The sequence below is a fragment of the Haliotis rufescens genome, unplaced genomic scaffold, assembly GCF_023055435.1.
Source record: "Haliotis rufescens isolate VD_foot unplaced genomic scaffold, xgHalRufe1.0.p SCAF_17, whole genome shotgun sequence".
Taxonomy (NCBI): domain Eukaryota; kingdom Metazoa; phylum Mollusca; class Gastropoda; order Lepetellida; family Haliotidae; genus Haliotis; species Haliotis rufescens.
The window spans coordinates 22801949-22946127 of record NW_025963857.1 but is presented as its reverse complement, the minus strand read 5'-3'; the positions used below and the strand labels follow the sequence as shown (position 1 = coordinate 22946127).

The 144179-nt window shown below is 41.1% G+C and overlaps 4 protein-coding genes across 9 annotated transcripts; 1 reads left to right on the top strand and 3 right to left on the bottom strand.

The window, feature by feature from the left end:
• Positions 1 to 44424: 44424 nt before the first annotated feature.
• On the bottom strand, positions 44425 to 52359 carry LOC124133990. 2 transcript variants are annotated; one of them, XM_046498601.2, is made up of 2 exons: positions 52184 to 52359; positions 44425 to 48658 (listed from the first exon to the last, which is right to left on the bottom strand). In XM_046498601.2, the coding sequence occupies exon 2, from the start codon at positions 48640 to 48642 to the stop codon at positions 47719 to 47721; it is 924 nt and encodes a 307-aa protein (XP_046354557.2). In that variant the 5' UTR covers positions 48643 to 48658; positions 52184 to 52359; the 3' UTR covers positions 44425 to 47718. The 2 variants fall into 2 exon arrangements, with proteins under 2 accessions (XP_046354557.2, XP_046354558.2); XM_046498602.2 differs by lacking the exon at positions 52184 to 52359 and adding an exon at positions 48825 to 48944.
• Positions 52360 to 62693: 10334 nt separating this feature from the next.
• On the bottom strand, positions 62694 to 69921 carry LOC124133989. Of its 2 annotated transcripts, none has more exons than XM_046498599.2 (3): positions 69815 to 69921; positions 66376 to 66456; positions 62694 to 65153 (listed from the first exon to the last, which is right to left on the bottom strand). In XM_046498599.2, the coding sequence occupies exons 2-3, from the start codon at positions 66404 to 66406 to the stop codon at positions 63586 to 63588; spliced, it is 1599 nt and encodes a 532-aa protein (XP_046354555.2). In that variant the 5' UTR covers positions 66407 to 66456; positions 69815 to 69921; the 3' UTR covers positions 62694 to 63585. The 2 variants fall into 2 exon arrangements, with proteins under 2 accessions (XP_046354555.2, XP_046354556.2); XM_046498600.2 differs by lacking the exon at positions 69815 to 69921 and adding an exon at positions 69563 to 69678.
• Positions 69922 to 73064: 3143 nt separating this feature from the next.
• LOC124133988 (zinc finger Y-chromosomal protein 1-like) lies at positions 73065 to 82533 on the bottom strand. Of its 2 annotated transcripts, XM_046498596.2 has the most exons (4): positions 82406 to 82533; positions 79855 to 79902; positions 76619 to 78331; positions 73065 to 74430 (listed from the first exon to the last, which is right to left on the bottom strand). In XM_046498596.2, the coding sequence occupies exons 3-4, from the start codon at positions 78310 to 78312 to the stop codon at positions 73509 to 73511; spliced, it is 2616 nt and encodes an 871-aa protein (XP_046354552.2). In that variant the 5' UTR covers positions 78313 to 78331; positions 79855 to 79902; positions 82406 to 82533; the 3' UTR covers positions 73065 to 73508. The 2 variants fall into 2 exon arrangements, with proteins under 2 accessions (XP_046354552.2, XP_046354553.2); XM_046498597.2 differs by lacking the exon at positions 79855 to 79902.
• A 16525-nt stretch (positions 82534 to 99058) lies between these two features.
• Positions 99059 to 126342, top strand: LOC124133986 (lysosome membrane protein 2-like). Of its 3 annotated transcripts, XM_048397720.1 has the most exons (15): positions 99059 to 99346; positions 104153 to 104222; positions 106128 to 106307; positions 107773 to 107930; positions 108634 to 108775; positions 109375 to 109575; positions 110780 to 110871; positions 111830 to 111879; positions 112406 to 112475; positions 115094 to 115275; positions 117053 to 117183; positions 118945 to 119018; positions 119474 to 119525; positions 123546 to 123695; positions 124656 to 126342. In XM_048397720.1, exons 3-15 carry the CDS (start codon positions 106182 to 106184, stop codon positions 125556 to 125558), a joined length of 2331 nt encoding a protein of 776 aa, XP_048253677.1. In that variant the 5' UTR covers positions 99059 to 99346; positions 104153 to 104222; positions 106128 to 106181; the 3' UTR covers positions 125559 to 126342. The 3 variants fall into 3 exon arrangements, with proteins under 3 accessions (XP_048253677.1, XP_048253678.1, XP_046354551.2); XM_048397721.1 differs by lacking the exon at positions 104153 to 104222; XM_046498595.2 differs by lacking the exons at positions 99059 to 99346; positions 104153 to 104222 and having other exon boundaries at positions 106231 to 106307; positions 107667 to 107930.
• The last annotated feature ends 17837 nt before the right edge of the window (positions 126343 to 144179 follow it).

The window sequence follows — 144179 nt, the reverse complement described above, 5'->3', positions numbered from 1 at the left end:
ACTCATTGCTTTCGACAACTTCAGTCCAAAATGTATTTTGTTTAAAATTCAATTTCTACCTTTGCGTTTGATATCAAAGATTGGAACATTGTCCAGTTATTTTATTTAACATCGGGTAATACTTTCGTGAAAATATTTGAAAATGTGTATCTGAATTGTTCAACTGCCCCCCTTTTTTCATCACATTCACATATCAAAATGAATTGGCAACATTCACACATGGCACAATACGTTTCAAATGGGTTGTTATGTATACAGCATATTCGTCTCTGGAATGAGGAGATTTTAGATCCACAGATACGTGTCTTCCGTACAATACTGAATACGTGTTGTGGACACATAAAGAGAGGAATACAATTTACATATATACCGTCGATATGAATAATAGGTTAGGTTAATCACTTCCGTTACTATCTAGATGAACCATAACACAATTGCAAGCACAGGGTGAATACCATATTGACATATATCACCAATCCTTCTTGACAGAGCGCCCATGGCAGAAAAGATGCCCACAACCTCATACTTGACCTGAATGGTTTCCTCCTACCTCAACATAGCGCTGACCATGGCCCATGCCACATAGATATTATCAATCACTGCGAGGACCATACTCTCCGTAATGACAGGAATATTCCTGACTGTGCAAGATCGACTTTCAATTACACCGTTTGGCTCCAAATGAGAAAGATGAATTGCAAAATAACTCAAAATCGGGAATAGTCTATTAAATCTCAATAAGGTACACGGCATAGTCTGAACTTAACAATATCTGCTGTTTGTTACTTTTATTCCCATCACTGGAAAAACTTGTTTAAGAAGCTGTCATTTTGTTATGTGTCATTTTGCGATTCTACGTTCTCATTTGGGGCCAAGCGGACTTCAAATATAAAAGAAATATTATTGACACTCATTTCTGTACCGTCCAGCAGTACCATCAACATAATCACCACTGACATTGAGATCATGTCCAACATCCTTGGCTCGTTATAGAAAACCGTAGAATGCTTCACAAAAGGATGTACACAATGTGCCTTAAGAGTGAGTGAGTGAGTATGGTTTTACGCCCCTTTTAGCAATATTCCAGCAATATCACGGCGGGGGACACCAGAAATGGGCTTCACACATTGTACCAATGCCGGGAATCGAACCCGGGTCTTAGGCGTGACGAGCAAACGCTTTAACCACTAGGCTACCCGACCGCCACTGTGCCTTGAGAAAGATTGTCTGTGATTTAATATGGCCATCATTATATCAATAAGTGATTAAAGATCGGGATCGGGTGGTCAGGCTCGCTGACTTGGTTGATACATGTCATCGATCCCAAATGCGTGGATCGATGCTCATGATGTTAATCACTGGCTTGTCTGGTCCAGACTCGATTATTTACAGACCGCCGTCATATAGCTGGAATATTGCTGAGTGCGGCGTTAAACAACAAACCAACCAACCAACCAACAGAGTTTCTATCGTATTGAAGTCGCGATCAGCAATATTCCAGCTATACCACTGCGACCAGAAACTCTTCGAACATGGGCCAGACAAGCTTGAGGTTGATAGTATGAACAGCGTCCCATGCCGAATCTGACCACTCGATCCATCTTTACTATTTGGGACAAGCATAAGTTACTGGGGACAATAATTGCCAGGACTCTCCGGCATTTTGAGTGGTATGCGCTATTTTTAAAAGCCTGCTTCGCCGCATTAAAGTAATGTACACTGTTTCTCATTTTGTAAATCAAACTTAAATCATCATTTTACTGAAGTTAAATAGTTAAGTGGAATGACCTGATACTGGTAATGATTCTTTCTTCACATTGACGTCAACTTTGGTTAATCACCATTATCAATACACCGTTACTTTGATCTTTTACGACGTAGTTGAGATGCCATAATAACCTAGTTTTCCGCAGAAATACCATCAGGGGAAAATGACATTCACTCTAATGGATTACGTCGTGACTGAAAGGCTTACAAGATATTAAACAAGCACTATATGACATGTTGCAGCAAGACTTTTCGCGAAAACACTTTACATTTCCAAGCTTTTCATATTCTGTTCCTGAATTAAAAAATAATTGGCTTTGGTTCACGCTACAGGCATAATCCATTCCGATTACTAGTGTTTCACTGTGCTCTTATATATTCTGTTATTATTGAGGCATTGATTTCATTGTTTGCCTTGTGTCGTGTTGAATTGGAGTGGCAAAATCAAAACACGGGAATATGACCAATAAACATAAGGTATGGCGTGGATCTTACAAGAGGAATTATCTTAGCTTTCCAATAGTCAACTTTCCCGATATGTCGAGCAATATTCCAGCAGTTCTAACTTCTTCTGGTATCTTCACTTTACACCATTTGAGGTAATAATGTGCTCTTTCCCCAAATATTTCAAAGAATGTAATACAATTCTTGCTCAAACGTTCTTTGATTTTCTAAATTTGTCACATCAGTGAAAAATATTACGATGCAAATCTCTAGATTAACTTGTGACGTATTTTCCCGTGTTTGTTGCAGTGAAAGGTGAGTAGCCTTTGCGTGTGTTTATAACGGGGACCACCGGTTGGGGAGGATACGCTAACCTTCACACGAACACCTTGTATCAACACTATTTGATAGTCATTGATAAACACGTGCTCATGGTATAATCGAAATCGTACAATGGTAAATTATGCATGTGAAAATTCCTTTTCGATTCTCATGGTCCATGTTAAATCATGAATTATTTTGTTTTATTATAAACACTAATCAGGAAGCATTTGGGTTGCAAAATCTTGGGATTTAAAAAAATCTCCTATTCCAGTAATTTGACAGGACAGATTTTCGCCCTTGTATATGTCTCTGTAGCTGGCTGGTAGCTAATCGGATGACAGCTGACCCGTTACCCACTAATTGACGGACGATGGACCTGCCAGTTTTAACACGGATGGGTTGTATTATGATCACAGGTATCGACGGGTGGACGGTCCCTCTCATAGCGCCCCTGGTGTCGATTAACGAGTCACAGGCATGGTCACTGCGCGTCTGAGCAGATCACGTTCCGATTTAACAAAAGAGTTTCAATCGTCCAGATAACAGTCCGGGTAGAGGAGAGTGTTGTATGTTGCCACCGAACGCATGTGTCGTCAAAGAAACACCGACAGTCTCCAACGAACTGACGAAACCTTCCTTTCACCTGTTTTGAATGACAGTGTTAAGAGTACAGGTGTAAATGGCAGTTTCTAAACTCGAACTTGAATATAGTTTACTTGTTGTCTTTAGTGTGCAGCTGTGAACGGCAGTGACTGATCGGTCCCGAGGCGAAATATTAGCACCAAAGCACTCATTGCTAATCTATCAGGATGAATAATTCAACACTAGGATTTGTCGTCCTCCGCTGGTACAGAAAGGACAGCTGAAAGTAGGTTGCACACAAACCCCATATATTAAACAATCCAGCTATGGCCAACGAAGGAGGATTTAATTATCGTCATTAAAAGTAAAAGTTGTGCATAATTGTATGCGTTTTAGTACAATGACGCTTCTTCCATGATATGATGGTTTCAGCATTATTATAACACAGGTTGAAAATAAATCAATCTAGAGTTTCCGTCCGATTCAGGCCCTCGGCATTTAGATTTTCTCAAAGATTCTTTTTATGATAAAAACATTCTTTTAAAACAAAAATGACAATTTTGACACAAAAGCAAAAAAATGTATGAGAAACTTAAGAATACAACTGGAAGCAATGTTACCGACGAGACTGGCTCGGCTTCGAGGTAAAGTATGGTTTTTCGATACTGAACCTTGTTTCATAAAGGATTTATAGTCGGCATCGTACAATGGGGTCTGCTTTTAGCCGAGATTTTATATAATTATGGTTAGATTTTGTCGTTTTTATTTAGCTGACAGTGACTACAGGGTTCTGAAGCCTCCTAGCTGGACAAGCAGCAACAGTAATGCGGGGTCTAAATCCCTGCCTCAGTAAGGGATCTAATGTAATGTCCCATCTTCATGGTATAGATCTTAGTGTCATCAAAACCTATTTACCATCATGTTGGAGTGAGTGGATTGGTTAGTGTTTACTCTGCTTTTAGTAATATTCCAACAATATCACGGCAGGCGACACCAAAAATGGGCTTCATACATGCCAAAACTTAACAGAAGCAACAACTCATCATGCATGCAAAACGGGAATATTAATGTTCAGCCTTACAGAGCGACTTCGTGAGCGAAGGTCGAAGCCTATGCAAATTTGCCCCCAGAAAGTTTCTAGGGCTGTCTAAGTCCAAGACACCGTATATCTAAACAATCTTACCTCTAGGACTGTCGTAAGTTTATGTTAAAGTACAGGAGATACAATAGTCGTAGCACTAAGATCGCTCTGTGATAAAAGCAATATCACTGACTTGACCGACAAAATATCACAAACTAATGTCACAGGAATATTTATGATGTGGACAGACATTCTGTTTCAAAGCATTCAATCACATTTAAGTAAACTTTGCCATAAAAATGAGATTGATGGATATTATTATCTTTTCGATTATAACTTCATGGTTTTTGTGTTCTGTCTAGAAATGCAAATATCAATTCATAAGTTATTCCTCCCTCTTTAAGTCCATCAAAATCACAGATCCTATTAAGGATATGGCGACCTTCCTTCTGTTATTAAACAACTTGAGACAGGGAGATTTGACTTAATTTGTTAAAGGTCTCATGCCCCCCATTCCAATACTTCTAACTCCGATATGCAAGAACGTCTTCATTTTTAAGATAATTTAAGATAATAGCCACTTTGTTCTGTTGTGCTTTCTCCACTCTAAGGGTTCTAGATTAGACCATTTGGTAGATTCTTGTCAGTATTTCATTAGCCATATAAGTATGCGTTGTACTTGTAATACAGAGAATGTGCATTGCACGTACAATGTGTAGGCGTTGTGCTTCTAATATGAAGTATGCATTGTACTTGTCATATGACGTATGCATTGCGCTTGTAATATGAAGTTGTACTTGTAATACAGAGAATGTGCATTGCACTTACAATGTGCATGTGTTATGCTTCTAATATGAAGTATGCATTGTTTTTTGTAATATGACGTATGCATTGCGCTTGTAATATGAAGTATGCATTTCGCTTGTAATAAGGAGTATGCATGTACTTGTAATATAGAGTATGTATTGTTGTTGTGATATAAAGCATGCATTGTGCTTGTAATATGAAGTATGCATTGTGCTTGTAATACAGAATGTGTATTTCACTTTTAGTCGTACTTGCGTCGTACTTGCGTCGTACTTGTAAATAATGGTGACCATGTTGTTCAAGTGCAAACAGATCCAAAATCTACAACTGGAGAAAGGAGTGAGTGAGTCAGTTTTTAATGCAGCTTTGAACAGTATTCCAGTTATATCACCATGTGTCAGCTTAATGTGGGTGGAACGCTAGAAGTGATGCAGGTCTCAGACCTTTACTACTTTGGTGAAATCAACAAACACGTTGCTGACAAAACCTAAAATATATTCTGAGCAAACCAGTATTGGAACCTACAATCATAGCTTTCTGACGTGCCGATGGAACGCAACTCTGAATTGCGGCGCCTTCGACAAGTGGGCCACCCGTGCCCCGACAATTTCAGGAACAACAACGAAACTGAAACTTGTTTTGCAAAACCTCTGCCAAGCAACGTTAACATGTTCTGCAACATTCAAGTCGGAATTGCAACATTGTACACGTGTGATGACATGACATTTGAGAGGTTATTAAAATGATCATAGCCTCACATAAAACGACTTGACCTAAATACATTAAAAAGATTTATTTTTCAACATAAACCCCTTCCACATTGAAACACTTTTGCCAACGATGTTTTGGAAATTTTATTCCAGTTTCGCAGAAATCCTCCTGGCTGTCCAAAACGTTCACCACAGCTGCTATAACGTCATCGGATTCTGTATGGAGCTTTCGTCCTGATTGGGAATAGATGGAAGTCTGACGGAGCCAGAGCAGGAGAATCAGTAGGTGCTGAATAAGCTCAAAGTCACTTTCGTGGATTATAGTTAAAAGCACACCTTTTCTCAGCTCCCAATGTAACGTATTCTTAATTTCATCCTATAATTGCCTGAAACGTGCAGCATAATATGCTCCGTTTATTGTCTGGCCTTTTGGACGATTTCCCCCATGATTACAGTTTTTTCAGCATCCTACAGCATGGACGTCATAGCCTTAAAGTTTCTAGGTGATGGGACGTTCTTTACCTTTTTCGGTGATGGTAATGTCACGAATTACTTCCGCGTTTTTATTGCTGTTTGTAATTGTCACATAGTTCAGAAAAAAACTTCCTGGATCAGCTAGATTATCACACGGTGTGCATGGTCCGTTTTGTATCAGATGTCAGAAGCTATGGAACCCAACGAGCTGATACTTTCGTCCTTGCCGTGGTCTCTGCTGTGAAAAGCCTACTACACTAGCAATATGACAATCAGTCAATTTCCGGTCGATCATCACCATATCATTGATTTTCTGGATCCTTATCTGGTGTTGCTAACGTGGCACGTCTTCAAGGCGATCCGTGCCACGCTTAAACTCTGCTGCCTTTACGGTGGCATAGTAAGGGGCATTCTTCCCTAGTGTTGTACTCATATCTTCATTGATAGCTTTCGGTGTTAAGTTCATGGTCAATGCACGTTCCTCAAGCTTGTCCATTTTCCAAAGATCACAGACCAATGTTTATTTTATATTCTCAAGTGACTCAAGTTTTTTTGTGGCTATACCTCATGTCGTGTACATCTTTAAAATATTTACTGTTACGCAATTCTTTCTATGCGAGGGTCAGAAGTTATCAGTCATCCCTCGTATGTCCACATATTGCAAATATTCGAAACACATCCAATGAGGTTTGTATATGGTGCCGGTATTGCTTCACGTTGTGTGTGTCCTTCCGTTGTTACGTTTGCAGTGCGACCAAAGTTGTTCGATCCTACCGATGTTCTTATAAACATACAAACAGAACCATTGTAAAAACCATGGTTCGCCTTCACTCATTGTTGATATTATTGAATAACCAAGCTTTAGTGAGGAGGATGAGTGACCGGATTTACGCCGCTTGTGGTAATTTAGCAATTGAGACACCAAATATGTTGTGTTTGTTTGCTGTTTAACGCCGCACTCAGCAATATTCAAGCTATATGACGGAGGTCTGTAGACAATGGAGTGATTGACATCATGAGCATCGCTCCATGCATTTGGGATACGATGACATGTATCAACCAAGTCAACGAGCCTGACCACCCGATTCCGTTAGTCGCCTCTTACGACAAGCATAGTTACCTATTACGGCAAGTATTGGTTGCTGAAGACCTATTCTACCCCATTTGTTTAAATCATATATACAAGACTATATGCTTTCAATTATGAAAATATATAAGTGAGTGAGTATCGTTTTACGTCGCTTTTAGCAATATTCCAGCAATATCTAGGCGGGGAACACCAGAAATGGGCTTCACACGTTGTACCCATGTCGGGAATTGAACCCGGGTCTTTGGCGTGACGAGCGAACGCTTTAACCACTAGGCTAACCGACCGCCCCTGCAAATATATTAAAATTTAGAGTTATAATATACATGTAGGTCGAGCGTATGTAACGTATGTATGTATAAGCTGTTACCTAGTCTCAGATACTTTAAAAATGCAAATACTTAAGTGTGAATGTCAGTAAACAAGTCTGTCGACTTTCCTTTGCGTGGGCAATGTCGATAAATGAAGAGTGTGGGGCCCTGGGTGACCCCTGATCATGTCTTGTTGTATTCAGCGTCTCAGATTCAACGTGATAAATAGCCAGTAGACTTTAGACGCACATTGTAGAATTAACACAATGTGCTTACACAAAAACTAGGCTTTGGTGACAAGACAGGGCAAGGGTTAGCATCCTGCCGTCTAGCTACTTGGCATCTGACAATGTAACCCTCTCCCCTGAGAGTTAGAGAATATATCCTCATTGTATTTCACTGACCTTCTTTGTATTCCGGTAGAATAAAATTGTGGCAGCATATTGGCTGTCTAATGTTCAGCTTAGTGTATCATGAATTCAACTAGTAAGACACACTAAAGTAACAAATTATACATAAAACAATGTTTTAAATGTGCAGATCGGTTAATAACCTGTCAAGGTAGTAATATTATTTGTTTGCATATTTATATATTATCAATGACTGTTTCAAAACAATAATATAATTTTCTACCGACAACTTAATATTTGCATAATGAGACATATATAAAATATTTTACATGAATGTTCAGAAATTCAAATATAGGATCAGTATTTTCAAATGAACCATGCAATAGCGAATTTATTGAAGGAGGCAGTTTTGTTTACTTATTAAGGAATGTTTCATAATATTTCATCATTACAGCAACATTACTGCAGACAAAAAAGTAATGGTTCATATCATCTTCTGTTTTCACAAACATCACAATATGGTGTTTCACTTATGTTGAGCTTAAAAAGCCATTTTTTTACATGGAACAATGTTATGTATAATATTAAACTGCAATGACTTCAGTTTATTAGCGTAGTGGAAGACCTATAATAAAAGCATATGTCTTGCCCATCTGTGATTGTCATACAATCTTGTGGACAGCTTTTGTCATTCTAAAACTTAATGCAGGGATCTAAATATGAAACGGATGAGATGCCTTCATTAGTTTGTTTTATTTCTTGCTCGGGTGGGAAAGTCAGTTGAAGGGATTGTAATTAGACCATTAATGCGCAATCTCTGGTTATCCATATACTTGAAACTGAAGTTCAACTTCAGAAATTCCGCTTTTCAAATTTTGCCAATCAAAGCAGAACTTCCGATGCATATGCATAAAGAAAAAGATCAGGAAGGGGAGCACTGTTGGTGCCCATAGAGATGCCTACATCTTGCCTTCATGACTTTATCCCCAAATTTCATATAGATGTTATCAATGAGGAAGTCCAGCATTTCACATGTTTTCTCAGTAAATTTCAGATCACAATTGCATTCATTTTTGACAAAACGGCCTCAACCTTTGAACATAGATGCGTACCTATGTCTATGGACATCTCGCATAGTGACAAATGCCCCTTGTGTCAAGGACTGAAGTTTCTTTCTCGTTTGTAGTTCTTTGTTCTCTTTTGAGATTGCATAACGTCTAGCAAATCATTTTGAGAACAAACATGTCTTTAATTCGATTTGTCTCATATACTTTCTGTGAATATAAATAAATGCGGCAAAACCCTTTCCAAAAGCAGAGTCGATTGTACGATTCCGACTACATCATTAGAATGTGTTTATGAATAGTGATGATCCATGAGTTTCGCGAAACGATGAGCGTATTCTATCTCACCGGTGGCAAGCTATGCCTTTCTGACTGAATTTTTTTTTTTTTAAGTTTTATGGTAGACATGTGGAGGACATTTCAAAATTTGGCGCATCAGGGATAAAATGATGTCCGCTGCAATTCCCTATTTTGACATAAACCATATGTTCCCGGGGTTATATTTAGGGGAACAATTGACTTGCCTTTGCATGTGTTTCGGACGGGAGCCACTAGTTGGGCAGGATACGCTCACCTTTTTGCAAACACCTGGTATCGTCACTATTTGATAGTGATTCCTGTACACATGCTCAAGATATAATCGAAACCGTAGAATGGACTGAACGTTTAGTGGAGAATCATTATGATTATGTCAAGGGTTTTGTCGCATTTACATATATGATATTGTTATTTTAATAAGCAGTGTATTCAATATTCAACTTCATTAAAGATTCTCTCAATATACTGATTACTTTTATTCAGATATAATCCGTTTGATAGGATAAGAAACTTTGAGGTTTGACTTTCGTTTTGATTCTAATATACATTAAACTTGTATCTTCAAAGATACACCATTGTCTCCTTAACCTTAGTAATATCTGATACCCGGGCGACGCGGAATGAGATAACATTCCCTTGACATGGACACGAGGACAAAGTATACGTCGTATGTCTGGGAGATGTCACCAGATCAGCCTTAAAAAGTGATAAACTTCCCAGATGGTTTCAGGTGAATAGATTAACATTTCAACACTCCAATAATGCAGAGGACATTGCGGAACAATATTACTCAGAACATTAGGTACGTTTGGATATACTTTTGTCCATTATCCGCACCCTATACTCTATTCAAATCAAACATTAAGTTTGTTTCCAAAGCCAAATCTAAAAGTCTAATTGGCATAGTTCGATTATGGTTTACAAAATGATCATTAATCACTTAGTGCCATTTATAAAGATTATTCCCAGTGGAATCTTTTCGACGGATTCGAGACTAAATATTCTCTATCGTTGACGTTTTGAATTCAAGTAAAGAAGATGACATAATATCACTGGCATGTGCCTTCAAACAAATATTTTTCAACTCCACAATTATCTGACTCCTTGTGGAGGCATTGTGACTATCATCAAGTAATTTGTGAGACATTTAAGTGATTGCCACTGAAATTAGTTACACTTCACTCCCTCTGTACCAAGCTTCATCTTTGATTTTCAGAACAAAGACCAAATTCAAGCATTATAGACTGGCCGTCTGTCGTTTGTTCTTTGTGATCTGTTAAAAATCGTAAAACATTATTTATTTCTTAAACCAAGTACAAAGGCTTTCTCTCAAACGAGAATTTTTAAATTGCATTGTTAATTGAAACATAACAATAACAATTGTTATGCCCATAAGCCTGCTTCTCGTTTCTGACAGTTATGTCAATTTAAGTAAAAACATTGTTCCTTACATAAACCAGGACGAATCTGGGTGCCTTCAAGTCAGACTTTTGAATTTGCAAACACATCGTTTGCTAAAACACGCATCTTCCTAGCAACGGCGTTTTCATTTTGTCATGCATTTTGGCGATCGACAAGTACTCGAACCTTTATGTACGAAATGCCGATGACGTATGCTACTTAATCTAAGACCCCTGAAGATCCGGGTTTGAATTGGTCTTCAGCAACCCACGCCGTTAGAGGCGACTAACGGGATCGGAAGGTCAGGCTTGCTGACTTTGTTGATGCATGTCGCCGTATTCCGATTGCGAAGCTCGATGCTTACCATATCAATCTTTGGATTGTCTGCTCCAGACTCGATTACAGACCGCAGTCATATAGATGGAATATTAATGAGTGCGGCGCTATCCAGCAAAGATTTTCATCTGTTAACTGAATTTAAATAATGTAAGTTCAAATAACGTAATTATGTGATGTGTACTTTAAGGTTATGATTGTGTTTGGAGACTGTACTGGTGCCTTGATGTTGTATTCAATAATAACCTTTTCCGTTCTCTTACTTCTTGCACTTTAAGCAATATGGGTGAAATTGGTGGCTGACGAAAAGCTTTTCACATATAATTGTGATTCTTCACAACACATGTTGCCATCAAATAAACACGTACTTCATAAACATGAATGCTTGACAGCTGAACCTAGTTTTCTTGCTTGGCTGGAACATAAATGTAAAATCATATTGAAATTATTAATGGTTAATATGGGCTCCAGTCATGTTAAAGTAATACCATGGCATGGAAAGGTAGAGTCGTGACTATTGTTACCATGCTTTCTGGTATATATATTGCCTTGATAATCGTATGCACTATTTCAGTAATCGCTTGTACACTTGGGAACACGTTATATCCGAATGGTATCATCTCTCATCTACTCAGCTAGATGATTAGACTTGATTTGTAAAAGGTCACAGATTTAACATTCTCATATACTCGGTATTATGGTTCTTTCAGCATTGGCTGACGGTAAGTCCGTCCATATTGCTTATTATTTTCTTTACTTGAAACAGGGCGAATCTGGCATTCGTTGACAAAGAAATTAAGATAATAGGATTTTATGACACATATGAGTCAATCATTGTATCTCCGGGAACGGCCTCGTGTTTTGTTCTTTATAATGATTAATGCAAATGAAAAGAATGATAAAACGTGTTGCTACATGCGTATACAAACCTTGTGTTGTAGTACAATTTCTGAAATACTAGTATTTTATGTTGATGAATTGGTAGTATATGATTATAGGTGCTAGTGAGTAAGGAGTGTGGAGACTCCATGTCAAATTCATGTCGAGATCATTATATGGAGTAGTATCGCGCATCATGTTGACAAGCAACGTTGTATATTTAGTTAATTGCTTTGAAGGTTTACCTTAACATTTCTGGGATGGGTTAACCAGGACGTTGTTGGTTAAGCCTTGGGTTAGAATCTTAGCTGTAAGCACAATGTGTATTTCCATTAAATTCAGAAATTGTAAATGTTCTTTAGTTAACTGGGACGTGTAGATGTAAATCTTGTAAGATGGAGCAGATTGTATATTGCTTATATTGCTCGACATGAAGGGGAAATTCACGATGAGAAAATCGACCTCTCTCAGACAGTCAGAGGTTGCCATCATTTGAAATGTTTATGCATAGATCCAGATAGCACGATGAATATGGTTTCCCAGTTGTTTCAGATACGCATTGATATTGATGCATGTACTATCGCCTATGATACCGGTATCAAATACATCACCATCCAATAATATGTGCATATAAGTCTGCATGTTTATACTTGTACATGTACAAAATTGTATATATATATATATAATATGATTGTATGTATATGGGCCTAAATGATGATGATGATGAATAAGTAGTTGTTTGTTTCATTTTTAACCACCATCAAACATGGAGGTATATTTACTTTTGCTAAGCAGTTTATATACACTTTGAGGTTGCAAATTGCAGATTAGCGACCCCAGCAACATCCCAAGTGTTTGACTATAAGTTTGAACAGAAAACACGACAGAAATGGCCGTAAAGAGTCACTGAAGTCTATGGACAATAGAGAACTTGATGTTGAGTGTATGCAGCGACCGACCTTGCTCAAAAATGATTATTGGTGTTTCCCAAATTCAACTCGGCAAACTACTACAACATCAGGCTTAGCCAATGCCTCTTCACCGATTACCTTCGCTAACAAAGTTCGCGTTTGATTTAGCCATGGTAGAATGGAGATACACATAGAGAAAAAGTGTTTTCAATGTAGAGCTAAGTTACCTGTAGAACAGTGTGTTCAATGTAGAGCTAAGCTACCTGTAGAACAGTGTGTTCAATGTAGAGCTAAGTTACCTGTAGAACAGTGTGTTCAATGTAGAGCTATGTTACCTGTAGAACTGTGTGTTCAATGTTGAGCTATGTTTCCTGTAGAGATGTGTGTTTAATGTAGAGCTATGTTTCCTGTGGAACTTTGTGTTCAATGTAGAGCTAAGCTACCTGAAGAACTGTGTGTTCAATGTAGAGCTATGTAACCTGTAGAACAGTGTGTTCAATGTAGAGCTAAGTTACCTGTAGAACAGTGTGTTCAATGTAGAGCTAAGTTACCTGTAGAACAGTGTGTTCAATGTTGAGCTATGTTACCTGTAGAGATGTGTGTTTAATGTAGAGCTATGTTACCTGTAGAACTGTGTGTTCAATGTAGAGCTATGCTACCTGTAGAGCTGTGTGTCCAATGTAGAGCTATGTTACCTGTAGAACTCTGTGTTCAATGTAGAGCTATGTTACCTGTCGAACTGTTTTCAATGTTGAGCTATGTTTCCTGCAGAACTGTGTTTTAAATGTAGAGTAATGCTACCTGTAGAACTGTGTTTTCAATATTGAGCTTTGTTACCTGTAGAACTGTGTTTTGAATGTAGAGCTATGTTACCCGTAGAACCGGGTTTTTTCAATGTGGGGCTATGCTACCTGTAGAATTGATGGCGCGTTCGGTCACTAAAGATAATAATTCATACAATTTGCATAAATAAATGATTCAATGCAAATTCAAAAATAATAATGATTAACTGGCAATATGATGAAAATCATGTCCCGATTGGCTAAATGACATGTTTCCCTGAAAGCCGAAATACCACTGCTTAGACACCCTATTTGAGCTTCGGGAATGTTCTTCAATCGACTATCATTCGCTGATAATACAGCAGAAATCCGATAAGGTCCAGACCTACTATTTATATACCTTGATTACTTACTTAATATATCATACTCAAATACGGCAAGTGTTACAGACGGAATCATGCTTAGTTGAACAAATAACCCTACAAATCACTTTGCATGATGACATATGGTTTTATCTTTTAAATTCTTCAAAAAAAACCGACTAGATTTATGATTTCCGCCGAAGTTAAATTTGTATTTATTACACAAGTTCGATTCTCGAGTTATGCTGTTAAATTTCCTTTTTGTCGAATGATGAAACATGACTGGGTCCTCTTTCCGGGTGGTGCTGTACAGAAGGAAATTGAGTAAGGGTTAGGCATCTCCTGTGTTCCTTATAAAACTTCAGTGAGGCAATGACATGTGAATGGCGTGCAGAGAAGCATCAAGAACAACACACTTACAAACAGGAAACGCTACCCTGTCTGGCGATCGGCATAAAAGGCATTAAAGGGGCTAAAACAAGGACTGGTCGGCTCGGAGTCAGTATACTCTGTCTGAGTGGGGTATTCATGTTTAACTGCGTATCTCAGTGTGCTAGCACTATAAATCGGCATCAGTCCGGACTAGTACAAGCAGCCACACACACAAACACATATACACGTGCATGCACGTCGCTATATATATAAGTGTAATAATCTTGGACGCGACGTTAAACCCCATTTCACCTCACCTCACCTCATATTTTTGTTACAATGTTTCAATATTATTATCTTTTCATTCTGTTCTTTCTCTTTGATTAAGATAATTTGAGATATTATTTACATTATTAAAACGAACACTGCTCCAGTCCAGATGTGGTCACAGTATGTAATATTGATGTTTACAATTATATGTGTTATTATACACACTCCTGTACACATTTCTTGTTGAATGTCTTCAACGGAATATACCTCCCTCACAGATACCTCCCTCACACGACACATACACTAATAAAGGAAGTTGACAGAAAATGATATCAAACATGTTTCCCTTTTCGCGAACACCTGGTGACATCAGTGATTATCAGTGATCCATTCATATAATGTCCACTGCTGCTTTGCCTTTTACGCCCGGACCCGTGAAGATTCCGGGGTAGAATAGGTCTTCAGCAACCCATGCTTGCCGTAAAAGGTGACTATGCTTGTCGTAAAAGGCGACTAACGGGATCGGGTGGTCAGGCTCGCTGACTTGGCTGATACATGTCATCTATCCCAATTGCGTGGATCGATGCGCATGATATCAATCACTGGATTGTCTGGTCTAGACTCGATTATTTACAGACCGCCGTCATATAGCTGGAATATTGCTGAGTTTGGCGTTAAACAACAAACCAACCAACCAACCTTTTACGCCCGATGGAATCTGTTTCGGCAGATAATCGAGACTGGTTATTGTCTAGCGTAGACGGTCTATATTTCCATTTACATAGTTAACCATTCGGGGGTAAGGGTACAGGCTCAGTGATAATTGTTTTACTGGCATTTCATGTATCAAGAATATGAAACATATTAGTTTAAGATATATCACAAAGGTCTGTCAATAAGAAGTCTGATTTGTTTGTTGTTTAAACTTTCACTCAATATTCCTGCTCACATAGATTTTCAGCTTTGTGTGGGCAGCTTGTACATACTCGAGTACAGACCAGACAAAGCAGTTATTTCTATAATGAGAAACGTATCACGCCGTTAGGGTAGGATGGCCCTCTATCAACCAACTTGTCGAATCTGGGGGCACGGTTGGCCCAGTCGTCTAAGGCGCCGCGATTCGCTGTGCAGAATTGCGTCCCTTGGGCACGCCAGAAACCTATGATTGTGGGTTCGAATCCCGGTTCGCCCAAATTATGTTTCTAGGTTTGTCAGCACCATACCCGTCCTCGTTGGTTTCACCGAAGTGGTAAACGTCTGAGACCTGCATCAGTTCGGGCTTTCCTCCCACATTAAGCTGACACGCCGTGATATAACTGGAATAATGTTAAAAGCGGCGTTAAACCCAACTCACTCACTCACACTCACTTGTCGAATCTGACCACCAGATCCATTGAGCCATCTCATATTACAAGTATAGGATACAGGGGACCTTTTATAACCCGAAATCCCAACCGCGGTGATCGAGCCCGACTAGGAAAAATCGGGGAGTGAAAGCACGAGTGAGTGAATATGGTTTTTCGCCGCTTTTAGCAATATGCCAAGGTTGTCACGGCAGGGGACACCAGAATCGGCTTCACACATTGTACACATGTGGGAAATCGAACACGGCGTGACGAACGAACACTTCAACCACAAGTCTACACCAACTTCCTTTGAAAGCATGAACAAGACCAACGCCGTCGACAGAATCTGCCAAGTCACAAATCAAAAACACTTCTTTCGACAAGCATCGTGCACCAGGGTCCTGGGTTCAGCTACAGAATCACTTCGGGCTTACCTCCCACATGACGTTGATACGCCTTGGTATAGCTGAAATAATGCCCAAAGCGGCGTCCAATCAAACGCACTCACTCACTCAGCTCCGGGATCCCTCACACGGAATTACATCCAACAATTTTTTATTAGGGTTCTCCAATTGTCTATCTTTTTTTACTCGTCATCCACAATTATATGTACAATATAACTTGGAAGTCAATAAAACTTGATCAAAACTGACCCCATTGCAGATACATTGACACCCTGTTAATCCGATGTCGTGCCCAATGAAATCGTACGGATTAACGAATGTCCGGATTAACGTATATTATTGGGAAGCAGTATTGTCGCAGAAACTATAAAATGACGTGACCATGAGTAATCGCCCAGGAGGCGGGGTGTCCGGTTTAACGGGGTGTGGATTAACGAGGTTTCACTGTTTATAAAAGGATGCAATCGTTACATAATTCACAACCTGACAACCATTGTATTGCTAGACAACTGCATGCACATGCGATCATTCTTACTGAAGCAAGATTCCTATATAAAGACGGTACTGTACTCACGAAAGAACGGCTCTTTGATGGCTAACATTGCTGACAGGTCTTTTACGAATATTCTCTTGGTAGTTTTGTGATAAGCAGAACTCCTGCCTCTGAAGGAATTAATTGTCTTACAAATCGTAGCATGGCCCGAAGAACTTCATGTTTATATTTGAATTTACAATGCGATGTGTGTTATTCTCGTCTGAGAGAAAGCTTTGTAACATCTTGGTTTGTCTTTGACGGCAATACGTTCAAAACATTCCTCTTTCATACACATTGCTTTTGTCTGGCAATCCTGATTCAGGAACCTTCGGACGAACACAAAGGTACAGTAAGCATCAGACCAACAACGGAAGTTTGGACACCATGGCATCTTTTTTATGTTTCATTTGGTCCCCATCAACCTATGCTGGACGTGAGAGGCGACTATATATTGTCCACATGATGCGCGATGCCACTTTACAGGACCTTTACAGGATAGTTGTTGCACCATCTTATTTACTGGCACTCACTGAGTCGGGTGATTAGGCTCGGGACTTGGATGACAGCGTGTCAGACTACCCTGACGGCATGGACCTTTATCAATCTCATGGTTGTCTGGTCAAAAATCGGTTGTTTACAGGTGGCTGTGATTTTGTATTTTTATATGAAGATTTGATATGTTTCAGCTTCAGCTATATATCTTGATTAAGGCTATGAGGCTAAATACTTTTTTTAAATCATCATTCAACCATGTATTTTTGGTGGCTGACAATTTCTTTTATTTCAAACACTCGGTAGCAGAATCGGTTTTTCAAACAATGTCTGGCACAAAATATTTGAAATGATCAGTCACTTAGTTCCCAATGTTATAAGGCAATTATTGAATTCTTGCCTTGCCTATAGTTGACGTGGGGGCACGGGTGGCCCAGTTGTCTAAAGCACCGCGATTCGCTGTGCAGAGGTGCGTCCCTTTGGCACGCCAGAAACCTATAATTGTGGGTTCGAATCCCGGTTCGCCCAAATTATGTTTCTAGGTTTGTCAGTACCATACCCGTCCTCGTTGGTTTCACCGAAGTGGTAAACGTCTGCGACCTGCATCATTTCGGTGAAACCTCCCACATTAAGCTGACACGCCGTGATATAACTGGAATAATGTTAAAAGCGGCGTTAAACCCATCTCACTCACTCACTCACTCAAGTTGACGTTTCACAACCAAAGGACAGATATTCACAAATGCAACGTAATACACCGCTAAATAATTATAAACTCAAATTTAATTTTTTGCCACTGACACAATATCATTGTATAATATTGAAAAGGAATCCAGAGAGTCCAGAGAGTCCCGCATAAAGGGTTTTTGTCTCCTGCAAATTTTATTATTATTAAAACTATATATATAATTTGAATGATTGATAGAGGACCTATTACATATCCCTCGGGTGATAAGAAGCATAAACACAAAATAACCCGTAAAGAAAGTTGTTTTGATCTTCAAAGACGAAAGTTAAAAGTGTTACTGCCTTTGATTGTGTATAAAAGACACTATGTTAATACTCTCAAATGGATCAATTTTCTACTTGTTTTCACTAATGGCTTCCTCATATTAGAAACGATCCCCGTTTGCTAAATAAGCCAGATGATTCGAATGTTTTCATAGAAGATCCTCAAATGACTTTATCTTCACCACGACAGCCTTATATCGTGCATACCCTTTTTGAGAACACCTGGTGTCATAACTGATTTTATCTGTGATCCATTCAAATAATTTTCACCACTATTTTGCCTGTTACGCCAAACGGAATCTGTTTCACGCGGATAATCGAGACTGGTTATTCTCTGGCGTTGACGTTTTATATAGTGATTCATTATTAATTAATTCCTGAATTCATTAAAAATTCATGAATTCGTCCTCATTTTAGTTTTGACAATATTTATGACATAACATATATGTATATTCTGTCTGAAAAGTGCCATTTGATATCTTGAAATGTATCTGTTTTAATCTGAGCTTTTCACGTCATTCATGACATGGAAATGTGCAGTCAAGTCTTCGACGGATGTGCAGGATTGTCAGGGGGAGGTGGGGGGGCGGAAATCCTTCAATACTCCAAGGAGTCAAGCTTCTGAACACGGTCGCTCATCCAACTGCTGTCCGCGACCAGCGTTGCTTTACTTCACCTTATCCGAACCACGTGCCGGCGACAAGACCTCTAGTAACTTGGTAGTGAGTGGGTTGTTTTAAACCACCTTGAACGGTATCACAGTTATATCACAGAGCGTGAAATTTGGGAGGAAAGCCCGATTTATGCAGGCCTACGACGTTAGCCCCTTTGCTGAAACCCATCAACACGGATATGGCTTTAACAAACCAAGAAACATATTTATCAGGCATATGTGGGATTAGAACCCACGATCATAGGTTTCTAGCACAGCGAATGGCCACGCCCCTGAAAGTGAAATATCAGTTTGAAATTGTTTGTGATAGTTGTAATTACTTTTTATTCATTCATTTTGTTGTGAGTGGGGGGTGCTACCGGTAGAGCGGGACATGCCTACGCTTTTCGTTTCAACGCTTTTCCTTTTGCGCCTAATGGAATCTATTTCGTTGGAAAATAGAAGCTGCTTATTCTCTGGCGTTTTATATTGTAGTTATGTAAAAAGAATTATGTTACTCGTATTTTCAAATTATCTGAGTTTTTGTTTCAAGCGTTTTCTTGTCGATCATAGAGAGTATTAAGCTAATTTTTATGTCTCAATTTGAACCAGACACAATCATGAAGTCATATTTGAAACTTAAAGTTAGTCATGCATTGTCTGGTATTTGGCAAGTATTCTCTTCAGAGTATTTCTTTGATAAGCTTTGACCTTCTGTCTTTTATTCTCCTGTTACTTTTACGTGATAGAATCACTACGGACTGATCACAACTGAGAATGGTGTCTTTATATCTCCTATGTTATCTAAGATAATTTTTATTCATTTCACATTTGGCAGTTATACACTCAGAATTATAAAAACCTGACTTCGTATTTTTTATCACATGTATCAAATCTCTTCCTACAACTTGCAGTATGCGGAATATGAGAAACCTTTAACCAGTTCTTTTTTAAAGTCATCATTCCTGTACTTAAGAGACACAATAAGAGTTTGGAAGGAATGTTGATTTTAAGTTTTCGTCAAATATATCCCAAAAATATTCCAAACTGCACAAGTATTTAAATTATTCGCATTTTGGGGGAGAATTTTCACCAAGTGCTTCTTTTTCTGTGAATATGTCATAGTAACATGGGCATATAATGGTACAATAATCAAATAGAGAGGCAATGACATTGTCAACAACACCGCATCCTTGCGCTGATATGACCTTAGTTCACCTTGTTTGTCTGCCCTAATCTCTCGTGTTGTAGCATACGGTCACCAAATGACCTCAGTATGCACACAACCGGAAACATGCTGAATTTAGCAAATACTAGTCCCGAGTTTGTTGTCGGTTTTGATATATGGCCGTTGCATGTCGACAGAAAGCAGTGTCAATGATACATCGTCCTCAGATTTGTATAAAAGGGTACGCTTGCAATTGTTTGAATTGTACTTTTTATATCCTTATTGCTGACGGATTAATCAATATGTTCCGTCTTATTTCAGCTTCCCGAGGCAAAAGAGTAAACTGACTTTAAAAGTCCAGTTTCAATCTTTGCCGAACTAGGCTGGTATTATGGAGTCACATTTTGGCTGGTCTAACGAGTGTATGCATTGTCCAATCAAAAGCGCGCAACGAAATCGAAATCCGGTTCGTAAACTGTCGCGCAGATTTCGGTCGATAGCAGGCTTTGCAAAGCATGTGCAACGCCAACTCGTTGTCAACAGACATTTTCAAAACCTTTTTATGTTTTCAATCAAGGTGCTCCCGTGATTTGATGCACTTCGCGATGTAAGACACATTTCATCACAATTTAGCCGCCATTTTGTTGCAAGTGATGCAAGTGATGGAATCTGATTGGTCCATAGGAGAGGCTAAGAAGGGACATAACTCGTAATAACCACTGGTGGTGCTACGATCGAGCCCAGGAATTCCAGCCTAGTTCGGCAAGGGTGGAAACTGGACTTTTAAAGTCAGTTAACTCTCTTGCCTCGGGAAGATGTCTTATTTGCAAGCCAGAATGAAGCTGACGGGAAGTCCAGTATGAAACCGCCTAATACACTTCAATAAAGGTACCGATAGTATGACAAAAAGAGGGTATGGTGGTTGGTGTGCTGAAAAGGCCGAATAATGCTCGTAAACACAGTTGTACGATGTTTGCACAAGTCTCCAAGGCTAATGAGTATTAGTTCAAATCATAATTTCCAGACAATATAAATAATAAAAACAATGTGTTCCTATAAAAGACTGGCCTCTTGTACCGTTCGCTTATCTGGACTTGCCTATTAGAAGGATAGAATTACTATACATCCGTTGACTTATCAATCAGTACAGACTTGCCGGATAGCTAGAGAAACGCCTTGATCAAATAAATTATCAAATGCTTTGAACATTGCGACAGTGAATGTACGATGTTTGAACCAGTGAAACTATTGACTGGCGACAAGACTCCGAACCCTGACCCATTCGACACCAAGGTTTCGTTCCGGAAGTGAAGTCTCGCTCTTTCTTATCACTAACCTAGAGTTGAATGGCTCTCGCTGATGGGTGTAATTTGATTGGATGGCTAGTTTTAGCGACATGAAATTTGAACTGGGCTTAAAACCATTGATTGTAACGATATTGTCACAACAGAATGAACATGTAATACCCAGGATATCAAGGATGAAGTCATCGCGGCACGATAAAACGCGATTAACTCATCACCAAACCTGATTCCATCCATTTCTCTTCAGAAGCGGTTGGGTAGCCCAGTGGTAAAGTGTTTGCTTGTCACGCCAAAGACCCAGGTTCGATTCCCCACATGGCTACAATGTGTGAAGCCCATGTCTGAAGTCCCCCTCCGTGATTTTGCTTGAATATGGCTAAAAGCGGTGTAAAACCATTCTCACCTACTCACCATCCTCTTCAGTCAGCAGTCGACAATTATAGATGACTGGGGACCAATTATCACCCAGAATCCTCGTGGGTGCGACATCCTGGACATGTCATTTATCAAATTACTTATATTAACAGTTAATGTCCGGGTATTGATGTTCCAGGTGTTATTTTCACTCGTAGTGTATACGTATAGCTTAGTTGCTGATAGGTATGTACTCCATCCCTGAAGATGCAATAAAATACTCTCATGACAGCGGAATATATTTATGGCACCTAACACCTATCAACACTTACTATTGAGATCTCCCATGAGAGTTTATAGTTTCTGAAATAAAACCGCTAGGTTGTTGTTTGTATCCTTGCTGCATAACAAGATGTATTCAAGATTCCTCTGGTACCATTTATTGCGTTCATCAACATGCCCACGCGGATACCATGACAACACTGGACGTAGTAATGATGCATAAGAACACCACTGTTTTTAGTCAGAAACAAGGTATGGGCTTGTAACACGTGATACTTGCATTAATCGTCCTCGCACGTCAGTTTCCTTTGATACACAACAAGGTAGACCTATCAATAGCTTGACTTATGTCATATTGCACGCACTTCCCCTGCATATACCCCTTATAAAATACTCCGTTGTCACGTCAACATCAACAATACGCATCTTCTTGTGGCTGTACTTAGTATTTGATGCTTGGCTACAGCAGCAGCCGAGATAACTTCTACCGTCAACGCCAGAGAATAATAAGTCTACCGTCTCCATTATATGCCGAAACAGAATCCAAGTGGCGTACATTGCAAAATGGTGATGATTGGTTGGTTGGTTGGTTGGTTTGTTGTTTAACGCCGCACTCAGCAATATTCCAGCTATATGACGGCGGTCTGTAAATAATCGAGTCTGGACCAGAAAATCCAGTGATTAATATCATGAGCATCGATCCACGCAATTGGGATCGATGACATGCATCAACCAAGTCAGCGAGCCTGACCACCCGATCCAGTAAGTCGCCTCTTACGACAAGCACAGTCGCCTTTTATGGCAAGCATGGGTTGCTGAACACCTATTCTACCCCGAATGTTCACGGGTCTAAATGATGACACTTATATGGATGGATCAGTAAACATCGCGAAAAGGGTAGACATGGTCTCCTCTACAGGTAGCACCCGCCACCCATTACAATTTTCATAAAAAGATAAGTGTTTGTTGACTAACGCTGCACCCCTCAATAATCCTACCACTCAACTGCGGCTTGTAAACAATCGGGTATGGACTTGACAATCCAGTGATCACATACACGCTTATTTTGTTATGGTGGATTTCACCAAAGTGTTAAACACCCTGCATCACTGCGGGGTTTCCTCCCACATCACGCTGACACGCTGTGATATAACAAAAACCAAACTAAAGTCATTCACTGTAGTTAAATGTCCTGCAAGGAAACTAATCAGTGAACATCAGCGTCCACATGAAATCTAAATATTTCATAAAAAGACGTCAAACAAAAATATCAAATGCAAAATGCACATCCTAATGATATCGACTCTCCAAGAATATGCTTTGAAGGTAACAGAGTTGACGGGACAAAAACCGATGCTTCTAATATCAATGAGACGACTGCTTTGAAAAGTCTCTTTGCTGGGATACTGATAATGTGCATAATTGGTTTTGTAAAGGATTCCCTTTTCAAACTGTTAAACGAGTAATCATCACTGTCATGTGCTGCTCTGTCACATCTTCTTTCTTTCCTACGAAGTAATTAAGCTTGCAAAACACATACTATGGGTGTGTTTTTATGACATTAAGTAGTCAGAGCCACAAACCGACTTATCATCCAGTGACCTTTCTATTCCTTCATAGTAGTTCTATTTCTTGACATAGTCGGGAGCTACATACTTGACCTACTGGTGCATATTTCGGAACAGGCCAATAGTTAATCTATTAGGTTTTTAACTGTCAGGAAAATTGCATCTTCTTTATACAAGCATTCGTTTGAAGCAGTCGCGTTACCTTTGAAACAGATCCACATTAGATTATAACTAGTTTCCATGACATTACCTGCAAATGGATTTTCGGACTGAATTTGCATATGTTGAGTTGTAAGTGCTATTAAGTGGAGGAACATGCTTTGAAGAGGTGCATCGAGCCATGAAGAGCCAGTGAATGTCAAGCATGATAATTATCTAATCGTCTTCATGAAAAATTGTTTGGTAGTTATCTGTTGATATTGAACTTCTATGCAGATTGAGATACATGCTTTCATTGGTGTTTTCACAGTATCTGGAAGATAATCAATGCATGGTTTGTATGTGGCATAAATCCTGTGAGAGTAAGAGCCCATCTGGTGTTTACATTTACATCCAAATGCCCGGAAGGAGGGGGGGGGGGGGGGGGGGGGGGGGCTACCAGGAGGTTATGCGTCAATGTCAATTGTCATCCATCATAGCGGTGTCAGCAGAGGCTACAGATATCGTTGGTCAGCCGTGAAGATGGCATTCTCTTTTTTCACAAATGGTTCGAAACTTGGCAACTCCGGGACAATTACGTCATTAAGGTGATGGCATCCCATATAGTATCATATTATCACATCTCATTTTCATAGGATCCATGAACATTAATCATAAATTCGGATGTGATAAATGCTATTTGGAACAGCTTTGTGTTGAGAGACTGATATGACGAATTCAATATGTTAAAGTTTATTGTATGTAAGTTTATGTGGTAACCAATAAAGACTAATACACTTTGGTGACATCCACAAGAATGTGTGATGTTGAAAAACCAATATCAAACGACTAACGGAACCTTGGGGTGAGTGAGTGAATGAACCTTGGAAGAAACCAAATGAACGCAACTATATAGAATCCGTCGACTGTGCCATTGGTAATAAGATAATGTCGTCTTCAATATATGTATGTAGACCACAGGTCCGTGTACATCAGTATTAATAGGAGTCAGGATTGTTCACCTTCAGGACTAAGTGTTTTAAAAGTATTTTACAGAATCTATCCTGCCTGTTAAAATGCTGGTATGTGCCTAATTTTCAATGGACGTGACGAACATGTGATTCAGCACGATCAATCTTAAATTGATTTTTTCAGAATAACTAAATAGTACTAAAATAAGAATAATGGTAAATGATATATTACTGTTTCTAAGAGCTGACTGTCGATCCTCCTCATATTATTAAACCTATATCTAAACACAGAGATAATACATAAAAAAATGTTAAAATGTATTGTTCCCATTTTCACGAGTTTGCCCGTTGCCTAAAAGTTCTTATTTTTTATGATACTGTTCCTCCATGATCAAGTACCATTCGATTTTTTATAAAATTCTGACACCGAATTTCAGCAGACCTTTTTAAATTGGTCATAATTCAACATAACGGTTTGAAAGTAAATAAGTATACAGTGGTTTGAATTTTAAGATTCAATGTAAACATGGAATTAAATATGTTTAAGAAAATCAACTACTATTTTACAAGAGGTTATGCTGAAATTGTGTCAAGGGTGAATCAGTGCAAGTTGAGTGAGTGAGTATGGTTACACGCCGTTTTTAGCAATATTCCAGCAATATCACGGCGGGGGGCACCAGAAATGGGCTTCACACATTGTACCCATGTCGGGAATCGAACCCGGGTCTTCGGCGTGACGAGCGAACGCTTTAACCAGTAGGCTACCTGACCGCCCCCAGTGCAAGTTGAACGCACACCGTTATTATACTGTAATCATGAATCATGAGGATATTTAAAAGACTATCACATTCATTTTTTTTAACTTAATTTGTGTTTGTTTGTTGTTTTACGCCGCACTCAGCAATATTCCAGCTATATGACGGCGGTCTGTAAATAATCGAGTCTGAACCAGGCAATCCAGTGATTGACACCATGAGCATCGACACACGCAACTTGGACCGATGACACGCATCAACAAAGTCAGCGAGCCTGACCACCCGATCCCGTTAGTCGCCTTTTACGACAAGCAGAGTCGCCTTTTAAGGCAAGCATTGGTTGCTGAAGACCTATTCTACCCCGGATCTTCACGGGTTTAAAAGAACTTAATATAAATACCATTCTGTAATTTTGTTTGAAACAAATTATCTTTCTTTGGCATCACTAATCAACTGTTAAAAGCTCAAAAAGAGGGCTCAACAAACATGAAGAGGATTTACCCGTTATTGTGAGGTGTTTATTCTGTATCTTTGTGAAGATCTAACGCGCAAGTATAATGTAGATTTCTTCATGGAATCATATAATAGATTACATAGATTTTAAACTTTTTTTTCAACGATCCAATTAGGGAGACAGAAAAAAAAAATTTTTCGTAGATCTAAGTACGGGATACACCTCTTCAGATCTAAGCATAGCCAAGTGGATAATGAAATTATAGGTCTGATCAAACAGAGGCGACTTCCGTAGAGGAGGAAAATGGATACTTCCGTCCGGGTGAAAAAAAATAGAGACTTCGGTGGTGGGGAAAAAACAGATACTTCCGTCGATGAGAAGCAGACAATTGTGCCTAAAAAAGGTTACTGCATCTCAAGGGTTTTCATGTGATCAGTCGAACTAAACCGCTTCAAATCGGCGATGTTCAGATTGCAAGAAATCTAAAAACAACATTGGATTTAAGAGTATTATAATGCCTTTCAAATCCTGTTTTTGTCCTTTTTATTCTTTAAAACCGACGTTACGTTACGTATGTCAATGTCATTTTATAACTGTATATCTTCAGAGGAATGTCCAGTGTGAATTCCAGATGAATACTGACTTGAAGTTACACATCTGTGGTTCGGAATTCAAACAATTTAAGGAGATATTATTGTTTAAAAGTGAAAAATAATCAACCGTTTTTGTCATCCATAAGCGAATATGATGAACTCAAACATTACAAAAACATCTAAAAAAACTGAAGATTGTAACCCCAAATGAAACAGTATTGATATACCTGTTTATGCATTGTGTGTGTTGATTTTCATGTCATTTTAGGAATGGATTTTGTTTGCAGGCTGGTGTGTGGCGTTAGGCAACAACGCTTACGTTTTTCTGCAAATTGTGAGTAGCGGGCGCTACCCGTAGAGCAGGGCGTGCTTATCCTTCTCGGGAACACCTGGTGTCATCACTGATTTTCAGTGATCCATTTATATAATTTCACCACTGTTTTGCCTTTTATGACCAATGGAATCTGCTCCGGCAGATAATCGAGACTGGTTTTTCTCTGACGTTGACGATTGATCGACTAAGAGAGTGTATTTCGAGTCTTATGGAGAACAGAGTTTGAACTTTAGTGTGTTCCACTTTACCTGTGAAGATCGGGGGTAGAATAGGGCTTCGGTAACCCAACCTTGTCGTAAAAGGCGTGCGTGCTTGTCGTAAGAGGCGACTAGCGGGGTCGGGTGGTCAGGCTCGTTGACTTGGTTGATGCACGTCATCGTTAAACAACAAACAAACATCTATATCCGACTGTGACGTCATATCTTTTGCGTCAAAATGAGCGACGTGACGTTATAAGTTGTGCGGTGTAAAACTAAATTTTGTGCACATAAGACTTGCTTCTTTTGTTGTGTCCACTTCCTGTCGACTTATTGCATGTACCCTCGCTGACACCAAAGAGTTCGCGTTTATTTTTTCTATGGTAAATGTAGATAAAGATACTGCGTTTTCAATGTAGATTTAACCGCGCTAAATTGAACAAATGGGCGTATTTTAAATTCAGTTTCCTGTACGTACATCGTTCAAGGCTACGTAAGCCTAAATCCACTCACTCATCCTTTTAACGTCTCTGGAGTTAGCACAAGAACACCATTCGTCACAAGGAACATACCCAATTATGCACAAACGGAACACCCTCATCAATAGACCCAGGGATAACAATCCTGACATAAGCTATCTGATTCGTCAAACACTGTCTGTAACCAATCCATGTCCCTATCATCACATTGGAGGCATTTCATCTTCGATAGCACGATGTTAACAGTCTGTTTGCTCAGGTCCTAAAAATCAAAGACCGTTCCTCATTGCAAACTGAAGGTTCATTACGTACCACAGTTTTCCTCAGATACTATCATCGACTGATAAAGACAGTGTTTAAACACGGCATCGTCTTGGCTGACTTGTTTGCCATCCTATAATTACGTGTGACTTCTCGTTTAAAAACCTTCTTCAGAAAGCTGTATATATGTTTCCGCTATAGTAAGATAGTTTATAAAGAAACAGATTCGATTGTCGTGGTCATACCGACTAATTTCCTTGCTGATTGAGGATGGAACGGTGCTCGGTCGTATTGCCGGGTGGTGCCAGACAGAAGGAAATTGGTCCACCGTTCATCTGCTTCATTACTGGGTTATAGTCTACTGCGAGGTTTATGGCAACTGACCGTTATGATTGATTGGAGATGAGTGTATATTTGGAGAAGGATTAATGGCAGTGCGTGGTTATACAGGACACACCACCTTGCATACATAAATGAGTTTATGTTGTAAACACTGATCCGAAGTGAGATGCACTCTTCTAATGGCACTCGTCATTCATTTGAGTTTCTGTAACAATATGACCGTTTTCGTCAATAAACACAATACTCTCTGCCACGAAACTAGACAACACAGACATTTTAACTGAGGCTTCTTTCAGACAGGGAGTGAAATAAAATGACGTCTTTTTCGGCAACTTTACAGCAGCCTCTCAGTGGAACAAGGCCAAGATTCTGATCGTCACGCCTCAACTTGTTTGGTTGGTTGTTTGTTGTTTAACGCCGCACACAGCAATATTCCAGCTATATGACGGCGGTCTGTAAATAATCGAGCCGGGACCAGACTATCCAGTGTTTGATATCATGAGCATCGATATACACAATTGGAATACGATGACTTGCATCAACCAAGTCAACGAGCCTTACCACCCGATCCCGTTCATCGACTTTTACGGCAAGCATGGATTGCTGAAGACCTTTTCTCACCCAGATCGTCATCAATATTTTTTTAATGATTTATATACCTACCCTCTCACGTTGGCGGGTTACGCAAACAATACGTAGCCTATATATGTACATGTATATCATATAATCCTAGATAGGTACATGTATATCATCAAATCTTTAAAAGGTATATCATCTTATCTTACATAGGTATATCATCTTATCTTACATAGAAACATGTATATCTTCTTATCCTACATATTGTCATCTTATCGTACATTGATATATCATCTTATCCTACAAAGATATATCATCCAATATCGTTATCGAATTCTGCATTCGGTATATCATCTTTTATTACTCGCCCGTGAAGAGATCATCAGCCGTTTAATACACATACAACTGTATTACACATTGTGTACTAACGTAGCGAATGCTTATGTGCTGCGGGAACAAGTTTCACTTACAAATATTAAAAACTCCAAACATCCCTGGGCTCTTTCAATGACATTGCGTGTACAGGCGACAGTTCACTGGGAGGAGCTTATGCACACAGGATGACCCCCGCAACCCTGTTGCTAGGCTGACTTCACATGGCATTGTCTTGCGAGGGGATCTTGCAACACAATTCCACAAATTACGCCAAAGGGCATTGTGACGTGATTGTAAAATTTGCGGTGGAAGGCCCCGTTCAACAAGGCGATCATAGCACAACGACAGTCGTAAGTTTATGTTAAAGTATGGGAGTTAGATATCTTTAGCGCTTCGATAGCTTTGTGGGACGGACCCCTGGATTCTAAAGGTGGATCGTTGAATGGTATCACATTAACAAGTATCACCTTTTGACGTGTTTGAAGTACTATTCTGTTAAATTCAATTGGAGTAAGCTGTGGATCACATAGATGTCTGCCTATTATAAAAAAATATCGTGTAACGCCAAACATTCTACCGTGATGTCATTTCCTTCTTGAAGGCATAGCATTGAGTATCCAACGAATAGTCGAACGAACTGGGCATAAAACATGACAACTTAACAAGTAATGGCGGCTGCAAACAACCCTTGCGGTATTCACTAGGTGACAAATTAACGACATGTCACAAGCGACGTCGACGTCGACGAGCAGGTAGGCCCATCAATGCCTAACTGATGGCACGCTGCACGCAGCCCCTATGCCGCGGTAACGACTTTCTAAATACTCCGTTGTCACGTCAACATCATCAACACTACCCATCTGTCTGGGCGTGCTTCTGATTACTTGCACGTGGGCTTGACAGATATGTTAAATATATTCATAAATAACCATTAATTCTGGCACATATTTCTAAATTATATCCACAGTAATTTGCATTTTTTCAAACCTCTGTTTCATGAGAACCCAGCTAGTTGAATTAGAATATTCACCGACAGCATACAGTGAAAAAACGTCTTGGCTTTGAAATTGCAAATGTGCCAAATTGGTTTTCTCAAGGACCCTTTTGGAACGAGTAATGACCATCCTCTTTCATTGATGACATCAGCATTCCTATAAAGGGTTCATTTAAAAATTGCTTGAAAAACAATGGAAGTCCCTTTCGGTGACACTGTGTGGGTAAATGGGAATAAACATACGGCAAATATTTCTCAGTGACTCTTCTGTTCTGTCACCAAGGTAGTTGACCACAGAACCTTGACACAGAAAGAGTACAATTTGGTCTATCATGCCACTTGTCATCGAGATAATTGTCCATCTTGGTGTTTACACGTACAAGGTTATGTCCCATTTACGTTAACATGTAAAATTCGGCGATTGATCCAAATGCAGGTCATAAAAGGAGTCAATGCCCTTGACATTACCTTTAATTTGATTTTCGGATAAAATTTGCATACATATGAGAAGTCGTATTTAGTAGAGGAGCAAGCCTTGAAGATATGTCTGTATCCTTGAACTTCTAACAGAATGCATATCAAGAAAGCTATCTCATCATCTTCACTGAAAAGCTTGTTTATTTAAGATATGGAATTATTATGCTGATAACTGCAGACAGACATTTATGGTTGCCATTCATTCTTCTCCAATCCTTTTAATCTTTTTACAAGAACTTGTGTTTTCCCAAGCGCGGTACGCATCTAATTGCTATGCATAAAACAGCAACTGGTGCCTCTGAACGGATACAAGTCATAATTAACTGTGGTTCTAAAGCAGCAAGCGGAAGCGTCATGTGCAGCTGTAGTTGTGTCCTGGTAGCAGTTGAACACTCAGGTAATCAGGTGATATCATTATGTTACTGTGCCATCAATGTGGTTTCCGATGTCTTGAGAAGCTTCCAGAGAAGCAAGATCATGATGAACATTATACAGGTATTAAGTTAAGGTGGTACTCTTTCTTTTATTTGAAACAAACTCATTAACGATCTTTCCAGGATAGGTTACATCGAACAGTTTAACTTCTGAATTGAAAATAACTATCCGAAACAGAAGCCAAACTTTTTATATTTTATAGTCATGAATTTTATTGATGTCAACTTCTTTATTTGCAATAAGAAGGCTGACACCAGTAAACAATCTTCATATATCTTTGAGCTCCAACAGTTAAAGCTTTTTCTAACAAGCTGAAACAAAATCTTAGATAGCAATTGAGAAGTTGTATGTATAGGATATAGATGTCAGCTTCTTTATTCCAGTAAAGAGTTCAACATGCGTGGCTATAAAACGGTCTTTTTGCATGTTTGAGGCCACACAGTGGAAGCCTTTCTAAAACCTTGAAACACTTTTAGAAGTAACAGTTGTATCATGCATAAGAACGAAGTTTCATAGAATGATTTAAAAGCAATTTTCTCTCTGAAGTTTGAGATGCAATGCTTCTTTAACAAGTAGACACACTTTATGAATAACAACTTCTTAAGTTTAATGTAAAGGCGACGTTTCGGTATAGATCCTTATACCATTGTTTGGTAGCTGTATAAGGATCTATACCGAAACGTCGCGGTTATAGTAAAATAAAGAAGCTGTTATCCATAACGTGTGCCTACTTTGTCACCCGTCAACCTCTAAGAAATGCCTATCAAACAATTCTTTAACAAATTGGATATTTTTTTTAATATTCAGCTTCATCAACGTTCACATTACCAATAATGTGATGTTTAACGTCGATCGACACCTTTGATACCATTGGGATGAGGTCTTGTTGAGTTCTTAAATACATCCTACTTCAAGATTTGAAGCTTAACCAATATATTCGTCTATGGAGCCAGTTCCAGGAATGTTATTCCCTGACAATTTACATATAATAAAGCAAATCAGCCGCCGGTTCAACCTCTCCGTCTCCTTCCATTTGAATAGTAAATGAACTACACTATTTATTGAACTTTTATCACACTCAAATAGTGGATATGTGATAGATACCCTTTCTTGACCAATAATCCCCGGCTTCAATTCTGTTAGCGATGTGGGAGGATGGATACATGAATAGACGTTGTTACTTTAACATTGATATTATTACTTCTGCAAGGAGATTTGAATAGGCTTAAGAAAGCCTCGAGCAAATACAGTGCTGGTGTTGGTTATAGGTATTGATCATTGCGTTTGTGTAGTCATCTACAACAGAGGACGTCGGGGAGCTAGAGCGAATTGCTTTCAACTTATCGCATAAATCTAATTGTTTGGGATATTTACAGACCCGTTAGTTGCAACAATGAGGCAAATTTAATCACCGATGAATTACTGCAGCGATTTCATCAATTTGTTGATTCTTGTGAATAAAACGCTTCCTAGTTGTCGGGGAGAAGCATTTCGTGAGAAAGTCTATTCTGTTTGTTTTCAAACTCAACTGGAGTATAGCTACGTTTTTGGTCAAAAGGTTGTTTTATGAGGTATGACGCATTTTACCACATTGAATATCTATCAAATCACTGATTCTTATTGAATTGAACACCATTTTTGCCTCTTGGCTATGCTTCAGACCATTAATTGCTTTTTCATTTCCTTTGATATGTCTTATGTATTTAATCATGTGTTATTTATTGCGTATTTCGTGGTTAGAAATATGCATGCGTGACTTTTTAGATATACGCTGATAAATACGGCGATACGAATATCGCTATCTCGAATATCAGTCATATAATGAAAACAGGTATTAGCTTGTGTTTGTATTGGGTGTCAGGGAAAGGAGTGGTATCGATCTCGAAACGTTTTAAGTGTAATCAGTCAAGTTGGTTAGCCAAGTGAATAAAGCGCACAGCACACAACGAAGGTCCAGGTTTGATTCCCAATATGAATACGATGTGTTCAAACTGTCGTATGGCTTGATTTTTCTTGATTTATTCTTGATAAGAAGATAGAATAGATGATATTGTTACGAGACGATTCCCAAAAGAACACTACTCCACACTACACTAGACCACACTACTCCACACTAAACCACACCACACCACACCACAATATGTTAACCCAGAAATCTATATGAAAGAGAACTCAGTGTGAAACAAACAAACAAACAACAAGTGGTATACAATCAACAAATGTATTACAATATTCACTACGTTTACAAATCAATACAAATTATTGCTCAGCTACTAAACTAGCAGTACGCCGTATTAGTGCAATGGTTGTACGTCCCTGGAAGTAATATTGCTGAAACATCGATAAAAACGCTGTATAACCATGCTCAACCATTATCACTCTCTTCTTCAGGGGGCTGTCGGGTAGCCTAGTGGTTAAAGCGTTCGCTCGTCACGCCGAAGACCTGGGTTCGATTCCCGACATGGATACATTGTGTGAAGCCCATTTCTGGTGTCCCCCGCCGTGATATAACTAGAATATTGCTAAAAGCGGCGTAAAACCATACTTACTCACTCACTCTTCTTCAGGAGACCCAGTCGGCTACCAAAGTGTGAAAATTCGTACTGAAAGAATAAGGTGCGAAAACTGTCATTTGGTATATTACGTGATTTTGTGTCGTACTTTACTAAAAGTGCCGTATTCATTTATATTAACTTGTGTTATACATTATCCTGCCAAATGCAAGCTAGTTAAAACATCAATCTCATTAAAATCAGATATTATACCTCTTTTAGTGAAGATCTGAAAAATCCTCCACACAAGGTCACGTCAGGTGAACTTTCTAATCTGCCAATCGGCGAAGAGGTTTCTATCTTCCCGGTACGAGCGAGCGAAGCATTCGTAGCACCACATCTGATGTCTGTATCTCGAAACGAACATGCACGGTCGGTTCCGAATTGAAAATAATAAAGACTGCGTTGCGAATTCTGTGGATATTTCAAATAACATATTGTTTGAAGCTTCAACACTGATGAGGGTGAACTGTCGAGTGAATATTTGTATTCTGTATTGGTTTTCCATCGTGAAGATCGAAATTTCTGTACATCTTCACCCATCCACCATGGAGGTTTTGTCAGATCTTCATGCAGAAGGGTGTCTGAGTTTATTATAATGAGTTTGATAACTAAATCCTGCTCATATCTAGTCGCCAATGCAATGTGTGTTGCGCAATGAAGTACTATACTTGCATTGCCTTGCAGTACGGGTGATGTATTTATAGAGTACATAGAGTATATCACGCAAGTGTGTTTGGGGATTTGGGGTTTATATCCGTAGGCTTTATCCTGCGGATAACCTTACCGGTTATACGATAAAGTGGTTTTATAGTGTGTATAAATACAGTGTGTGTTCTGTGTTTAAATAGTGTATATACAGAATGTATGTCGTGTATACATAAATAAATAGAGATTATCACGCAGGTGTGTTTGGGGATGGTAAATATCCTGTATTAGGAATAAACGATGTATTCAGCGAGCCTTTTAACGACATTTATATCACGACACTACGTTTATCGGACTGGTCTATGGTATCAGTGACACTGTGAATGATACATGTACAGAACCTCCTGTGTGGAACGTTCTCGTATTATTCATTTGCCTTTAACCTGACAATGGTGAATACGCAGTAACTGTCAATACTACATTATGCCCTCATGCGCAGCAACGGGTGAAAAGGTTAACTTCCTCCGACACACTCCTAACATGAGTCTAAGCGGGCCAGTAATTTGATTGTCTCAAGAGCCAGGATACGTCCAATGAATTTGTAACATCCCCTCTCGGTTGGTGCACTTGACATTCAACACAGTCGAAGAGGTTATAGTCCGTATGGTTGTATATGCGAAGCGGTTGTGTGTGAGTGAGTAAATTGAAGGAGTGAGTGAGTCAAGGGAAGGAGTGACATGACAGTGAGTAAGCGAGTCAAGGGAAGGAGTGAAGAGACAGAGTGAGACAAGGGAAGGAGTGACATTACAGCGAGTGAGTGAGTGAGTGAGTCAAGGGAAGGGGTGACAAGACAGAGTGAGTGAGTGAGTCAAGGGAAGGGGTGACAAGACAGTGAGTGAGTCAAGGGAAGGAGTGACATGACAGTGAGTGAGTGAGTCAAGGGAAGGAGTGACAAGACCGAGTGAGTGAGTCAAGGGAAGGAGTGACATGACAGAGTGAGTGAGTCAAGGGAAGGAGTGACATGACAGAGTGAGTGAGTCAAGGGAAGGAGTGACAAGACAGAGTGAGTGAGTCAAGGGAAGGAGTGACATGACAGAGTGAGTGAGTCAAGGGAAGGAGTGACATGATAGTGAGTGAGTAAGTCAAGGGAAGGAGTGACAAGACAGAGAGAGTGAGTGAGACATTACAGAGTGTGTGAGACAAGGGAAGGAGTGACATGACAGAGTGAGTGAGTGAGTCAGGGGAAGGAGTGTGACATTACAGAGTTAGTGAGTCAAGTGAAGGAGTGGAGTGAGTCAAGGGAAGGAGTGAGTGAGTCAAGGGAAGGAGTGAGTGAGTCAAGGGAAGGAGTGACATGACAGAGTTAGTGAGTAAAGTGAAGGAGTGGAGTGAGTCAAGGGAAGGAGTGAGTGAGACAAGGGAAGGAGTGACATGACAGAGTGTGTGAGACAAGGGAAGGAGTGACATGACAGAGTGAGTGTGTCAGGGAAGGAGTGACATAACAGAGTGTGTGAGTCAAGGGAGGGAGAGACATGACAGAGTGAGTGAGTCAAGGGAAGGTGTGACATGACAGTGAGTGAGTCAAGGGGAGGAGTGACATGACAGAGTGAGTGCGTCAAGGGAGGTAGTGACATGACAGAGTGTGTGAGTCAAGTGAAGGAGTGGAGTGAGTCAAGGGAAGGAGTGAGTGAGTGAGTCAAGGGAAGGAGTGATATGACAGAGTGAGTGAGTCAAGAGAGGTAGTGACATGACAGAGTGTGTGAGACAAGGGAAGGAGTGACATGACGGAGTGAGTGAGTCAGGGAAGGAGTGACATGACACAGTGTGTGAGACATGGGAAGGAGTGATATGACAGAGTGAGTGAGACAAGGGAGGGAGTGACATGACAGTTAGTGAGACAAGGGAAGGAGTGACATGACAGAGTGAGTGAGTCAGGGAAGGAGTGACATGACAGAGTGTGTGAGTCAGGGAAGGGGTGACATGACAGAGTGTGTGAGACAAGGGAGGGAGTGATTGTGTGAGACAAGGGAAGGAGTGACATGACAGAGTGAGTGAGTCAGGGAAGGGGTGACATGACAGAGTGTGTGAGACAAGGGAGGGAGTGACATGACCGAGTGAGTGAGTCAAGGGAAGGAGTGACATGACAGAGTGAGTGAGTCAGGGAGGGAGTGACATGACAGAGTGAGTGAGTCAGGGAAGGAGGGACATGACAGTGAGTGAGACAAGGGAAGGAGTGACATGACAGAGTGTGTGAGACAATGGAAGGAGTGACATGGCAGAGTGTGTGAGACAAGGGAAGGCGTGACATGACAGAGTGTGTGAGACAAGGGAAGGAGTGACATGACAGAGTGAGTGAGACAAGGGAAGGAGTGACATGACAGAGTGAGTGAGTCGGGGAAGGAGTGACATGACAGAGTGAGTGAGACAAGGGAAGGAGTGACATGACAGAGTGTGTGAGACAAGAGAAGGAGTGACATGACAGAGTGAGTGAGTCAGGGAGGGAGTGACATGACAGAGTGAGTGAGTCAGGGAAGGAGGGACATGACAGTTAGTGAGACAAGGGAAGGAGTGACATGACAGAGTGTGTGAGACAATGGAAGGAGTGACATGACAGAGTGTGTGAGACAAGGGAAGGAGTGACATGACAGAGTGAGTGAGACAAGGGAAGGAGTGACATGACAGAGTGAGAGGATGAGACAAGAGAAAGAGTGACATGACAGTATGAGTGAGTGGGTGAATGAGACAAGGGAAGGAGTGACATGACAGAGTGTGTGAGACATTGGAAGGAGTGACATGACAGAGTGAGTGAGACAAGGGAAGGAGTGACATGACAGAGTGAGTGAGTCAAGGGAAGGAGTGACATGACAGAGTGAGTGAGTGGGTGAATGAGACAAGGGAAGGAGTGACATGACAGAGAGTGAGTGAGACATCACAGAGTGTGTGAGACAAGGGAAGGAGTGACATGACAGAGTGAGTGAGTCAAGGGAAGGAGTGACATGACAGAGTGAGTGAGTCAAGGGAAGGAGTGACATGACAGAGTGAGAAGATGAGACAATAGAAGGAGTGACATGACAGAGTGGGAGGATGAGACAAGAGAAAGAGTGACATGACAGTATGAGTGAGTGGGTGAATGAGACAAGGGAAGGAGTGACATGACAGAGTGTGTGAGACATTGGAAGGAGTGACATGACAGAGTGAGTGAGACAAGGGAAGGAGTGACATGACAGAGTGAGTGAGTCAAGGGAAGGAGTGACATGGCAGAGTGAGTGAGTGGGTGAATGAGACAAGGGAAGGAGTGACATGACAGAGAGTGAGTGAGACATCACAGAGTGTGTGAGACAAGGGAAGGAGTGACATGACAGAGTGAGTGAGTCAAGGGAAGGAGTGACATGACAGAGTGAGTGAGTCAAGTGAAGGAGTGACATGACAGAGTGAGAAGATGAGACAATGGAAGGAGTGACATGACAGTGTGAGTGAGACAATGGAAGGAGTGACATGACAGAGTGTGTGAGACAATGGAAGGAGTGACATGACAGAGTGAGTGAGTCAAGGGAAGGAGTGACATGACAGAGTGTGTGAGTCAAGGGAATGAGTGACATGACAGAGTGAGAGGATGAGACAAAGGAAGTAGTGACATGACAGTGTGAGTGAGTGGGTGAATGAGACAAGGGAAGGAGTGACATGACAGTGTGAGTGAGTGGGTGAATGAGACAAGGGAAGGAGTGTGACATGACATAGGGAGTGAGTGAGACAAGGAAGTAGTGACATGACACAGTCAAGGGACGCATTAACACGAATGAGTGAGTCAGTGAGTGACCCAGTGAGTCAGACGGGTGGTAGGGTGGGTGAGTGAGTCAGTGAGTAAGTGAATCAGAGAGTGAGTGGGAAGAACACACAAAGTGACACAAAAAAAGAAGGTTTGAACAGGAATTAAAAGCCGGTGTCCATTGTGTTAGTTGATGCCAGTGTAGTGATGGCTACAGTGAGGTTGGTTTGGTCGGGTCTTGTTGATCGTACATTGAATTCGTATTCTGCATTCTGACAACAGTACTGAGTGATACACGAGCTGAAACCCGCCAAGATACATATCAATCATAAAAACCTGTATAGCATCACCAGTTCTCATCTAACCTCACAACTCACGATACTGTAATCTACGTCATATCTGGGCTTCAGGTGAAAATATATTCAACAATTAGCGTCACACATCTCCTCAAAAATGCCACTCTGACTGCCAGCTACGTCATTTCTTTCGTAAAGCTTGACTTTACATGCAACGGTTTTGACAGCTGCCCATCACGGCTTGAAATATACATACAGAGTTGATATCCAGTCGAAAAGTCTTCTTTCACTTATTTGATAAGCCGACACGCACAGTCAAAATGATAATAAACAGGAGATAACTTGCATCCACCACCACTTATCACGGCCGCAAATGTGAGTTCATGTACATACACAACGTCTTCACAGGCTGAATGTACCGACATCAACACGCATCGTCAAACGATTTTTCCCATACACCAGCAGAAGACTCCTCATCCCGGTCTTTTAGAAGTCCAACCTGACAATATCACCTGTAAATATCATGTGAGAAGAGAATGAAAAATACTTCCTCTGCTATAATTTTGTATTTATTAAAAATATTGTCTGTAGCCGCGTGGGTAAATACACAGATTAGTCTCCTGCTGGTGTTGGTGCCGGTGGCATCCTGCAGATGAAGGGAGCTTCAAAGAGCTAATATGACATTCCGGAGGCCATTTTGTGACAAGGCATCATTAAATGGCCAGTCGACATCAAACGAGGCGCAGTGATGATATTGAATATCTTACAGTGTAGCATACTCGTATGTGTTTATAGATCTTTTCAAACGGAAGAATTTCGACAGCTGTTGGAGTTTACCGATCTGAATTACAACATGATTACCTTTCTATATTCAGAACTGACTCACTCGAATATATCTGAGATCTTGAGACACAATATGCTTATGTTTAGAATATTATAAATGACATGTTAAAACTATGAGTTTCAAACTGTAGTATTACTTGTATTGATATGTGGTATAAAAAATAGAACATATTATATGATAGTGTGATCCGTTCCACAAAACAAACCTAGCATCCCACCATTTAATTAATCATGCTGAACAGTCATACATTGAAACTGTGCGGGTGGACATGTAGGTGTAAGCGCGTTTCAACATTAAAACTGATCCATATGATGATATATTTAGTTATTAACTATATTTTATTCATAGACAATGGCCTAGTGGCGTAGACCGCCTCCGTGGTCTAGCTGTAGAGCGTCCCCCCGGAGAGCGGAAGGTCCGGGGTTCGATCCCCGGCCGCGTCATACCAAAAGACGTTAAAAGCTGGTACTTGTTGTTACCCTGTCTGAAGCTCGGCATTAAGGGGCTAAAACAAGGACTGGTCGGCTCGGAGTCAGTTTACTGTGTCTGAGTGGGGTATTCATGTTAAACTGCGGCATGGTATCTCAGTGAGCTAGCACTATAAATCGGCATCAGTCCGGACTATTACAAGCAGCCACACAAACACACACACATACACGTTCATGCACGTCGCTATATAAGTGCAATAATCTTGGACGCGACGCTAAATCCCATTTCACCTCACCTAGTGGCGTAAATGTCTCAAATACCTCTAAAGAGTTGTGTCCCTTAACATGGCCAGGATTCGATTATCGTTGGAAGATTCAATGGGATTACTATCCTTATCAGAACATTACCGTCCTCGCGGGTTTCACCAAAGTAACTTATATCTATGGTATGTGTTACCTTTGGTATTAAAACCCATTAAGTGAAAGAGTGATTCGTTTTTTGCCGCTTTTGTCACACGATAGTGAGTGAGTGATTTGGGTTTAACGCCGCTTTTAACAGTATTACAGTTATAACACGGCGTGTCAGCTTAATGTGGGAGGAAAGCCCGAAGTGATGTAGGTCTCAGACGTTTACCACTTCGGTGAAACCCACGAGCACGGGTATGATGCTGACAAACCTAGAAACACAACCGGGATTCGAACCCACAATCATAGGTTTCTTGCGTGCCCAAGGGACGCAGTTCTGCACAGCGAATCGCGGCGCCTCAGACGACTGGGCCACCCGTGCCCCCTGTAGCACGATAGAGGGTGCGACAAAGCATGGAGTGAGTGAGTGAGTGAGTTGGGTTTAACGCCGTTTTTAACAGTATTCCAGTTATATCACGGCGTGTCAGCTTAATATGGGAGGAAAGCCCGAAGTGATGCAGGTCTCAGACGTTTACCACTTCGGTGAAACCCACGAGCACGGGTATGGTGCTGACAAACCTAGAAACAAAACGGGGCGAACCGGGATTCGAACCCACAATTATAGGTTTCTGGCGTGCCCAAGGGACGCAACTCTGCACAGTGAATCGCGGCGCCTTAGACGACTGGGCCACCCGTGCCCCCGACAAAGCATGGAAGGTTGACACGACACTGAACGTGTGGGGCAAAAGAAAGGCTTGCATTAGCATGGCAGAGGACAAAACGATTCACACGATTCCCCCAATTTGAGATCTGAACTAAACTGAGGTCAACATCTTTATAATCAATAACTCAAATTTCGTTCAAAGTGGCGTTAAACCCATGTCATTCTGCTTTTACTAGTTGACAGAACTGTTTAGTCGTTGACTGACAATTACTCCTTATTCATAGAGCACGCTTTGCTATCACATGTGTGTCATAAGCGGACATTCAAAGGTAAAGAGTCAAGACCAAGCACGGAAACACTGACTCCCAGCTGTGTCGAGCTTCCAGGAGTTATCTCCCCTCATTGGTATATGCACCAAACAATACTGACACTGTACACTGTACCTTATATTCAGTCATTTCGTTGCAGATATGTATGCTAGCTACATGATAGTATCTCCGCGGAATATCGTGATCAGTGACATTTAACTAAAGAAGTGGATACCCCAAATGAGTGGCATTGTGTACTAGTATTATTTTTCATAGAATTCCGAATACTTTGAGTCTAGGACGCCGCGATTCGCTTGCAGAGTTGCGTCCCTTGGGCATGCCAGAAATCTATGATTTTTTGTATGTTCGAATCCCGGTTGTGTTTCTAGGTTTGTCAGCACCATACCCGTGCTCGTGGGTTTCACCGAAGTGGTAAACGCCTGGGACCTGCATCACCTCGGGCTTTCCTCCCACATTAAGCTGACACGCCGTGATATAACTGGAATACCGTTAAAAGCGGCGTTAAACCCAACTCACTCACTCACTTTCTTTAAATATTCACAAGAGAGGGGTAAAAATCAATTGATTTCCATTTTTAACGGTACTTTCAGTATAAAGTCCTATCACCGATCCTGTTGACATGGTAATTTAGCTGAAATCTTGGACCTTTCTGCTCTTACAGCTGTAATGTATAACTTGGTATGTAACCCTATACAATACCTAAAGGCAATACGGCCTTTACGTGACATGGTAATTTAGCTGAAATCATCTAGACTTAACTTAAATAGATATGTTTCGCTACGTAATGATAAAGAACACAGACTCTGGCTGCTTGCACTTGAACGTCCTGAACAGTTCCCAAACCTGTCTCATCTTGTACGGCTGGGATGCCTAAATATAGAATCTAGGGAATGTCGATGTAGAATTGTAGCTCATGATATTATTAAGCATGTCTTCTTGTATTGTGCATTGAATATGAATGACAGAAATGAACTATTTGAAATCATTTGTGATGTGATAGATGTCTCTACATCTGCAAGACTATGTAGTGAGGACGATGATATAATCCTGTCTGTACTACTTGGCGGTTTGCCTGAGTGTGTTAGCTCTTTATCTCAAAGTCTGTGGGGTGACCTTATGGTTATTGTGTCAAGATACTGTAGGAAATGGCTGTATCTGTTACAAAACAGTTATAAGAATGCTTGATTGTCATGCATTGTGTAGTTATCATTTCTCATAATATTGTTAAATTGTACTACTGTGCAGCTCTGTAATCATACATAATATCATATATGATATGTATCTTCAATATCTGGAGGAAATAAAGAATATCTATCTATCTATACAATACCTAAAGGCAATACGGCCTTTTCGTGATTCCTAATTAACCAATGTTTTCTTAATCTGCGCCCGCTAAGCCACCAATTACAGTATTTGTGTCTACCTGTTAAATGTGTGTAACTGTATATAATGTTTGACTTGATGATGATAATCTTGTGCCGCTCTGAGGACACTCCCGGAGATTGAGCTCACCTCTTGTGTGTATTGTTGTGTATTGTTTAATTCTCAGAATTAAATTTTCCTTAACGGTAATGTCAATGTCCACATGGGTGGTGTTGTGTGTTACTATTGCGATAGTTACATGAACTAGTGAAACTAGTGAAACCAATTCCAATGTAGATTCCTCCCAATGCCGTCCAAGGTGACCCACTGGACTGAGGTGAACCAAATGTTATGCGTTTTTTTCTTCGGCCCATGCACGACAATCAGACTTGTCAGAATAAAGGTGAGGTAAAATTGGGTTTAACGTCGCGTCCAAGATTATTGCACTTATATAGAGAAGTGCATGCACGTGTGTGTTTGTGTGGCTGCTTGTACTAGACCGGACTGATGCCGATTTATAGTGCTAGCTCACTGAGATACCATGCCGCAGTTTAACATGAATACCCCACACAGACACAGTATACTGACTCCGAGCCAACCAGTCCTTGTTTTAGCCCCTTAATGCCGAGCGGCAGATAGGGTAACAACAAGTACCAGCTTTTAACGTCTTTTGGTATGTCGCGGCCGGGGATCGAATCCCGGACCTTCCGCTCTCCGGGCGGACGCTCTACCACTAGACCACGGAGGCGGTCCTCGGGATAAAGAATTGATCAATGTCACAACTAACACGGTGTTGATATATATGCAAATGCGGTGCTTGAAGATAAAGTGCTTGAATAAACAGTCCGATAGGGATTTACTTTGTTGATTGTTTAAACTGTACGAGAATGTACGAAAGATGCAAATTAGGAATCATATTTATATTCATATTCATACAACGTGAAAGAGAAAGAAGATATCTTTATCCAAGTGTATTTTTTTTAATCAAGTAAATTATCTTGAATGGGCTACTGGATGTCTGGTCCAGGCTCGAATATTTACAGACCGCCGTCAAATAGCTGGAATATTGCTGAGTGCGGCGTTAAACAACAAATAAACAAGCAAACAAACATTATTTAGAATTTAACTGAAATTTTGGAGTGTATGAAGCGGGGGTAAAATCTATCAATAACTCTCCCTGTTATAAACTTGAAGTACCTCGAACCTTTCTCTAACCAAAGTATTGTAGATAACGTAGGCGTCCGTTGTCGGCTAGCCGTGCTTGTGTCTGAGCCAAGGGTCTGGTAGCAACTGTCCATGAGGAAAGACAAGGTTTGATGAGTGCCCATTTTGACTTACAGTGTATTCATCAGTTAAGAAATACGCAAAACCTTTAGCAATTGTAATGAAAGTTATTAGAAGTGCTCATAAAATGAGAATTCGACTTTTCATCAACACTTGCATTTTCTTAGATCACCAACAGTAGAGCTATCAGCAAGCATTTTCTTAATAATATGACTTAAGCGGATGTACTAGAAAAATGTAGAGTAAGACACACATACACATATGGTAAAAAGCATCATCTTGGCTCATGATTAGATTGTCTCTTCAAGTTGGAAAATCGTCCCTTTTCACTCATGTTAGCCATACTTACGTCCTTGACCATATCAGAAGTCCCAAACTTAAGTGTAATATACATATTACGGAAATAAACAACTGTGGTCAGGTCTTTCTTTTACATTTATATATTTGTGTTTGTTTGTTTGTTTGTTGTTTAACGCTGCACTCAGCAATATTCCACCTTTCTGACGGCGGTCTGTAAATAATCGAGTTTAGTGATTGACAATATGAGCATTGATCCACACAATTGGGATCGGTGGGAGGGTGTGGTGATCGTAGTGCGTGCGTGCGTGCGTGCGTGCGTGCGTGTGTGTAACTGTAGGTATGTAGTTTGGTGTATATGGGTGCTGGTATCATCCTGTTTATGGGTCATACTAATGAAAAAAATACAATAATATATACATCTTTTTACAGTTTATTACAACCCTTGTACAAAAGAACATTTTAATATCCTGGAACATTTAAACTTATGTATTGAAGCTGACAAGAAAACTGCTTCTCAATAAATACTAGATGGCGTAAAATCAAGAGTGGATTCAGAATTGTGGAAACATGAAACATTACGTGAAACATATTTCTATGGGTAAAAGTTAAGTTTGTTGAAAGGTATATCCTTTCAGACATCCATACATCACTCACACATTTACCTGCACGGGTCCCCCGCCTCAGATGCTCCCAATACTAGTCAGGCTACATCGATCGCTATCAATCGCATAGTCAGTGTTTTAAAGCATTTCTGGGCCACATTTATTTCATTAGGTCGTACACATTCATTAACAACATTTATAGACTAATAGAATGTGAACAACAAACATGGAAGATATTGACATATTTTCAAGGGCAAGATTAACATCAATATACAGTCGATCAGAGACTTAAAACATTGCCGTGTGGCGAGAAAATTACATACAAATGTACACACATCATATATCTTTTTAATTGGTTGGTTAACGGACTTTTGTCTCAAAGACTTTGGTGTGTGGTAGAAATATACATGAAAATGTAGCCTTTCTTTGAGTTTCGTAAACATTTTCGGCAAGATTAACATAATTATACAGTCGAGTTTCGTAAGCATTTTCGTAGGGTCAGTGGGATGAGAAAAGAAACAATTGGAAATTCGCCATTTTCATTTTAGTTTTTGGTAAAATATGACGGGAGTGTCAACAGTTTTAGAGCATTTTTGAACCAATATAGAGTTCGGAGTCCCGTTTACAGTATATATCATTGAACAAACAACTTCAGGCCACTGAGAACGTACTACTTGTCTCAATCAGGGAGGAAAACAATTTGTATGATTTTTTTATATTATTCTTAAGCATAATTTTCTGGCTCGGCGTTTATAAAAGAACTTGTGACTAATTTGTTTTCTAAATTTTTTATCTTGGAGAAAGGGGGATCGTACACAGTTTGATGGTTGTTCGCAAGTTCATAAATCACAGGGGGGCGGTCGGGTAGCCTTGTGGTTAAAGCGTTCGCTCATCACGCCGAAGACCCGGGTTCGATTCCCGACATGGGTACAATGTGTGAAGCCCATTTCTGGTGTCCCCCGCCGTGATATTGCTGGAATATTGCTTAAAGCGGCGTTAAACCGTACTCACTCACTCACTCATAAATTACAGATGTCCAAGTTACAGACGCCTGGAATAAAGCAACCCTAATTATTCATATTGTAATCCTTAAAAGTGTCATTTATTTATGTTCTTCCAAATGCCTATCAAAGACTCTAAATATTAAGTTGGTCATATTCCGTTCACCTAACAAGTGGAGACAGCCGGGGCGCATCTCTGTAGCTGCTTGTATTGCGTGAGTCATGTTACACACGTTTTAATGGTAGTGTTGCGAGCATGATCAAAGTGAAATGGAAGAAAGGGTTCATGAAACTCCTGATATCACAACGTACACTCTGTGACACAAAATTATGTCACCCTGACTAGGTATAAATCTCATCAAGATATTTCTACAATACTTCTTTCTATTTTTTCGATCTCCGATCTTTTCCGTTGGGTTTTGTTAATTTCGACTGCAGGCCAAGTAGAATAGTCTCCCTTAGACCGTACTCGTGGCATGAATAGTCACTGACAGCCGCGGGAACAAATATATTATATACACCTGACAAATGTATGGTATAAGGTATGAAAGGGACATTCTCGCAGTATGGCAGTTTTTGCATATGGAAATTGTTTACAAAGCTCGAGATCGCGAGAATGATCTTAACAGTGTTCCATACAATTATCTGTTCTCTGAAGGGAGTATTGAATCACAAAATTAATAAATCACATCATATTTTGTCACTTTTGCCATTTCTCGACCCACGGGATAAGTGTCCTTACAGTGTTCCATACAATTGTCTGTTCTCTGAGGGGAGTATTGCATCACAAAATTAATAAATCAGATCGTATTTTGTGACTTTTGCCATTTCAGGACCCACAGGAGAAGTGTCCTTACAGTGATCCATACAATTATCTGTTCTCTGAAGGGAGTATTGCATCACAAAATTAATAAATCAGATCATATTTTATCACTTTTGCCATTTCTCGACCCACAGGAGAAGTGTCCTTACAGTGATCCATACAATTATCTGTTCTCTGAAGGGAGTATTGCATCACAAAATTAATAAATCAGATCATATTTTATCACTTTTGCCATTTCTCGACCCACAGGAGAAGTGTCCTTACAGTGATCCATACAATTATCTGTTCTCTGAAGGGAGTATTGCATCACAAAATTAATAAATCAGCTCGTATTTTGTGACTTTTGCCATTTCAGGACCCACAGGAGAAGAGTCCTTACAGTGATCCATACAATTATCTGTTCTCTGAAGGGAGTATTGCATCACAAAATTAATAAATCAGCTCGTATTTTGTGACTTTTGCCATTTCAGGACCCACAGGAGAAGTGTCCTTACAGTGTTCCATACAATTATCTGTTCTCTGAGGGGAGTATTGCATCACAAAATTAATAAATCAGATCATAGTTTGTCACTGTTGCCATTTCTCGACCCACAAAAGAGCTAACTGTCCTTACAATATCCCATACAATTGTCTGTTCTCTGTGGGGAGTATTGCATGACCTATTAAATAAAACCAGATCATAGTTTGTCACTGTTGCCATTCCTCGACCCACAAGAGAACTAACTGTCCTTACAATATTTCATACACTTATCTGTTCTCTGAGGGGAGTAATGCATCATAAATACATCATAAATGAGATCCTATTTTGTCACTTTCCCATTCTTTGACCAACACTGTAACCCTGACGACAAGTCAGTGGCCATGGTTTCCAGTTTCACTTTACACTGGGCCAGTTAAAGTAAACCCTGTTGCCTTTGTATTAAAAGTTGGATAGCGAGAGGCGTGGTTTTCTGTTTTCAAAAATACTATTTAGTAATTAGATTTTATCAAATAGATTCTATAGTGCGAGTTAAGCAAACAACATAAAAATGATCGAATAGGAACTTTACCTTGCCTTATTTCAAATTGTGTGGTAAAATAGATTTATGCTGGCAATGCCACTTCATACACAGCAGTTCGTTCTGGGATCTTTATCTCATTTCCGCTGGTTTGAGCTCCAGATCATTAGTCTGTCAGACAGTGCTCACGGTGGTAAACATCCACGACCCGCATCGTTTGGGGGATTTTCCCCCACATGAAACTGACATGGTTAATACTGTTACAAGCGACGCTAGGTCAAACACACTCACTTCTCTTCCTCCTCGTGTTCTGTTGGGCTTCTGTCTGTTGACATCAGAACTTCTGGATCACCAGTTCCAGGGCTCTGTAGTCGCATAGCAGGAAAACCAGAATTGAAGGGAGAACTGTCTCCTGGAGATCGTAGAGCTGGTCCCCTAGGAAATTGTTCCCATGACAGAGGGTTCATTAAATCGTCATTACTTACTTTATGCCCGTGACGTTCATGACGTCCACCAGCATCCCCATCTGCCGCCACGGGTGAGGTTGGAGCGTCAAGGCGCACAGTCGTCGTCGGGTTGGTGTACAACTGCGGTTTCTGGTCGTCCGAACAATCAACACCTCTCTGACACTGGTTCTGCGGACATTGCTCGCACGGCCACGGCATTGGTCCAGATCCCGGGACCCCAACACTCTCTTGGCAACATGCCTTACCCGTTCCGCCACAACACTTCACCTCCAGTTCCACCTCAGATGAATCCACACAGCCGTAATTAACCGTTACTCTAAACTCCACATCCATCAGTTTGAAACTGCTTCTATCCCGAAGTTCCGCTTCCATCCCAGCCTTTAGAGTCAACGGTTTCTTCTGGTAGCTCTCCAAGATGACAGACTTATTCTTTGTACAGTTCTTCAAGAAGAACCTCACACCTTCATCGCCTCCTGGTTTTGTTGCAATTTCAGCATATGTTCGTGACATACGCTCGTCATTTAGAAGTACGTCCGATCCCTTCCCCCGACCTAGGATGTAGTCCTCACCCACTGACTTCTCTATTGTTCGTAAAGGAAAATGGGAGCTGATCTGAGCACGGAGTTCGTGTTTGTACTCGAGGATAATCTTGTGCGCTGCCTCCTCGGTGGTTCTGTTGTAGAACGACTCGTGTGTGCCTTCTGTTCCTGCTGTGGATGCGTCTTGGTCCACAAGGGCTGCCATCGTTCCTTACCCGCTTCTGGAAAAGTAAGAGAGTCTGTGAGTTGGGTTTAACGCCGCTTTGAACATGGTTGCAGTTACATCACGGCGTGTTAGCTTGATGAGAAGGAAAGCCTGAAGTGATCAGGTCTTAGGGTCTATCACTATGGTGAAACAGAACGAGCACAGGTATGGTGCTGACAAACCTAGAATTATAATCAGGGCGAACCAGTATTGGAATTCGTAATCATAGATTTCGGGCACGCCTGAGGAATGCAACTCTGCACAGCGAAATGGCGGCGCCGTAGACGACTGGGCCACCCGTGCCTCCTTCTGGGAAGGAATAGAGAATCTTACCATCGTACCAACACGTGTTGATAAAATATTGAAACTCTGCTGTTTATTAACGAACGTCAGCTGACACAAGGGTGAGATTCTATTTATCATCCAACATCATTCTTCCAACTTATTCAGTTTGTGAATAGTTATAACCACTGTCTTGAGTGTAAAAAGTACAGCTAACCAGCTTCATCGGCAAATATGTTAGTGATGTCATTTCATTGTGACGTCATGGTAATGATGACCTCTCAATGGTCTGCAAAGCATTGTGTGTAATTTCATTGAAGCCATATATCCCAGGAGATATAGCTTCATCTCACCAAAGCTATATTTCCTGTGGAATCCAGTTTGGGGATATATGGAGAGATTCTTTTGATACCACAGGTCGATTACAGTTCTAAAATCCGAGAGGGGAAATAATCCTATTTCGTATCCTGGCCCCAAATTCGTTCAAATGCAAATGTATATTTAAATTAGATATTAAAATATGCTAGTAGTTCAGCGTTTGATAATAAAATTACAAATTAAGATTACTTCCGTTTGTTTGCATTTGTTTGGTTGCATTTCCTGCATAAACAAAAACGTCCTTCTTGTGAACGAAATGTCAACGCGCATGTGTTGACGGGAAATTAGCTCTTGGGGGAATAAGAACAAAATCACTGTCCCGGAACGCTTTATGCACAACATGTAAACAATAAACAACAATTGCACAATGAGCGGAATACCTGCTCTGACAACACAAACACAGCGATGAGCGGATCTTCCAGCTCAGGCGTACAAGAGGTGACCGGAGCTCCAGCTCACCTCAGGGCGTTTCCTACGAGCGGCACATCCTGCTCGAGGTCGTCCCTATGCCAGCACTCGGAATACCAAGCCTGACTAACACCGTAGTAACTGTGTAATGGTAGCACATATATAGTAATGAACAACAATGGACAGACAAAGAGACAATGATGTTGCTTTGGACATCGGACATGTGGGCGTGATTAACCAACACAGTTCATGGGATGATCAATTAGGGTAATAAATGCCATATTACAAAAAACAGTAATTAACGGGAAGTGATAAAGTAGCCCAGTTTGGCTGTCAGTCAATATACAATGGAACGTTGGTGAGGATTAACAACAGGGATTAGCGCCTAAAACGTAATGGCAATTAAGTTATGGAGACATGGCTACAGGGTAATTTGCCTTTGGAGTCAAATGTACTGCAGACAATGGTAGTCATAAATCAGTCGCTATAACAGAAATATGAACGAACACATCCGTAAAGGTCGGCGTTCACAATCATCCAAGTACATGCCTAGAATAACTGGAACGTGCTCTGTGCACAGCACCTCTGTGGTAATAAACTGTATGTAATGCCGCTGAGGGGGTATATATCATATGAGCGGATCTTGTGCTTGGCAATAAAGTGCTCAACTGCTTGACGTCAGCGGTAACATCAGTCGGTGGTTGTTTGCTGTTGGAGTCGGATTTCATCACGTGGCATCTGTCGGAAGTCGTCTCTCATAGGATGTATATATACATTACATATTTATATATTGATATACATTGAAACGGCGCTTCTTAGTTCTGAATATAGGTTATCCCGTTGTGATCAGTTCTACCCCTACGATACACGTGTTACTTTTAACAAAGACCATATACCGGTAGATGGTCTCTGCAATCAATGAGAGATTATTGTACGGGTTGACACACTCTGTCAGACATGTACAATCCGGGCAGCCTTCACCGTTCGTAATCCCGTAGACTTGCACAAGTCTCTAAGGCAATGATTGTTCGATTAAATCATTATTTCTAGATTATGTAAATAAAAAGAACAAGTTGTCTCAATGAAAGACTGACGTTTGTACTGTTGGTTAATCTAGACTTGCCTGTTATAAGGATATAATTATTGTACATCTATGGACTTGTCATTCAGTAAAGACTTGGAGCCATCTCTGTTACTTGGGAGTATACCTGCTCAATGTGAACCAAGTCTAGATTTCTATGTATGGCAGCAGATGATTCCCCCCATGTGCTGTACAATAACAGGTGGACGTTGCTGTTATAGCCATTTGCATACTGCTACTGTTGATTCCTACTTCCACTAAGTTATCTCTTGTTGTGTAATAACTCTACATATTATATATGCTGTAGTCTTCATATTATGGCGGAAATAAGAAATATCTATCTATCTATCTAGAAGAAAATTGACCAAGAATCCTACGTAATTGACTTGATTTCATTAATGTTTGAGTGAGTGAGTTGGGTTTAACGCCGACTTTTAACAGTATTCCCGTTATATTACGGCGTGTCAGCTTAATGTGGGAGGAAAGCCCGAGGTGATGCAGGTCTCAGACGTTTACCACTTCGGTGAAACCCACGACCACGGGTATGGTGCTGACAAACCTAGAAACATAATAGGAGCGAACCGAGATTCGAACCCACAATCATAGGTTTCTGGCGCCCCAAGGGACGCAACTCTGCATAGCGTATTGCGGCGCCTTTGACAACTGGGCCACCCGTGCCCCCCATTAATTTTTTAATATATATTGTCACAAACGCCACACGCATGCGTGATATCAGTATGGTGTCAGTATGTGTGAGCGAGTGAGTATGGTTTTACGACACCTTCAGCTTCAACCCACCACCATCACGGCCTAAATGATGGGCTTCACTCAAGACATGACCCTGCATCACGTGATGTAGGGTCATGTCTTGACCGTAGGACTCTTTCGCGACTCTCGGCTTGGTGGTATTCGAATAGGTACTTGGGATACGATGACATGCATCAACCCAGTCAATGAGCCTGACCACCCGATCCCGTTAGTCGTCTCTTACGAGAAGTATAGTCACCTATTACGGCAAGAATTGGTTGCTGAAGACCTATTATACCCCGGATCTTCACGGGTCGATCTGGTCATGTCATGTCATGAGATGGTCATACCTAAGGTTAGGAATCAGAAATCGTCAAGTCTCAAGCGGTCAACATTAATGCAACATTACACTCAGTTTTTGACAAGTGTGTCCCTTTCTGAGCTTTGTTGAAACAGTTTCCTGCTTGGAAACAACAGCGCCTCGACTGATTCATACTGTTTCGATGTTAGGATCGATATTGCCTGAGAATCGAGGACGTCTCTCCCACCCCCAGCCTGCGATACATATACTGCGTTTGATATCACCAGCTTTTGATCTTAAACCCTGATGGTGATTTCTACGCAACATTATAACACTTGACTCACCTTCGTATGCGGATAGAATTCTCAGACGCCAAATATGTTCAAATACGGCACCTGTGACCTCAGTTTTGGCCAACTGAAACTTGGGTTTTCCCCTGTCGTTCTATTAATAGCAATTCATCATGCGCCAGGTCCCGTGAATCAGTACTGTCAGACATTCCAAACGCTACAATACAGTGACGTTTTCATGACATGTTGGCCTCAACGTACAACTCGTCGCTGCTTTGATTCCAAGGCACGACAGAACATGTACTACATTTTCAAAATACCTTTTCTTTCAAAGGTATATGGTTACAGCCTGGCCTTAGTCCTGGCTGTCGGAAATAGAGCATGATGCAAGTCAAGGCAATGCACTCCATTCACCTTGACATTGTACAGCTCTCTTGAAATATTGTGTAGCGTCTTTTTCATTTTCTCGTCCATACTTCTGTAACCTGTAGCCTTAATGCAAATAGGTGAACTAAATCACGCTTCGCTCTTCATTGTCCTTTGCGATTTATCGCGGAGATATATTATATACTAGCATCAAATACATGAGAACCTCTTGTATGGACGCTGTCAGTGGTGATCTCTCTTTCATGAAAATTGTTGAATCATTTCCTGATGTAGAAATGCTTTCAAAATTCATGGATAAGATCCATATTTGAAAAATTGTGGGTTAGCCTAGTTGTTATCATCTATGAGAAATCCTCCAAGTTGGTGATCACAGACCCTCCAAGATTGTTATCACAGTGAATCCAAGTGGTTATCCTATACCCTCCGATGTGGTTATCAAATAACCCCCAAGTGGTAATCACCGACCCATCAATTGGATGTCACATACCTACCAATTGGCCATCACATACCTTTGAAGTGGTTATCACATACTCGACAAGTTGATTATCACATTCCCACTAACTGGATATCATATACCTTCGAAGTGGTTACCACAGACCCACCATGATGATTATCACATACCCACTAACTGGATATCATATACCTTCGAAGTGGTTACCACAGACCCACTATGTTGATTATCACGTACCCACTAACTGGATATCATATACCTTCGAAGTGGTTACCACAGACCCACCATGTTGATTATCACATACCCACTACCTGGATATCATATACCTTCGAAGTGGTTACCCAAACCCACTATGTTGATTATCACATACCCACTACCTGGATATCATATACCTTCGAAGTGGTTACCCAAACCCACTATGTTGATTATCACATACCCACTAACTGGATATCATATACCTTCGAAGTGGTTACCACAGACCCACCATGATAATTATCACGTACCCACTAATTCGATATCATATACTTTCGAAGTGGTTACCATAGACCCACTATGTTGATTATCACATACCCACTAACACTGTCACGAAACGACTTTTTCAACTCAGTTATGCATACTTATTTACCTTACCCCCATGTCAGAATTTAGATATCTGATTGGATCAAGTGATCTTGAGAAAATACTGCGTATCCTGCCTGGTAGTAAAATCATTTTCTGAGCGGGAGAATAAATACCGTATACCCCGCCGCGAAGGAAACAGTCTGCACGTGGAGTCCTGAGCGGGAGAATAAATCCTTTACACCCCGCAACGAAGAAAACAGGCTGCGCTTTGTTTACGAGTCAATGAAAGTCAAGTGACAACAAGTTTACCTCATTTCAATCGAACAGCTGTTTTCTAGCAATTTTCAATTTGTTTTAATTCTTTTAAAAAAACAGATTGAACCATGTCGGCAAGATAAATTCGTTGTAACAGTATCACTCGGGATACGTGGGGTTTTCTGCGTCCAGTGTTGGGTGTTATACATGTACGTGTACCTCTCGTCTCCGGCTCTGGTGCGTGGTATAAAACCTAACGCGGGACGCATAAAACCACAGATGCCCCTCGAGATAGTGCTGCAACTTAAACCTCAACGGACAGAACCTCAACTCCAATTTCGGCGTTTGTTTGCTTTGTCACCATGGGCTCGGGACTCATACTTCGAACCGCAGGAATCAAGGAAGTGTTCAAACAGAAGGGTGCAGCTGATTACAAGCTGAGGTAGCCAAGAGAACGGCGTCGTGGTTGTAAACCCAGCTGATAATGGGATCCAGGAGTGGCGACTGCCTTTCCAGTAAATCTTACCTCATGAATAACCAACGTCACAGTATCATTAATAAAACTCACTATGGTATGTTTGTATCTATTAGGCCTAGCAATGTATGTTGTGAATACAAGTAGACCGTGTTGCAAGGCATGAAATATCAGGTCAGGATCAAGCGTGTATTTAAATTTGTGACAGTCATTATATGTCATAAAACGACCTGGAGTGTGTGAGTTGGGTTTAACGCCGCTTTTCACTGTATTCCAGTTATATCGCGGCGTGACTGCTTAATGTGGGAGGAAAGCCCGACGTGATGCAGATCTCAGACGTTTACCACTTCGGTGAAACCCACGAGCACGGGTATGGTGCTGACAAACCTAGAAACATAATCTTAAATTATAAGGTTTTTCAAGACGACAATGAAAAAGGTATTCCTGACGTAATGGTTGAATGTATTGTGAATTAAGTGGGTTAGATATAGTCTGTCTAACCCTGAACCATATTATTTTCCAAGATTGTCCTCAGGTTCGGGAATCTGAAGCTCCCATCCCACTGGAGCTCCTTTTCAATTTAAATGGAGTCTGTAACCAATGGAGTTTCTTGGACCGTTTGTGTCAATAAACACAATACTCTCTGCCACGAACTAGACAAGACAGACATTTTGAATGAGGCTTCTTTCAGACAGGGAGTGAAATAAAATGACGTCTTTTTCGGCAACTTTACAGCAGCCTCACAGTGGAACAAGGCCAAGATTCTGATCGTCACGCCTCAACTTGTTTGGTTGGTTGTTTGTTGTTTAACGCAGCACTCATCAATAGTACAGCTATATCTGTAAATAATCGAACCGGGGCCAGACAAGCCAGTGATTGATATCACGAGCCTCGATCCACGCAATTTGGATCGATGACATGCATCAACCAAGTCAGCGAGCCTGACCGCCCGATCCCGTTAGTCTAGAGATAAACACTGAGAGCATTTTCTTCGTTGAAGCAGTGTTTCTTTCATCTTTCCGAGGCAAGGGAGTTAACTGACTGTAAAAGTGGAAACTCGACTTTATAGTCAGTTAACTCCCTTGTCTCGGTAAGATGTGTATTCCATAAATCGTGTGCGAGATTGAACTTCCTACCATGAGAACCTTATTGAACATATCATGTTTCATCCCCGAGAAGGACTTGTTAGGGTGATGAAGAAGCCGTTCACCACAATAGAAGTCCAGTACACCGTTAACAAGGTGTTTAGATCCGAAACCTAAACCTAAACACGTTCCTTGTCCCATAATGTTGACATGCTTAGGAATGTGTTTAACAACTAAACGTGTTTAGGTCTAAATGTGGGAAAGACACGTATACCAAGTTCGAAGTCTTGGTGGTAGATGCGTTCTACATGGGCCTCTGAATCTGATTTGCACGTATAATTTCAACGTACATTATACATAAGGAATAGAATTTATGGATGTCAACTTCTTTATTATGAGGAACACAACGTTTCGGAGTATATGCCTATTTCTTCAACAGGTGATGTAAGCAGTAAGCATATACTCCGAAACGTCAGATGATGAAGGGGTAAGCATATACTCCGAAACGTTGTGTTCCTCATAATAAAGAAGTTGACCTCATGAGTATCACCTCTAAATGCCTTTCAAAGACTACATTATACATGTACATCTTATTCATAGCTAATTCTCAACGATATTCACTTTATTAGGATAGTAGGATATCATAAGATTATAAGAATAATACATAATTATTATACATTATAATTTATGTATCGTAAATATGTTTAAATTTTAAACATGTTAATAATTAGATTATGGGGCTCTTGTGTTTAGGCTGTGAGACGAAAGCTGATTTCAGGTGTTTAGACCCTAATGGTGTTCAGATGGAACACACAAAATGTGTATTCCCTTACACATTCCTCAACATGTTTAGATCTGAACTTGTCTTGTATATGTTTACATTCTAAACAGATATTTTACAGTGTTGGAGATTGAGAATCAACGCAGAAACTCAACAGGTCAAGGGTCGCCATTGTTGTGAGTTGTAGTTGACAACAGTCGTTATGTGGATGACATAACGGAGCTACTTGAACTGTTGAACCATTGCGTGGGTGACGAACGGTGTTAGGGATATCTATGGAATGCTAGAATGAACATTTTCGCGTTGTCGCAATAATTGTCACCCTCACAAAAACAAGCAAAAAGTATCAAAATTAACCAAAGTGTGACAACGCCACATTTTGACCATTTGTCGCATTGAGGCATTGTCGCGTTTTGAATAAAATCTTTTTTTACTTTTACCAGACCGCCTCTGTTGTCTAATGGTAGAGCGTCCGCCCGGAGAGCGGAAGGTCCGGGGTTCGATCCCCAGCCGCGTCATACCAAAAGACGTTAAAAGATGGTACTTGATGTTACCCTGTCTGGAGCTCGGCATTAAGGGGCTAAAACAAGGACTGGTCGGCTCGGAGTCAGTATACTGTGTCTGAGTGGGGTATTCATGTTAACCTGCGGGATGGTATCTCAGTGTGCTAGCTCTATAAATCGGCATTAGTCCGGACTAGTACAAGCAGACACACACACACACATACACGTGCATGCACGTCGCTATATAAGTGCAATAATCTTGGACGCGACGTTAAACCCCATTTCACCTCACCTACTTTTACCAAAGGGCGACAATGTCCCTTCTAAGATTCCATAAGTATCGTTTGTGTGTACGACGCATGGGAGTGGACAAAGTGACTGGTGCTCAGATTTCATGTGATTAGAATACCGCGGGAAACTGTAACCACCGACAGTTCTTTTAGATATGTCTGTGTGCTACAAAGTAATAATGTTAGTTAAGCTAAGTAAATGAAACAGTGAAAAGTAGTCTGTTGTCAAGGTGCGTGTATGTGCGAGTTGTGACTATGGATATTCTTGTCATTGTGGGGTGTCATCGTATCTCAAATGCCTAGATCGATGATCATGATGTCAATCACTGGATTGTCTGGTCCAGACACGATTAATTAGACCGTCATCATATAGTTGGAATAGTGCTGAGCGTGGCGTTAAACAACAAACAAACAAAATATTGAAGGAGTAATAAATTACTTTAATTATATTTCTGTGAGTTGTTATCAAGTGCTAAATTAAGTAACCATGGTGGGACAGTCAAGCATTGCAGCCATGGCGACAACAGACTTGGGCAAAGCTACATTGTCCTATTGTAACAACACGCCTTTCCACGACGTTAAGCCTTGATATTCTTACCCAGATGGGGGCACAGGTGGCCCAGTCGTCTAAGGCGCCGCGATTCGCTGTGCAGGACATTGCGTCCCTTGAGCAAGCCAGTAACCTATGATTGTGGGTTCGAATCCCGGTTCGCCCCGATTATGTTTCTAGGTTTGTCAGCACCATACCTGTGCTCGTGGATTTCACCGAAGTGATAAACGTCTGAGACCTGCATCACTTCGGGCGTTCCTCCCACATTAAGCTGACACGCCGCGATATAACTGGAATAATGTTAAAAGCGGCGTTAAACCCAACTCACTCACTCACTCTTACCCAGATTAGCATAATATTGGACCTTAAAGATCTGACTTTTCGGAAGGACGTCCACAAGGTGGAATCTCGAAAACCGAAGCCATCGCCTGGCCAGTTACAGCTCATATAGCAGACTTGGCCTTTTCCGGAGGTGGTGACGTTAAATGTTTCCACAGCCTTGACCGTTGTTTAATTTCTAGTTGATAGTGGTAATCCCAAGACGTGTCGACGGTTACACTTCCTGCGAGAGATCAGGAACCTTGGGCATTTCTGATCAGGTGTCAGAAGCTCTGTAACCCAGCGTATAACGGAGACTTACTATTCTCTGGCGGTGACGATTTATTAACTGACAGAAACGAATAAAGGAAAATTAGCCTTACTGTCAGTACATTTGAAATAGCCCGCATACATATTCAACACATGTCAGAATCAAATGTTGAGGCGTGTGTGTGTGTGCATTGTTTCCAACGTGTATTTATTAGACATGGCTGGGAACCCATGTTAGCATGCCATGTCACTTTACTGTGTCTAAAACTAACTGTTCCCTTATTCATTTTCTTAATCACCATTCACATCTGAACGCACACTTAATCTCAACCCACGTGGAGATCTGGGTTAGAATTGGTCTTCAGCAAATGGTTAGCGGCGACTAACGGGATCGGGTGGCCAGGTTCGCTGACTTGGTTGATGCACGTCATCGTATCCCAACTATGTAAATCGATGCTCATGATATCAATCACTGGTCTGTCCAGTCTGCCCAGACTCGATTATTTACAGGCTGCCGTCATATAACTGGGATATTGTTGAGGCGGCGTTAAACGAAAATCTAAATCTAGCATGTTAGCAGAACCAATGATGCAATCATATCATAATAGTCAACATGCCCTCGATAGCCGACCCAGGACCAGGCATGCTTCTTATCAGCGACAGGCTTGCCCAGACATGACTATGCACAGGTTCTTCCTACGCAGCTGGATGACGTCCAGGTGTGGTTTATAGCAGCGTTCATCAACTCTTCCTGTTTCTTCAATACACTAATAACTATTTACAACCAAGCCAGTGATTTATTATTAAAGATTATAGCTGGCAACTACTCACCTTTATCCTGTCGTGGGCACGGAATGATGTCATCCACATCGACAACTATGGCACTGTGATCCCGGACACGGCACTATCTCGAAGTAACGTGATCATCAAAGTGTTTGCGAAAGGTGCGTGATCGTGAATATTTTGTTGTTGTAAGTCGTTCACCACATGCACTCACATCCAGTGCTTTACCTTCACGGGACTGCCAGAAATAGTATCAATACAACTCAAGAAAATCATAGTCCTGGTTACGCAATGTCTTCTAAAGTAACTTGGAAAGATTTACTTTACTTTCATTTCGAGAACACGATAATTTAACAAGAAGTTCAATTCATTTTCATCTTGGGCCAGTAGCACGATATCGTTGGCGTATTATAAGATGCTAATACGTTTGTTGTCGACGTGGTTGCCAATGGCATGTTCACTTATTTGTTGAATAAGGTCATTTATGAAAATACTAAAGAGCAAGGCCGGCAAAAGACAACCCTGTCTGCGTCCACAATTCACCCGCTTTTCCTCTGTTTTTAAAACGTTTAGTAGACACATTTAGATAACCATGTCGTGAAAAGGTTAACTTCCATTGAGAAAATATCCTACAACGAGTAAAGCTATTTCCTTTCGCGTATTTTTCCTTTGTGTACATTGGTTGTACGGCTCCACGTGTTGTCATCGAAGCCCTATAGACACAATATAGCTAGCGAACAATATATAAATGTTCTTAAATGTCCGAATCCCCAGTGTTATAAGTAAATATGAGTTAACACTCCAACAAGACGCCAGATCTTACGTAATATGTATGTGTACGTGGGCCAATGACCTTGCACTTCTCCGTCGCGATGACATAACGTTTTTTTATGAAATGGAGTTGAGTACAGAAGATTAATTAAAAGAAGTTAAGGGAAACTCGTTACACAGTATATCATCGAACGCCGACGTGAAAATGTGTTCATTATATCAGCCTGGACATATTTGGTTAGTTTACAGACGTGAAAAGCTGGTATACTATATCAACTAGTCTCCAGTGGTCGTGCTGCAATATTTTCTTTTGAGTCACGTACCTGCCATTGTCACATCACGCTCCACTGGTACAAGAGTGTACGTAGCGGAATAAGACGAGTATTCTGTGTGGAAAGATAGGTTGAAGCGACCAAAAGACCATTCAGGACAAGTTTAAGTATGACGTTTTTATTTCACTTGTACATGTCACCACATGATTGTTAGTACAGAACCTATTCATTGCAATGTCCAAAATGAAGATGAGTGAGTGAATGACTATGGCTTTACGCCGCTTTTAGCAATATTCCAGCAATATCACGGCGGGGGACACCAGAAATGGGCTTTACACTTTGTACCCATGTCGGGAATCGAACCCGGGTCTTCGGCATGACGAGCAAACGCTTTAACCACTAGGCTACCCGACCGCCCCCATAATGAAAATGAACTGATGGACATTTGACTTTTTTGGCGATTGTCCTCAGCAAAGCTAACAAAACTTCCTAATATTATTGTATTTATTTTGTACACTTCTGGAATAGTTGGAAAGTCGAAATAAATAATGAAATTGAAATTCGACCTACCCGAAGAGATTGGTTTAATGTGATGAGAACAAGAAAATATAATTATCTGGCCTTATAAGAACTATGTACATGTATATAATCTGCCGTTTCAAATGACAAAGCTAGGTCAGATAGATGACAACGTCGTTGTCTTCAATGAGGTCCGCGCGTCACAGATAGAGAAACTCAGTCCTTAAAAGGTGAGTGAGTATGGTTTTACGCCGCTTTAAGCAATATTCCAGCAATATCACGGCGGGGGACACCAGCAGATGGGCTTTATACATGTATCTTGCATCATAACGGCAATATCACGGCGGCACCGATGAGGGGAATCGAACCCGGATCTTCGGCGTGAAGAGCGAACGCTTTAACCACTAAGCTAGGCCACTTCCATATTCCTCATAGAGATTTTGCTTGTACTTGGAATTGATTTGTTGCTAAAGTGGGTTATTAAAAGGACATAATAAATAACGACCGGATACGGAGTCAAGAAGACGGAAGTAACGAGAATATATAAGGAAGACGAAGGTTTCACATAACGGAACATCACATTACATCCTTTTCGTCATTGAATACATCATGATTATACTGTAATTGCATCAGCCAAATAACACAGCTGATTTAATTAAACGTAAATACTGTAGAGGTAAGTGTAAACGCATGTACTACATAATCAGTATTTACATAGTTATACATTTACTTATGTGCAGGTTGTCAGAACAAGTTTTGAATATTTATTCATACATTCGTTCATGTGGGGTGGGTGTGTGTGTGTGTGTGTGTGTGTGTGGGGGGGGGGGGGGGGGTAGGAGCGTGGCTGGTTTGTGCTGGTGCATTTACATTAATAGTACTCAATTCTCAGAAAGTAACTGTGTGGTTTGGGGCAGAAAAAAATTCGGTCTCCAAAACAATTCAAGAGACACCGCACCACCAACCCCACCCCACACCCACCCCAAAGATATTCAACGGCCAGTCCCTAAGTAGAGATCACTGGTCAGCATCATGATTTACATAACAAAAAATCATAAAGTACAATAAATATATAATAACACGTAACAATAATAACAATGTATAATAATACGAATTCGCAAATATTCAAAAGCATGTGGATGTTTGTTTGAGATCTTTCATCTCATACACGCTGACATGGCAGTGATAAATATCGCTATATGTCTACGATAAATATCGCTACATGTCTACGATAAATATCGCTACATTTCAATGATAAATATCGCTACAGTTCAATGATAAATATCGCTATATGCCGACGATAAATATCGATATCAACGAAAAATGCTGTCAACGAAATGCTGCAATACTTCCTGTCTCTTAACACCTAAAACAAAAATATCAGTCAGTCCCACTCTATAATAGTGTACACACGGCAAGTCTAGAGCTTTTCGGTATCTAAAAGTGAAGAGATTCCCTGTCAGAAGACAATTTAACAAAGACAAATCTTATAAATATGTTCATTTCAGAGGATATGTGCTACTCAACAATACCACATATATGTTAATGCTCAGCAAACAGTAATATAGCATAAGATACATCATATAACGGCATCCCGATGACCGGAGTTAGACATGTGACAAGAAGGAAATAGCGGTTGTTTTGTGAGATATTACTTAAACTGTATACTGAATCAAGCAAAGTTAAATCAGGTGTTCAGGGGCTTGCATGGGTTCAGTAGATGTGTTCATCGATGCTACAAAATAAACCCAAGACTAACATACTTGAAGAGACTAACATACTGGACAAGACTGACATACTGGACAAGACTAAACATACCAGCAAGACCAGGATACCTGGAAAGACTAACATACGAGACACGACTAACATACTGGACAAGACTAAAATACGAGACAAGACTAGCATACTTGACAAGACTAACATACCAGATAAGACCAACGTCCTAGACAAGACTAACATACCAGATAGTCGTACCGCTACGATCACTCTGTGGAACGGGCCCTGTACTTCCGGTTTAATGGAGATGTCACGTCCTATATAACAATGTTAAGCTGGGAACCTTTTCTCACTCGGGTCCCAAAGGAGGAGTATTATTCAAGGTACAATTAACATACAGTGAGTGAGTGAGTGAGTGAGTATGGTTTAACGCCGCTTTTAGCAATATTCCAGCAATATCACGGCGGGGGACACCAGAAATGGGCTTCACACATTGTACCCATGTCGGGAATCGAACCCGGGTCTTCGGCGTGACGAGCGAACGCTTTAACCACTAGGCTACCCGACCGCCCCTAACATACAGTGAAGCGTCGTTAACTAGAAGACCTGGGGACCATCAAATCTCGAGTAATCAGTAGTTCGAGACAAGCAGAGTGAACGTACAATAGTGCAAATAAGGAGTCTGCAATGCCCATAAAACAACATCGTCTATAACGACGTAATAGATTGACCAGGGTAACGCTGAGATTACGTTTTAAGTAATACTTTGAAATGGTAGGTGTCAAAGTGAAAGACGTTCAACACAAATAATGTCAATGTTAAATATTCATCGGTGAGCAAAATGCTGGAAACACATCAAGTAAAAAACTGCCGGGATACGGGACACTTGAAATTGGTTTGACCAAAACATTACAAACATTATCAAAACTTCACTTGGCTGAAAACAGTAGCCGAAACACTACAAACATAAGGTCCAAAAACCCGTATCCCCATCTTATAACTATTTCTTGGTTGTTTCCTTTTAGCCACCATCAAACTGGAATCTGATTGGTCAGGAATACAGAAGGAACATAAAACATACAAAAGCCACAGGTGGGGCCACGATCGAGCCCAGAAATTCCAGCCTAATTCGGCAAGGGTGGAAACTGGGATTTTACAGTCAGTTTACGCCCTTGCCTCGGTAAGAGGAAACAATATAGATCTCCTTGCCCTATATTTCTTAGAGCTGGCCCATGCTGTCCGGAAATAGACTCAAATTGTGAGTATTCACGGCAATAAACGAATGTCTAATATCAGTCTGGCAGTTACCATATCAACAACCGTTGATTGATGTGAGTATAGAAAACACGCTTAGCACACAGGAAAAGCCATACATGAATAACAACACCGATAGTCTGAATATGAGTAATAACAGAGTAGGCTGGATCTGCCCTTGTGTGATAAATAACACACATCTTCAGTTGTCGTGTCTATTTGGACTTCTCTTCGTGTTCCTTTGGTTCTCTGTGTGTAGTGTTGTTCAGGTCGCTGAATCTACCTTGAGTTCCCCCCACCTCTGCCACTGCATGAGTGGTCACTACATTTGCCGGGATACCGGCTTGGTGGAGATGGACTGACTGACTTCTTGATTGCCCTCTGCTGTGGAGGTTGACTGACTGACCACTTGATGGCCCTGTGCTGTGGAGATTGACTGACTGGTGGAGATGCCCAAGAGGTGGTCCTCGGGGTAAATTCCGCAGATCCCCATTTTGGTTCAGTTGATTCATTTGCATTGGTTGTGCTTGGGGAAATCGGAATCCTTGGTAAGTTGGGCTCGGGTACAAAACTGGACTTTGGTCATGGGAGGAGGGCGTGGTCACTATGGCAGTGATAGGAGACTGGACAGCTGGATGTGCAACGTGTGTATTGGCAAGAGCATTGGCCAGAGCAGTCATTGTCATCCCTGAACCTGGCTGCTGGTATGTTTGTCCTTGATGCTGACATGGATGTGTTGAAAAGGATGGAGATGGTTGACATCCGGACCCTCGTTCCAACAGCTGATCCTGATGCGGCGTATGCGGCTGATGGTTCACCATGGGTTGTGTCGCAACAGATGGAGAATATACAAGTCTTGACTGAGGGATGGCAGAATGACCAAAAGAGTTACTACAGTGACATGTCATTGCCGGCCCATTATAGTATTTAGGTACTGTCTGGTACAGATGAGATGCTACACCAGCACTTGCTCCATGATCGACACCAGCACCAACAGCATGCGCTACTCCAGCACCAATACCATGGCCTACTCCAGCACCAACAGCATGACCTACACCTATTCCGTGACCTACACCAACCACCTGACCAGGACATGAGCCTAGTGGTTGGGATGCCACAGCCTTGGGTGTGATCTGATCAGGAGGATATATAACATGACTCTGACCACTAACAGACAAGCCGAACTGCGGCGTGTCGAGATTCGGAATTTCCCCGAAAGCACCTGGTACTCCTTCAATACCGTTTACATGTCCACCAATGTCCACAGCTTCAGATGGTCCGGCATTTAATGGTTTGACTTCAAGCATAAATGTTTTAGAGTTCATGTCCCCGAGTTCGATCCCAATGGTGAACTCGACCCCTTCCAGCCTGAACCTCCCCTGGTCCACCAACTCGACTTCCTGGGTGGGGAGGACATCACTGACTCTCCCTCTGGCATCAGTGACGGCGATTCTCTTGGCTGCCGTTCCCTTACACGTGTTCCGCAGCACAAAGCTAGTCTTGTTGGCAGTGCTGGTCCGGCACGTGACGCTTGCAAACCATCGAGCCATGTGTTTTTCGTATAGCAGCACATCAGAGGATTCGTGTCGTCCTAGAGTGACGTCTGACCCCACTTGTTTAATAATGACATTAACTGGGAAGCGTTTGATTATGGGTTTAGGTGTATTAGGGTCATACAGTAGGTATATCTTGTGTGGCGTCTCCTCAGTCTCTTCGTTGCAAAACACTTCGTCAGTCGACTCCTTCGTATCAGCGTCGAGGTCAACCACCTCCTCTTGTGTGTCTGAAAGATAGGAGTGAGAGAGGTAAGGTGAAATGAGGTTTAACGTCGTATTCAAGATTATTGCACTTATGTAGAGAAGTGCATGCACGTGTATGTGTTTGTGCGAGCGTGGCTGCTTGAATTGTCCTGACTTATGCCGGTTTATTCTGCTAGCCCACTGAGATACCATGCCTCAGTTTAACATAGATAACAATCAGACACAGTATGCGGACTCCGAGCCGACCATTCCTTGTATTATCCCCTTAATGTCAGGCGCACCAATGTCTGAAAGCATGAACAGCAATTAATGCGAGGCATGATGACATTAAATTAGACAGGTCACAGAGCCTGACCAACCAATTCTCATAAGTACACACTTACGATCGCCAGTGATGCTGGGAGCCTTGTCTGACCCAGGTCCCATCGGCGCGTGGAAAAATTACAAAAGCTTACCCCATAACACTGTTCACTTAGTACCTGGTTCAAATTGAATTACCATAGTTAAACTTTAACCCATACTAGCCCGAACAATATCAAGACTACCATTTTCACCTATTTATAATATTCCATCTATATAAAGGCGGTCTGTAAATAATCGAATCTGGACCAGACAGTCAAATGTTTGACATCATGAGCATCGATCCCTGCAATTGGGATCGATGACATGCATCAACCAAGTCAGCAAGCCTGACCACCCGATCCCGTTAGTGGCCTCTGACGACAAGCATAGTCGCCTTTTACGGCAAGCATGGGTGTTGAAGACCTATTCTACCCCGGATCTTGAATATACTAGTATCATAATAGTGTTGTAAAGGTATATTAAAGAAGATGTTCTCCATAAATAGTGTGTACTTTGAAGATAGCGTTGCGTAATCTTCAAACAGTATCAAACACACGGAGCATAGTTCACGCTTAATTATTCCGTCATATGACTTATTATGTAAAGGGGCGGTCGGGTAGCCTAGTGGTTAAAGCGATCGCTCGTCACGCCGAAGACCCGGGTTCGATTCCCATCATGGGTACAATGTGTGAAGCCCATTTCTGGTGTCCCCCGACGTGATATTGCTGGAATATTGCTAAAAGCGGCGTAAAACCATACTCACTCACTCACTATTATGTAAGAACTGTGAACAAATATGTTTAAGACCACGCCATCTTGATTTAATATTTTGATTATTTTGGTCTTTGTGTTTACTCTAGTTCAAAGGTTGTGGGTTTACGAGATTGGAATGCAATTACTCACCAATGCTGATTGGCCGATCCCTTGAACCCATGTTGTTGGCTGGTGTGACCGTGTAGCAAGGTGAAGGTCAACCAGTTCAATCTGAAACACAGGAAGTACTTAATCTATATTAAGTGTCCAAATGTCATGTGATATCAATTGTCATTATAGCCATCTTACATAGGCTGTTCAGAATATTTTACACTGAACATGATGAAAAACATTCAGCATCATATCGTAAATACATCGGGTGAAACGCCAGCCCAGCCGAAAGGCAATAACATTATATTGTGTGAGTGAGTTGGATATAACGCCGCTTTGAACAGTATTCCGGATATATCACGGCGTGTCGGTTTAATGTGGGAGGAAAGCTCGAAATAATGCAGGTCTCAGACGTTAACCACTTTTGTGAAACCCACGAGCACGGGTATGGTACTAACAAACCTACAAACCTAATGGTGTGTGTGTGGAGGGGGGGGGGGGGGGGGGGGGGGGGATTCCAACCCACAACCATAGGTGTCGGGTGTCCCCAAGGGACGCAACTCTGCACAGCAAATTGTGGCGCCTTAGACAACTGAGCCACACGTGCCTCCTTGTCTTGACGCAGTGGCCGAAAACTAAATTCTGTTTCTAACAAAACTACCAACAGTGTTTTCACTGAAAGTGCGGGATTTTAGTTTTTTTACAATATGCGCCATGTCATCCACGTTCACTCTTATCAGATCCTGGCGTCCTGCCGACACATAAACCAAGTGCATATTACCGTAGGGCCCATGCACACACCAGTGCATTACCGTGAGATCGACTTTTTTTTGGCTGTTTCATACAAGAAATATCGGGCTGGTTGCCTTTTCAGAACAAAAGAAGTACTGTGATTACAAGCATTTGGGTAAATACAAATTAGGGAATGAAAAATGGACGAAATAGACGCATCTCATGTTTATTCACATATAGCAAAATTTAAAAATGTGTATCACAGTTAGAACAGCAACTCGAAGACGTTAGGATGTGCCTTCTGTATCAACTTCTTCAGTCTTCCATGCCATCCTTCCAAATGGTTATTGGAGCGCGGTCCGGTGATTTGGAAGTGGGTCCACGAAATCAAAGGGAGGTCAGCCTTGAGTGACTATAGTGAGCTCAAACTCAAATAATGTAATTTCTATTTGAATCAGTTTTTCGGAACACAGTTGCACTTTTCAACTAGCCTAGTGTTTCAATCCCCAACATCACCTTTCTGCAGGCAACATCAAAGCAATTTTATACTGTAACCACAAAGGTCGATCTCCCGATAAGACGGTTTTCCTTTTCGATTGAACCAGCACTTGCAGGCACGATATTCCCCATTTTAATCCTTCTATTGTTAAAGGGTAGATTGGCTAAATTACCCTAAACAATAGCTGCCGGCACAATGAGAATACCCCGATCAGACACCGTCGCAGCGCCATTCCTCCCTCTGTATCCGCACTGTAGTGAGTGAGTGAGTTTAACGCCGCGTTTAGCAATATTCCAGCAGTATCACGGCGAGGGACACCAGAAATGGGCTTCACATATTGTACCCATGTCGGGAATCGAACCCGGGTCTTCGGCGTGACGAGCGAACGCTTTAACCACTAGGCTACCCGACCGCCCCCGCTATAGGTGTGACTGAGGTTGGGGATTTAACGTGCGCTTTCCGACTAACAGCGTATGTCGCACACGGGCGCTATAGGTATTAATAGATTAAGTATATACTACACTACATCGACGGGTGTTCAGTTAACCCTGAAAGGCGAACAATTCATATTGTGCGATTTATTATGAATATATGTCAACGTAACGTTCACTACAACAATAATCGCCGTATAAGGGTTCGTATAAACAGGGTCTGTATTAACTATGTGGTTATAGCTACATGTACGTGTAGCCTATATAATCCCATATGATATAAATAATCCCACATTTGTGAGAATTATGATGAAATAGAAAACGCTTTATCCAAAATTCGTGATGATTCGACGAAAATACGTGTATAGTTTATATTGAGCCCATGTGACGTCTGTCCCTTGTTAATATAGGTCACAGCGATCCGCCGCTCTCTGTACAGTCATGTACTGGCGAACGTGGGAGATGGTTCTCGTTACATTACTCACACGGTGTCAAGGGTTGGGCGCGCTACCAGTAAACTAGACTTGCACAAGTCTAAGGCAATAATTATTAGTTTAAATCATAATTTCTAGAAAATGTAAATAATAAGGACATATTCATTGGTGTTCTCACCACACAGTATAGCCTATTAGTATATAGACGGCGTAGAATGGGTTTTAAGATTGCATCACTCAAGCCCAGTGTTGATGCGGGGACTTTCGGAAAGCCCGACTTTCTCAGAATTCTAAATATAGGTCATGACTGCAGATGATGATAATTTTTGTTTTGTATTAGACACGTGGATACATACTATCGCTACAGGAAATACCAGACGATGAATTGTTTATGAATATGGATAAAATTGATGTTTCATGTGTTTTCAAATTATGTTTTTGTGAGAAGTTCATGTTCAAAACTATTTTCCTGTAACTGTCAAACAAATACAAAATGTACGGTGGTAGCTATTTTCAGAACGAATAAATTCAATGCATACTCAAACTGTTTTGAAAATAGATATGGAGAGAAAGAAGGAAATAGAGATAGACACACACGGAGAGAGACAGAGAGACATATGCACATAGGCAGACACGAGTGACGTGTAGACAGATACGAAACGGGAGGGAGAGAAAGGGAGAAGACATATACAAGCACAGAGAGAGAGAGAGAGAGAGAGAGAGAAGGAAATAGAGATAGACACACGGAGAGAGACATACGGACAGAGAGACATATGCACATAGGCAGACACGAGTGACGTGTAGACAGATACGAAACGGGAGGGAGAGAAAGGGAGAAGACATATACAAGCACACAGAGAGAGACAGAGAGACAGAGAGAGTGACACAGATTCAGAAAGAGGGAGAGAATATACAGGCGAATAGAGGGAGTGAGATATACAACCAGAGAGAGAGAGAGGGGGGGGGGGGGGGGTCATTGGTCAAACGGTAATATCAGAGACCATTAAATACATTATGGTCTCCAGTGATGCGTACACGTTTAATGTTTAGTAAAACAGTGAAACCTGACACATAAGGCGTTGGAAGAGGGAACAGAGATCGAGTGAGAGCTGTGAGAGAAAATAACTTACATATGTTCTCCAAAGGCTATTAAAACAAGATATTCACCAGCTTGCCATACACCCGCGGCTTCATCCCATAACACATTTAATTTCCTGTGGAGGTAGCGGACAAAGGCCGTGGGGCCCCCATTGTAATATTAATGCGCAGAAACTGACACACGTGTCACATGTAAGTGTTTTTATACATATATAGGCACGACAGTAAAAAATATCGTTCCTTGTGGTTCTTCGAGTGTACGCAGTTAATATTCATGCTCTTACCTCATGAAAAACTTTCTACCCCTCCACAGCTCGGTATCTTGCGAGTTGTTTATTCCTTCGTTGACGGAAATGTGATGAAAATGAGACATCCGCAGCAGACAGCGTCTATTAATAGTACACTTGTCGGGAAACCCCGCCGTCCAATGTTGTGTTTGGGCGATATGTTTTGTTCCATCAACAGTAACATGCGTCTGTTTCAAACCTGGTTTCAACGATGTGGTAGCTTTTACAGTGCCGTAGTGTGTGTGTGTGGGGGGGGGGGGGGGGGTGTGTGTGTGTGGGAGTGGGGGGGGGTGTGGGTGTCGGGTCTCAGGTCAGGTTGCAGCGACATGATAATACAATTGCGCCATCGTCATGCTTCGAGTCGCTGTTATGCCAGGTCTAGCTAGACTTGAATTATAACAGGCCATCGTGATGTACATGGAATAATGCTTTGGAGTCAAATAACATTATAACTAACTCACTCATTCAGTAATTGTGTATGGACTGAGCAAACCAGTGGTTGATAGCAAGAGCATCGATCCACGACGTTTAACAGTCCAATTCCATATTTGTTGGTTAAAGCTGCGGTGGTGAAGCCTCGTGGTTAAAGCGTTCGTTCGCCACGCCGAAGGACCGGGTTTGATTACCTATTGGTGCAGCAAGCCCACTTCTGGTGATATTGCTGGGATATTGCTCAAGTGGTATAAAACCTTACTAACTCAAGTAAATAATCAAGACAGTCTGTCGAGCAACGACCCACGACGTCCAGAAACAACACACCCAGGTCCATTCCATCTCGCATATTTCTACAACTTACAGGCTCACTGACATGGTTGATGCACGTCATCGTATCCCAACTGTGTGGATCGATGCTCATGATATCAATCACTGGATTGTCTGGTCCAGACTCGAATATTTACAGACCGCCGTCATACAGCTGGAATATTGCGGAGTGCGGCGTTTAACAACAAACAAATACAAGGTTTTTATTCTTCTTGTTTCGGAATGACACGTTCAGGCCACGAATGGGGGCCATTCGTCACCACTCGCGATCGTCCCTTTCCGTAACCATTCGGATTGTCACGGACTGGCACGAGTTAGTCATTCATTGCACCCGACAAGCAGGCAGTTCCCTCTGTGAACACAGTTGCCTTTGAGTGACGAAATCTGGCATCTGTGTTACCGGTTACATCCACTAACATATAGGAGAATATACCCATATTCTAAACACGCACATGTACTTTAGTCCTCAATATTTTGAAGTATTGTTCTTGTCATAGGGGTCGATGTGTGATTTTCAAAAGATGTGTTTAAGACCCAAGTCATAACCCTTCACAACTGTGGGCGCACCACTGATTTGTCTTTCACATAGATGCTCTCCCTTTCCGATCTTAATTACCACAAGCCGTCTCGAAGAGCGGAGGTCATGGTTTGATCCCCGACCGCGTTATACCAAATTACGTTAAAAGATGGTATTTGTTGTTACCCTGCTTAGAGCTCGACATTAAGGGGATAAACAAGGACTGGTCGGCTCGGAGTCAGTGTAGTGTATCTGAGTGAGGTATCCATGTTAAGGGGGCACGGGTGGCCCAGTCGTCTAAAGCACCGCGATTTGCTGTGCAGAGTTGCGTCCCTTGGGCACGCCAGAAACCTATGATTGTGGGTTCGAATCCCGGTTCGCCCCGATTATGTTTCTATGTTTGTCAGCACCATACCCGTGCTCGTGGGTTTCACCGAAGTGGTAAACGTCTGAGACCTGCATCACTTTGGGCTTTCCTCCCACAATGAGCTGACACGCGGCGATAGAACTTGAATACTGTTAAAAGCGGCGTTAAACCCAACTCACTCACTATCCATGTCAAACTGCAGCATGGTATCTCTGTGGGTTAGCACTTTAAAATCGGCCGGACTAGTACACCAGCCACAAGCACAGAGCACGTTTTATAAGTGCAATAATCTTTCAAGAACCCTAAGTTAAATTCCTTTTCACCACACCTAATGACCACAGACCTGACGGAGTTGCCTCCCCTGCAGTAGATAACAAGAGGTTTCATACTATAGTACAGGGAGACAGGCTGGCAATCCATAAACACACTTCACAAAATATGTCTCCATCATCTTATTTCTGTCAAAGTATGATCATATATACTACTCAAAATAAGTCAATGAACACCTGATTTTTTCACATGACTATTATGTCAGTTTTCTTTAAATTCTTTTGAGTTGTATAATTTACACTGAATCAATTCACCTCTCCCTTTCATACCGATTCCATTCTGTCAGAATGTAAGAAACCCTCCACAGAAGGTCACGTCAGGTGACCTTTATAATCAGCCAATCAGCTTTGTACAAAGCCTCAAAATTCTTGGAACAAGTGAGCAAACATTCACAACTGGATATATCATTTCAGTACCTCAACACGCACGTAATGGTTTCTCTGATTCTTCATACGCCTTGGCATGGCGCTAGTATCAATACAAGAATGTTGATTCTTGTGACGTTTGACGAATGGGCACAAGGAAATGCAAGTGAATTTGGATTTTCATGGAAAGCATTCGAGACTTTTTACCACGGACGTTTGTTAAGCTGCGTTTTGGTGACCAATTATATCCATAAATCGTGTCACTTTTTGGCCGTTAACATTATTTATATTTGGATACAGACTAATGTCAAAAAGGAGACACTTCCAAATATGCACTGATATTTCAGTGGGAAACTTTCAAAAATTATTTTCATGAAGTGGCTTTTCTTTTGCAGTTCAGTATACATATATTTACGGTATACGCCTTAGTATCATATGACTTGAATTGAGTATACTACATATACACAGCTGGTCTCAACAAATGTTTACCATTAGGCTGCATAAAGAAAATGTTTCTCAGGCACATTTTTCTATAAAGTGAAGAGGGAGGAGGAATTTTCTTAAAAAAATTAGTGAAAAGAATGATAAAGGAGGAACACTTTTCTTTTCTTCCCCACAAAGAACACAAACATACACAGTTGGGCACACTTTGAATTCAGCTCCTTTACAAATGGTAACTTTTTTTGTTCAGCTAATGCGTAAAAAAAAAGACTTCATGCAATCACCTGCTGCAAGAAATTGTAAAAAAAAACAATTTTGTTATTGGCAATACAAATTATTTAAAGTGATATGCCAATGGAAGAGAAACATTTTCCTTTTTTTTGTGCCTTTTCAGCTCTAATAGTGTTATCATGGTTATACCATGCTGCAGTAAATCATCAACAATATCAGCCACAAAAGCTCAAGTATATATACTGTATGCATTTATTATTTCAAATTACCTGAACCACTTTCAAGTGCATCAAAGTGAAACTCCTTACAGATAATTAATCAAAAAACATTCTGTCTTCATGCAAACAAAATTTCATCTTCGACTTCACAAGTCTGTATCACACACCAGTACATATTTCACCTCTGGAGTGAGTGTGATGAGTGAGAATGGTTTTACGCTGCTTTTAGCAATATTCCAGCAATATCACAGCGAAGGACACCAGAAATATGCTTCACACATTGTACCATGAAGTGAATCGAACCTTCGTTGTGACGAGCGACCACTTTAACCCCGCCGCCACTTCACCTCTGGATGTCTGTAGAAAACCATTGATAGTTGCATTATAACAATGTATGAAAGTGCAATGTTGAAAGTAATAAATAGCATCGAACATGTAATCAGAATTTGGACATAAGTTGTCAGCTCTCTATAGAAGCCGTATGTTGCTGAACTAGGATCGTCCCCTCAGACGTGGTGACAGGAACCAGATTGAGATTCATCCCTTCCAGTTCTGCCTCACTGGCCTCCATAGTGATGACAGTCGGGAGGTTGCCCTGAGACCCATCGATCAGCTCCGCCTGCTGACTACTGGCACGCTGGAGCGCCTCGATCACCTCCATTGGCTGTTCGAAATAAACCTGTTCCGTTGCCTCCATGCCCTCCTCTTCAGCCCCCTCTCCTCCTTCTCCTCCTCCACCTCCAGCAGGGACATGGAATGTGATGGTGTGGGTCGTCACCCCCTGCTCTGTGGAGGACGATTTGATAAGAGTCTGTACACCGCCAAGAATGTGAGCCGACTGGGTGGCATTGCCTTGTGTGTGCTGTGGGTTCTGGGAAATAGCACTGAGGGCCTGGTAGATCAGAGATGCTGCTGAGACATCCCCTGAAACCAGGCCTTCACAGTTGGACAGCTTGGCTAGATCCTCAGCACTGATCTGGGCCTCCCCACTGGCCATTGTCTGGACTTGCATCTCCACAGCCATAGCTTCCGGACTCTGACTTTCCCCTATGACAACAGCATGAGCTTGACCAGCCACATCGGAAGCGTTCTGGACAAGCACCTGCTTGGCAGTCGGCTTTACTTCAGGGACAAGGCCATTCTTGTGGTCAAGCAAATGTTGTTGGTAACTCTGTTTGTTGACTGTTCGGAAGATGCAAGTGTCACAAGCATAGATGCCTTCTTGGCCTGGATGTTTGTTTTTCATGTGTGTTTTCAGGGAGATGGCCTGAATACAGGAGTAGGGACAATACTGGCATTTATACTGCTTCTGTCCTGTGTGCCGCATCTTGTGACGACGGAGTGAGTTGTGGTCACCAGTTGCATACGGACAAACATCACACCTGGAATTGAAACAAACCCAAAGTCAAATTTTCCATGTTTAACAACATAAAATCACTTTCAAAGATCCACAAAGAAGCAGCATTAGAAATTGGCACTAGTCCTGTAGTCCTTGTCAAACTGCCCACTAGTTAAGGTATCATTAGGGCTAGTAGAAATTTGTCATTTTTAAGGTTCTCGCTACCGCTAAACAAAGATCAGAGGACATCCAATTAGGGGTCACGTCAGAAAAACCCTTCATCCGCCAAATCAGAGCGTCGCTTACCAGATTATGAAAGTGACAGTTGGAATGTAATTTCTAACCATGCAACCACGAGAACTTTAACACAGGGAATTCTGAATGATAGTTACGGGTTTAACGACTGAATCCATACAATCTAGACCATCTATTAGCCATTCCAGAATGTTCTTTGGTTCAGATTTCAAATTTTTAATCTAGGATTTGTCAAAATATGTTTCGAAGCCTTGTCGCCAATTTGAAATAAGTGCCATAAAGCATGAGAAAGCTGCATTCTGATTGGTCATTCCATTGGTCGGTCATTGGTCGGTCAAAGTTTGCGCAAGGTCGGGCTGACGTGACCCCTAATGGGATGTCCTCAGATCTTTGTTTAGCGGTAGCGAGAACTAAGATCTGATTTAAATGAGATTGGTGGTACTGAAACCAAGCAATCATTGTAGCCTTGGTCTATCGACTAACTAGGACCAACAAGGTAGGGCTGGGACGAGTCCAAATTTACTACCCGGGTACCTGACCCCACCTATTATATTACTCGACCCTATCCAGGTACTTGTTGTAGGTGTCAAGAGCTGCGTAGATCTACAAAATGTCTGATTGGGAATTTTTGTACCAGAGCCCTGGAAAAACTATTTACATACACATATAGAACTATCATATCATGCATACACTGAAGATTTATCTTTACTCAAACATTTAAATTCAAGAGGAATACTATAACCAGGGTATTTTGGAAAAAGGTCAAGGAAAAAGGTCAAGGTCAAGGTCAAGTGAGCATGGTCAAGGAGAAATGTGAACATTTGCGACTTCTGGTGCAGCCATGGAGTTTTATCGGTATTGTCATTAAAAAATATATCACACGACCGATCATGGGTCCAGGTAGTCCTGTGGTTACCCAGGTCCTACTCAGTACCCACCCGATCTAAGTACCCATCCCAGCCTTATAACATATGCAATCACATACCTTCACTTATCATTATCAATACATACTTTTCAGCACAGTACCTACCTATCAATGTACTTCCTAAGACAGCTTTGCCATACAAAAACAAAAACTGACAAATCAGGAATCATCATGATTTTTAATGACAAGCCGCAATACTAAACAAAGGGTGATTTTAAGGGACACTTCAATCACATTCACTGAGGTTGCACCAGAAAAGGTATATGACTGAGATTGAATTCAGACAGACAGACAGACAGACAGACAGAAGGGAGGAGGCAGTGACTAGGAACACCAGGATTTGCTTCACACATTGTACCCCATTGGAGACGCGAAGCCAGATCTTCAGCATTTATAGGCCAACAATAATGAGCTACAAAATATAGAAGCGAATGAGTGAACACTGCCAAATGGTGTAGTCAGCATCACAGGGATGAGAATGGGAACCGTATTCGACATAATAAGCGCCCAGGGCGCTCTCAAAATTAGAAATAGGGGGCTCTTATTGGAATATAATTTTGGTGAAAGAGTTGAGAGATCGTAAATTTTGTGGTTTATGCCGACAGCCTGAAATGATACAAAAGAAAAGTCTGTGCGTATTATACACGACAGATATATTTTTCCAGAATTTAATTGCCCGTACTTAAGGGTGCATATAACACACGAGTGCGTATTATACACGAATAAATAAGTCCTGTATACATTGATCAATCGGAAGGGTGCTAATTGGGATTGTTCACTGCCAATATATTAGCAAATATCGCCGTGGGCGATTATTAGAGCGGGGCGCTTATTATGTCGAACACGGTATTTTCCTTTTTAAGGTGAAACTTCTTTGCAATGGAGCATGGTCCATAATTACGGGGTGTTTATGGGGGAAGCCATCAGATTTTAACAAATCTGTGGTCACTAAAATTCGCAGAATTTTGCGTAAGATTCCCACCCCTGGTAAAAGCACTGTCCCATCACCTAATTCCTACCACATTCACCAGTAACATCTCTGACAACTTACTTGAAAGGCTTCTCCCCGGTGTGTGTTCGGACATGAAGCTCCAGCATAGCCTTCCTGGAGGCTGCGTGGCCGCAGTAGGGGCACACATAGGGCTTCTCCTTACTGTGAACAGCTTGCATGTGTTTCTTCAGACATTTTCGGTTGGCAAACACCCTCTTACACACTTCACACTGCTTTGTGCTGTACCAGCGTTCCGGCTCCTTCACCCTGTGTTCCGTGTGGATGACCTGATGGTTCCGCATCTGGCTGAACTGTTTGAACCCCTTGCCACATATATCGCAAGTGTAGGGTCGGTTTTCGCTGTGTATCTCCTTGTGGATTGTCAGCTTGTGATAGGTGTCAGTCTTTGATCCACACAGCTCACATTCAAACAAGTCACAGTCAACCTCATGCTTCTTCCACAAATGAATCCTCAAGTTCTTCCAAAGATCGAACTGTTCCTGGCATTCAATACAAGAAAAGTTAAAATCCTTATCATTGTGACACTTCACATGCATGTCTAGAGCACTTTGTGCCTTGAACTTTGCGTGACAGCCAAACAGCTTGCACTTTAGTGTATAAGCCTCAGTGTAGGTTCTTCTCTCTCTCTTCTTTTTCTTCCTCCTTCCAAGAAAGTAGTCTTCCTTCAGAGCTCTTGGAGGTCGAATCTTTCTCTTTTTGCGACTCTCTCTGCCTCCATTGATGTCATACCCTGGCTCCCAGTCGTCGTCATCCTCATCAGGATCTTTGGCTTTTGGGGGTGTAGCTGGAAGGGTAGACTTCCTCTTCCTCCCTGGCTTCTTCTTCTGTGCGACCTGAGTGCCAACACTGACAAGACCTGATGCCTCTTGTTCACCATTTTCTCCACCAGCTAGGAGGGCACTGTGAGCTGTGATCATATGTTCTCGACACTCATCAATACTGCCAAAACCTGAACTGCACTGCCCACACAGAAACAACTCCTTAGTTACAGGAGCTGATGCTTGGTTACCATTAGCTACAGGGTATTCTGCTATTACAGAGTACTGACCAATGTTAGGATTATATACTGCCCCACTGAGGCCTAGAGTTTGTATTGCATTAGCAGGCAAAGTTACTGATGCTTGAGTGGTGGAATTTGATGAAATAGTTAAAACCGTGCCACTGCCATCTTCAGCATCAGGATTCAAGCCATTAGGCAAAACTACAGTTCCTTCAGAAGGTGTTTCTTCCACTATAATAAACTGTCGTCCTTGCCCATTAGCCTCACTAGTAATAGCTAGAGCCACTGGAGCAACATCACCATCCTCTATTTCTTCATCCTCAGGACCTTTTACTTCCAGGTCTTGCAATGGTGTAAGGACTCCTTCCGAGGACACCTCCCCCACAATAGTTCCTGTGACTTCAGAAACACCCTCAAGTTCTGATTCTGCACTAGCAGCCTCTGATGGACAAACCGATGCATCCACTGTGGCATCATCCACTTCTGAAGGTGTCACCGGGTCCATTACAAGTGATGGATTGACAACAGCCATTCCTGGAGGGCTATCTGATTGCGTTGGAGACGAAGTGATCTTCCTGGGCATGTGAATCCTCTTGACATGTCTGCCCATGTCTGATGGAGCTGTGCAGGTGAAGGTGCAGAACTTGCAGCTGTAGGTGGTGACCACGTTCATGAAGTCCTCCCAGTTCATGTCCTCCTCGGACATCTTGTCCCCTTCTGTGTCCTCATCCATTGTTCACCCAGAGGACAAACTGTAAAAGAAGGGAATAATATTCATTCTGTAAGCATCTCAACTTATCAGGGGTCACAAACTGCAACATTGTGCAATATCATTAGTTATAGCCTTCTGTAGTAGTAGTAACATTGTTCCCAATTACCGGTAATTACCAGTTTTTTACCGGCAAAATTAGGCTTGGACCGGTAATTCATGTGACTGCCAGTCCCTGTTGGCTGGCAAATAGAGTATAAATCTTTGTTGTTGAACAAAACATCGGCGATATTCATATAAGTATATTTTTCTGACGAAGTCAGCTTGTCTGTCACCATCAGGGATTCATCTTGTCAATTTTAGAGCAGGGAAATAACATTTTGCCTTGCTTCGAGGTATTAGTGTAAAAATATTTTCAAAAAGGAGAAATTTGTGACTGGACTTTGTGTGAATGACATGTAAATCTAACTAAGCTACTGCAAAGATGACGTCATTGCATTGAACATGAGTGAGTGAGTGAGTTGGGTTTAACGCCGCTTTTAACAGTATTCCAGTTATATCGCGGCGTGTCAGCTTAATGTGGGAGGAAAGCCCGAAGTGATGCAGGTCTCAGACGTTTACCACTTCGTTGAAACCCACGAGCACGGGTATGTTGCTGACAAACCTAGAAACGTAATCGGGGCGAACCGGGATTCGAACCCACAATCATAGGTTTCTGGCGTGACCAGGGGACGCATTGAACATGATGTTGTAGGGATTAAAACCAGGTAATTTTCATACGTTTTTTTATTTGTTGAAAGTTCGGACTGACAAAACTTAGTGGGGACTGGTAATTTTTAGATTTGCCAGTCCAACAGCACTGGCAGTTTCAAAAGCCAGCGGGAACACTGGTAGTAAGTTACTAGTAACTGTAATAGGGAGAGTAGGTTTTATTTATGCCACTTTGAGCAATAGAAAAGGGCTTCACATGTGGAATCAAACCCAGGCTTCAGTTTGACAAGCAAACACTTTAACCACTAATCTATCCCACTGACCTAATTCTAATTGTTTGTCGGTTATATATCACTTCAGAAGACTCCGTCACATAACCATGATAACATACATACTGAGTATCCTTGTTTCTCAGTATTAACCTACAAGAACTCTCAGATCAGAAAAAACAGATGCTCCTTCATGTCCCTAAACCAAGACTCACAGGGCGTTCGACTTCTCTGGTCATTTTCTCGGGAACTCTCCATCTCTTGACATGTGATGTCCCTTTTTTGTTTTTTTTTGTTTGTTGATTGTTTAACGCCGCACTCAGCTATATGACGGCGGTCTGTAAATAATCGAGTCTGGACCAGACTATCCAGTGAATAACATCATGAGCATTGATTCACACAATCAGGATCGATGACATGCATCAACCAAGTCAGCGAGTCTGCCCGGCCGATCACGTTAGTCGCCTCTTATGACAAGCATAGTTGCCTTTTACGGAAAAATTGGGATACGATGAAATGCATGAACCAAGTCAGCAAGCCTGACCACCCGATCCCGTGAGTCGCCTCTTAAGACAAGCATAGTCACCTTTTGCGGAAAGCATGGGTTGCTGAAGACCTCTTCTGAAGTAATGTTCTGAAATAAATAGAGTGTTTTTTTCACTTATACTTCTGTTTCCTCTAGCATGTCTATTAGACGCCTGGGAATGTATTAATTTCGCATTGACCCGGCATCTATTAGAATCCCAAATTCTAGTCACACAAAGGATACACTTCCAGGAAACAGTCATTAAGTTTGGGGAGTAATTACATGCCGTAAGTTAGCGTGATAGTGATCATTAATGTCATAAAATTATGGACCCGCCCTCTATTAGTGTACCATGCAGCTTCTATCTTTTGGACAGAGAATATGACCTGGCATCAGTTAAGAAGCGCATATTGTTTGTTTGTTTTAACGCCACACTCAGCAACATTCCAGCCATATGACAGCAGTCTGTAAATAATTCAGTCTGGACCAGACAATCCAGTGATTGACATCATGAGAATGCTATCGGGATATGACGACCAAGTCATCATCATCAACCAAGTCAGCTTGCATGTATCGGAGGTCCATTATCTAATAAAGGAAATATGGTATTTGTATAAATTTGTTTCAGTACAAGCTATTAGCATGATTAGATTTTGAGAAGAAATTACTTGCATCCATCAATTATTTGAAAAATATAATTTGTGTTTCTACAAATGAGGCTTTCATAAAAGAAGTAATACATTGAACTGTTGTCATATTCTTGTACTATAGTATTGTAACATGCTACTAAAAATTATTCATGATTATCTTATTTTTTCGTTCTGTCTATGCCTAGTTGGTGTAATGAATATGCTATCCTAAAAGCTACTGGTGTAATAAGCTGTTGGTTGTGCTTATTTTGTATGTATAGTGACCTTGACCTTCAAAACCTTTAAAGTCAGCTAAATATATGCCAGAAAGATCACTAAAGATCACTAAATATCCCGGTGCAACCAATGTTTGAGCCCCGCCTCTTTTTGATACCAAATGTGAATGCAATTGTTATATATCTGCTGGACATGTAACCATGGTAACGGTATTGTCATAATCTTATTTTCCCTCTTCTACATATTCAACTTACACATCACAGCACAAAGAGTATTGCAACTGGAGTCTGCAGTGTTGCCCAGTGAAAGGACAGGTGCTTTACTGATGTCAACACCATCACTTAATGGTACATGTACTTAACCTGACGACATGATCTTCAACCTTTGTGTCATTCTTCTGTGGTTAATCTAGCAAATCTGGTGATAATAGAATGCTATGACATTTGACTGTCTAAATGCTGCAGTTTGCCCACATAGATGGATTGAGCTCACAGGTAAAATGGAACACTATATGGACAAGAATGCTGCCTGATTGTCAGTGCAGTATTGGATTGTGTTCTATGTAATATTTTCTGTAAGTTAGCCACACATTCAAACAGCTGGTAAGGGCCATTGAATAATCTCAGACTCTCATATCTGTGCCTTGCAGCTGCTCATGGTAGAGGCAAGTGTCTCTGGATCATTCTTCCATATAAGAAGATTAATTATGTTACAAAAGACGCATCTTTGATATTACCCATAATAACAGTTGGGGGATGGAGCTTTGCACACAAAAAATTCCAGTTGATATTCATAATTCTTTTCCAGTACAAAGTACATTTTCAATCTAAATAATTGGTGTTTAGGTAAACGGTTTTGGAACTAGAGGAATAAAAATTTATTTCCAAGATATCCTCAATGTGTCCACTGACGTAGATAAGACGACTTTAGTACTTTTTTATTATGACTAAATCTTTGCTAAGTGTGTTTGTTTTCAAGGAGCCTGTTAAGTACTGTGTGAGGACTGTGCTTCTGGGGTACGTTTCTGTATTTTGAAATTGGTTAGGGTACAAATCTGTGCTGAAAACGACCTCTTCAGCATTACCATGATTACTAACAACCTTCTGCTTTGCACCATGTAAAGATTTGTTAATTTCTTTCATAAATCAAGCATGCAATTAAAATTTTAGATTGTTAAATCATTATGGAGTATATCGACATATATTTAGTAGTAGAAATAATGAAATGTGTTCAATTTATTATTTTCTTCTTGGGCAGCTTATTGGTTATCCTTGAGTTATCGATTAAATTTGACTTTAGGCCGTCTGAGCAACACGGGATGAAATTATGTCATACTCTGAATTTCGTCATATAACTATTAACAGCTGATTAAGGATATATTGATTCTAAATGGTTAATTTGTTGTCCACAACAACTAGATGTGAACGAGCATATAAATTATGTATTCTTAATAAAGCTCTGCACAACATTCTCACACAAGTCAAGTAGTTACATATCCTTTATACAATAAACAAATACAAAAGTAAATAACAGTCGCCTGCATAGAAACAACTGCAGCAATTTGTAAACATTAGCACGTGTTTCTTCTAAACTCTCGTGCCCACAACAGCAGACCGAATGAACATCTATCCTCGACGCCATTTTGCTTTATACGACAACTAATAAAAACAGCTGGAGTAAACCGAATACAGAGAAAATAGGGGACACGCGATTACTTCCTTATAATAGTTAAGGTTTAATCTTACCTAATACATCGATGTTGGTGCAAAATGTCTTTGTGTCAATCTTCTACATGAAAAATATCTGTTATAAAACGATATCGCACGAGGCTTTTCGCAGGTCGGATTTGATTGGTTACGTTTTTGCCTGCCATCTGTTGGTAGCAGTGATGGGTTCATTAAAGGGAAGCAACTCCTGTAGGCCTTGAGCACGACAAGGGTTTGAGGTCTTCGAAATCAAAGCGCGAGAACTCAGGAAACTGCTCCGACATCTGTTTGTCACAAAGAAACTACAAATGTATCTTGCATTCTAATAGAACCAGATACTGATTTTAAACCGACCGTCATAAGCTAAGTCAGAGTTCACGTCAAAGGATATATCGTGGAAGGTTTTTAACCTGTATTTACTTTAAATTGTAATGTCTATACTATATATTTTTTACTCTGAAAAGGTTAAAGAACACCCAGTTCTTTTCATATGACTATAGTTATCGTGTCGGGTGTTGGGTAGTACATATTTTAAAAAACTGTAAAGTCGACTGAGTCGAATTTTACCACTGTCTCTGTTTTAAAAGAAATGAAACAGCGACCGAGGCAGTAAACTCGAGATCTCTTTCATGCTTACAGGTCAGTAACTTTCGACAAATTATTCACTAGATTAAATATGTACTGTCAGGTTCTTAATAAGTTGTCGTATTTTGTTGTAGTTATATTAATATATTAATTCTTTTGAGATAAAAGACTCGTGTTTAGTGTGTATGTGTGTGTGTGTGTGAGAGAGAGAGAGAGAGAGAGAGAGAGAGAGAGAGAGGAGGGAGAGGAGTCAGAGGTTCTTGATGCACTAACGTACTGAACAAAATTACCCCCACGTGCACAGTGATCAAACGATCAAATCCACCCGGCTCAACATCAGGGACCGGGGTTCTGTGGCATGCTGTAAGGTGGAATAGAGTTCAAGATTATTACACGAGCATGTGTGTGTGTGTGTGTTCGTGCGTGCGTGTGTGCGTGCGTGCGTGCGTGTACTAGTGCGGACTATTGCCGATATTATAGAGTAAGCCTACTGAGATACCATGCCACAGTTTAACATGGATAACTCAAACTCAATCAGACACAGTATACTGACTCCGGGCCGACCAGTCCTTGTTTTAACGTATTTACGTATGACGCGGTCGGGGATCGAACCCCAACCTTCCGCGCTCCGGACGGATGCTGCGTCACTGAACCACGGAGTGGGTCTCTGCAGCATGAGGTACTGGGGGGCCAATATTCTACCCCAGAATCCCCACGGGAGAGCGCAACGTGAGTTGAAATTAAGTTTAACGTCACGTTCAAGATTATTGCGCTTATATAACGACGTACATGCATGCGTATGCGTGTGTGTGTGTGTGTGTGTGTGTGTGTGTGTCCGTCCTAATGCCGGTTTTATAGTGATAGCCCACTGAGATACCATGCTGCAGTTTAACATGGCTACCCAGTACGTGTTGACCACGTGATATTGTCGTACATATTGCAAAAGGCTCAGGAAAACCACATTAATTTACCTTTAGCGCTAACAGCATCACGATTAATTGATATCAAGGTATTCTGAACATCGACGGATTTCATACTTTTCTAACTGATTCAGAAGATAGTGTTTTCGTACAGAAGACTTACCTTTAGGTTTTCGGGTAGCGGGTTCAAATCCCAAACGCAACACTGTTATATTGATTGATCATTTGATATTCTGCCTCAGGTTTTTATAACAAAAATGTTTGTTGGACTTGAAGTGCAAGGGCGGATGCAGCATTTTGTAAAAGGAAGAGGTTCAAAATATCAAAATCTTCTCTCAGTCTATTTAACTGCCAACATACTATTTTGGTTTTTAAAGGTGTGTGTGTTTGGGGAGGGAGGGGGGGGGGGGGGGGGGGGATAAGACTGACAAACTGGTTAAACGTGGCACAAAACACACCCTCCTGCCCCCACTCTTTCATGCGGGGATACGGGTGACCTTGTCATCGGAGTTGACGCAATTTGCTATGCAGAGTTGCGTCCCTTATGTGTGCCAGAATCCTGTGATGGTGGGTTCGAGTCCAGAATCCCCCTTGATAATGACTCTATCCGTGGTAAGGCCGTCACCGTTTGAGACCTGCACCACCTCGCGCTTTAATTCCTGTCACGCAACTTTGAAATATTAGTTATACCCAACTCACTCACTCACTCACTCACTCACTCACTCATTAACTCACTAACTCACTCACTCACTCACTCACTCACACATATTTTCCAGCCATGCATTTCCTCATTTCACAGCTGACTTGGTTGATGCATGTCATTGTATCCCAATTGCGTGGATCGGTGTTCATGATACCAATCACTGGATTGTCTGGTCCAGACTCGATTATTTACAGGCCGCCGTCATATAGCTGGAATATTGCTGAGTGCGGCGTTAAACAACAAACCAACCAACCAACCAACCTCATTTTACAACTCCTAGAGTTTGATATTCAACGATGCGAAACACGAAAATATAAAAATCAGGTTAAAATTTTTCATTCATACAAATACACTGAATATTTTCCAAAATACATGTTCAATGTGATATATTCAAAATCCCCCGACATATACACAATCGTGATAAGTCAATACAATGACCTGTATAGTGATCTTAGTATAAGCTTTTGTGAATTAAATGTTCAGTTCTCAGTTTGAAAGTTCACTCGTATTTCGACGTATCCTGGCACCTCCTAAGTCTTTGTTTCATCGTGGTTCTTAATTTCACACAATGAACAAACACATAAAATCCTGTTGCAATACTGGAGTGAGTGAGTGAGTGAGTGTGGTTTTACGCCGCTTTTAGCAATATTCCAGCAATATCACGGCGGGGGACACCAGAAATGGGCTTCACACATTGTACCCATGTCGGGAATCGAACCCGGGTCTTCGGCGTGACGAGCGAACGCTTTAACCACTAGGCTACCCGACCGCCCTGCAATACTGGAAAGAAGAGCCCAATCCTCCCATTGCTGGAACGGGTCGTCAGGCGCTTTAACGTGTCTGATTGCAATGACGTGCCCCGATGACGTGGTTCGATGCTCACGTTGTAACCACTGGTTTGCACGACCTAGATTCAATTATATACAGGCCGCCGGGATATCACTGGAATGTGGCATAAAACAACATTCGCTCACTATTAAATTAAATGATGCATATCTCCCAGATGAGTCCATGCGATGATCAGCTTTCTTCGATGCTTCGAGGAAAAAGCTCGGCGGATTGGCTGTCCTGTTTGCAATTTATGAAGACACTAAAAACATCACTCTCCTCGTGTGTAGCTCAAGTTTTATATTGTACATGTACATCCATCCAGTAATTGCTGATTGTGCCCTTGACGCAGAAACGTCTCCATTTCACACATGGCACTGCTTGCTCATAGTCATACAGGAGTTGCACTATTACAAATATGACTTATTACAAGATCAGGGGCGGTCGGGTAGCCTAGTGGTTAAAGCGTTCGCTCGTCACGCCGAAGATCCGGGTTCGATCACCGACATGGGTACAATGTGTGAAGGCCATTTCTGGTGTCCCCCGCCGTGATATTGCTGGAATATTGCTAAAAACGGCGTAAAAACCATACTCACTCACTATTACAAGATCACGTTCCACGAAGACATCTTACTGCTACGTCTATCGTATGTCATACACTTGCACATTACTTTAAAAGAGTAGTACGCAGCGCTAAGACTATTGTAACTCCCACACTTTAATAACACTGACTTACAAAAGTCTTAGCGCTAAGACGATCGTAACTCACACACTTTAACACTGATTCACGGAAACCTTAGCGCTAAGACGATCGTAACTCACACACTTTAACACTGATTCACGGAAACCTTAGCGCTGAGACGATCGTAACTCCCACACTTTAACACTGATTTACGACCATCGTAGCGCTAAGACGACCGTAACACCCATACTGTAACACTGAATTACGAAGTCGTTGCGCTACAATCGCTCTGTGGAACGGGCCCCAGACCGTATAAGGCTTAAAGTCTCGATATTTACGGAAATAGGAAATCTTGTGGTGGGCCCATTTCCCAAAGTCACTTGCGAACATTGAATATCTTTAAGCAGGTATGAGACAAAGTCTCAGAAAGCTGTCCCCTTTCACACGTGTAAACTGTGTGAGAGCGTGCTGTTTGATATCCAGCACATCTACAGCAGCTGTTCTGTCTTGATACACAACAAAGAGCTTGCCCATATAGAAAAGGATCCCACCAATATCCCCATCAAGCTGATTCACAAATGTCGCTTTCTTTCCAGACCCTGTCAAGTCAAGCCTGAAGATGTTTCTTCTGACTGTATAATACAACATGTTGCTGTGTACATCTAGAGTGAGGGGTTTCATCCAAATCCCTTCAGCAAGTCGTTTGATTCTTGATCCGTCATACTTCATTTTGACGATTGAGAAGGAGTAGGAGACGAACAGTAAACGTCTTTTTGTGTCCAGTGCGATGTTCCTTGGGTTGCCGTCATCCTTGTACTTGCTGACCACTTTGTAATGGTGTCCAGTAGTGTTCATCACACTAACCACCTTGGACGTCCAGTCAGACATAAACAACTTACGTCTTTTGCCATCAACTGCAAGGGAAAACACTATCTTACCCTGTTGAAGCTTGGTAAGATCTGACCCATCAAGTTCAACAGAGAATACAGCATTATGTTGATGGCGATTTGAACCCCAGAATATCTTCCGAGAATTTGGATCAAAGGTAATGCCTTCGACAATTCCTTCTGTTTCCATGGAACCTCGAACACTGGTGTTTGTGAAACCGACTCTTGTCATTTCGCCGTCATCGTTCACAATCAGAAGACTGTCTTGGTTTCGAAAGTCTGGCATAGGCGGATGCACGTCAAAACGAATGTCAGCGGTGAGATTTTGAACAGGCGTTAAACCATATTGTTCGTATGTCTTCTTCGAAACATTACCATCCACCCTGTGTCGTGTCGGGTCGGGTGTGTGTGTGTTTTCATTAAATACCGCCGACATGTCAAAAGCAGACGACATTACCGTATCAGCCGGCGACATCATTGGTCGAGCAGACGACAACATTGGATCAACTGATCTTCGATCGTCAACAGCTTCACAGTTACACTTCATATTCAAAGATTGCTGTGTGTGACCAACTGTTTTAAGTTCCTTTTTCAGTAATTTATTTTCCTCTTCTAACACAATAAGCCGAGTTTGAATCTGACGGACCACGGTATTCATTTCGAGATGATCAGCCTTGTCATTGTTCTTCGCCATTTTTCGAATTTCCCGATCAACCACCACTTCCACAGACCGATTAACATTCTCGTTCAAAGCTTTCATCATCTTAGGAAGAAGTTTGTTTCTTATTTCACGTTTCATCTGTCTCCTCAGTTTCTTCATGGGCTGTGTAACTGACGATTTTAAGGCTGAGAGACCTTTCTCCATTGCACTGATCCTGTTTTCAATAGTGTTCCCTTTAGCGTTGATTGCAGCCACTAACATCAGAATCCCCAACATCCGTAGCACTCCCATTGTCACCGTCAGTGGAATGCTTCGCTTCATCTGGCAATACTGATTATATTCATGAGTGTGTCAGCTATAACCACCCAGTAGTTATATTTAGTGTGCTTAACCTCATTTTGACAAAATGGTCCTGAGTAATTACTCACTTATTACATAGCATAAAGGAAGCCGGATATTATAGACTGGAAACTTTGACCTTTTTGATGGGGTTTGTTGCTGAAGCGGTATCAATAATGCCTGTTTTTTTTGTGATCAAACAACTGTAGTCTGAATATTCATAATACATCCCCCACCTGGTTCTGTGGAAACTGCCAGGGATGAAATGCAACGATTGTGTGATAAAAAGATAATTTAAGTAAATGTTGTGGTGTCTGGTGAGTAGGGATTTATAATTGCCCATAGCACGAGTAGTGACACAGTAACACCAGGGTGAACAGTGCATGTCTTGAGTCATTGAGTATGAGACTATGAACCGTCGAGTGTGTGGCGCTTCTCCGACGCCAGCCAAGTTCGTCCATTTCCTCTCTCAGTGCCCTCCCGTAGCCCCCTCCCCAGCCCTACGGGGCTCGTGATGTGCGTAAGCCGGATATAATGGTTGTATGATCAGTAATTCATAGTGACCTCACTTAACTTGGACGCCAGCAATTAAAGATTATATGTGCCATGGGAATGGTCAGTGCTTTCATTGGGGCAGCCGTATGTAGTAGTAGCCATGCTGAGGAACATGTTGTAGCGAGCTTGTCCTGACGACCTCCACGTAGAGCTGTCCATAGAGATGTTTGTGGTGTTATGTGTCCCATATACCACTCTTTTGTTATTTTGGATACGAAAAAGGATATTAATTACTACTCTTTTGTTATTTTGGATACGAAAAAGGATATTAATTACTACTCTTTTGTTATTTTGGATACGAAAAAGGATATTAATTACTACTCTTGTATGTTATTTTGGATACGAAAAAGGATATTAATTACTACTCTTGTATGTTATTTTGGATACGAAAAAGGATAATAATTACTACTCTTTTGTTATTTTGGATACGAAAAAGGATATTGATTACTACTCTTGTATGTTATTTTGGATACGAAAAAGGATATTAATTACTACTCTTGTATGTTATTTTGGATACGAAAAAGGATATTAATTACTACTCTTGTACAGTAAACTACGGTTATAACGAACACGCTTATAACGAACTGACGGATATAACGAACTTACTTTTTGGTCCCGACTACTTGCTGTAGTCATGCTGTATATGTACTTATAACGAACTACGGTTATAACGAACTAAAATTAGTAGTCCCTTTGAGTTCGTTATAACCGCAGTTTACTTTATGTTATTTTGGATACCAAAAAAGGATATTAATTACTACTCTTGTATGTTATTTTGGATACGAAAAAGGATATTAATTACTACTCTTGTATGTTATTTTGGATACGTAAAAGGATATTAATTACTACTCTTGTATGTTATTTTGGATACGAAAAAGGATATTGATTACTACTCTTGTATGTTATTTTGGATACGAAAAAGGATATTAATTACTAATCTTGTATGTTATTTTGGATACGAAAAAGGATATTAATTACTAATCTTGTATGTTATTTTGGATACGAAAAAGGGTATTAATTACTACTCTTGTATGTTACTCTCGATATAAAAATGATGTATGTAGAAATGTTTATGATAATCCACGTTTGAAATTCTTGAAAAACAAATTATACAAAATGACGAATTGTGATGTTTGTCCTTAATTACCTGGTGTGATATTTTATCTGTATAGAACTTTCTGTAGTAATGGTTAGCTATGCTTTGTCTGCATGTTCTTAATTAACGCCCTGCGATTTTCTGGATACTGAAAAAAACTATCCGTGTTGACGATTGGTGGTGCTAATTATGATTGCCCTTATACACACCTCTATCCTATCTGTCTGTTAACCGTCTGTCAACTATTCTAGAAGTAGTAGTGTACCTGATTTAGATAGGTTTTAGTTCTTTTACATATATTACTAATTTGAACTAAATCTAACTTATATCATGCACCGAAGGGTTTCCGGGCATTAGTCCTTATGGTATTCACACACGACAGTCAATGAAACGTTCACTATTTCTTACTTTTTAGTTTCGGGTGTCATCTGTCGCGATGGCGACGAGTCGAAAAACAGCATAATTATTCCATACCAGCGCAATTCTCAGTCAATTTCTCAGTCAAGTTTGTACAAGACGCGTGCATTGATTTGAATAGATTTAAACAGTGATATTGATGAAAACTGTTCTAGTGTAAACATTTCAGGATATCCTGTTAGTCCATATTTTCTCTCATAGTATTTCAATCCTGGGTAGAATACCTTCTTCAGCAACCCATGCTTGCCGTAAAAGGAGACTATGCTTGTCGTAAGAGGCGACTAACGGGATCGGGTGGTGCTGACTTGGTTGAAACATGTCATCGATCCCATTGCGTGGGTCGATGCTCATGATATCAATCACTGGACTGTCTGGTCCAGACTCCATTATTTACAGCCCGCCGTCATATATCTGAGTGCGGCGTAAAACAACAAACCAACCACTCATAGTATTTCAAGTACACTCGGTTGACTTAAGTATTCGTCGTTTCCAATATCTAAACGTCCTCGTGCGGCTTTAAACAATAAGGTATATTTGTTCTGATAAAAAACATTTCCAAAGTCATAAAACACCTCTTGTAAGAGCAATTCCCATTGTATGATTCCGATTATATTATATTATATTCGTTGTTTGTTTATTGTTTAACGTCGCCCTCAGCAGTATATTCCAGCTATATGACGGCGGTATGTAAATAATCAAGTCTGGACCAGACAAACCAGTGATTGACATCATGAGAATAGATGTACGCAATTGGGATATGATGACATTCATCAGCCGAGTCAGCGAGCCTTACCACCCGATCCCGTTAGTCGCCTCTTACGACAAGCATAGTCGCCTTTTACGGCAAGCGTAGGTTCTCAATTCTGACGCGGTTCAGTACGGGCCGGGTCGACTGTATCTCAAATAAACTAATCACGTCCAGGTCTACACATACATGCAGATAACACATTTAACTATAAAACTTAGGTTATCGGAATCAACACGTGATAAGACCGATATGTGTCAAAGGTGCGATAACTGATGACATTACTCTGTTTTATGTATTAATAACCCGCCCCATTGTTATCATACACACATGGTGCAGCTGGACCCCGTGTCGGACCTGGGGAGTGAATGGAATACAACCAGCAGCGAGAGGTAAATGATTACCTGAAACATCTCATTGTATTCTGAAACATGTCATTGTAATTATCTAATTTAATAGATCCAACTGCGAGAGGTATGCTATGGGTTTGCGGACGCTTAAGAAACATCCTTAGCTTTCACTCTAATCACAAGAACAGCTGTAAAGCATCTCACTCACTTACAAAAGACGACTGCATCTTAATGACAGACCATCATCTGACGCCACACCCTTTGTTATAGCTGGAGTAATCGCAATAAACATGGCCATCCGTGCACGTATGATGTCCGAAAACGTATGATCTGACGATACATGATTATCTGAAACACCCCATTGTATTCTGAAACATGTCATTGTATTCTGAAACATCTCATTGTATTCTGAAACATCTCATTGTATCCTGAAACATCTCATTGTATTCTGAAACATCTCATTGTATCCTGAAACATCTCATTGTATTCTGAAACATTTCATTGTATTCTGAAACATCTCATTGTATCCTGAAACATCTCATTGTATTCTGAAACATCTCATTGTATTCTGAAACATTTCATTGTATTCTGAAACATCTCATTGTATCCTGAAACATCTCATTGTATTCTGAAACATCTCATTGTTTCCTGAAACATCTCATTGTATCCCGAAACATCTCATTGTATTCTGAAACATCTCATTGTTTTCATGTTTCTTTGTTATCGCACCTATACTAAACAAAAGGGTTGGGAATCCTGAAATATGAAATTGTGTGCTCGGTCTTCATTACAAAAACATATCCCTAAATATTCATGATCTTTAACTAGTTTTGTTCAGTTTATTTGCTTTTTTGCAATATGTCTTTGTCAGAATGAAACGAACACATGCAATAATATGCGTTTGTGAACTATGAAATCTAAAGCGTTTCATATATTTACTGGCGGTGGAATTGTGACTGTGTTGTTATTGTGTTTCCTTGCTGGCACGTGACGGACGGATCCCGTGAAGATTCCGATTTAGAATTGGTCATCAGCAACCCATGCTTGTCGTAAGAGGCGACTATGCTTGATGTAAGAGGCGACTAACGGGATCGGCTGGTCAGACTCGCAGACTTGGTTGATCCATGTCAGCGATCCCAATTGCGCAGATCGATTATTTACAGACCGCCGTCATGTACTGTAGCTGGAATATTGCTGAGTGCGGCGTTAAAACACAAACAAACAAGCAAACAACACGAGGTGCTGGAACAAACATACTCAGTCAAGAATACCAAGTGAGTCGTAAAATATCGATGTTTATTTTTTTAAAAGTCAGTTTTGCCAATAATACTTTGAAATCTACTTAACTGTTTACTCAAAAAACTCAAAATCGGCACACTACAACTTTAACATATTCATTCCAAGTATATGAATGGTGTATTAAAACGATTCATCGATCGGTATGATGATGATACACTGATAAACAAATCCCTTTCGTTATAACTTCCGATGCGGGTCTGCAATATTCATGTGTTAGCCCTTTCTAAACATTGCGATACAGCGCGATACATATCGATACGACCCGTGTCTTCAGCAGCCCATGCTTGTCGTAAAAGGCGACTATGCTTTCGTAAGAGGCGACTAACGGGATCGGGTGGTCAGGCTCGTCATGCATGTCATCGATCCGAATTGCGTGGATCGATGCTCATGATATTAATCACTGGATTGTCTGGTCCAGACTCGATTATTTACAGACCGCCGTCATATAGCTGGAACATTGCTGAGTGCGGCGTTAAACAACAAACCAACCAACCAACATATCGTTACATATCTCGAAGATTGGTTGGCTCCTGATTGCTCACTTAATCCCGGTTTCTAAATTTAAGTCATTTCTCGTCACTAAAGTATTCCTAATACAATTTGAACAAGTCAGCACCATACCCGTGCTCGTGGATTTCACCAAAATGGTAAATGTCTGAAACCTGCATCACATCGGGCTATCCTCCCACATCAAGCTGACACGCCGTAATATAACTGGAATACTGTTAAAAGCGGCGTTTGTTCCTTTGTTAATTAAAGTAAAATCGGTAAAATTAGTCCGGACACACACACGCGCGCGCGCACACACACACACGCACACACAAGCACACGCACACCAACAGATGAGGTGGTGAGACTCGGTGACTTCGTTCATAGCATGTCGGGGGCACGGGTGGCCCAGTCGTCGAAGGCGCCGCGTTTCGCTGTGCAGAGTTGCGTCCCTTGGGCACGCCAGAAACCTATGATTGTGGGTTCGAATCCCGGTTCGCCCCGATTATGTTTCTAGGTTTGTCAGCACCCTACCCGTGCTCGTGGGTTTCACCGAAGTGGTAAACGTCTGAGACCTGCATCACTTCGGGCTTTCCTCCCACATTAAGCTGACACGCCGTGATATGACTGGAATACTGTTAAAAGCGGCGTTAAACCTAACTCACTAACTCACTCACTCATAGCATGTCCTTGAGCCCTTTCGGCGTAGTCCGATGCTCGCAATATCAATCATTGTATTGTGTGATCCAGACACCATTATCTACAGGCCAGGAATATTTCTGACTGCGGCGTTAATCAACAAAAGGACAAACCTATCGACATTTATGATAACATGTTGCATTGCAACACTCTAAGTTGTACAGTCGAACGCGTTAAATAAGTACAGGGTAACTAACAAAACGGATAAGTAGATACTTTGTTGATCATCTTTTATATCAGATAGAAAGCATGATGTTACGCCAACCTTAGCAACAATCCAGCAATATCACAAAGGAGGACACCAGAAATGGGCTTCACACACTGAACCCATGTGAGGAATCGAACCCGGGACTTCGTAGCGACGAGCGAACGCTTTAACCCCTAGGATCACTCGTGAAAAACACGTAAGCAGAACATTTCCTTGGTCCTTTCAATCACAAAATATTCGTTCAGCTAGAAAAGAAACTTTCATGCAAACACTGGGGAGGTTGACGTCAGTTCAGCAAGTGATTGGCTAATAAAACTTTAACGAAATAAACATACACCTCGCTGACAATGATTGGTATTTAGCGCTCCTACTTATCATATCCTACAGACCGCCTCCGTGGCCTTGTGGTAGAGCGTCAACCCGGAGAGCGGAAGGTCCGGGGTTCGATGCCCGGCCGCGTCGTACCAAAAGACGTTTAAAGATGGTACTTGTTGTTACCCTGTCTGACGCTCGGCATTAAGGGGCTAAAACAAGGACTGGTCTGCTCGGAGTCAGGATACTGTGTCTGAGTGGGGTATTCATGTTAAACTGCGGCATTGTATCTCAGTGTGCTAGCACTATAAATCGGCATCAGTCCGGACTAGTACAAGCAGCCACACACACACACGTGCATGCACGTCGGTATATAAGTGCAATAATCTTGGACGCGACGTTAAACCCAATTTCACCTCACCTCACCTATCATAACCTACAGCAAAAACAAATCCGTAATAAGATTTTCATTTTGTAAATGTACATAAGTAAGTGACATAATCAGTTCGAAATACCCCTGGGAACTGAATACATATAGACTACTTTACTTTTGATTGGGATAATCAGATATATAACAAATATTAAATATACACATCATATATTAAGAAAATAGGTTTTTTTATGCATCATGGAAAATTTTTTGTCCCTATAAAAAAAAAGTAGTATTGTAGATACTTTGGTTCAGTCTTTTGATTTGTCACTTGGGGCGGTCGACGGCCTAGTGGTTAAAGCGTTCGCTATTCACGCCGAAGACCCGGGTTCGATTCCCAACATGGGTACATTGTGTGAAGCCCATTTCTGGTGTCCCTCGCCGTGATATTGCTGGAATATTGCTAAAAGCGGCGTTAAACCATACTCACTCACTGATTTGTCACTTAACGAGAGTTGAATCGTATCGGCAGAAAATAAGGATAAGGATTTTTCCATTCACCATATGACTGGGAATTGAAATGAACAGAAATTAATATTGGTTTTGAACAATATTTCACTTGTATCACCAATTATACAGTGGGGAGAAATCTCACAGTGACCCATGTCGTTGACTTTTACAACTTTGGTGAAAGCAAAGAGTCCCAGTTAGGTGCTGATAGATCATGGATCATAATCAGGGCGATTCTGGGATTCAAACCTACGACAAGCGGATCCTGGCACAGCTAAGGGATACAAATCGTGCGATCCAAATGTGATCCCTCGTACATATATGAAATACTGTATGTGTAAAATAACTAACATTGTCTAACTAACAAATCACAAGAACTGGCTTACACTGTGAACACGGAATCCTTTACCATGCCACAAGAACAGCAAAGTAACGTCCTGGAATGTTCTCAAGGAGCAGGGATCAAACTCATGCGGAAACCCTCGCCTGGAAAAAACACAAACTGTCTCACTGAGCGATCCTCCAATGTCAGAACATCGATATTAGCATTGGCTCTCTGGTAGGATATATACAGCCTCTTATCATAGAACACGAGCGTGTTGACAGCATGCTTCAGCTGGTTCACCACGACCTTCTTCATTGAAGCCAAATCCATCCGGAACAGATTCCTGTCATCGGTGTAGTACATAAGGCCATTAGCGTTGTTGATAACCATCGGCTTCATCCACTGACCATCGGTCAGCTTCTGCAGGTCACTGCCGTCATACCGCATGCTGAAGATTGCAAATGTAAAGGAGACGTACAGTCTTTCATTCCTGGAATCCAAAACAATCAGTTTTGGTTTGTTTGTATCGTAAATCCGATCCCTGACCACGCGGTAGTTGCTTCCGTCGGTTGCCATGACACTCACCAGATGGGATGTCCAGTCGGACATAAACACCAACTGTCGTTCCCCGTCCACTACGAGATGAATTATCCATCTTCCTTCGTCCAGCTGGCTCAAGCTTGACCCGTCAAGTCCGGCCGAAAATACATATTTACTCGTCGAGTTCGTATTTGGATTTTTGTTACATGCCCAGAACAATAGCTCCGAAACGGGGTCGTATGCAATGGTTTCTACGAAATTGTCTGTCTTGATTGTTCCTCTTACTGTTGAGTCCTCAAGTCCTACTCGCACCATTTCACCCTCACTCACAGTGATCAGCAAACTGGCTTGTTTGTTGAATGTCGGCATGTCCGACGAAACGTTGAATGAGATCCAGTCAGGCAAAACTGCTTTTCGCTTCTTTTTCATTTCTGATTTGACCTTTCGGGAGCGTTTGAAAGGAGCAGACGTCACTTTTAAGTTGTCGTCTGCGTCACCGAAAGAGGGAAATCGTGTACGTTTCACGGGAGTACTCGCAGCCGACACGGGTCGTAACGACACTCCAAGTTGGCAGTTGCAGTTTCCCGCCAATGCTTCAGTCATGGTCTTCAAATAGGAAAAATGTTCGTCTTGTGTTGTCTTTAATGATTGCTTCAGTGCCATATTTTCTTCTTCGACATTAAAAATCTTTTCCTCCAACCTCTCAAGTTTCTTCTCGAACACAGCTAATACTTGTCCGACTAATTTCGCATTCTTTGCTGCTGCGTTTTCAGCCAAACCTTGCATCTGTTGTTCCATCGATTTCAACATTTTGGGGACCACCTTGACCTTTATCTCCTTCTTCATCTGTTTCTTCATCTTCTTCAAAGATGAAGTCATCTTTTCGTCCATGGCCGCCATGCCCCGTTCCAGGTCAGAAACCTTCGTCCTCAATGAACTCCCCGCAGTTGTAACTGTCACGGCAGCCGATACTGTTGCTATAAAGACATACAGCAGCATCTTCTTGGTCCGATGTCCAGTGCGCTCCTACACCTTGTCAGAAATACGTATGCACTTTTGTCAAATAGATGATGGATTCTCTCAAGGACGTCAGACGCCCAACTGGGTCAGCTATTTACAGTTCGGAAATAACAACTTAACCATTCACATGTCATATCAGCAAACAGCTGGGGACAATGGTATGTTTATGTAATTCTCCCGTGGGAGTATAATCCTGGGAGTAAATATTAACGCTGAGCGTTTTGTGTGGTGACGGTTAGCTCACAATGGATTGTGATGCTAAACTCGTTAGATTTGACACACAGCGCCAAAGTATTCCTCAGGTGTATTTAGGTCTATTCCGCTTGTTTTGATATGTAGTAGTTCAAGGTACGCACTTTATAACAATGAGGTTCTGTAAAAACCATCCCATGGCAAAAAGTCAAATTTCAGAATGCCTTAATCAACAGATGTTCTACACTGAAATCAGTCTGTTTCCAAAATGATTTAAAAAATGATATAAAAAAACAGTATATTACTTTCAGCTTTTTTAACAATGTTGTTTTTGCAACTTTCTTGCTTATTTGTTTGTTTGTTAAGGTTATTTGAAGCATTATCTATGTGATATTATACTAAAATGGAGACTACTCTAGTCCACAGAAGGCCCACGTGGAAATTATTTTACAATTAAAAAGGTATTTAGATTATGAATTAGGAATACAAGGTGTGCCACATTTCTACCCAACTAGTCACAAAACCACACAAGTAATACAACTGTTTGTACATATAAGTACAATATATCTCCCTGATGTTATTGCTCCTCTCAGTCCATTACTAGCTCAAGTCATAACCCATGTTGATTGCGGAAAATCCGGAATATTATATTCGTCACATGTGTCACTGGTGAGATGTACGGATTTTACGAGCTTTACATTTTTGTACACCCCTCGACCTTCAATGTCGTTGTATATAAGAACATTTAGCTGGTACAAATCCCGTCCCTCCCGCCAGTGGCACGTGTAACTCATGGCCCCGCAAAGCAGGTTCCACTTGTATACGGGGCGGATGGATCACTCTAGACTGACGTCTAGTCTCTGAAATAAACATATTTAACAGAAAAAAACAGTTGTTAAATTATAGTTATAAAATATAATAAAAAGGAGCTCAGAGACTTTCTTCATTTTCAGATACTGATACTGCAGTAATCGAGACTTGCCAAACATTATAGCCTTGCACGGGCTGTGTTAGATTAGGATCGCCCATGCTGGTGCTGCAATTAATTCCAAGTGTTTCCTCGGTCCTTTGTTAATTTCAGTTCACCTTTAGACCTGTTTAATACCCAAGTCCGGTTCATTTTAGCGGTCCTGAAATAATATTCTTTGCGTAACGTTCCAGAAAGGCGAGCGCGGGGCTTAGTTTAATAAATTTTAAGGCTTTCAAATGTAATGAAAAGAAACCATTAACTGTTTCAGGTGCCCTAGTCTGTCTGAATAAATTAAAAAGGGACTCCAACTCTTGTCTGGAACCATTTGGCAAGTCTAGATTTTGGGCTCCATTTGAATTATATTTTTTAGTTGGTAGATGTATATTTTTGGGACTAAATGTTAGTCTACAGGCCCCCGTGCTTACAGAGACTGGCTCTACATGATCATGATCGAGACATCGTTTTATTATTTATTCCCCATTTATTATATCAACAACTCACAAATCCTATATTGAGATATAAATAAAACATTTATTGATATCACAAAAACGATTTTTAGGTATCAATAAATAAGATGTACTATTAAAATATAAAAATGAAATTTGTAGTATCAATAAATGTAATACGCGTATTTACCTAAGCTAGAAATAGATTTTTTATATCAATGATACATTTTGCGATATCTGTTAAAGAGTATTGATATATATTAGAGAACGAACTGTTTGATTGGCATCTTTGAGAAGTTTGTAAGTAACAGTGAAGACAGATATTTTGTTTTATATTTTATATTTTTATGATGCGAGGTTTCAAGCAAGTGACACTCTATTATCGCTATTTGAAACAAAACTGGAGGAGGTTTATTGTTGTGAAATCATCTTGTTCAATCAGAGCGGCGTTATGCAGCACAATGTCCCCAACATAAGCGCAGAGTTCAACGGGCAGGCAATCGTGTGACCTTTACCTTGCTTAGATTACCTTGAACCTTGACACGAAGGTCAATCCTCCGCGAGAGACGCTTTGATGACACTGTCCATATTCAGTGTCGTCACGTAAGTAATATGACAGCGCGACATGGTGGTGTTGGATTACCCTTGTATGTGGGGAAATGTGATCTCCAGTGATTATGTATGCTCAAATGGCTCGTGATGCACATCTGTGTCGGGAAATCGTGTTCATTCACAGTCAACTTTCCATTTTCATCTGCACAACCCACGAAGTAAACAGTGGTAAATGGCCTGTTTGTTTGGTGGTCTGACAGTTATAGCACTTTGTTGACAGGTAAACAATCTTTTTTAAGCCTTGATTTACCACCTTTTTTTCTGAACTGTATTTGGCCTCCGATAATAGGTCATACACGTTCACAGAACTGAGACATGTTTCGCGATGTACAATTATCAATTTACCTTTAGATCTACTTCAAGTTTGATTTACCACATAATGTAGAAATTTAGGTAGCAATACTTGCTTGTGTATATTTTGTTTGTTTGTTACCACTCAGCAATATTCCAGCTATATGATGGCAATAATAATGGGAGTCTGCATGGACCAGACAATACAGTGATTGACATCATGAACATCGATCCACGCAGTTGGGATACAATGACATTCATCAACCAAGTCAGCAAGCCTGACCACCCGATCCCATAAGTCACCTCTTACAAAAAGCATAGTCGCCTTTTACGGCAAGCATGGGTTGCTGAAGACCTATTCTAACTTGGATCACAGAGCTCCAGATAAGCTTTTGATGTTGTGGGTATTTTACCCATGCATTTTAAAATCATTGGGTATCAGTAATTCTATCTGGGTATTCAAATTTCTGTTACCCACTATAGTTTTTACACATGTGGGTATTTAAGTTAAATATTTAAAAACACTATTCATCTAGTCCCTGCAAATGGTGTTGTGTGGGTTCGAGAGCTTTATAGGACTAAAAAATACCACGATACTTCCATAAGAAAATGTGATGGCAAATGATCATGATGTAACTGTCATCGTGGAGTTTGGCAAGGTTGACGTAATGCCCGTTTATAATTTCAAAATATGTTGCTGATTTGCTAATCGAATACGCAGGGTTACTTCAGAATATTTTGATGATACTCACAAGTTTTATTTTTGTAGCGTATCTGTAATGTTCGTTGCGTATTTGATACACTTGGATTTTATTTTACTGCATATTTCTGCATTTCTGTTGCGTATTTTACGCAGATATGCAGCTTATCTGGAGCACTGGATCATCATGGGTCTAGCTTCTGCTTGTATATATATACATGGGCAATAGGGCTGGGACGAGTCAAAATTTACTGCCTGGGTTTTCACCCCGCTATTAGCCGACCCTACTCGGTACATGTTGTAGGTCTAAAGAGATAGCTACAAACTGTCCGATTGGGTAAAGTTTGACCGTAGCCCTGTCAAAATGTATTAAGATACACATGTAAAACGAACTGGTCATGCATACACTGAAGTTGACTGCACGAAGTTTATCTTTTTGTCAAACATATAAAGGTCAGAAGGAATAGGTGCATAGTCAGAAAGAAATGGGAACATTAGTGACTTGTAGTGTGACCATTGTGTTTTAAATAAGTTTTGTCATTAAAAACTTAATATATATCCCGTGACTAACCACGGGTCCGGCTAGTCCTGTAGGTACCCGGGTCCTGCTCAGTACCCGAGTTACCCGTCCCAGCCCTAATGGGCCATGTACGTGTGTAGGTAACTGGTTATAGCTGTAAAAGACTAGTTACTTACAAGTTGATTGTCAATTAATGACCATGCAGCAGATGTCAGATGGTAGACACTGAACAGTACATAGCATCTGTGGGAATTCGAAGTTAGAACTGATCCCCAGAAACCTATTAATGTATTCGACGTAATAAGCGCCCAGGGCACTCTCAAAATTAGAAAAAGGGGGCTCTTATTAGAATATGATTTGGTGAAAGAGTTGAAGGATCGTAAATTTTGTGGTTTATTCTGACAGCCTGAAGTGATACAAAAGAAAAGTCTGTGCGTATTATACACAACAGATATATTTTTCCAGAATTTAATTGGTTGTAATTAAGGGTGCATATAACACACAAGTGCGTATTATACACAAATAAATAAGTCTTGTGTACATTGATCAATTGGAAGGGTGCTAATTGGGATTGTTCACTAGCCAATATATCAGTATATATCGCCGTGGGCGCTTATTAGAGCAGAGCGCTTATTACGTCAAATACGGTATTGTATTTTCAGCGACATATAATGGATCAGACTTGTGACTTGTGTGTTGTTTACCCTGACAGCGAGAATCATTGCACATAATCAGCTCATAATATGAATAACGTTTGTCTTGTCCTGAACTGTTTATATGCAGCCTGTTGTCATATATATCGAGTGCACCATAAAACTAACCATTTAATATCAGAGGGGGATGTAGATATAGTCGGATAGTGCTGGGACGAGTATTTATTTTTATTATGTTGCAGTTTTAGAATGTTTATTATTTGTTGCAGTTTGCTGCTAAAGGATATAATTAAAGTCCAGTTACACTGTCATCAACAAGTGTGACATCATCAGCAACAGGACTAACATGACATCACCTGAATTTTCTGATTTTCCTACATATATTTAAGTGGACAGCCTACCGTGAATACCTTTTAGAGTGATGAGTTAAAAGAAACTAGTTCAGTACTATAGTCTGGAAGGTAATTTAAAGTACCGACGTTTAATACATAATCTCAACTGAAAAGGTTGCACGTGAATCACGCACGCACGAATACGGTGTTAGCGTTGGGCGTCTCAACGTGCGTGATTCCCGTGCACCCTTTCAAGTTGAGTTGATTGGTTCAACTGTGTCATATGGCCCTGTGATGCAGGGGTAGCATTATGCAGATGGCTGTTTCAATGAATGCTCGTTCCACCCATGACGAACAGGTCTGGTTGTTGATGAAATATAGTGATAGCTAAATAGACAGATTTTTTATTCATGCACCGATTGTCTTTAAATGTAATATCCAGTTATGCATGACTGTTTAATAATCTCATGGTTTTATTATTCAGTAGGTCCGATAGTTTTTCAGATATTGTAGTAAACGTTGGTAACTTAAATTACCTTCCAGACTATATGTAGGCCTTAAAAACATAAAAATAAATTTCCATTTTCTGTCTATATGCACAACATTTCTCAAGCCACTGTGGTTTATGAAATTTTAAAGTATGCCCTTACAGTCTCTTATCATTCCCATTGATGATGAAATATGGTTTGTTAACACAAGTGTCAGGTTGCATGCAGAGTATCATAACTTCGGAGTACTGAGATATACAGTATAAAACGGATATAACAAACTATATGTATTTGCATTATGACAAAGTGTATTGTTGCCATTGTAACAGCCCTAGTGGGCAGTCAAAATTTTATCATATACATGAGTCAAACAATTTCTTTGGATTTAAGACAACATCCTACCATTTTGATGAGAAAAGAGCGACAGACAGCAATAGTGAGGATATACCATACTAGATTATTGGACAAGCAGATTTTTAATCATATATTGGGTATGTTTCTCAGCCGAATAAAGTCTTTGGATTAAAACAGTATCCTTTGGGGTCATTTACGGATAAAAATGCAAATAAAAAAACGTCATGTCATGCAAATTACAATGGTTTTCTTCCTAATACAGGATATTTTCCATTACAAAGCACTATCACCTGATTGCCTCTGTCTTTTCTTTGTTCATGGACAAGTGAAAATTCTCTAGGAACTTTGTTATTGTAATGCATTGTAATTCACTTGTAATTAACTTGCTATGCTATACTTTTGAATAGTTATACTAATTCTTTGTCATTGATATTCAAGATGTGCAGTTTGTTTCATGTATGACATCGTTGTGACCTTTGAACAGACCTTTTGAAGTGGAAAGTATGTTTATGGCTTGATTTGCACACGGTCATTTAGACGGAGATTGTGTGTCACATGTGAGGACATTAATTGTCCATCGACTTAATTGTGATCATGGTGACAATTAATTGAATTGTTTATTTACACCTGTCTCTCATTAAGGTCCACTACACTTACCATATTCACTGTAATAAGAGCCCTGGGCACTTAAAAAACTGACACAGGGGGCGCTTTTTAACACCATACACAAGCAGTGTAAAAATTCCCCAAAGTTTCAGTCAGACCACTGGACTGGCAACTTAGCAAAGTAACCAGACCAGATAAAATGTTGCCCGTCCAGATTTTTCTAGACTAACAGACCAAAATAACAAAAGGATAAACATAAAAATAGTACTGTTTAATGTTAGTTCACAGAAAATAACAATAAACTGGTGGATTGTCAACTTAGTAATTTTAACTCATTGAAATTTTATTCATCAATAATGTGTTTAACGTTAACAGTTCATTTACCTCTTATATTGAATTAAAACTAGAATGCTTAGGTAATTTAGGGAATACAATAATAGCCTGAGCATCGGGCATGCAATATTTAAAAACTGACCGTCTGTCAGCAAAATAGAACATCACAGACTGTCCGGCAGGCAGGTATTTTAAACACTGACACAAATTCAATTTATTTTATTTGAATAAGCAACACTGAACATCTGTAATATAAGAAAGGTGTTATGGACAGTCACCAGTTTTTGAAATACAAGAAAATTGCCAGGCTGCCATCAGGACCCACAGACTTCAGAAGCTGCAGTGAGTGAGTGAGTGAGTATGGTTTTACGCCGCTTTTAGCAATATTCCAGCAATATCACGGCGGGGGACACCAGAAATGGGCTTCACACAATGTACCCATGTCGGGAATCGAACCTGGCTTGACGAGCGAACGCTTTAACCACTAGGCTACCAGACCGCCCCTCAGAAGCTGCAGGCCCTGACTAAACTCTTCAGGCCCTCATTTAAAAAACTGCTGCTTATTGTGACAAATAAATTGACACATAATAAATTTACTGCAGGTCATAAGGATCCAAACAAATTTGAAACTATGAGCCTGACATGAGATCTACCTTGCCATGGTCCTACGGACAGGGGCTTATTTTGAACACTGGCCGTCACATTAGTTTTCGGTCTTAATTGTGTTTTCTTTTAATGATTATTTACAGATAGGTCTAGAAGTTGGTCGTGGGCAGGGTGCTTGTAAACAGGAGCAGGGCTCTTAATACAGCGAATATGGTATGTTGTTTGTAAATCAATACCCATACTAATTAATCAACTCATTTGTGATGATTTCAAACATGTTGCATGCTGATGTTTTGTGTTGTTTATTTGTTATTTAATGCCACACTCAGCAATATACCAGCTGTGTGACGGCAGCCTTTAAATAATCAAGTTTGGACCAAACTGTCAAGTGATTGTCTGATTGATATTGTGAACAATAATCTACGCTGTTGGTTTAATGGTCAGAGCATTTAGGGTGATGTTGGACTGGTTGTGTATACATCAACTGTACCAGGTCTTCTCTAAATACTTGTCAGTATCCCTACTTGTGATGATATATGTGGAGGTGGATTATCAGCAATCCTTGGGCTAGATAACCTGCATGATAACAACAGTCTGGTTATCAAGGCTACAATTTGTCCAGTATTTTGGACAGGTCAGTGTGAGTGCAGAGGAAGATTGATGCAAGAAGGTTTGGTTTTATTATTCATTACCTTCTGTTATCCTTCATTGTTTATGAGTGAGTGAGTTGGGTTTAACGCCACTTTGAACAGTATTCCAGTTATGTCACGGCAGCTTGATGTGGGAGGAAAACCCAAAAGATGCAGGTCTTTAATATTCATTACCTTCTGTTATCATTCATTGTTTGTGAGTGAGTTGGGTTTAACGCCACTTTGAACAGTATTCCAGTAATGTCACGGCAGCTTGATTTGGGAGGAAAACCCAAGTGATGAAAGTCTTTAATATTCATTACCTTCTGTGATCATTCATTGTTTGTGAGTGAGTTGGGTTTAACGCCACTTTGAACAGTATTCCAGTAATGTCACGGCAGCTTGATTTGGGAGGAAAACCCAAGTGATGAAAGTCTTTAATATTCATTACCTTCTGTGATCATTCATTGTTTATGAGTGAGTGAGTGAGTGAGTTGGGTGTAATGCCACTTTGAACAATATTCCAGTTATATCACGGCAGCTTGATGTGGGAGTAAATATTGGTATTATTTATATGGAGCTAAGATCTGCAAAGTTGTATGCCTGTAAATTCCAGATGGGTTCAATCTATTAAAATTATTTGCAATATATCATAATATATCCTGCATGAAGAGGATTTTGTGTTTTCAGGTCAAGTAACATATTGACCAAGTTGATATTTGAGTGGCACAGCCATGAGATATAGTTTTAGTTTTTGTTGTTTTTGTGAAAAACAATTGGGGGGGGGGGGGTTGCGTTGCGTCCCTTGGGCACTCCAGAAACATATGATCATGGGATTGAATCCCAGTATGTTTCTAGGTTTGTCAGCACCATTTCTGTGCATATGGGTTTGACCAAAGTGATAAATGTCTTGAGACCTGCATCAGTTGGGCCTTACCCCAAATTCAGCTGACAAGCTGTTCTATTAATGGCATTAAACCCTACTCACTCACTCACTCACTCACTCACTCACTCACTCACTCACTCACTCACTCACTCGACCGGTGAGTAGAGACTAGGTCTTCAGCAACCCACGCTTGCCGTAAGAGGTGTCTGTCATAAGAGGCGACTAATGGGATTGGATGGTCAGGCTCACTGACTTGGTTGAAGCATGTCATCGTATCCCAATTGCGTGGATCGATGCTCATGATGTCAATCAGTGGACTGTCTGGTTCAGACTTGATTATTTACAGACCACCGTCATATAGCTGGAATATTGGTGAGTGCGGTTTTAAACAACAATCAAACAAATAAACCCTCATAAACATTGACTTCCTGTGAAAAAATTGGTTGGAGCATGTAGAGTCGGTGCCTTGAAATGAGATTTGTCACATCGTTAAAACCTCATCATGTTTTTAATATTGTAATTCCTATGTTTACAGACTTCATCTTAAGACACGTGGCATGAAAGCAACAGAACCTAAGTATACAAAAATATGGTTTCTTCCAGGGTTCCTCATGAATGATCTGCTCCTGGTGGTGAGGGGCTCGGACTGATGACAAGATGGCGCTCTGCCGGACAGCCAGGGCCAAGACGATCGCAGTGGGTTGTACAGGACTGTGCATGCTGGCCATAGGAATAGGACTCATCCCTGTCATTAATGTTATAGTGGACAAGAAGGTTAGACAGGTGAGTGATTTGTTTGTCTGTCTGTCTGTCTGTCTGTTTGTCTGTCTGTCTGTCTGTCTGTCATATACCTTTTCTGGTGCAACCTCAGTGAATGTGATTGATGTGTCCCTTAAAATCACCCTATGTTTAGCATTCGGGCTTATCATTAAAAATCATGATGATTCCTGATTTGTCAGTTTTAAGGACATACATTGATAGGTAGGTACTGAGCTGTAAGCAGTAAAGTATGGTAAAGTATGTATTGATAATGATAAGTGAATGTATGTAATTGTATATGTTATAGGGCTGGGATGGGTACTTGGATCGGGTGGGTACTGAGTAGGACCCGGGTACCCACAGGACTACCTGGACCCATGATCGGTCACATGATATATTGTTTAATGACAATACCGATAAAACTCCATGGCTGCACCACAAGTCGCAAATGTTCACATTTCTCCTTGACCATGCATGTATTCCTCTTGAATTTTATATGTTTGAGTAAAGATAAATCTTCAGTGTATGCATGATATGATAGTTCTATATGTGCATGTCTGTCTGTCCGACTGTCTGTCTGTTCTTTAATGCTTCACTCAGCAATATTCCAGCTATATGATGGAGCCATTAAAACTGGCAAACCTGGACTAGACAAATCAGTGATTAATGTTATGAGCAACTTCCCTAGGTATGGTGACATGCATCAACCTAGTCACTGACGCTGACCACCCAATCCACTAACCTGCCTAGAATGATGAGAATAGGATTCTTGAGGCCAGTGATGAAAAACAAAAGAACTTGTATATATCATAGATGTTACAGTCATTTTAAGCTGTTTATTTCTGGTCAATTCAAATGGCTTCCTCAGCTGGGGAGTATGCAACCCAAGCTGCTTGTCAGGTGCTGGAAGGTTTTGCATTGGTACCTTTCAACAACTGGGTACCTATTTGCTGCTTGGCAAATTTAGGCAAATTTCTCTTGCCTTAGAAGGAGATATACACATATTTTATAACCTATGATTCAGTGTGGAGCAGGAAGGATGTCCTAGAAACTCTTCCAGCATGGGCATAAGGGCTGAGTATTAGCCAAAAATACAGGTATCTGTATTGCAATATATATTGCGATATTTTGGAACCTAACACTGATAAACACTGATTGTACATGCAGATCCTATTTTCTAAATAGTGAAGTAAATATGGTCAGTCACGGCCATTTTGTAGTCATGGATACAGGGGAGATAATAACGCAAGAGAAAAATCACTTCTGCATTTCATCTCTAATGTCAATCAATTTTGAAGGGAGACACCATTTGTGATTGAGTTTCAGTGTAGATTTTAGGTTTAAAGATTCAACCCATGTTTACCCCATGTCTGTGTGTTCCAGAGAGTCATCTTGAAGGAGGGGGGTCTCCAGTATGACATCTGGAGGAACATGACAATCCCGGTGTACATGCAGTTCTACATGTTTACCCCGTGTCTGTGTGTTCCAGAGTGTCATCTTGAAGGAGGGGGGTCTCCAGTATGACATCTGGAGGAACATGACAATCCCGGTGTACATTCAGTTCTACATGTTTGACCTGAAGAACCCCGAGGAGGTACACAACGGCGAAACTCCGGACATGGAACAGAGGGGCCCCTACACATACAGGTATTTCATATCAATCTCATTAAAATCAGATTTTAGTATCTCGCTACCGCTAAACAAAGATCTGAGGACATCCCCTTAGGGGTCACGTCAGAACGACCTTTCATCCGACCGATCAGACTGTTGCTTACCAGATCATGAAAGTGACCGTCGGAATGGGATTTCTAGTCATGCAGCCTCGAAAACGTTAAAACTGGGTATTCCGAACGATAGTTATAGGCTTAACGACTGAATCTATACAATCTAGACCATATATTAGCCATTCTAGAACGTTCTTTTGTTCAGGTTTCAAATTTTTAGGCGAGAATTTGTCAAAATATGTTTCGAAGCGTAGTCGTCAATTTGAAATTAGTGCCGTAAAGCACGAGAAAGCTGCCTTCTGATTGGCTACTATAACTTCTTGTCAGTAATTCCATTGGTCGATCAGAGTTTGCGAAAGGTCTGTCTGACGTGACCCGTAATGGGATGTCCTCAAATCTTTGTTTAGCGGCAGCGAGAACTAAGATCTGATTTTAATGAGATTGATTTCATATACACATACAAGGGTGTTCATTTGGTATTTGTTATAACACAGGTGCACAGAATTATTGAGGTATTTTCAGAGGGCGATATTCAGACCCTCTACGGGAAGTGTCAGTAAAAATTTAAGGAAGATGTTTACAGACCTGGTTTAACTGTGGTCTCCATGTCATGTTTGTGTTTCCAGGGAGACAAGATACAAAGAGAACATAACCCACCATGACAACGGTACAGTCTCCTACCGCCAGATGAGAGTTTTCAAGTTTGATCGCAACATGTCCGTGGGGGACGAAACAGATGAGTTCACCACAGTCAACCCTCCACTCATGGTAAGCACAGCCTTTCCGTTACCTGTAATTACTGTATTCTTCCCATGAAATATAACTTGGACTAGATATTTCAAAACTTTCAATGGGACAGGCATTGACTTTGTTGAAATATGTGTGATTACAAGATAACTCAAAATAGCTAGGTGAAATAATATCACCAAGGCAATTCATGCTTATCGGCAACCCATGCTAATTTAAAAGGCGACTAATGGGATCGGGTGGTCAGGCTTGCTGAGTTAGTTGATGCATGTTATCGTATCCCAATTATGCAGATCGATGCTCATGATGTCAACCACTGGATTGTCTGGTCCAGATTTGATTATTTGCAGACCTAAGTCGTCCCGTCAAGATTTGGGGTTAGAATTGGTCTTCAGCAACCAATGCTTATTGTAAGAGGTGACTAACAGGATTGGGTGGTCAGGCTCGCTGACTCAGTTGATGCATGTCGTCATATCCCAATTGCGTAGATTGATGCTCATGATGTCAATCACTGAATTGTCTGGTTCATATTTGGTTATTTACATAGCCGGCATATAGCTGGAATATTGCGGAGTGCATTGTTAAACAACAAACAAACAAAACATATATTTTGGATTCAGACACTTCTCACAGCCCTGAAGTTCCAGTCTGAGGCGGTGAGGACGGTGATCAGTGGGGTGCTGAGACTGACGCCTGCTGAGCTGTTCATGACGAGGCCGATGAAGGAAATTATCTGGGGCTACCATGACCCCCTACTCAAGGTTGCCAAGAAATTGGACCATGAATGGTTCTACACTGACTACGTTGGATATTTCATCAATGTAAGCTATATAGTCAAGTTTTGTTATTATGCTAGTATGGTTTTGTTTCCTAACGATACAGTGATTATCAAGTGTTTCTGATTCACAAAGGTCTTTAATCCTATGAGAGAGGGGGCACGTCTAAGGTGCCGCGATTCGCTGCACAGAGTTGGGTCCCATGGGCACGCCAGAAACCTATGATTGTGGGTTTGAATCCCGGTTCGCCCTGAGTATGTTTCTAGGTTTGTCAGCACCATACCCGTGCTCGTGGGTTTCATCGAAGTGGCAAACGTCAGAGACCTGCATCACTTCGGGCTTTCCTCCCACATTAAGCTGACACGCCGTGATATAACTGGAATACTATTAAAACCAGCGTTAAACCCAACTCACTCACTCACCTATGAGAGAAGTTGGAAATATTTATGAGCCTGTTAGGACGGTGGGGGAACCTTCTGGTTGAGAGACCTGGGTTCGGTTCACTGCATGGGTACAGAGTGTGAAACCCATTCCTGGTTTCCCCTTCCAGGATTTGCCTGTAATATTGCTAAAAGCATAAAGCCATACTCACTCACTATGAACCCTGGTATCTAGCCCTGGCATCTAGCCCTGGTAGCTAGTCTAGTCCTGGTGTATATTTCCCAGTGTATAGAATCTAATTTTATTTTTATTTCAACTGTTGACTAATGATTTTGAGAAGTAAGCAACTAAAAGTTAAAGACCTAAGGGACTGGTTATTTATTATGGTGGTGAGGTGGATTGGTCTTTGGACTGTATCATAATTTGCTGTCGCGCTCCCCTCACCCCCCCCCCCCCCCAAAAATAATGTTGAAATGTACAGCTTTTTTATTTGACAAAAACACAACTGTGTCAGATTTTCATGCCCCCCACCCCCAATTCAGTTGCGATAAATTTCGGACCCCTCTCCTAAATAAGTGACCACTCCCCAACTGAAGAGTTTCTGTTATGGAAATACTTCAAGACAAAGCAGTGTACTGCTTATTAAAGGGAGATAATTCTTGATGCCAATAACCTGAAATTGCTAGTAAGTTTGTTAACATTTTTTTTTCTTGTTTTTTGTAAGTTACGAAACTATTTTTGTAGTTATAGTAATTAGTATTAAAAACTATTGCTGTAAGTGTGAACCAAGTCAGTACTTTGAAGTATATAGCCCGAGTCAATAGGCTGCATTTTGTGTTGTGAGAACATGTGTGACCTTCACCTACAGAAAAACAACACAGACGATGGTGAATACACAGTGCACACCGGGGAGACGGACATCAGCCTGCTCGGGGTCATTGATAAATACAATGGGTCTAGGTAAGTGAAATAATCTTCTCGTAAGGGAAGAGAATTTACGGATGTCAACTTCTTTATTATGAGGAACACAACGTGTCGGAGTATACGCATACTCCTTTTACTTGATGAAGGAGTAAGCACATACTCCAAAACATTGTGTTCCTCATGATAAAAAAGTTAACATCCATAAATTCTCTTATGCCATCTGATCAAAGTAATCATAGATCGAAAATGTTATCAATGCGATAAACCAGTTTGATAAAATTGGTACGCTTATTCGATAAATATGCAAAGGAGGACACCAAGTAGGAACTATTTTTAAGCTTTGAAAATTGATGCAATGTTTGATGAATATAATATTGGCTGACGCTCCTTACAAGTTTAGATTGGTGTTCCTTGTGTGGGTGCTTCTTTTGACAAAACATGGCTCCAAATTATTTGGCACTTTATGATAAATGGGGCGATTCACTCAAACATTGTATTCATACGCAGCTTCAAAAGTTACTTATGTCTTAAACATTGATTATTTTAAGAATAATATTGTCATAAAGAGATTTAGACACTAATGTGTTTCTGTATTGTAAATATATCATGTATTAGGAGTAACATGTATATAGTTAACTCACAGAGGCTCACATAAAACAGTGTTTTTCCTAAGATATGATACTTATGATATGAAAACACTCTTGGCTAATAATCTCTATATATTGTACAACGGACATACTGGATGTCCTCAATAAAAAAGTGTAAATTATTTTGAGACAAAAGTAGTTTTACAAAGTGGACACAATTTATGAATAACAACGTCTTTATCATTCTGTAATAGAGGCATTTCCTTATAGATATACTGTTGTCAAGTTATTGTGTCTACTTTGTCATTGGTCAATTTCTGATTAATGCCTATCAAACAATACAAGTAGTTTTATGACACATCCTACTGGTGTTATTTTTGTCTTTTAGTAAATATTTGTTGTTGCAGTTACCTGAACTTCTGGTCAACCCCGTGGGCCAACATGGTGAACGGGACAGGTAGGTCTTGCGACACATTCATATGTGTGTGTACCCTTGATAGTAATGTGTGTTACTCAGACTTGATAGATAGTGAATGTGAGTGGCCTTGACATTGAATGTATGAGTGACCTTGACAATGACGTGTTCGTGGGCTGTTTTTATATAATGTTGAATTTTAGCTTACTTTTCAATGTTAAAACAATGTAAGATTTAAACATATTTTTAAATATTGAAATACCAATGTTGATCATTAAGTTTCCTTTCACATTAAGCTGAAACGCTGTGATAGAACTGGAATACTGTTCAAAGTGGCATTAAACCCAACACACTCACTCACTCACTCACTCACTCAAGGCCAGTGTTAAATCAATGTTGAAAACAACATCACTTTCCAACATATCTTCAAATATGGAAAGGCAAATGTTTAAATAATGTTATTCAACGTAGCAACTTCAGATCAACCAAATATAAACATTGAAACAATGACATGTGCTTGCTGGGGGAAACCTTTGATCATCTCTGGATTGTCCCCATTGTTTTCTAGATGGGACAATAGCTCCACCTTTCATACAGGATGTCACAAGACTGCCTACATTCTCGTCCGATGTGTGCAGGTAATATTTCAACTTGGGATGGGTATTGGCGGTTTAAAGTGCATCACAATATTTTACAATGCTCAAGGCCGTATTACAATACTAGCACGATATATTGTATAATTATAAATTTCGAATTTGAAAACAATTTGAAACTCCAGTGTATTAATTGAAGTTCATAGAACAGGGCTCAAAGTTGCGATTAAAACGGTTGCCAATTCGACCTAAATTTCAATTTGTCTACTGTCTAAAATTCAGAGGTAGCCAGATGACTACCTTGAAAAATTTCTTGTGGGAACTCAATTCTATTGCTTCATATTTGAAGACTCAAATATAAATAATAGCTGATTTGTGGAAAACATGTCTGCTAATAATTGTACTTGCGTATAATACAAGTAAGTATAAGCATAAGTATAGTATAAGCAAGGATATACATAAATAATCTAGTAATATTTTGGCTACCTACAATATTGGCTTGACTTCTTGATTTTACCACTGGAAAAAACTACTTGTAGCCATATGGCTACTTGGTAAAAATTTAAACTTTGAGGCCTGATATATGGAACATAACAAGATGCTTGTACAGCAATGTTTACTCATGGACCCGGGAAGATCCGGGGTGGAATAGGTCTTCAGCAACCCATGCTTACCGTGAAAGGCGACTATGCTTGTCGTAAGAGACAACTAACGGGATCGGGTGGTCAGGCTCACTGACTTGGTTGATGCATGTCATCAATCCCAATTGCGTGGATCAATGCTCATGATGTCAATCACTGGATTGTCTGGTCCAGACTGGATTGTTTACAGACCGCCGTCATATGGCTGGAATATTGCTGAGTGCGGCGTTAAACAACAAACAAACAAACATTCAATAAATACACACAGATACATGTTCCAGGTATTTGGGAAGTGTATACAGTCATGCCCCGCTTATACGGACTTCAGATATCCGGAAACCTTGGTTCCCGGACGATTTTCATTCAAAACGAAATAATTACTATATAAATTTACCCGTATATCTGGAAATTCAGTTTCCGGAACCGGACGGTCATTTTCATACACAAAACACTGAAATGCACACAAAATTGTCTCACTTACCCGGACAATACACTTCCACTGGTGGTAATCCTTTGATTCGTGAGAAGTCAATTAACCAAGTGACACTGAGTTACGTTTGAGACGAGCTTGTTTATTGTACATGTAATCCCATTCGATAAATATGGCGTCTGTGGAGGTCAGAGGTCAAAGTTGTGACTTCAAACTGTGAGTATGGCCTGTCAACCAGCGAAACGTAAGCAACACGCAGTTACAGCACGCGAAAAAAGGGAAATTTGTCTGTTTAAGGAAAAACAACCGTCAGCAAGTTTGGAAACCATCGGTAAGCATTATGGCACTGAATTTGGACATACCATAGGAAAATCGACAATTGGTGACATTTTAAAAGACAAACAGAAGTGGCTAAATCTCTTGGAAAATTCAAATGACTTGTCACAATCCCGTGTAGCAAAACACCAGAAGCTGGAAGATGCATTATATCTTTGGTTGTGTGACATGACAAGTCGTAATGTGCCCGTTAATGATGAAATGCTGATAGAGTAAGCTCGCGAGAACACAGGCGATCTGGACAATTTGGAATTATTGTTTAAAATTCAAACCTCAAAATGTGGTAATGTTCAAACTTCCATAACAGATTTTTTTAAACGTGTATGTCTTGAATAAAGATTGAGTGGATGTATCTGTTTGCTCTGTCATCTGTCATGAGTTGCATAATTGAAGGGAAGTAACTCTTCCAGTAAGAAGCTGGTTTCAGTTATACGGAAATTCGTTTATACGGACGAATTGTGAAATGACGCAAGTGTCTGTATAAATGAGGCAAGACTGTAACATGAAACACATGATAAGAATCACAATTTGAAATCACCCAAAAACTGAGCATTAAAACATGATATTGCAATATGTGTCGTGGAAAGAATGAACATCAATTTACCTATATACAAGTCTTTCAATGTCACAGAGTACATGCACATATATCTGTAACATTTACGGGATTATGTAACTTCGAGTGGCTTTTGTCTTTAATATATATATTTTTATTGTTTTGTTTTACAGGCTTGCCAAACCTAAAAATCAGGAATGTGATAAAAATAAGAAGTTCAATTTCTTTTTAAATTTCTGAAACAAATGTATCACAAATTGTTTCCCAGCTTACTCAGACAAGTGATACCTGCCCAATGAACCATGAATACCTGCTTAAAGCTTGAGATGTAGCCATGACATATAATATGTGTACTTTCACCACTATTCCAAGCAGTACATGTAAATGAAATGAGAATGCAATAGGTAAAAAAAAATTCCCATCCTACTGACCACTTTACAAAAAATTACATTTTGAAGAGTCAAATTACATTTTTAATCTTTAGGCAAAAATTTATAATGTGAAGTAATAAACAAAAAAAAATGTTTAGGAAACACCAGTGAATTTATTAGATTGCAGATAAAAGAAAAATTATAAAAATAACAAAAGAAATAGAAATAGAAAAAAGTACAACTGTGATCACGCTCTTCCAACACCGCAACATTTCATAGCTATAGCATGTCAATGCTGATGAAGGTATATGTGTTTTTCCGTCTTTCTTTAGGTCGGTGTATGGCCTCCACTCATCGGATGTGAAGACCACCCAAGGGATCCCCCTCCATCGCTTCACAGGGAACCAGGCGGAACTGGGAAATTTGACGCTGAATCCGGACAACATCGGCTTCTGTACCCCACAGTCCAGCTGTTTTGGAACTGGGGTGCTGAATGTCAGTGCCTGTCAAAGTTGTAAGTTGTCCAATAATATTGTCTTCTAAACTTCACTCATCTTCCTGAGGCAAGGGAGTTAACTGACTATAAAAGTCCAGTTTCCACCCTTGCCGAACTAGGCTGGAATTTCTGGGCTCGATCGTAGGATCATCAGTGGCTATTACGAGTTACGTCCCTTCTATGTCCCTCCTTCTATGTCCATCCTACTGACCAATTAGATTCCACCACCTCATATAGCTTACATTTGCTTGAAACAAACTAGCGGCGCCCTGTTCAAGATGATCTTAACGATAATCAAATCTATAATGTAATATAAGGGGTCTTAAGTTGCAAAGTGCATCATATCATGTGAGCACCTTGAAACATGAAACGATTTGAAAAATATCTGTTGACGCCGAGTTAGTGGTACGCATGCTTTGCAAATCCTGCAAGCGACCTAAATTTGCATGGCAGTTTAGGAACCAGATTTCGGTATGTGATTTTGATCGGACTATGCATAGACAGCTAAAATATAACTCCATAATCGAGTCTGGACCAGACAATCCAGTGATTCATATATTAAGCATCGATCTATGCAGTTCGGAAACGATGACATGCATCAACTAAGTCAGCGAACCTGACACCCGATTCCATAACAAGCATGAGTTGATGAAGAGCTATTGTAACCCGCATCTTCACGGGTCTGAGACATTGGATACAATGGTTCTGGTGCACCCCAGTTCACGCTGCTGCATGCGAGTTGCTGCGATGAATTACCTACCTTGACGCACCCTGTTTCCTACATCCGCAAAACGTCGACAATGGATCTGGCAGACAAGGATGTGAATGTTCGCTTGTTACACACATAGCACTCAGCATGACGGGGGTGGGTTGTCAGAAAGCATGTTCATTGAGAACTGCCAATAATATATAGGCAAACAAAAGTAGGAAAATTGGTGCTAAATTAGGTAGCAAGTTTTTAGCTGGCATCGGACATCGAGGAAGAGGTTGAAGTAAACAATACTGATAACATTGATAGAGCCAAACTCGACTGGAACGAGGGGTGGAGGAAAGATGAATTGGGGATCCTAGCTCAAAATTTAATCTGTGTGGATTGCAGCTTTGCTTTCTACTGCATGATCTGAATAAGTACATCTCAGATCTCTGATGACTGTGTCATGATTTTACATAAATATTGCTGTAAAATGTAATAGGATGTGCACATAATCTTGAAGTACCCACAGTTTGATGACATCAAGCCCAAGAATTGATGACAAATTACACATAACCCAGGAATTAATGATGTAGCATGATACATGTGATCGTAGTTGTGTGGAAAAGTAAAGTAAGTCAGACACAAATATCAATTGTCTAAGCATACACTCGGTGCATGTAGAAATAAATATTAGTTTGCCCTTTTCAATAATAGGTTGCACTGGTGCATGTTATATATAGCTTAATCGAGCCCTGATCTGAGTAATATATCAGTATGTATATATTGAAACACACTGAAAACGCATAATCAACTGTAACTTGAAAGGAATGACAAGAAAACAATTTTGGCTGTTCATCTCAATACACTTCGAATAAGATTCGAACCTGTTTGATGAGATTATTGTATTTGATGATCTCACGCCTAATGATACTTGAAAATATCATTTTACCTCAGGCTTGACATGCTCAATGTCCTTGTAAACTGTGTGCAACAAATTGCATGTCTTGAAAAAGTGACAAAACATAATCTGTGCCTGATGGTTATTCAAAACCCATTATTAAATGGCTGGTGCTAACAGTCTCCATGTTTGCTTTGTTTCAGTGGACTACTTCCAGATTCCGGGCGTGGTCTCGTTTCCTCACTTCTATCTGGCAGAGGACAAGTATGTCCATGGGGTGTATGGCATGGCACCCAACAAGGAGGAACACGAGACGGCCATTGATATAGAACCAGTGAGTAGTAGGAGGGGATGATGTGGGGGAAGAATTAAGGAACGGGTGGGAGAAGAGGTGATGGTACTGTGTGTGGAGGAAGGATTGAAGGGGGTGGGGGAGGGTGATGGTACTGTGTGGAGGAAGGATTGAAGGGGGTGGGGGAGTGGTGATGGTACTGTGTGGAGGAAGGATTGAAGGGGGTGGGGGAGTGGTGATGGTACTGTGTGTGGAGGAAGTATTGAAGAGGGGATGGGGGAGTGGTGATGGTACTGTGTGTGGAGGAAGTATTGAAGAAGGGATGGGGGAGTGGTGATGGTACTGTGTGTGGAGAAAGTATTGAAGAGGGGATGGGGGAGTGGGGATGGTACTGTGAGCAGAAAGTATTGAAGAGGGGTTGGGAGAAGAGGTGATGGTACTGTGTGTGGAGGAAGTATTGAAGAGGGTAGGGGGGGAGTGGGGATGGTACTGTGTGTGGAGGAAGTATTGAAGGGGGTGGGGGAGTGGTGATGGTACTGTGCGTGGAGGAAGTATTGAAGAGGGGATGGGGGAGTGGGGATGGTACTGTGTGTGGAGGAAGTATTGAAGGGGGTGGGGGAGTGGTGATGGTACTGTGCGTGGAGGAAGTATTGAAGAGGGGATGGGGAGTGGGGATGGTACTGTGTGTGGAGGAAGTATTGAAGGGGGTGGGGGAGTGGGGATGGTACTGTGTGTGGAGGAAGTATTGAAGGGGGTGGGGGAGTGGTGATGGTACTGTGCGTGGAGGAAGTATTGAAGAGGGGATGGGGAGTGGGGATGGTACTGTGTGTGGAGGAAGTATTGAAGGGGGTGGGGGAGTGGTGATGGTACTGGGATGTGGGGATGGTACTGTGTGTGGAGGAAGTATTGTAGAAGGGGTGGAGAAGAGGTGATGGTACTGTGTGTGGAGGAAGTATTGAAGAAGGGGTGGGGGAGTGGTGATGGTACTGTGCGTGGAGAAAGTATTGAAGAAGGGGGTGGGAGAAGAGGTGATGGTACTGTGCGTGGAGGAAGTAGTGAGGGGGTTTCGGAGAAGAGGTTTGGAGATTGTATTTGGAGGAAGTATTGAAGAGGGGTGGGAGTGAGGATGGTACTGTGTGTGGAGGAAGTATTGAAGAGGGGGTTTCGGAGAAGAGGTTTGGGGATTGTGTGTGGAGGAAGATTGAAGAAGGGGTTCGGAGAAGAGGTTATGGTTTTGTGTTATGAAAGAAGGTTATTGAAGAAGAGGTTTGGGTATTGTATGTGAAGCATTTAAGAAAGAACTGTGGATTGTGCAGAGGGGATGTTGAGTACAGTTCAGTATCATTCTCCGTCTAGGTCTGACAAACGTTCCACAGGAGGTCACTTCAGATAAACCCTGGTAAAACTATGACTGCCCAATCAAAAACAGATGATGCATGGGTTCTTTAGCCAATCAGATATCTGTTTTCTAAAATGATTTGGTTTCATTTCTTTACTACCTTCTTTGTTCCAAGTCCAGTAAACCTTTTTGGTTGTTGATATCACAGTTCTAAGAAATGACAGGACATAACATACACATATTCATATGTGCCCTTTAGTATTATTCATTCAGAACTGCCCATTTACATTCTTTATCAATATACTGAAATCTGCTTCATTGACTAACACCAAGAATTTAGAAGCCTTCACTCTGATTGGCTGATTATAAAGTTGGCCTGACGCCTGATTTAGTGTTGGTTGATGGAGAAAGGTATCAAATCGGAGTATTAGAGTGGCTGGTGATGTTCTCCTTTGTTCTGACAGCTGACTGGCCTGGTGCTGCAAGCTGCGAAGAGACTTCAAATCAACATGCATGTCATCCCCATCCCAGACATACAGTAAGTTAGCATACCTCAGTAGTCTTGTATTAGATGTATTGAGATACCGCAGTAGTCTATATTGGTTGTATTGGCATACCACAATAAACTTGTATTAATTGTATTGGGATACCACAGGAGTTTTGTATTGGTTGCATTAGCATACCACAGTTGTCTTGTATTAGTTGTATTGGCATACCACAATAAACTTGTATTAATTGTATTGGGATACCACAGTAGTCTTGTATTGGTTGTATTGGCATACCACAATAAACTTGTATTAATTGTATTGGGATACCACAGTAGTCTTATATTAGTTGTATCTTGAACCAGTATGACAATAATCTGTTCATTACCCATTGAATAACATGAAATGAATTCTCATATGTCTGTTTAATTTGCATGTACATGTATATTCATATCAAAGATGCAATACATTTGAGCAGTTGTCATGAGTTCTTCTATTTGCTTCACAGACAGACTGCCAACATCAAGCCAGTAGTGATGCCAATATTTTGGGTGAATGAGGTAATTATACCCCTGGGAAGTCCTTCCTACTTGAACCCTGGGGGGATTCTGGAGAAGAGTGTCTCCTCAGTACCTGATGCTCCAAGGGATTCCCTGGTACAATACCTCCCCAATGTGCCATGCTTGTCTCTCTGTGGGGATTCCCTGGCACAATAAGTCCCCAGTGCCCCATGCTTGTCTCTCTGTGGGGATTCCCTGGCACAATATATCCCCAGTGTCCCATGCTTGTCTCTCTGTGGGGATTCCCTGGCACAATATATCCCCAGTGTCCCATGCTTGTCTCTCTGTGGGGATTCCCTGGCACAATAGGTCTCCAGTGTCCCATGCTTGTCTCTCTGTGGGGATTCCCTGGCACAATAGGTCTCCAGTATCCCATGCTTGTCTCTCTGTGGGGATTCCCTGGCACAATAGGCCTCCAGTGTCCCATGCTTGTCTCTCTGTGGGGATTCCAGGGCAGAATACATCCCAAGGGTCCCATGCTTGTCTCTCTGTGGGGATTCCCTGGCACAATAGGTCTCCAATGTCCCATGCTTGTCTCTCTGTGGGGATCCCAGGACAGAATAAGTCTCCAGTGTCCCATGCTTGTCTCTCTGTGGGGATTCCCTGGCACAATAGGTCTCCAGTATCCCATGCTTGTCTCTCTGTGGGGATCCCAGGACAGAATAAGTCTCCAGTGTCCCATGCTTGTCTCTCTGTGGGGATTCCCTGGCACAATAGGTCTCCAGTGTCCCATACTTGTCTCTCTGTGGGGATCCCAGGACAGAATAAGTCTCCAGTGTCCCATGCTAGTCTCTCTGTGGGGATTCCCTGGCACAATAGGTCTCCAGTATCCCATGCTTGTCTCTCTGTGGGGATTCAAGGGCAGAATACATCCCAAGGGTCCCATGCTTGTCTCTCTGTGGGGATTCCCTGGCACAATAGGTCTCCAGTGTCCCATTCTTGTCTCTCTGTGGGGATCCCAGGACAGAATTAGTCTCCAGTGTCCCATGCTTGTCTCTCTGTGGGGATTCCCTGGCACAATAGGTCTACACTGTCCCATGCTTGTCTCTTTGTGGGGATTCCAGGGCAGAATACATCCCAAGGGTCCCATGCTTGTCTCGCTGTTGGGATTCCAGCACACAATACATCCCCAGTGTCCCATGCTTGTCTCTCTGTGGGGATTCCCTGGCACAATAGGTCTCCAGTGTCCAATGCTTGTCTCTCTGTGGGGATTCCAGGGCAGAATACATCCCCAGGGTCCCATACTTGTCTCTCTGTGGGGATTCCCTGGCACAATAGGTCTCCAGTGTCCCATGCTTGTCTCTCTGTGGGGATTCCAGGGCAGAATACATCCCAAGGGTCCCATACTTGTCTCTCTGTGGGGATTCCCTGGCACAATAGGTCTCCAGTGTCCCATGCTTGTCTCTCTGTGGGGATCCCAGGACAGAATAAGTCTCCAGTGTCCCATGCTTGTCTCTCTGTGGGGATTCCCTGGCACAATAGGTCTCCAGTATCCCATGCTTGTCTCTCTGTGGGGATTCCCTGGCACAATAAGTCTCCAGTGTCCCATGCTTGTCTCTCTGTGGGGATTCCCTGGCACAATAGGTCTCCAGTATCCCATGCTTGTCTGTCTGTGGGGATTCCAGGGCAGAATACATCCCAAGGGTCCCATGCTTGTCTCTCTGTGGGGATTCCCTGGCACAATAGGTCTCCAGTGTCCCATGCTTGTCTCTCTGTGGGGATTCCCTGGCACAATAGGTCTCCAGTATCCCATGCTTGTCTCTCTGTGGGGATTCCCTGGCACAATAGGTCTCCAGTATCCCATGCTTGTCTGTCTGTGGGGATTCCAGGGCAGAATACATCCCAAGGGTCCCATGCTTGTCTCTCTGTGGGGATTCCCTGGCACAATAGGTCTCCAGTGTCCCATGCTTGTCTCTCTGTGGGGATTCCAGGGCAGAATACATCCCAAGGGTCCCATGCTTGTCTCTCTGTGGGGATTCCCTGGCACAATAGGTCTCCAGTGTCCCATGCTTGTCTCTCTGTGGGGATTCCAGGGCAGAATACATCCCAAGGGTCCCATGCTTGTCTCTCTGTGGGGATTCCCTGGCACAATAGGTCTCCAGGGTCCCATGCTTGTCTCTTTGTGGGGATTCCAGGGCAGAATACATCCCAAGGGTCCCATGCTTGTCTCTCTGTGGGGATTCCCTGGCACAATAGGTCTCCAGGGTCCCATGCTTGTCTCTCTGTGGGGATTCCAGGGCAGAATACATCCCAAGGGTCCCATGCTTGTCTCTCTGTGGGGATTCCCTGGCACAATAGGTCTCCAGGGTCCCATGCTTGTCTCTCTGTGGGGATTCCCTGGCACAATAGGTCTCCAGGGTCCCATGCTTGTCTCTCTGTGGGGATTCCAGGGCAGAATACATCCCAAGGGTCCCATGCTTGTCTCTCTGTGGGGATTCCCTGGCACAATAGGTCTCCAGGGTCCCATGCTTGTCTCTCTGTGGGGATTCCAGGGCAGAATACATCCCAAGGGTCCCATGCTTGTCTCTCTGTGGGGATTCCCTGGCACAATAGGTCTCCAGTGTCCCATGCTTGTCTCTCTGTGGGGATTCCCTGGCACAATAGGTCTCCAGGGTCCCATGCTTGTCTCTCTGTGGGGATTCCCTGGCACAATAGGTCTCCAGGGTCCCATGCTTGTCTCTCTGTGGGGATTCCCTGGCACAATAGGTCTCCAGGGTCCCATGCTTGTCTCTCTGTGGGGATTCCAGGGAACAATAGATCCCTAGTGCTTGTCTCTCTGTGGGGATTCCAGGGCAGAATAGGTCCCCAGTGTCCCATGCTTGTCTCTCTGTGGGGATTCCAGGGCAGAATAGGTCACCAGTACCCCATGCTTGTCTCTCTGTGGAGTTTCCAGGACAGAATAGGTCACCAATACCCCATGCTTGTCTCTCTGTGGAGTTTCCAGGACAGAATAGGTCCCCAGTGTCCCATGCTTGTCTCCCTGTGGAGATTCCAGGACAGAATAGGTACCCAGTACCCCATGCTTGTCTCCCTGTTGAGATTCCAGGACAGAATAGGTATCCAGTACCCCTTGCTTGTCTCTCTGTGGGGATTCCAGGGCAGAATAGGTACCCAGTACCCCATGCTTGTCTCCCTGTTGAGATTCCAGGACAGAATAGGTATCCAGTACCCCTTGCTTGTCTCTCTGTGGGGATTCCAGGGCAGAGTAGGTCCCCATTACCCCATGCTTGTCTCTCTGTGGGGATTCCAGGGCAGAGTAGGTCCCCATTACCCCATGCTTGTCTCTCTGTGGGGATTCCAGGACAGAATAGGTATCCAGTACCCCTTGCTTGTCTCTCTGTGGGGATTCCAGGGCAGAATAGGTACCCAGTACCCCATGCTTGTCTCCCTGTTGAGATTCCAGGACAGAATAGGTATCCAGTACCCCTTGCTTGTCTCTCTGTGGGGATTCCAGGGCAGAGTAGGTCCCCATTACCCCATGCTTGTCTCTCTGTGGGGATTCCAGGGCAGAGTAGGTCCCCATTACCCCATGCTTGTCTCTCTGTGGGGATTCCAGGGCAGAGTAGGTCCCCATTACCCCATGCTTGTCTCTCTGTGGGGATTCCAGGGCAGAGTAGGTCCCCATTACCCCATGCTTGTCTCTCTGTGGGGATTCCAGGACAGAGTAGTATATTTATGAATAGTATATACATATATATATATATATGGGTACAATGTGTGAAACCCATTTCTGGTGTCCTCTGTCATGATATTGCTGGAATATTGCAAAAAGTGGTGTAAAACCATACTCATTCACAGTGCTGCAGTGCTATGGTACTAAGATTGAGATTGTCAAAAAGGGACACTGCACCATTCTTGGGGCGCAATTACGGTTTAGACAGAATGGCCATGTGGGAAGGTGAATCATTGCAGTGTTTCTGTGGGTTTTGTATCTGCTGGTCATTGGGATTATTTGAAGTTCATATTACATCACAACTAATCTTTTTGTGAACTGTAAACACATGTTACTTCTGTTGTCAGAGTGCCGCAGTTGACGATGTCCACGCTAAGCAGTTGCAAGATCTGCTGTTTACGCCGCTCCTGGTCACAGATATACTCAAATATGGACTTATTGGTGTTGGGGCGGCCATGTTTCTCTGTTCAGCAATCTATGCAATATGGTTCTTGAAGGTAATGTGTTTGTGAAGTTGGACACACATGGAACTATTTTGTGTCAAATGTATATTTCTGTGTGTAGTGGTAGTAGTGCTTGTTAAATGGGGACTGGGTGGATTGTGTGTCCCTTGTCCCAACTGGGTCAATGTTCGTGCTATCAACCACTAGTTTGCTTGGTCAAGATGCTATTATGTACACCACCATGATGTAACCGGAATATTACTGACTGTGGCATGGAATAACTTTCACTTACTTACTTATTCCATTGCTCTGAGTTTTAATGCCAGAGGGGGCGCTGGTGGCAGAGTCATCTAAGGCGCCGCAATTCGCTGTGCAGAGTTGCATCTTAGTAGGGCTGATGGGGTCGTTCCAGGGTAGCACAGTTGTATGTGCAGAGTATGTGCTGGTATTTAACCCATCTATCACAATGTACAATGATCTTTCGATTGTACCTAGGTTCCTCTTTGTCCATCGGGTGGGTCTTTATGACATAGTGCTTCAATTTGTAATGATTCATTGGACCTTTTAAGATCCGGGGTAGAATAGGTCTTCAGCAACCCATGCTTATCGTAAAAGGCAACTATGCTTGTCAAAAAAGGCGACTAATGGGTTCAGGTGGTCAGGCTCACTGACTTGGTTGATGCATGTTATTGTATCCCAATTGTGTAGATTGATGCTCATGATATCACTCACTGGATTGTCTGGTCCATACATGATTATTTACAGACCGCCATTGTATAGTTGGAATATTGTTGAGTGCGGCAACAAAACAACAAACATGATGATTGTTTAAATTACTGAAGCATTGACGCTCATCAATTTTTCAATCATACTTCATCACTGGAAAGTGACATATCAACCGTTATCAGTAACTTAATAGACAGAACTGATAATTAGCTAGTCTGTAACGTACCTTATTGTTAATGTTTATCTCAACCAAGATTTGTTGCATTCAGAACTATCCATTACTTTCAGTCCCCTGAGACTTCAACAAACAGCAGTGAAAGATCTGAGCCCCATCGCTGTGATGACAGCCCAGATGAGACCACACCCTTACTGTATGATGAAGCTTACAGTGGTCGCAATGGCCACACAAACAGGCTACAAGGGGGCAACACTGCCCCTAACATCAACCAGCTAGAAAGGGACACTGCAAGGGCTAACACTCCCTCTAACACTGATTATATGCAAGAGGAAAGAGATCGATCCAACGCTCCCCAAAACACTGATAATATGCAAGGGGACACTGCAGGGATTAACACTCCCCCTAACACTGATCATATGCAAGAGGAAAGAAATCAATCCAACACTCCCCAAAACACTGATAATATGCAAGGGGACACTGCAGGGATTAACACTCCACCTAACACTGATCATATGCAAGAGGAAAGAGATCGATCCAACGCTCCCCAAAACACTGATAATATGCAAGGGGGCACTGCAGGGATTAACACTCCACCTAACACTGATCATATGCAAGAGGAAAGAGATCGATCCAACGCTCCCCAAAACACTGATAATATGCAAGGGGGCACTGCAGGGATTAACACTCCCCCTAACACTCATCATATGCAAGAGGAAAGAGATCGATCCAACACTCCCCAAAACACTGATCGTATGCAAGGGGGCACTGCAGGGATTAACATTCCCCCTAACACTGATCATGTGCAAGAGGAAAGAGATCGATCCAACACTCCCCAAAACACTGATAATATGCAAGGGGGCACTGCAGGGATTAACACTCCCCCTAACACTCATCATATGCAAGAGGAAAGAGATCCATCCAACACTCCCCAAAGCACTGATAATATGCAAGGAGGCGCTGCAGGGATTAACACTCCCCCTCACACTGATCATATGCAAGAGGAAAGAGATTGATCCAAGACTCTTCAAAACACTGACAGACTACAGGTGACACTGCAGGGATAAATACATGATTATTATTGTGTGTGACCTTTCACTGACCAATAGTGATGGGATAAATACAATGGCAAACGGTACAGTATCTGCTCTCCAAATGTAAAGGACACAGAATTTTTTAAACTACTGGTCTGTGAAGAGAGTATTGAGGGACAGCAAGACAACTCAGGTGGATGTTCTATTGTTGTTCATGATCACGTGTTTGCTCGTCATGAAGAAGGACCTATTTATTCCAAACACCACATAACAGGGATGGCACCAAAGGGGGGTAACTCTTGAAATTTTCTACAACCTATCAAACCTATAAGCAATCACAGGTTCCAGGTGGGAGCAGATAGGAATATCTGTGGCCAAGTTCATCTCTATCAAAAACAAAGTGTCAATGGTAAGGATTGTGTTTGAGGTAAATAAGCTCAATAGATTTCTGATGATTCTGTTAGTGTATGCAAATATTTCTGCTCTGCGTGATATTTTTTATATTGACTGAGAAACAGTGCTTCAGGGTGCTAAGGTCAAATTGTTTTGTAAGAGATGCTATAATGTAAACCTGTTTATCCAGACAGAGATATTGTCCGGATTAACGAAGGACAAGGAATGATGAGGACCCTTTTGGGCCCAGGACATAGTTTAAAGGGCAAGTTCACACGGAAATTAACCTATTTTTCTTGTACTTTTTCCACATTAAAAGTGTTAACCTAGAAGTGTCATAGACAAAAATATAAAAATATCACAATTAATTAACATATTTTTCGCATTAAAACGATTTATATTTTTCACATTTACCAAGTGTTCTATTTCCACAACAAAAACACCATGGCTTATGCCCCTTGCAATATGACGTCATTGGTGCCAATTGATAAACATTATGACGTCATCATGCTTTGTTAGAGCCGCTTCACGTGGTGTAGGTCTAGGTGTGTGATTCTAGCGTCTCAGATGCCAGCCAGCATAGTGTTATGCTGAGTCACCACTGCGCCGGAGTGTGTCGTAGGCCATGTTGTTTTACCGCAAACTGGTACTTGATATTTTTTGCGTTGAGAATAGACAGGGACCCAGTTGAATTGGCACCAATTACGTCATAATCTAAGGGGGATAACTCAGGCCTGTTTAGCTCGAAAAACGAAGGCCTCATAACGGCATATCATTTTCACACTATTGTGAGCTTCCTACTTTCACTGTGAAAAAAATGAGTGTATATTTTCAAACACAGATACTAACTAATTCTAAAATTGCGTTTTGTTTAGAAAAAGAAAGAAAGTGATTTTTGCGTGTACACTTCCCCTTTAAGAAAGAAGAAAAACCATTACAAATCATTATGGCAATTATCAGATGTGTTCATATGAATAAGAATAAGACTTTGTCCATTGCATACCATATTTTCTTAAGTTAATTAATTCAAACAATATTAAAAGGAATTTTTGATAGAAATTATGAAATAAGTTACAAACATACATCCAGTTATACAAAGAACACTTTTCAAAGCCAGACAGTGTAATTACATGATTAATTTGCGTACTTCAGTATGGACTTGTTGACATGGTATTTCCGGTGTTACATGCTCACGGTAATGTCTTTCTGTTGGCGGAAAAAAAAACATCAAAACTCATTATGGCGTGTATAATGTGCACCCCCTTCTACACAGCTGTGGTTTTTTTAAAAACGTGAGCACTATACTCAGAAAATACGGTATTCATGACAACCCTAAACAGGTAAAATTTGTCAAAGAGGCTGATTCTTGAAGTTTTCCTGAAGCATCATTTGAAATAGCTATGTCAAACATTTATTTATTTAATGAAAGTCATTCTGACATGAAGTTAAAACTGCAGCAGGCTTCTTAAATCACTGGGGGCATTCGCTCGTCACGCCGAAGACCCGGGTTCGATTCCTGACATGGGTACAATGTGTGAAGCCCATTTCTGGTGTCCCCTGCCGTGAAATTGCTGGAATATTGCTAAAAGCGGCATAAAACCATACTCACTCACTCACTCACTCACTTTCTCACTCACTCACTCACTCACTCTTGAACCTCTGATAGTGACATGGAATTTATATATAACATTTTACACTGTATAAGAGGGTCAATATTACTAGCGGGAGACATAATTAAAATAAATCTTTTTTATGTTTAATTTATTTCTTTTCCAAAAATAAATAATGTTAGGCCTGAAGCATGTGTGAATGTTATGACACATATATATATTATGTACACAATGTATTAGAGGGTCTTATTGAATACAGGTGAGATATAAATGTTTTATCAACAGCTGGGCAAAAGAAAGTCTTTATCAAAACATTATTAGGTTGAAAACAGTCACTAAAACACTGCAGACTTAAGGTCAAGAATACAGCCATGATACCTGTATCAAATACATCACTATCGAAGAACCATTTTTGGGTTGTTTCATTTTTAACCACCATCCAACATAAGTGTACGCTTTCTTTTGTGGGTCAGTTTATGATGCTGTATATTTGACAATTAGACTAATGACCTAGTATCCCAGCTGTACTGTTTGTCTATCTGTATAGAGAAGATATATACAAGATGTTGGGATACACAACTGACAGACTGGCACAGTCACCACAAACCATACCAGTTGACATCCTTAAAATGGTTCCACTGAAAATAATTTTTTATTCATCAATGTTGATATACTGAACAAAAAGGTTTAGGGATCATGAATATATTTCGGGATGTTTTTGTTGTTGTGAACAGCTGATCACCCAATTTCATAAAAAAATATCCCCCCAAAATATTCCTGATCCCTAATTGTTTTTGATTAGTATACTTTAACCCCCGGAGCACAGGTGGCCCAGTCGTCTAAGGCGCCGCGATTCACTGTGCAGAGTTGCGTCCTTTGGGCACGCCAGAAACCTATGATTGTGGGTTCGAATCCCGGTTCGCCCCGATTATGTTTCTAGGTTTGTCAGCACCATACCCGTGCTCGTGGGTTTCACCAAAGTGGTAAATGTCTGAGACCTGCATCACTTCGGGCTTTCCTCCCATATTAAGCTGACATGCCGTGATGTTACTGGAATAATGTTTAAAGGGGCGTTAAACCAAACTCACTCACTTTAACCCCCATTCCACATTTGGTTGTAAACACACCAATGTACCCACACAGTGTAAATTAGATGTTTGTTTTATGTAAATATTGACTAAAACATTGTCAGTGATCATTCAGGGATGTTTTTATGATGTTATTCTGAATACAGATTTGTAACTTGACCAAGTGTACAATGACATGCTTCCATAGCTGGCTCCAGTAAACTGTATTCTAGGAATGGGTGCTGTCCATCCGTCCATCACGTTCATATTTGACAAATATATATTTTTCGAGTTTCCATGGCAGCGACTTTGACTTAGACTGAAAATGGTGGTAGTGCTCATTTCCGCAGCAGAATTGAAAACCGTACAATATTTTTTGCCATGCACACCACCAGACATGTCATATTGGCAGGGGATTTGAGTACATCATGCTCGTTGTTATAGTTTGGGGAGAATCTGTGCTGTTGGGAAGTGGATGTTGTGTTTGTTGTTTGCAGTGCCACAACTCCTTATCATATTGGTTGATCACAGATCCAGGGATTTTCAACTTGCCACTGACCATCTGCGGGTCAATATTATGCAATTATTTTTTAATCTGTGTATAAAGAATTATGTGTGTAAAATATCGTAATGGAAAGAAATTACCCCTTTTGCGAAAATGTCATTGAAAATTGCACTTACAAAATCTAATTATATTTTTGTACTGATGTAAATGTTGTTCTGAATTTTTAGGCAACACAATTATAGGTAGTTTTTGGAAAATGTGTTTCTAGATGTGTTTTTGGTTTGGTCTATGCAAGATGCTGGAAACACTAACATGCCTTCTATTTATCTTAGTTGTTTCTTGAAGTGGTTTTATATTCAAGAGTTTTGAGTATTTGTCTTCCATTTGTGCCAAAGTTATTGTTGATGTTGCCTATATTTTGTACATAGATACTTAGGCATTTCATTTTTCATTGATTGGTATACAGATTCACTGGCCAAACATTTCACAAAAGTGGAAACAATTTTTATAATGTTTTCCTTCTCCTAAGTCTTTTAACCTAAATAATACCTCTGTGAGGGTCCCGGGATACAGTCAGTCAACCTATGTTGGCAAGATGATAGATTGGGTGGTCGGACTTGGATGATTGCTTGTCTCAAGGGTGTGGATTGTAGCTCATAACATCAATCACTGGTTGACCTGTGCCAGACTTGGTTGTTTACAGGCCGTCACCATAGCTGATATATAGCTGACTGTGGCATTAAAAGGATCCGACAAATAAACTTCAGGGAGGAAATATTCAATGTTAGTCAGTATGGGCATGACAAAAGAGAAGTAACAGTTTAAAATGTTCTTTTTCATGTTTTTCTTTACTTCACTCACCTGTCAATTCTTTTAAAAGATAATTGTTTTTAACAGATATATTTTTATATTACATGTTTATTTCTATATCAACGACCAAAATTTGTATTTTGGGTAAAAACAAAAAATCTTAATGTAAATTATGTTTATTATGCTATTTATGCATTCTTCTTATCAAATAGGTTTTTTTTATGAACTTAGGTGTTCTGTGTTTGTTTTAATTGTTTTATATGTAGATTTGCATAATGGTTTTACAGACTAAAATGGCTATTTGTAATTGTTCTCAAATTGGGTGTTTTGGCACCGTTACAGTTAGTCTGTCTCCCAGACCCTAGAGAAAAGAATTAAAAAAAGGAGTCCAACTCAAGGCAAGAATGATTTGGCAAGTCTAAACAGCCTCCGAGGATTGTTCTGGGCACCATTTGGATTATATATTTGTTATTTGGTAGATATATATTTCAAAAAAAGATAATTATATTTCTGGGACTAAATGTCCATCTACGTTATGATATTGGTAGTATGATAATAGTGTACTATATGGTTTGTATCCTTGAGTTGTTTAAATAGTGGGGTGGTGAATGGGTTCAAGTGTGTGCTTGTCAAACTGAAGACCTATGTTTGATTCTCCACAAAAGTAAAACCTGTGAAGCCCAATTTTGGTGATATGGCTGGACTATTGTTGATAGTTAAAACCTCATTCACCCTGAGTTGTGTGGGTTCAGAATGTGACATCTGTTTGACTCTATATTTATAATCTGTTATGTTGATCATCTGTTCTGTTTATGAGTGTATGGTTGATACCCATGGCTATGATGTTTGCTTGTATTAACACAGTGGTGTCTTTAAGGACAAATGAACTAGGGTTGAAATGGTATGCATTGTCTGATATGTATGTAATGATATGTATGTCTCAGGGGCAAATCCACCCAAACACTATATGTAAACTATTATTAATTTTACTTTAAAAACCAAATCAGGATATGACACTAAAGATCAATCATGATAATGACATCACGCTATTGTTGTTGCAGTGGATTCTGAGTTAGGAATTCACTGACCATTCTGAATGTATGTTTTAATAAATATAAATAACTACAGGTCATTATGCAAAACTATAGAGAAATTATATATCAACCATTAAATGGTTTAAGTTGGAGAAAGCACCCAAATCTGTTCATTCAGGAAGTAGAATCAACAGAACGCGTCCGGGTAGCCTAGTGGTTAAAGCGTTCGCTTGTCATGCCGAAGACCCGGGTTCGATTCTCGACATGGGTACAATGTGTGAAGCCCATTTCTGGTGTTCCCCGCCTCAATATTGCTGGAATATTGCTAAAAGCATTGTAAAACCATACTCACTCGCAGATTTTCATGATTCCTCCATTACGTCCAACACAAACATGTTTGGTAAGCTTGAGTGACAATTCTTTCAATGAGTAGGGACACATTCACATGCTATCAGAAATAGTGCTGTTTGTGTTATGTGCAGCATGTATTCTACTCAATTGAAGTTAGAGAATACTGGAAAAAAGTGCCTCAAGGCAGCATGAATTTTCATCAAGTCGTTATCAGTTATTAAAATTTATTTTTGCAGTTTAAAATGTTAGTCAGTATAATCTGTAGAAACTATCAACAAGTCAGTATAAAATGTCAACAAGTCAGTCTAAGTTGTTAACAAGTCATTGTACGATAGCCAATGACATGTCAATAAGTCCATATTAGTCAACAAGTCAGTGTAAAATGTGCAAAAGTCAGTACTAATTGTTTACAAGTTGTTATAAGTTGTAATGGAAGTGTAAACAGTCAACAAGCCAGTATCAGTTGCTAACAAGCCAGTTAACGATGTCAATAAGTCGGTATAGGTCAGTGGTTAACAAGGCACTATAGAATGTTAAGTCAGTAAAAGCGGTTAACAAGGCAGTATAAATGTCAACATGTCAGCATGAATTATGTAAGTCAGTATTTATTTTCAATACATCACTATAAATTGTTAAAAAGAAACTATCATAAGGCCAATCAAGCTAATAACAATTTTATTATTCAACGTATCTTGCTACGAGGTAAATACACGAAAGATTTTTAAATATGCATTAGCATCATGCTGATGAAACGTTCGTAAAATATGAACGACACACGCGGCTTGTACCACTCATAACACGTTGATGTGGAATCAAATAAATATTTTGCCGTTTTACAAAATCCGAACGTCCTCGGTCCCGTTCCTCAAAGCGATCTTAGCGCAACGATTGTCGTTACTCTATGTTACGTATGGGAGTTACGATCATCGTAGTGCTTAGATCGCTTTGTGGAACAGGGCCCCTATGTTTGCCATTGCAGTACGTATCAAGAAATTGATTAAGAACGAGTTAGTTTTCACACTGACATTACGCTAGTCATCTGGAGTTAAAAAGATGACCACCTTTTTAATTGTTTCTTAACTCTGCTGTGTGATTAATGATTACGTTGATTTTGATTTTTCTCTCTACAATATTCTTTGAATAATATGTTTTTTTGTTACAATTCTGTGATGCTAACATTCCAGGTTTTGAAATCACCAAAGGACAACCGTATAATTGCAGCCTGAATGGCGTTTGTTTTCCAATACTCATCAAAATATGGCACCAAGTTTATGAAAATAATCTTGTACAGTTCTTCAATCTTTCGCCCACCAACTATGTTATTACCTTGTTATATCGTTTCCAAAGATTGAGATTTGAAATATTGTTTTCAATAAAATGAAATTGCAGATGAGATTGTTGTTTTTTATTTTAGAATTTGATGAAATTTTCCAAAGATCGGTGGCTATATTTCAACAAGTCTCGTTAGCGATAGCGTCCCTTATTCAGAAACCGGCTTCACGATCGACTAGGGGTAGACTTTAGACCCAGTATACTCCTATGTTTATTCAAATAACTGGTTTGTTTGAGATAGGTTCAAACAAGATCTTGTACTAATAGTTATAGACCCGTGACGATACGGGGTAGAATAGGTCTTCAGCAACCTATGCTTGCCGTAAAAGACGACTATGCTTGTCATAAGAGTCGACTAACGGGATTGGGTGGTCAGGCTCGCTGACTTGGTTGATGCATATCATCGTATCCCAACTGCGTGGATCGATGCTCATGATGACAATCACTGGATTGTCTGGTCCAGACTTGATTATACACAGACCACCGTCATATAGCTGGAATATTGCTGAGTGCGGCGTTAAACAACAAACCAATAGTTATAACGCTGAATCGTGTGCGAAAAAATAATTCCACTGAGACGTCTATATTGCGTTTTACCTGAAGTTTTCCATCCTTTTCATATAGATAGAAGGCTATCAGTCCATGGAAACTGACAAGAGGAAGATTGCACTAGGGGCCCTTCCTCCAGTAAGGAAGCGGAAATATGTTGAACTGAACAATCGTATCTTCAGACTCAGTGAGCACCTCCCCGCTGGATTGTCTGGTCCAGACTCGATTATTTACAGACCGCCGTCATAAAGCTGGAACACTGCTGAGTGCGGCGTTGAACAACAAACAAACAAACAAACACACCTTCCCGCTGATCGTAAGACACCCCTCCAGTTTTTGGACACTGCAGGCAAACTTTTGAAACTATCTCAAGAACTTGCTGAATGACATTGAATGACACTTGTAACTTGAAATGGATAGATTCATGAATGAATCAAATGATTACTCCAAGGAAACTGTTTTGTCCTTTTCCCATTTTTACTAAACCAACGCAGACGCCGCATCGCTAGTTCATACACAAACAATGAATTAAATTAAGTAACTCACAACTGTATAATAAGCAGAATCGGTAAGATTGACAGAAATAATGGTCTACAGAGATTAATCGACCCTCCTTCAAAGTGTCAATATGAGGAATGACGCCCTACGCACGGGCGTGGCGCTGCTGCGTGCGGTACGTGCAAACTCGAGGACGTGTTTTTGGTGGTTTTACAGACATAAATGTTTTTGCATAGGATTCTAACACTTGGTGTTAACATATATATTTCATGACCCTCGACTGTTTAAGGTGGATAGAATGGAGATATAACACACGACGTAGTTGAGGATGGGCAGGGCACTATGGCGTAGTTTCACTGCTGCTTACTATATTGTATGGAGACTTTGGGGTGGCTTCGTGGTTAAAGTGTTCGCTCGTCACGCCAAAGGGCCGAGTTCGATTCCCCATCAATTCCTCACAATAAATGAAGCTCATTTCTTTTGTTCCCCGCCGTGATATTGCTGGACCTCCTTTTAATCACACCAACAACAGGAACTTGACTAGTGTTTATCGTCAGTTACAGTGAGTTACAGTAAACTACGGTTATAACGGATATAACGGATATAACGAACTTACTTTATAGTCACGACTATTTGCTGTGGTTATGCTGTATATATGCTTATAACGAACTACGGTTATAACGAACTGTAAAATAGTAGTCCCTTTGAGTTCGTTATAACCGTAGTTTACTGTATTTGAAGAAGAGAGTTTTATTTAAAAGAGACACAGCACCCCACTTCCAACTCAAAATAGGCAGCATTACAAAACGGCAATACTTACACAATACAAGTTGTACATCTAAGTGCTCTTTCATTTCTTTTGTCCGAGTGACAGCAGTTTCTATATCTTCTCTTGTACTAGCAAAGCTGACATATTGCGAACTAGATGGGCGATGGGGTAGTCTTGTGGTTAAAGCGTTCGCTCGTCACGCCGAAGACCCGCATTCGATTCCCGACGCCTGAAGCCCTTTTCAGGTGCCCCCCCCCCCCCCCCCCCCGTGATATTGCTAAAAAATTGCTAAACGCGGCGTTAAACTAAACACACACACTCACTCACTCAAATTAGACGACGTAATTCCTGTTACTTCTTTGAATGAATAATATGATAGATCGTGTAAAAGATTTTCACGAGGAGGTTCTCTCGATGTAAGCTGTAAATTCGGCTGCGAACATTATCACCGATTGTTGTCTGATACAGATAACAATGCAATGAACTCATCTGCAAGTCAGGTTAATCAATTCGTCCTAATCAAATGTTTTAAAGGCTTCAGAGTTATATTACATGGCAGGGAAACCATTTAAATGATTAGGTTAACGCAGAGTCGGCGGTTTGTGGAAGAGAAATGTTTGCCAATTATACTCAATAACATCATTAAACCCACGCTGCAAGACATATTTAGGGTCCTCCGTTGATATCGGTTCGTTCTTCTGTTTTTTGTGTGTTAAAGATGAGTACTTTAGCGGTACGCCACAGAGTGTGCTATCAATGACTGCGACAACTGTTACAACCATTAATGTAAAAAAGTACTCTTAATGTAAAATAAATTACATCAACGGTTACGTATTAATATTATTTTTACATAAATGCTTGAATCTGATTGATCAATAGGAGGGACATAGAAGGGACATAACTCGTAAGAGCCACTGGTGGCGCTACGATCGAGCCTGGAAATTCCAGCCTCGTACGGCAAGGATGGAAACTGGACTTTTACAGTCAGTCAACTCCCTTGCTTACAATTGGTAAGGTTAAACCGTCTAACCTAGATTCCTAGTTGAAACAGTAGATGATTCAAATCACCAAATGCATCATGAACTTGAGTGGGAGGACCAAAATACTGAAGTAAACTTGAAGTGCATTATCTGCGATGTACCTGGAAGAGCCATGATCAAGAAGATGAAGCAGTATTCAGGATACCACGGATGCGGAACACCATAGTCCGGGGTCTGGAATACACGAGTAACGTATCAGGAAGTGGACTGCTTGACACTGAGGGCAAACAATTCATTTTGGAACAACACTGATGAAGAACGTCACAATGGCTTCTCTCCATTCTGCAACTTACCCATAGACAAGCTAAACAAGTGTCCTGTCGACTACATGCATCAGGCATGTTTAGGAGTTTTGAAGAGGTTGCTACTGTTATGTATCAGAGGGAAAAAGGCGTGAAAATGTCAGCAGGCCAGACAGAAGAAGTAAGTGACAGATTAGTGAACATTAAGGTCTTCATTCCTAATCAATGTTTCTGCTTGAAAACCAAGAAAATGAACCAAGATGGGTTGATGGAAGGCAGTTTTCTACTCTACACAGGACAAATCGTTCATAAAGGAATCTTGAGGCATTGCCTCTTTTTACCATTTCACGTATCTCAGAATGTGAATTCTTGTCACCCAAAATCTGACATGTGGTCACATGCACTAAGAACAGGCGTTGTTAAGGTACATTGTCAAACAGGGACGTGGTTTGTCTGGCCCACAATGTCTCGTTTACAGTCTCCATACCATGGTCCACATTTAGGCCGCCGTAGGTCAGTATGGAAGTTCAGTATATAGTCACGACTAAGATCCCTCCCTTTCCCCTCTACTTCCCTTCCCCACCGAAGGACGTAATGAAAGCAGAGACATAACACGCGTACATCATACAGACAAATATTCAGGTATGTGCACAAGTCATGTTATCGGTTAGCCTAGTGGTTAAAGCGTTCGCTCGTCACGAAGACCCTGGTTCGATTCCCGACATGGGTACAATGTGTGAAGCCCATGTCTGGTGTCCATCGCCTAGATATTGCTGGAATATTGCTAAAAGCGGCGTAAATCGCATTTCCCCATGTGCCAAAAATAAAGAGAAAACATTGCTAGATACGAGGGCTGGTCAAGAAGTTCTAAGCCTGACTAACTTTCAACTGCTAAGTTTCTAAATTCTGATCTAAAGGAAAAAAGAACTGACATTGCCATAGCAAATTTTGAGCTCATTGAGGGGGATTTCGTCAAATTCAAAAAGAGATTAGAAACGGGTGATGAAAAATAGGTCTACCACTATGATCCCGAGACAAAACATCAATCCATGGAATGGCACCAATCCACTTCTCCGGCACCAAACAAATCCAAGTCTTCAAGATCAGCGAAGAAAGTTATGGCCACTGTATTTTTGGATGCAAAGGGTGTGATCTATGTTGATTACTTCGAAGGTCAAAAGATGATTATCGGTGCCTACTTTTCTGATTTGCTTCATTGACTGGATGATTCTATCAACGAAAAGCGGCGAGGAATGTTGACCGCTGGAGTTCTACTTTTTCATTACATTGCCTCTTCTCACACCTTCCGACTTGCAAAAGGCTCCTTTGCGACAATGTGGGTTCGAAGAATTAATCACCCTCCACTCTCGCCAGACCTGGCACCAAGTGATTTCCACCTGTTTCCTAAACTGAAAGAACACCTTTGTGGAAAGCGCTTTGACGACAACGAGGACCTCAAAGCTGCCGTGAATGGGGTTTTAAGGGTGGCTTCAGAAAACCCCTTCATGACTGTACGCCCATCTTTACTTTATTCGGTTATATCTGAGCCATCTTTGTGTTTTTAACATTCTAAACACTACAAATATAGAACACATTTTCTGTTTTAGTAGTGTGTCTTATATACTAGTAGTATACAAAAAAAGAATAAGAGGCATATAATACCGTATGCTGTATGCGGTATTCGTCGTGAACGTATCAGCCTAATTCGTTTTTGTTAACTTGTAAAACTTAATATATTCTAAGCCATATCATTATTCGAATTTATGAAAAGAAGCAATCAAAATTACAAAGCAGATTTCAGTCGACTTGTGTAGGTCAGCGACAAAACCTTGTGACAAAAATATACTGAGTCAAATTAAAAACTTCACATTTTTAAAAGTAATCCCATATATGATATATAACGGACAAATGTATCAGAGAAGGTAATTTGTAATCATTAATGTCCAAAGAAGGATTTTAATTAAAGGTGGTAACCATAATTTGTTCCAAGCACCTACGGTATTCGGTAATAACATCAACAGTTTCAATCATAAGTCCCAAGCACGAGAATCTGATGGCACACACGTTCAGTAGCATGTATGGCCACCATGTGCGTTGGCAACTGCCACACAACGCCTCCGCATGGACCTTGTGATGCTTGTGAACACATGATTGGGAGGACGACGCCATTGCTGCTGCAAAATGGTGCCAAGATCTTGCAAATTCTGTGGTTGGTTCTGGAGAGTGCGCAGACTTCTGCCAAGAGCATCCCAGACGTGGTCGATGGGATTGAGGACGTTGACCCCTGCATTCTGAAGGAAATTCCTTGTCAAAATTGCTGTGTGGGGTCTGGAATTGTCGTGTTGGAAACACGGGGCGTAACGTTCATGACGGCGCCCTACCATCAGCAAATCGAAGATTAAATCGGGATTCATCACTGAAGACGACTTGATTCCAATTTCTCTGAGTCCATCGTAAGTGTCGCTGTCCCCACAGTTGACGTTGACGTCTGTTTAATTGAATCGGCCCACAGTCCTGCTTGAAGGTGAGCAGTTCTCAGACGGTTTAGAACAGTTTGCGCACTCAGTCTACCCCTAAACAGTTCATTTCTGGTTGATGTAGCCGTCAAAAATCGGTTACGGAGGTGACGTAAGACAATCTGACGATCCTCTGCATGTGACGTCACACGTGGTCGACCTGGCCGAGGGCGATCAGCGGTGGTACCCGTTTGCTGTAGACGCGTCTGTAAATCATAAACAGTCCGTCGACTACAACCCATCGTCCTTGCGACTTCAGCTACGGACGTTCCCGTCTGCAACATGCCGATGGCACGTTCACGTTGCACATTTGAAAGGCGTGGCATGACAAATGGCCGCAAAGACTTTTATTTTCTTGTGTTTTTCTTTTTTTGTTAATGACTGCTAACAAGTATGGCTGAAAACACGTGCGGTATTATGGCCTCGTGACCAGTTGCACGTGAAAAAACACTTTTGCCATTACAGTGCTGTGCACATGATTTTGATCGATTCACCTGCACAAAAACGGGTGTTATCTGAAGACAATACGTGGCCATTACTGTTTAAATACACAATACGAGCCCACAATGATAACTGGTCAAAATGTTAAAATTTTAGGATTGTGAAGTTTTTAATTTGATTCAGTATATATGTACAATGTATATCTGTTGTCGATAATGTTGTAATAGACGTGAATATCTTCAATATTGAGGGGCGGTCGGGTAGCCTAGTGTTTAAAGCGTTCGCTCGGCACGCCGAAGACCCGGGTTCGACTCCTGACATGGGTACAATGTGTGAAGCCCATTTCTGGTGTCCCCCGCCGTCATATTGCTGGAATATTGCTAAAAGCGGCGTAAATCCATACTCACTCACTCACTTCAATATTGCTTTTTTAGGAAACGTACTGCCTAGTACCATGCATGTAATATGATTTATGTTCAACAAAGTGTTTATAATGTGTGTGACTTAGATACACATATTGAAGAAACAAATGCATCATGATCAGGGTCAGGTTGTGTACCTTCAGCAAGCGTGAATCAGGTCCTAAGAAATGTGTATAAAGAGTCATGGATCACCGTTGCCCAACCGCATTATCAAACGTGCATCAAGATGAGGCAGCGTATATATTCATATGTATTTGCACATGTCCAAAGCAATGTAGAGTAGCCCGGGCAGTTCTTCAATTTCCCTCAATTCTTAACCTTGAAGCCAGGGTATATCCTTTAACGTTGGACAGTGTATGTATAGAGTCAACAAAGATCATGGCAGACAGAGGCTGTATTTCCTTCATCGACCACAGGTTGTGCTGATCACAACTGGTGAATTTCTGACCTCTGTTGGAATAATGCGATGGTTGGTTGTTTGGCACAGATAGGTTTTGTTAAGACTTGTAATCTTGTCGCTGCTTGTTCTCACAAGAAACCGGATAAATACCACCCGTATGAAGACGTGGAAACGTATTCAATATTTAGATAATCCCCGCTTTTAATCTATCTACCCTTACGTAAGATTATGACAATCCTATGTCTGTATCATATAACCAACCAAAGGACAACTCTTTGTGATATAAATATTCTCTCATTGTACACATATTATGCATTATAAAATAGCTATGCGATAAATCTCAAAGAACAATGAAGAACGCATCGTGGTTTATTTCACGATAAAACAGTGTTCTATCATGACGTCATTTCTGGACATTGGAATATGTAACTAGTAAGATGTTCCCCACAGATGAAGCCGGGCTGCACAGATAAACGCAGGGGCCGACAAGAGTTTTCAGGAGAAAAGACACAGATAATCGACACGACGATTGTGAGAATATGCGGGAAATACCACACTTTACCCACCTGTTCGTAAAATGGACTTGACCGACATTTACGAGGTCGGATTCTATTCAGGGAGTCATTCTTATTAATATTTGGATGAATATTGTTATGCTTGCACATTTATCAACGTCCTTAAAGAGGCTATGCATCATGTTGATATCTCATATAAGAAATAAAAGACCCGTGGTCGTTGTTCATCGTACAATAAAACACGGCAGGAAGAATAAATTATTCTCGGCTTTGCCCCTCAAGGTCTATTCTCCCAGCAGTACACTCGTAGTTTATTTCTTAATCATTTACCATTTGCGTCAATTCTGCGCAAGTGACTTTGCTCAGTGTGTTCTATCCTTTCCAAACCAAAGAGAATTGTGTATCCATTTAGTGGAATCCTGATGATGACTTGGGTTACTTACTGACAAACGTGTTTAGAATGTAAACGGGTACAAGACATGTTTTGGAATGTGTTTTTAAATCCTAAACTGAAAGAACACCTTCATTGAAAGTGCTATGACGATAACGATGACCTCAAAGCTGCCGTGAATGGGGTTTTCAGGGTAGCTTCAGAAACCGCTTCATGGCTGGAATTGGAAAGCTTCACTATCGATATGAGAAGTGTATTGAAAAGCATTGAGATTATGTTGACAAAAATAATTAAAAACACTTTTACAATTGTTGGTTTTGTTTGTTAGGCTTAAAACGTTTGACAAGCCCTCGCACCAGTGAACAAGTTCTCTTATTGAAAGTCTGAACCTTGACGCTTCTTGGAAAATGTGTACTGTTTTGGAAATGTAAGCGACTTACAAATTGCTCCCTTTAGAGTTCTCTATGCTTAACTGCCACTCTCAATGTTTCCTGTGTCTGTAACGAGTGAGTGAGTGAGCTAGGTTTTATGCCACTTTAAGCACTATTCCAGCAATATATCACAGCGGGGAACACCCGGGTCTTCAGCGTAACAAGCTAATGCTTTAACCACAAGGCCACAAGGTTACAACACTGCCCCGCTCTCTCCAGACAGAGTAAACATAGTGAATCCTTTCTACGTCTACTTATTCAGTGATGGAATGCTTGGAGGATTCTCTAGAGATCATGAACTTTGGTCGTCATCAGCGCCTAATTGTTTCATCATCGAATCCCTTTGACTGCAGTGATTAATGATGAAGAAAAAATAGACAATAAAACATTACCCGTCTTGTTCATGTAAACATTATCATGAAGATCTGGCAAATACAAACACAAAAGTTATAAAATAGAAATTTCTATTTATTGCCATTGCAATCTGTGTACTCAAAAAGATTACACGCGTGTGAGACAAATGTAGTCAGTGAGGAAATCAAGCATTGCTCGCCCAGACTCATCCAGGACGTCCGTCTCAGCATTGACCCTGTTCAGTTCTTGAACCGCCACTGGCAACGTCTTGGCAAGCTGAGCTGCTCTCTCGAACAAACCGACCCTGGTATGGAAGGTAATGAGGCCAGCTGAGACATAGGCAGCATGTAGAGACTTGTCGTAGTTGCGAGGAACATGTCTGATGGCAGACATTACTTGGGCTTCTGGTAAGCGGGAAACATCCCTGTAGGTACCATGAACCAGTTCCGCATAGTACAAACTGGTATGGATGAATTCATGAACAATTTGTTCTGCCATCAGAGGTACTGTCCACTCTTGTCGCGGATCCAACCATACAAGCCCTAAAGCAGAGGTGATCGATCCACTTTTGTACAAGTCAGAGTCGTCTTTGAAGAAGGCAATTGAGGAAATCATTTGAACCATTGCGCTGTATAGCTCTGAGTGCGTCTTGTTTATTACATCCAACGCCTTGTTGGCTAGCACCAGTATCTTTTCTTGTTCATCATTAGTGAAGAGGTGTTTCCCTGCTTTCATGTAGGACTTTGAATGTGGTACAAGGCGTGATCGGTTCAGTCCGTCAACGACATCTTCGTCCCCAAAGCTAAACGTTATCTGGTTTCCCCTTACAGGTAGACGCATGCCTTGCAAATCTTGCAGCTCCTCAAAAAAAAATTCTTTTAAAGTCTCGTTGTCAGTGATAATTTTCTTCGTCAAATCATAAACAGCCAGACGTTGGTTCATGACGTTCACATCGAACCGGAAGGGCCAAAACAGATCCATAAAAACGGGAGTCATCCCGAGTAAAGATAAGTCCGCATTATGAGTTGACATCTGTACCTTGGGTGTTTCACCACAACCGCTTGATGAGATGTTTAAAACATCGTCCCATGACTTGAAGAAAGAATCAATGTCGATACTTAGCTTTTGTCGACGATCTGAAGCTTCATTTAACCATGCCAGAATGTCAGGGCTCTCTTCATTTGGATTGTCCCTTTTCCCCACAGCAGCTGCCTGTAAGTTTGCTGGTAACTCCTGTAATGTGTCAGCTTCTTCACCCAAATTCAAGGCTCCACTAATGTCACGTTCAGGTACCCGATTCAAATTCGCATTTTGAAACGAATCCCGTGCCACTTTACTTGGAATGTCCCTTTTCCCCACAGCAGCTGCCTGTAAGTTTGCTGGTAACTCCTGTAATGTTTCAGCTTCTTCAGCCAAATTCAAGGCTCCACTAATGCCACGTTCAGGTACCCGATTCAAATTCGCATTTTGAAACGAATCCCGTGCCACTTTACTTGGAATGTCCCTTTTCCCTACAGCAGCTGCCTGTAAGTTTGCTGGTAACTCCTGTAATGTGTCAGCTTCTTCAGCCAAATTCAAGGCTCCACTAATGTCACGTTCAGGTACCCGATTCAAATTCGCATTTTGAAACGAATCCCGTGCCACTTTACTTGGAATGTCCCTTTTCCCCACAGCAGCTGCCTGTAAGTTTGCTGGTAACTCCTGTAATGTTTCAGCTTCTTCAGCCAAATTCAAGGCTCCACTAATGTCACGTTCAGGTACCCGATTCAAATTCGCATTTTGAAACGAATCCCGTGCCACTTTACTTGGAATGTCCCTTTTCCCCACAGCAGCTGCCTGTAAGTTTGCTGGTAACTCCTGTAATGTTTCAGCTTCTTCAGCCAAATTCAAGGCTCCACTAATGCCACGTTCAGGTACCCGATTCAAATTCGCATTTTGAAACGAATCCCGTGCCACTTTACTTGGAATGTCCCTTTTCCCCACAGCAGCTGCCTGTAAGTTTGCTGGTAACTCCTGTAATGTGTCAGCTTCTTCAGCCAAATTCAAGGCTCCACTAATGTCACGTTCAGGTACCCGATTCAAATTCGCATTTTGAAACGAATCCCGTGCCACTTTACTTGGAATGTCCCTTTTCCCCACAGCAGCTGCCTGTAAGTTTGCTGGTAACTCCTGTAATGTGTCAGCTTCTTCCTCCTGACCTAAATTCGGGTCCGCATTAATGAGAAAATCCTCTGCCGCCAACTGTGCTCGCTTTGAAACATCGTCACCTATCCATTTGCTAATTTTAAGTGTGTCGAACTGCTTCTCATGGACCCCTTTGAAATTTCCAACCATGTAATTCTTGAAATATTCTTTCATGTTGTCATGCAATATACTTTTGAATCCATGTTTTGTTTGCTTCGAGAGCGAACCAATGATGGACGCTGACAAACAAAGAAGGAATAGTAGAGTTCTCAGTTCCATACCTGCAGGAAAAAAATGTGCGTTTCTAATTACATGCACTTTTGTCAGTAAAAGAGATGAAGAATCAGTATAGTGTTATAATGGAGGGGGAATGGTACACGCCGCGTCAAACAGTTTTGCAACTGTATCACGGTGATTTGTAACTAAAGTACCGTCGGAAATCAACATTTAGTTACAAATCATAGGGCTATGAAAATAGCACATATCAAAACAACGCAAATCTACCTACTCTAGCCAAATTTGAATATCAGATAGTCCAGGGAAAGCCAAACTCATAATTCGGGGGATTCCGCTGCTGGTATCGCGAGCGCCAAATCGATGGATTAGCCGTGAATGTGATGAATCGTAAATACATACCGTTTTATGGTATAAACGAGTTATTCAGAAATAGTACAGATATATAACATGCATTAAACAAAAATATAAATAATTAAGACAGATCACGATATTGCCATACAGATACATTTACG

Coding starts and splice junctions, on each gene's coding strand:
- LOC124133988 (XM_046498596.2), bottom strand. CDS start 78,312: ATGGATGAGGACACAGAAGGGGACAAGATGTCCGAGGAGGACATGAAC. Junction 74,431..76,618: donor ACCGGGGAGAAGCCTTTCAA/GTAAGTTGTCAG, acceptor TTTCAATTCCAG/GTGTGATGTTTGTCCGTATG.
- LOC124133986 (XM_048397721.1), top strand. CDS start 106,182: ATGGCGCTCTGCCGGACAGCCAGGGCCAAGACGATCGCAGTGGGTTGT. Junction 109,576..110,779: donor ACGTTGGATATTTCATCAAT/GTAAGCTATATA, acceptor CTTCACCTACAG/AAAAACAACACAGACGATGG. Junction 111,880..112,405: donor CAACATGGTGAACGGGACAG/GTAGGTCTTGCG, acceptor ATTGTTTTCTAG/ATGGGACAATAGCTCCACCT.
- LOC124133990 (XM_046498601.2), bottom strand. CDS start 48,642: ATGGCAGCCCTTGTGGACCAAGACGCATCCACAGCAGGAACAGAAGGC.
- LOC124133989 (XM_046498599.2), bottom strand. CDS start 66,406: ATGGGTTCAAGGGATCGGCCAATCAGCATTG. Junction 65,154..66,375: donor GGATCGGCCAATCAGCATTG/GTGAGTAATTGC, acceptor CCTATCTTTCAG/ACACACAAGAGGAGGTGGTT.